Source organism: Triturus cristatus, chromosome 4_2, assembly GCF_964204655.1.
Source record: "Triturus cristatus chromosome 4_2, aTriCri1.1, whole genome shotgun sequence".
In the NCBI taxonomy this organism is placed as follows: domain Eukaryota; kingdom Metazoa; phylum Chordata; class Amphibia; order Caudata; family Salamandridae; genus Triturus; species Triturus cristatus.
This window is the reverse complement of record NC_140586.1, coordinates 614,220,113-614,364,291: the sequence shown is the minus strand read 5'-3', so window position 1 is coordinate 614,364,291 and position 144,179 is coordinate 614,220,113.

The following is a 144,179-nucleotide window of genomic DNA, read 5'->3' as shown; positions in this document are numbered from 1 at the left end:
TAATTTTGACACTGTTCTTGATAATATGCCCCGTTATCTTTCTAAATGAACGTCTTACACTGAAAAGCTGCTTTACATTCCTTTCCCTACATCAACCTTTATTTAAAACACCACCAGAGAAGGGTGGTGAAATCTGGTCCACAAAGAGCAACTCAAAGCTTTCTTGTTCTTTATCAGAAACTTTATCTGCCTCTCAATGATTATCGCCAGCTTTTTCGGCCCCTTAAGAGGCTGGGTGGATGAGTATAATACGCAGTATTTAGGTTCGGCGGCGGAGAGTGCACAAAAATAAGGACGGCTAGTTGAATAAATGGCGACTGGATGGATGGCCAGATGGATGAATGGAGAGATAGATGTATGTATGAATGGATATATGGATGAATGGAAGGATAAATGGATGCATGGACCAGTACTTAGGATACACGGGTGGGCTGATAGATGCGTAGGATTGGTTCTGGGACAGATGTATGTATGAATATATGGGCGTATAACTGGATGGATGGCACAGTGCTTACCATGGGCGAGTGGGCTGATAGATACTTAATAACTGCAGGGACAGATGTATGTATGTATGTAGGTAGGAATTTCTGAATGAATTGAAAGATAGTTGGATGGCGCAGTGCTTAGGATGAATGGATGCAGGGCTTTAAGTGGGCAGGCTCTGAGCACCCACAGTTATTTTCAGAAAAACTTGAAACGGGTCTCTATCGGGCTCTATTTTCGGCCCTCGCAAAGGTAGTCAAGTTTTCTTTTTTTTTATTGGACTGCAGTCAGAGCATGCACATTGATGTGCGCATGCTCCTTTTGCTCACTACTGAGAAGTGGAGCCATCATGCTACGTGAGCCACATTGTAGGAGGAAGGGCAATCCTTTCAAGAGCGTGTTTCCCGAATGTAGGATAATTCGAGGGGATTTTCTTAAGCACACAATGCTAGTTATCGCCATGTAGAGCACGCCACTAATTGGATAGCCCACACCCCTTTAACAGGTTTGCCCTGCCCCTTTTAGAGCACCCCCAGTTTTTTTCCCTCTTAAAGCCCTCACTGCACCATAGTAACAAAGAAATGGTCCAAGCTTCCATTTAAATGTACAATGGCACCAAGTTTCATAATTTGCCATCAAAGCTGGCAGCCTTCTACCACAGTGCAAGAGTGTCTATCAGCACGAAGATTTGTTATCCACAGAAATGTTGTGTGATTTGCGTAGCTGTCTGCTGGAACACTCATCACCAAAAGGTACTAAAACATGCAAATTTGCAAGAAAAACGTATACCATACCATAAACCGCTTCATAAATGGGCCCAGTGCCACTACTCCACCCTCATCCCCATTCTTGCTTAACCTTACGAAATCAAAGAAAGACCCCAGCAAACCTGGAAGAGCCACTATAGCAATACAGGGACTTAATTTGAATAAGTCTCTGCCGGAAAATCCAGGAACAAAAGGTATTAAAACATGCAAATTTCCGGATAAAACAGATACCATGCCATAGAGCGCTTTATAAATTGACCCAGTGGCACTACATCACCTTTACTAGCTACACATATGCATGTTACAAATGTCCGTGTTATAATCAGCAACATACCCACCTCTCCCACCCCCACCCATTCCCTTGTTTAACCTTACGAAATCAAAACAACAAGCCCCAGCACTCCCGTTAGCGCCGCTATAGCCATACATATCCTTAATTTCAACAGGTGTCTGCCGGAATGCTCCTCAGCAAAAGGTATTGAAATCTGCAATTTTCCAAGTAAAACATACACCATACCATAAGGCGGTTCACAAATAGTCCCAGTACCACTACACCACCTCCACACCCCCCTTGCTTAACTTTACACAATAAAACAAAGAGCCCCAGCAAACCTGGAAGCGCCACTATAGCCATACAGAGGCTTAATTTCAACAGATATCTCCCGAAACACTCATCAGCAAAGCGTATTAAAACATGCAAATTTGAGGGTAAAACATATATCATGCCAAAGGGCACTTTATAAATGGTTCCAGTGGTACTACATTAGGTACTACATTACCTTTAGTAGCTAGACATCTGCACGTTACTAAAGTCTGTGTTTTAATCACCAACATACCCATCTCCCCCACTCCCACCCCGCCATTGCTTAACCGTTGCTAAATCAAAGAGAAACCGCCAACATTCCTAGTAGCGCCACTATACCCGTACTCGGGCTTAATTTTTAAAGGTGTCTTCCGTAACGCTTATCATCCAAAAGTATTCAAACATGCAAATTGGCGGGTAAAACATATACCATCCCATAGCACGGTTTATAAATGGGCCCAGTGGCACTCGATAGGGAACGAAGAAAGACAACAGAATAAAGGTTTATGACATTCTTTGGTTGAAGGAGGGTGGACAAACAGGTTTAAGGCAACGATATGATGAACTTTATATCAACCCAAAACATCGACATCACGAGCAGGCGGTCTCGTAATGGGAAACGTCAGCCACACAGTGACCCCAAGAAAGAGGCAGCTAAATACAGTGGAGTCCTTACAAACATATATTATCCAGAAAGGGATTGGGTAAAGAGAGAGACACAGATAAGAGGAATGTAGATATAACTCTTGAAATACATGAAGCTTGAGAAACAAGCACGAGCCTAGCTAACATTAGCCATGGGTAGTAGGCACTAAAACTACGAACAGACATGATGAGTCAGAAAGCCAATATACGAGAAGCATCTGTATATGCGACAACACGTTTCATTCTTTGTTTTTTCGATTTAGTGTGTGACTACAAGAGATCACCCCTACATATGAGATCTGCATGGTGCAAGTAGGCATCTCCCAGTAGGTGAGGAACAACGATGTTGTGTTCTATAGATTGTTTTTAAATAAACGCACGATTGGATAGATAAATTTCCCTTCACGTTGGTTAAATACCTAGATATACACTTAGACTGTGAAGTCTAAATAGAAACACCATAGCACCTGGATACCGAAAAACGATGAACGAATGCTATACACCACGTGGAACTAATGTCCCTAGACAAAAGAGAGCGCGGTACCGGGTACGGACCCGAACTGACACAACAGTGATGCCGAATATAAGTCACGTTTTTTAAAAAATTCCAGTTTTATAGAGCACGTAGTGTGGTGTGTAGAGTATAGGGAATTGGCACAAAAAAATTATTTTGGATTATACAAATTCTACTCTAATCCACATTGCCACAACTAAGTGAGCACTGAGGTAGGTGGTGCACGCATAGTCCACCTTCACAGTAGAAGATAAGAGCACTATATAGGCACATCAGCAGTTACGATAAGTTTATATAATATAAATGTCTAATTGTTTTTGTTTGATATTTTTAATAGAAAAACTACTGGCGTCGGAATACAAACACGCAAAGGTGAGTGCAGTAGGCCTCACTCTCGGGGTGCATGTAAAAACGTGCATGGACACACGGCAGGGATATATAAAAGAAAAGTATATTTATCGCCCTGACGAAGGCCCCCCAGACCCGACTGGGCTAGCTATAGGGCCGAAACATGTTGGCAGCAAATCGAGGGTACATTTGAATCAAATTTGATTCAAAATAACCCCATCACGAAGTTTTTAGCAATACCAAGAGTACCCGAGAATAAAGAATTGAGTGAAGGGATACTCGTAGGTATTTTTAATTAGAATCTGGTTCCCTGCTTAACCAGTACCCACTTATCTAAGAACTCCCAGTATATCTTTGGTCGAGTCCGCCCGGAGAGTACCATCTTCTCTGGGTGTGGAGTAATAGCCTATGATGAAGCATGTCACTATTATGTGAGTGAGGCTTTTACTTCAATATCTTTGATATTCCATCTGACAGTTGGGTTTTGGAAGATTTCTCCACCACAACGGATGACTATTATCTTCTACTCTTCTAGAACAGTTGCTCATTGTGGAAAAAAAAAAAAAAAAAACCCAGTGGCACTAAACCACCTTTACTAGCTATACATCTGTATGTTAATAAAGTTGTTTAAACACTCTGTAGAGTGTACAGCAGAGGATAGGGAGAGTAAACAGGTTGTAATTCCCAAACTTTTGATATACCGTCCCTTTACTCTATGTATATTAAGGACATTAAATTGAATGAAAAAATTGATGAGTGTCTCAAAAGAGATAGTGAAACTGAGCACCGGTAAAACCCGGACCACTTAAACACCTACGTATATTCAGCACAGGAACACAGCTTGACAATTACTATCACTTGTAATGACATGTACTTTACTAATGTCAAGAAAGTCATACAGAAAATATACCAAACATTTTCATTTCTTTTTTATCTCTCACACATTTATAAAACATCTCTTCTAAAGAAACACTACCCAACCACTTCTATTTCATAAGAACAGACAATAATTAATACGTTAACTACCCTATATTTTAGTATATCTACCTTTTTATTATTCACTAGTCACAAACTACTAAAACTAATAACTATACCCAAATGCAAACCAGAAACCATGTTCATATTATATCTCAACCTATATTCAAATGATTCAAACTATGCGTACTTATAAAAGGAACGCATCACTTTTACTATCTCCATCTCCTCTCCATGTAATCTCCAAATACTGTAGACGGCCTCACAGTACAACAACCTACCTAGACTTATATTCAAATCTACCTCTCACTGTCATAAATGTGACCACAACCTGTCCACATAACGTTTCTGGTTTTGGTTTTATTGCTTTTAACTTAATAACACATACATCTCCAACCCCCCCTTCCCCACTACTTCCACAAAAAGTATAATTTGCAAACGTGGGACATTTTGTTTACCTCACCTGAATACATTAACAAACCCAAATTAACGCTGTACCTAATTTTCAAAACCATACAGTCCTTTAAAGATGACAAACTACATTTCTTCTTTTTGAAAAATTCCTCAACATATATAAAGCACTTATAGAACAACAGGTCAAATGCATATTTTATAACCAATATGAAACACCCCACTTTACTAACAGGATATTATTTTGAAATAAAAAATACTCTCAAACTAAAAAATATCGCCTCAAATACTTAATCACTACTACAGAACACATAACACACCTTGTTTATTTCTACCTCACCTTTTAGTTGGTATGCAGATTTCAAATGTCACACTCGCATGCAATTCTTTCATTCTCACACAGTACATGTAATGCACCGCTTTCATCAAGAATGAAACCAGTAATGGCACAATTTCTCTGTCGCTCCACGTATAAATACATGTAAACAACAAATCAGAATACTTAATTCCTTCATCGACATTTCAAAACTTATCTCCATTAGTTATTTTTAAATTTTGCATCTGAAAAGCTACTGAATATTCTGCGCCACACACAGGTCAGAAGTTCAACCTATTTTAGGACCACACTTTCTGGAACATTCTACGACACCTGCAGGTTAAAAGTTCATGATTTGTTTACACGTAACCTTTTCTTTTTCAGCATATTCTCTAACATTTAACACCACCTGCGGGTTAAAAGTTCACCGTTGGTTTAAGTTACAAATGTACCATCCAAATGCAAGTAGCACGTCTGGTTGAGCTTTGCACATTTCATCTTATCGTATGTACTCCACGTTTAGACTGCTCTTTATTAACATGACAAACATGCTTTTTCACGCAACTAATATGCACCCTAGTTTTTAGTACCCAATGCTTCTTATCTTCCAATCAATTATCGTTTTCTGTGTAGTTTGCACTTTATAAATACCATATAGATTTACCTTCGCACTCCCTGTATAACACCACTTAAGCACCATATACAAATTACCGTGTTCCAAACAAAACTTCCTCCTACTACGTATAATATATTACTGACACTACTTAGACAGGTGTGGCACAGTGGCAGGGCACATGACTTCACACCATAAGACACACAGTTTAGGCTCATGCTTTCATCCCCGACTCCCGCACCAGTTCACCTTAGCAGCATCAGACTCTACGCAATACCTCACTTAATTTCCATACCCAGCACTTTCAGACCGGTAGCTATGAGTAGTTCGCTTCGCACCCCCTTTATAGCACACTCTAAACACCCCCACAAAGGTTACAGTGAGTGCTCCTACCGTCCTCTTTCCTACTTTTTTCACCCTTTTTTCGCCTTACTCGCTTTGACGGAATCACAAAATGGCGGCCAACACTTCCTAGTTGCAACCGCTCGCAGCGCTCCCAACCAATAAGCAGCAAGCTTGTGCTTGTAACGCCTCAGCCAATCAGATGGCAGAATTCCCAAATATCGATATTTCTCCAAAACCACTGAACGGATTTACACCAAATAAACAAAAGCGTGCTTTCTAGACCAAGACCCTTCTCCCTTCCAAATTTGGGGTAATTCCATTCACCCATTCGACCTGTAGCCTTGTCTAAAGTTTCCTATGCAAATTAACATGGAGAAAACACATTTTGGGACCACCTTTTTTCTCGACCCCCCTTGATGAATCACCCTCAAATTTCCCACCTAGGAGTTGATATGAATAACGAATTAGTTTGGAAAATGTCATGAAGATTCATCAAACGACGCCAAAGTTATAAGCAAAACAAAAAATGCTCTTCCTATAGAAACTTGGTCCTAACTATAACTACCTACTGGCAACCGCCAGTAGGTAATATATATATATATATATATATTCACTGAAAAAAACATAGGTTTCAGGGGCGTTATAGTTAGCTGGACATTTCCCTCGTACAAAACCCTAGAAATTCCCCCGTTATAGTTAGTTCAGCTAACTATAACTCGCGCCCCCGCAATGCACTGCTGATGACTTCACATATTACATCACTCATGACATGGTCAGTGACATCACTGATGACATCTCAAATGACATCACTGATGACATCACTGATGACGTCATCCAGTGAGTCTGTGTTTCTGTAAAGTTATAATATGTTTAATATATATAGGGAAAGGCCTGTTGAAGAATGAGTGGGTGTACAGGTGTGTGAATGGATGATTTTCTAGATGCGTAACTGACTCTATAAGTGAGTTATTAAATGTATCTTACTGCAGACTAGTGACTAAACTGTGTGAATGTCTGTATGCGTCTGTGTGTTGGTGTATAAGTGGCTGCATGGTTTTGTGAATAGCTATATGAGTGTCTATATGGGTTATTGATTGGTTGTCTGAGTATCTGTATGGGTGCCTGAGTGTTTGTGTGGGTAGGGTGTGTGTGACTCTGTGCATAGATGTGTGAGTGGGTGATTCTATGGGTGCATGGTTTTAAGAGTGCAACTGTGATGGATTGTATGGTTGGGTGAGTGTATGTATGGGTGTGTTAGTGACTGAATGTATAGCTCAGTTGTACATGTGTCAGTAACTACATATGTGAAACTCAGTGTATATGTGTGTAAGAGTATATAACTGTCTATATGTGAGAGTGTGTGATTGCGAGAGTGGCTGTATATATGAGTGTGTGCTTGTATCAGTAATTGTATAAGAGCGTCAGAATGTGGTAGTATTTTTATGAGTAAGTGAACTTGAGTGTGTTTAACTGTATAGGTGAGTAAATTGGACTGTGATTAATTATTTGCATGACTGACTAGGTGTGTCAGTACCTCAATGGATGATTGGCGGTGTGTGAGTGTCTATATAGGTGTATGAATGCATATGATAGTCCTGTACTGAGTGACTGTAAGTATGAGTTACTGTACAGGTGAGTGAGTGGAGGTGTATGTAGACCTAAGAGTCAATGAGTGGGTATGTAGTTATTGGTATTGGAGTATCAAAATGGCCGTCTGAAATTTTGAGTCGGTGTATCAAAGGTTATATTAGGGTGTGAGAAGATGCACTAATTTATCACATGGATGACGTCATCAGTGATGTCATCAGTGATGTCATTTGAGATGTCATCAGTGATGTCATCAGTGATGTCACTGACCATGTCATGAGTGATGTAATATGTGATGTCATCAGCAGTGCATTGCGGGGGCGCGAGTTATAGTTAGCTGAACTAACTATAACGGGGGAATTTCTAGGGTTTTGTACGAGGGAAATGTCCAGCTAACTATAATGCCCCTGAAACCTATGGTTTTTTCAGTGAATTTCTAAGGTTTTTTAAATGCCAATTCCTAACTATAACACCCCTGAAATCTATGGTTTTTTCAGTGAATTTCAAAGGTTTTTTAAATGCCAATTCCTAACTATAACGTGCATGAAACCTATAGTTTTTTCAATGAATTTCAAAGGTTTTGTAAATGCTAATTCCTATCTATAACTGATCTCTAAAGATATCACGTTTAATGATTTTCATTGGATTTCTATATTTTTCAATTTCAGTGTGTCAATTTAATTATTTATCTTTTTTGAAAATACTTTTTTATCACCATTTTTTAAACTTATTTTTTCAATTAATTCTTTTAAAAATTTAAAAATATTATTTGTTTTTATTGGGTTTTTAAAAATATATTTTTATATTTTTTAAAATATTTTTTATATTTTTAAAAATATTTTGTAAACTATATTTTCAAAACTTTATTTTTTATTTATTTTTTCTATTTTTTGGGGATCTGCGCACCCTATGCGCACCGCTCTCGATCCCCACGCGAAAGCATCCGCGCACGGTATGCGTTGGGTACGTGTTTGATGCGCGATTCCAATGTGACCGGAATGCGACTCCAAGCCTATACGCGACACGTACGATTACGTTACGTGACGCTTACGTGCTTCCGCGATGCGTCACATGTGTGTATGATGCGGTGGGTGCGCGGATCCCGCGAAATATTGAACATTTAAAAAAACATATATATATATATATTTCATGTGAATATTAATTGAAGAGAAACTCTAAACTACTCTTAAAACTAATATATTTATACATCTAACCTATATTCCTTTTAAATTCAATTTCGCGGATGTGCGCTGGGTGCGTGCTGCGTAAGCGCAGGGTGCGCGGATCCCATGTGACCTGCAAAAAAAGAGATTTGATTGGTTCATTACACTTCCTGTTCTAACTATTGAAAGACCCCACCCATTTCAATCATTCTTCTTTGACCTTCTTTGGAAGAGCATCTCCTTGCAGAGAAGAAGCTTTTTTGACTAAGTTTTTACTTAGCTCAAACTTTTTTTTCAGAACAGATAATGGCTTCAGGGCTGCAGGCATCTCCTGCATCTCCTCATACATCTGAGGATGATTTTGTGGAAGAGCCACCACCCACACCACGTTTTTCATCTGTGGTGTGGAAATGTTTTACCTATCCTGAGGGGCAAACTAAAACCAATGCCATCTTAGTGACGTGCAAGATCTGCAAAAGAGTGCTGTCTCAAGGGGATCGTAACAAGAAATACTCTTGCGGGACAGGTAGTATGATGAAGCACCTGGGGACCCTTCATCTGGTAAATCTTGCTCGGGAGCAATGCCGGAGGATGAGAGTTGCTCCTGCTCCTTCCGACTCATCGCAGCCGAGCACTTCAAGAGTGCATCCTTCAGCACAAAATTTGGACATCCGTCCACGATTCCAATTTTTGAAAGTGCTCTGCACTAAATACAACGCAACATTACGCTACGGAGAACAGTCTATCGATCTGATCTGCCGCCCTCAAGAAAGTCACCGTTGCTAGTTTTTAAAAAAAATTTTTTAAGTTCATTGTTTTTTTCCTCCTGTTCTGTTTTTTCCTTTTTTTTTGCAGAAAAACCAACAAAAATTAAAAATTGTTCAGAAAACCCCCAAAAAATATAAAGGAAGAAAGAAGACAAAAACAAGTTCTTGTAAGAACTAACTTTCCTGGTTTAAAAAAAGACCTATATTTGTTTGTGTGTGAAAGTTTAGATGAATGTATGTGTAGTACGTAATTGACTGAATGAATGCATTAGTAGCGTATGGTGAATGTATAAGTGCAGAACTATGAGGAAGTGCTGCAGCATCACACAGTAACCTCTTTAACTGCAGTGTGCTGTAGTACTTCCGAAGCACAGGGATGCAACATATTTACATAAATATGTTGCAAATCTATGCTTCTCTCTGCACGGCTGCTTAAACTGCAGCCATGTGGTGACACAGGCACCCTTGCAGCATAGTGCAAGGATATCTGTGTCATGTGCTGTTTGTTTTTGTGCAGGAAGACACACCTTCCTGCACAAAAACAATCAGTATGCATTGAAGATATAAAAATGTGGAGAAATGAAAACAATTCTCCTTGTTGTGCTTTCATACACCAATTTTAGAATGGTGCAGCATTCACACACATATTGAGATTTATGATTTCTGATAAATCTAGAGATGCGTCTTGTTCTATGAGTATTCAGTGCAATCATGCACAACAACACTTATAGAACACCCTTTCAATGCAAAGTGGTGTGTATGATGAGGTTGTATTTACATGGAGTACAAAAAGTGCACAGAGTGCCTTTTCCTCTCTTTGTAAATATGAAAGAGTGTCTTGCGCAATAACTATGTTACAAAAGTGACATATTTCTGTTTTTAAAATTGCTTGGGAATGATAGAAGGTAAGCACAGAGTTTTGTCTGCAAAGATGTTCAAAAAAGAATGATTGAAATGATTGCGGTCCTTCAATAGGTACAATGGGAAATATTATGAACCCCTCAAATCTCTTTTTTTGCAAGTCACATGATATCCGACTACGGTCAGATTTCAAAACAACATAGGTATAAACAGAGTGTTTTTAAAAACGTGTTTAAACTTTGTAGCTTCTTGCAGATCTCTCCAGTCTGGATATTGATACTTAGTTAAACTTACCTCCACAGTAATAGAAATAAAAAATGGTATACATTTTTTTCAGATTTTCTTTGCAATCTAAATTGATGTAAATTGCTTATTTTAAAATTAGGATCTGTGAAAGAAAAGAAAAAAATAGTTATAGCATGTAATAATACATTTTTTAGAACACAGCATAATTTCCACAAAGTAATTTGTTTGCCTTTTTTGCTGTTCTCAGAATATATTGAATTTCACTAGAAATAGTGATTTCAATCGTACTCATCACTTAACAGCGGGCAAAAAACAAAACAATCAGAAAGATTGTTACAAAAAACCAACATGCTATTCTCAGTGAAATACCAGAAAATACAAATCACACATATATGAAATGCTTACGGCTAACAAAATTATATAACTTTAACTTATAAAAACTGTAAATATTGTGGCTTTAAAATATTCACCGAATCAATGACCACCAAAAAGTCCATAATTCAAACATATACCTTTCCTTGAGGCCAAATGGCATTTTTGCACTCCTTTTTTATGTAAATTGTCCAAAGGTAGTCCTATTAAATTATAATAATACATTTCTCAGAGAGTGAATTATCTTCCTAAAACTTTGGCTTTAAAAATATTAGGTAGGAATTTGGTAATTCACTAGGCAAACGTTGTTTGAAAACCAACTGGGCATCATTACAAACTGTCCAGCCTTTGTCACATTTTAGATAGGCAGTGTAATGTCCAGATGTGGTGGACGGACCATCATGGAAAATTATAGCAATTGCTACAAAAGTCCTTCTTGATATTGATAGTTGTGCTGCTACAAATTGCTTTATTAAAGTATCCAATTTTCTTCTGTCAGCTGTACAAGGTTGCATTATTAAAATTATGTATTTGACATATCATGTTAAAAATAATGTGGATAACATTTCTGATTTACGTTGGCTACACTCCATGTTTTGATTTGCACCTTTAACTAATTTATTAAAAGACACTGATTTACAGTCTGGTAATGTTAAATACAGAAATCTCTCAGTGTCTACATTGGAGCTACATGTATACATGCAATTTTTACAATAATGTTCCCATTTGTCAGAAAGGCCAAAAATATTTTCTATTTCTACACCTTCATTTTCAAAAATGGTAAGCATATACATTAAAAATTCCTGAGCATCTTGTTGGATTTTTGTGAAAATTGTGTAGAACCAGAACACACATCCAAAAGATTACGAACATCTGAAACAGATTGTATATTACTTGTGTCTGTTGTAGGGGTGGGCGGAATTTGCATAGTCGCGTTACGCAAATCTCCGCGAAATGGTTTAAAATCTCCGCGAACACGCAGAAATTCCGCGAACACGCGGGATTGCTTGTTCGCGATCTTTTTTTCCTGTTCGCGACCGCTGTTTGCGTGCTCGGGGGGAAATATCTCGCGAACACGCATTTTGAGATCGCGAACAAGCAAAAATTCCGTGCAGCCGCGGAAAGCAGACTTTTTGGCAATTCCGCGTTCTCCGTGGAACGTGAAATTACCTAAATTCCGCAAATTCCGCGAGCGGAACGGAATTTGCCGCCCAGGCCTACTCTGTTGTCAATTTTTCAAAAACAGAATGCAACAGAGAACAAAATCTTTGTTGCCGATTCTGCATAATTTGTTCTTGCAAACCTTCAAGATAAAAAACAACATTGACCACTACATTAGCATAGCAGTTGACACCTGAACTATTTTCAAACTGATATCCAACAACCTCTTTAACAGTGTCCAATTTCTTTTTACTTGCAATCACAACATTATCTTGTGCTATTCCCTTCGCAACACCTTCAGAACAGATACTGTCAAACCTTCTTTTTCGACCAACCACACGCTTTTTAAATACAGGATATTGACCTAAATTTGGAGCATACACCCTTCTTAACCTATTATACTATTTTACACAGTTTGCATCTGCAGTAACCTTTGTCTCATCAAAATCAATTAAAAACAAACCAGATAATGTTCTGACTCGCGACAAAGCAACATATGCCATACCCTCCTTAAATACAGTAGATCCAATGTTCACCAATGCACTGTCTACACTTAATCATTGAGATTTATGAATAATCACTGCATATGCCAGAGAAAATGGAAATTGTTTCCTACAGACATATAAATCTTTAACAAGCAAAAAACGAACTGAACAACGACCAATTTCTTTAACTTCTTCAATCTGATCAAACTTAATTTTTAAAAATTAAATTCCTTCTTTTTTCTGATAATTAACAAAATCTACCACTTTACCCATTGCGCCATTAACTAACCCTTTTTCTACATCCAAATTTCGCCTTAAAATGACCCGACAGTTTACACACGCATACAGTGTCTTTTCTAAACCAGCTGTTTTAGATATTTTTTTTCTATAGAATCCAGTTTTGTTTTCAACTTTCCCGTCAAAATAATAGTAATTCCTTCATGCTCTATTTTATCGATGGCTTCCATTTTTATAATTTCTTCATTTACCAGTTTCAATAGTTCTTCGTTGAATATGGAACACTCTCGCAGTGTTGGCATTAAACAGATCACTGATTTATTTTCAGCAATTTTCATGTACACTTTTGCAGGAAGTACATTTTCATTTGGAAAGACATTGCAAAGTAATCGACTTTTCAAAGCTTGTTTGCCATGTTTTATAAGAATTCCAATTCTTATATCTTGAAGAATACTTCCTATTCAGCATAATTTGCCTGTCGCATATTTGTTGTCAGTTCTTTGTATTCAAAATTAGTCCAAATGTTCACATTACCAACACTACCAAGAGACTTTCTGGTATCTTCATGGGCAAGTGTTTTAAATACCGGTTGTCCTTTTACCGGAGTAAGTTGCAATAGATCTCCAAAAACTAAAACGTGTTTTCCTCCAAATAACACGTCATACTCTGTTTTAAGAATTTGTTGCATTCTTAAATGCACAAAGGCAAGCATTAAGTTAGAGACCATGCTCACTTCATCAATAATGAGAAGTTTCATTTTCTTCAAGACTCTTGAATCTTCACAACAAGCTTCTCCAGATAGCTTGTGGTATTCCAATTTGTTCTCATGCTCTACTGGTAGCATTAGTAAACGATGTAAAGTAATTCCTTTAATGTTATGTGCTGCCAACCCAGATGGAGCAGTGACAACACAAGACAAATACGACTCAGTTGTTTTTTGCAGATAACTTGTAATTACTTTAATTAAGAAACTTTTTCCTGTTCCAGCTCGACCACTCACAGACATTCGGATAGGTTGAAATGATGTACATGAGCACCCTTTCTTTTCATGAAGTAATCCATGGTCAATCTGCTCTTTCACTTGTTGATATATTTGTTTCTGTTCAACATTTAGTTGTTCTTCCAAGTTTCCTAACTGTACTACATCTTCTTGAGCTTGATACATTGCTGTTTCCACCTCATTCATGGCAGTTGCTGCTTCATTTTCAACAATTGGTTGTCCTAGTGGATCTTGACTCAGTCCAGCAGAACTTTGACTGTCTTGAGAACTGTCTCTAGCAATCTCAGCTGCAATTGTAGCTTCTTCATCAATTTTATCATTCAACATTTTCACATAATTTGCAAAAGCACTGCATTGTATGCTATCTTTACAAGCTTTAAATGAATCTTCATAGCTCTGCAAATCTCCAAGTAATTCCAGTTCTGAACGCCATGGTTTGAACATTTGCAAAAGGGCTAAATAGTAAAATTCCCTTATATCAGCAGTGTCACAACTCAGTTTCCTATGATTAATTAAATTTCCTTTCCTCTGTTTCACCAGACATCCTTCAGAACCAATAACTGCATATTTTAGATCATTGATGTTCTCTGTAGTATTCCGTTTAAAAGTGTAGTTTTGCAGCACTTCATAGAGACACATGCTCTCAAGATGATGACTTCTGTTCGGGTAATATGTGTCCAACATATTCGTTTTCAAAATATCTGTACTTTCTGGTTCTTTATCTGCTAAATATTCAATTTCATGAACAGATTTCAGTACCCGATTTCGCATTCCTGCAAGACCTAGACTCACCCAAATGATTCTTTTACTTTTTGAATATAGACTTGCAGATGATAACCGATCTGAACATTCATATGCTCCAATTTCACGATGCGATAACATCTTCAAACTGAAACTATATAATTTCTTACTTAGAGTCTTCTCGTGAGAAATCTCTTCCCACATTTCTTTCATTTCCGTCTTTTCTGATTTAGTAATGTAGGACGTTACATACCGAGCGACAGCAATGGAATTGTACGCAACATACTGAATATCCATGTTAGCATTCCACATGGATAAAATAACTGGATTGTAGTCATTTATGTATTTTGATTCTTCATTTCTTTTTAAGTTGTAGGTATTTTTCGGAGACTTTCTTGTGATGATAGTATGTCGCACAGCTGACATAAAACTGTTCACTCTTCCTTTGGATAATACAGGACGTGGAAATCCAAAACGACATTTGGTATAGAACTTATCCTCTGACTTGTACTTTCGTCAACAGTATTTTCCACATCGATGGCTTTGGAATCGTAAGACTTGTTGTTTTAAGTTTTTATGTTCTTTGCTATTGGGTACAGCACATGTGGCATAATCTGAATCTGTTCCAAATTTGGGGGCATCCTTGATCCATAACAAAATATGTATATGAGGAGCACCTCTTGCTTGATACTCCTTTCTCCAAAAGAAATCCACAACTTCTCCAAGAGGAGGATTATTTTTATTGCAGATGAAAGACATCATAGCTTCAAATCTATGATTGAAATATCTGCATACATTAACAGGATCCAATGAGCACAATTCTCCAGGTGTCTTGTATTCAATATTTTTTATATTGCAATTTGCCTCTTGAAGAAATTCATGTAAATCATCCCAAGCATACTCAGCACAGCTTAGTGTAACAAACCATGTAGGAGTTCCCAAGTTACGTAGCATACATTTCAGTTCTCCATGACAAAGGTACCAATATTCATTAGTCCCTCGCTGACATGCCATCAGATTAATCAACTGAGATTCTAAATGATCATCTCTCTGATGCACTTTATCCATAAAATCCTTAGCAGTTACATTTTGCAGATGCATTCCAGTTTTTAAAATGTGATTTACTGCATATGAAAGTCCAGACAAGTCACTTTCAAACAGAAGATGAAACATATAAGGGATACATTGTCGAAATCTTCGATCTTCTGCATATAATCTTGTCCGATATTCAGATGCAGGAATCTGCACAGGACGTTCATCATACCGTCCACCTTTTCCTGTTGGAAACAACTGCGGGAAACAATGAGCTTCCAAACTCTCTTCCCATACACTCACGGGACTTCCTGTTGCTTTTTTCATTTGGAACAACTCAATCGTATTCCCCATCACCTATTTGGAATGAAGTGGATGTACACTGTAATGTTCATAGATTTCTTCACATCTGGACATGTCCACTTTTTCAATTTGTCCACTTAATGTTTCAGTATCTTCTGCTAAATCTATTTCTTCTTCTCCTACAAACACATTTCTATAGTACTCATTATTTTTTAACAGATACAATGATGCCTTTTGCACTTTTCTAACATCCACTAACTCTTGCCAGATTTTCTTATTCTTAGTAGGAACACCATTAACTAGAATGACTAGTGGCTCATTTTCTGCATGGTCTACACCAATAGTTTTAATATTTTTCCTTAAGTCTAACGGTAAATACACAACTCTTCCTTTCAATCCTCTTTGCAACTCTGATGGAGGTAATTCACCTGTTTTAGGCTCCATACGAACAATAGCCTTAAACGGGTGAATACATTGAATGAGAATAGACTCATACGTATTTAAATCTATCAGCTCTGGAGGAAAAGCAACCAACTCTAGATTATTATGAACTGCTCTAGCAGGCATTTTATTCTCATCTAATTTGTAATAACAATATTTGCAAATACGCTGCTCAGATCCCAAATCAAAACAATCCTCTACCAGCAAATAAGTAGCAAATTACATCCACTTATCATTATCTTCTATTTCACTTTTTAAATACAGATTGACACCCCTAGTCTGATTTTTATAGTGAGTTCACTGACAACAAATACAAGAAATATTTGGTCTTTCACCTGTAATTACATTAAACTTTGTGATTTCATCCTCAAAATTTTTTGTAATCACAGGTTCTACATCGTCTTCAACATTTTCTTCTACTAATGTCACAGTTTCTCCACTCTCTTGCTGAGGACCAAAGTAACAAAACTCAATATCCTCACAAACCTTCTTCACATCTGATACTGAGCCACGTAAAAGAGCACTGTTCAACTCATTTAACTTTAGTGCTGGACTTTTCGCATAATACAATCTTCTCACTAACTTCTGCATTTGAGTATGATGTACTGCCAGCATCCTGAAATGGTGAAAAACACTTTCACAAACTTTCCTAGAAAGACAAGCCAGAGAATGACCTTGCAAACCAGTATTTTTTCTCACTCTGCAAGGGTCTAGTCCTTGCAACACCTTAATCTTTTGTTTAACACTTTTTTTAATATATGCTCGTAAAAAACTACATAATTTATCAATAGATTCCTGTCGTACACTACAAATACTACTGCAATCCCATGTATATACGCAGGGTGTTTAGGACGTCTCCCTAGAACTTCATCAGCTATCACTTCTTCTGCATTTCTTTCAACCATTTTCTCTTTCTCAATTGGACAACCATCTCTAACTTCGTAACCTCTACCACTGGTGTCAACTGCAAACACTAATTTTTTGCTCTGTAAATAACTCTCTTCATTAAAGAAAGGCTCTGAACTGGAACCGTGTTTCCATTCTCCCAAAAAAATATCACAACATTTTTTTCTATTAATTACTCTTTTCCTCCTACTTTTGGCCTTCATTAAATTGATTGGTTTATCTAGTGATCGAATTCTGTTTAATACTAAAATGAATAGTTTCCTTTTTATTTCAAAAGCCTTTTCAACAATGTTTTCAATATGCTTCTTCTTTTTATAAAATAGAACTCTCTTTTTATATTTCTTCACATCTTTCAGCAAATTATGTACTACTCTCTTGTAAAATATTTTTTTTCGTAATTCCTTATACTGATTTTGCCTTCTTTTAGCACACTTTGTCTCCTTTGACTGAATATTTGTTTTTTTGCTTTTCCTCTTATTTTGAATTTTTTTTCTAGTTATAACATTCACCGTGGATTCAGCGTTCTGTACATTCTGTTTCCTCCTACAAACATTTTTAATAAATTGCTTTGTGATCTTACCAGAAGATTTTTTCTTTTTAGCCACATTATCTTGTACAATCAATACTTGTGGTTGACTTTTCTTCAAGTAATTCTCCTGTCTCTGTTCTTTTCTTTTTCTTTTTTTTCAGGCATGATTTCTCTATTTTAACGTCAAAAAACAGTATCTGTAAAAAAGAATCACAAATAAAAGTATATTAATAACTTTCAAATTCACACTATTCTATTACTGTAAAAACACATTTTATATAAAAACTGACTTAGAAACTATAGCCATGAAGCACAAGTGTGACGATGGTTAAAACACTACAAGCATAGTGCATACTACTTTGAAACAGTTTATGCCCTAAAGCCTACCTCACTAAAAGAGTACATGCTAACTGACTGAATGATTACAATACTATTAGGAAACAAACTGGGTGTGTGACAGGGTATTTCCTAGAAGTGTATAAATACTGACATGATTATTGATGGTGTGAAAGACAAGTGTGAAGGTGATTAGAGACCTACATGCATACTGGACACATGTTTCAATCCATTCATACGTTAAGGCCTGTCTCACTCCAATACTATTTGGGTACTGATTAAATGATTAGAGTACTGCAAGAAGAATGCCTAGGTGAGTTTATAAGTGTTCGGGTTTTGGCACAGTGAATGGATTACTCCATGGTGTTGAATGGGTCACTAGAGAACTCCAAGAGGAGTGACAGAGAATTTGCTAGAAGTGTGTGAATACTGACTAGGGAATTGAAGGTGTAAAACACAAATGTGTAGGTGGTTAGAGGACTGCATGCATAGTGGATAGGCATTTGAAGCAATTCATGTACTAAGGCCTGGCTCACTGCATGAGTACTTGGGTGCTGAATGAATGATTAGAGTACTGCAAAGAGAGTGCCTGGGTGAATTTATTAGTGTTTGGGTTTTGGCGCACTGAATGGATTAGTACATGGTGCTGAATGGGTCACTGGAGGACTAAAAAGGGAGTGATAGGATGTTTGCTGCACTATATGTATACTGAGTGGGGAATTAAAGATGTGAAAGACAAGTGTGTAGGTGGTTAGAAGACCGCAAGCATACTGGATAGACTTTTGAAGCAATTCATGTGCTAAGGGCTGGCTCACTGCATGAGTACTTGGATACTGACTGAAAGATTAAAGCACTGCAAGGAGACTACCTGGGTGAATTTATAAGTGGTTGCCTTTCAGTGCAGTGAATGGATTAGTACATGGTGCTGAATGGGTCACTGGAGTAGTATAAGGAGAGTGAGAGAGTATTTGCAGGAACTGTATGAATACTGTCTGGGATATTGAAGGTGTGAAAGACAAGTATGTAGGTGGCTAGAGACCTACATCCGTAATGGATAGACGTTTGAAACAGTCCATAGAGTAACACTTGGATCACTGCAAAACTACTTAACTACTGACTGAATCATTAGAGTACTACAAAAAAAAGTGACTCAGTGAATCTTTTTAAAATTTTCGATTCTAGTGCAGTGAAAAGGTTAGTACTTACTGCCAAATGAGTCAGTGGAGGTGTGCAATTAAAGTGACAGAGTGTTTATTGCAGTTTATAGATACTGACAGAGAAATTGAACATCTCAAAGGCAATTGTGTTGGTACTTACAGGCCTCCATGCATACTGGAAACACATTTCAATCAAACCATGTGCTAAGGTCTGCCTCACTCCATTAGTACTTAGGTACTGACTGAATGATTAGACTATTACAAGAAGCGTACCTGGGTGAATTTACAAGTGTTTCAGTTTTGGCACAGTGAATGCATTACTACATGGTGCTGAATAAGTCACTGGAACACTGCAATGGGAGTGACAGGATGTTTGCTGAGAGTACATGGATACTGACTGGGCAATTGAAGCTGTTAAGGACAAGTGTATAGTGTGTTACAAGACTGCATGCATACTGCATACAAATTTGTAGCCCTCTATGTGGTAATGCATGGTTCACTACATGAGTACCTGGAAACTGACTGAATCATTAGACTACTGCTAGCAGAGTGCATGGGTAAAACAGTTTTTTTCAGTTTTGGCACAGTAAAAAGATTAGTACATGGTACTCCATCAGTCACTGGATGAGTGCAAGATGAGTGACAAGATGTTTATTGAAGTATATAGAAACTGACTAGTTAATTAAAGAAGTGAAAGACAAATGTGTAGGTGACTAGGGGCCTGTATGCATACTGCATAGGGGTTTCAAGCAGTCCATGTTGTAAGGCCTGGCTCGCTGCATGAGCACTTGGATACTGACTGAATGATAAGAGTACTAAAAAGAGAGTGCCTGAGTGAATTTATAAGTGTTTGGGTGTTGGCAAAGTGAATGGTTTAGTATCTGCTACTGAATGGGTCACTAGAGGAGTACATGGGGAGTAACAGAGTGTTTGCTTGAAGTGTATGAATACTGACTGTGGAATTAAAGGTGTGAAAGACAAGTGTGTAGTAGGTTAGAGGACTGCATGCATAGTGGATAGGGATTTGAAGCAGTCCATGTGCTAAGCCTGGTCACTGCATGAGGACTTGGGTACTGACTGAATGATTAGAGTACTGCAAGGAGAGTGCCTGGGTGAATTTATAAGTGGTTGGGTTTTGGCGCAGTAAATGGATTAGTACATGGTGCTGAATGGATCAGTAGAGGAGTGCAAGGGGAGTGACAGGGTGTTTGCTGGAAGTGTATGGATATTGACTGGGGAATTGAAGGTGTGAACGTCAAATGTGTAGGTGGTTAGAGGACTGCATGCATAGTGGATAGGCGTTTGAATCAATTCATGTGCTAAGGCCTGCCTCACTCCATTACTACTTGGATATTAACTGAATGTTTACAGTATTGCGAGGAGAGTTCCTGGGTGAATACATAAGCAATGACTGGCTTCTAATTCTATCAAAACTTGAGAACAGGAAAGGTTTTTAAGCAGTTATGTGTATGCAAATATATGAAGTACCCAAATGCTTCTCTCACAGTGGTTCCCAAATGCACACAGACTCACAGTGTGATTCTAGACAAGCAACACTATCCCTTGGACATTACCAAAACACATTCACTACTTTGGATGGAGTAAGGAGACTGCACACAATCTACATATTTCAGGACTCCTCTTTAGTGTCAAGGCCTGACTCATTTAATCAAAGCATAAGCAAAGACTGGCTTCTAATGCTACTAAAACTTGACACCAAGACAGGTTTTAAAACAGTTATCTGTCAGCAAATACACAATGTTACCAAATCCTTGTCTCACAATCCTTACCCAAATGCACACAGACTCACAGTGTGATTTTAGGCAAGCAACACTATCATAGGAGTTTACCAAAACTCATTCAGTAGTGTAGAAGGCGTAAGAGTACTGTACACAATCTACATATTTAAGTACTGCACTTTAGTGTCAAAGCTTGACTCATTTTATCAATCCATAAGCAAACACTGGCTTCTAATCCTACTAAAACTTGACAACATGACAGGTTTTAAAACAGTTATGTGTCAGCAAATACATGCTGTTACCAAATGCTTCTCTCACAGTGGTTCCCAAATGCACACAGACACACAGTGTGATTCTAGACAAGCAACACTATTCCTAATAGTTTGCCAAAACTCATTCACTACTGTGCAAGGGGTAAGGGGACTACACACAATCTACATATTTAAGTACTGCACTTTAGTGTCAAAGCCTAACTCATTTTATCAAAGCATAAGCAAAGACTAGCTTCTAATTCTACTAAAACTTGACAACATGGCAGGTTTTAAAACAGTGATCTGTTCGCAAATAGATGATGTTCCCAAATGCTTCTCTCACAGTGGTTTCCAAATGCACACAGACTCACAGTGTGATTCTATACAAGCAACACTATCCCTAGGAGTTTACAAAAACTCATTCACTACTATGGAAAGGGTAAGAGGACTGCACACAATCTACATATTTCATGACTCCACTTTAGTGTCAATGCCTGACTCATTTAATCAAAGCATAAGCCATGACTGGCTTCTAATGCTACTAAAACTTGACAACATGACAGGTTTTAAAACACTTATCTGTCAGCAAATACATAATGTTAGCAAATGCTTCTCTCACAATCCTTACCCAAATGCACACAGACTCACAGTGTGATTTTAGACAAGCAACACTATCCTAGGAGTTTACCAAAACTCATTCACTAGTCTAGAAGAGGTAAGGGTACTGCACACAATCTACATATTTAAGTACTGCACTTTAGTGTCAAAGCCTGACTCATTTTATTAATGCATATGCAAAGACTGGCTTCTAATGCTACTGAAACTTGACAACCTGGCAGGTTTTAAAACAGTTATCTGTCAGCAAATACATGATGTTCCCAAATGCTTCTCTCACAGTGGTTCCCAAATGCACACAGACTCACAGTGTGATTCTAGACAAACAACACTATCCCTAGGAGTTTACCAAAACACATTTCCTAATCTAAGAGTACTACATTTTAGTGTTCAAACATTACTCATTTTGCAAATTCATAAACAATGACTGATTTTTAATTGTACCAAAATATAAAAACAGCACAGTTATCTGTCTGCAAACACATGAAAAACACAAATGCTTATCACAGAATGGTTTCTACATGCACACACACTGTCAATAAGATTTAGACAAAAAAAAGTACTCCCTACACTTTAGCAGGAGAAATACATTAGTCTGATTAAAATCAAAATATTCTACATACATCCCCTCACAATTAAATAACTCACCTTTCAAGTTGTTTTGTAGATTAAGAAGTATATCAGCCACACACCAGATATCAGTCACACACCAGATTTTCTTATACAGAATCTCTGCACTGTGCACCTGTCAGCAAAACCAAAGAATGGCAAAGTTTCACTCGCATTTTCCACACATTTACATGTAAACCTCAAATCACATTCCTTTCCACATAAATTCAAAAGCAAACACACATTTCTATTGGTTAAACATTTCAACCCTTTCCAAATGACATAAATTTGAACCCTACCCCCATTCTGCCTTCTGCCTGTTACCATAGCAACAGGTCATGGAACACTGAACTGAGCACACAGGTCACAAGTTCAGCACACAATGTTGCTAATCAAAACAGCAAGTGTGCTTGACTTTTCAACATATCAGCTTATCATATATAATGTTCCTTTCACACACTTTTTGTTTACCAATAAGAATCATGCGTTTAAAAAACAGAAATATGCACCCTACCTTTCAGTGTAGAAGGTAGTCAAACAACCAATGATTTCTTGTCTTTTTTCAAAACTGCATCTTAGCTACCATTTTAGAAAAATCTTACTTTTCAAACTGCCATTTCATTTACAGAGACCATCTGAGTGCATCCAGACCTCCCTTCAAGATGCTTAGATTGTGGATTGTGGGACACAGCTATATTTTCTGGAGCCAAAGGTATGCAGAAAACAAAGGCATTCACAAAGACCTTGGTTTGCCAAATGTAGACATTAAATGGATTGGACAGAGAGGGTTAAAGTGGCACCAATTGATGCCATTGGTAAAAACCTTTATGCACATCCAACACCCTGACCTCATAATAGTGCACTGTGGTGGCAAAGACCTAGGCACTTTGACTGGGGTAGGTCTGGAAATGCTTATGAAGGACACCTTTGCAGAATTGTTTTCACTTTTTCCCAAAACTGCCTTTGTGTATTCTAACATATGCCAAAGGCAGAAGTGGAACTGGTCCAATCATTTTTGTCCACAGATTGAGAAAGCTAGGAAACATGTGAATAAATCTGTTTCTGCTTTTCTACGAGACTATAGAATGGGGTCCATTTACAATAACAATCTGCGCTTTCATATGCAAGAGATGTATAGGAGAGATGGAGTACACTTTACTGATGAAGGAAACAGAGTCTTCCTCAACAACTTTAGACTCTGTATAGGTACTTACTTATAAGTACCAAAAACTCTCAATGAACACAACGGCTCTTTTTAGAGCCACTCAAGAACAAAACACTTAAGCTAGATGTTTATCTCCCAAAAATGTCAGTTTTTTTCCCTTGGATCCGCGCACCCAACGCGTTAGGAACCGCGCACCCAACGCGAGAGGAACCGTGCACCCAGCGCGTTAGGATGCGCGACTCCTAATTTTACCGTAAAAAAAAAATAGCACCTATCACTCATTTTTATTATCTCCGGGGACGCCATCCCCCGGGGCTTATAAAAAAATGTCGGAGACAGTGGGGGGAGCCCCAACGCCCCCACGGTCCCAGCCGGCTCCCCGCGTCCTTCGGGAGCCGGCATTGCTTTTCAACATGGGGAGTTGCTGACATGCAGCTCCCTGTGTGGAAAAGCAATATCGTTTGGATTTTGAAAGAGAGAGCAGGACCTGCTCTCGCTTTCAAAATCCTAACAATGTTTGCTATGGGAGCCGCCCTCTCATAGCAAACAACAGTGTCCTGGGGGTGGGCACCCCAGGACACTGTAGGAGCCGGCCCTGGGGGGTGGCGGTCCCCAGGGCCCTCGAGGGCTCCAGGAGGGGGGCCACGCAGCCCCCCTCCCCCTCTTAATGTATAATCATTTTGCCCCCGGGATTTGGCCCACCCGGGGGCTAATTATTAACAAAGCGTGGAAGCCCGCGCTTCGGGTTTTTTTAATTTTTTCGTCCGGATCCGCGCACCCTGCACGCATTTAGCCGATTTAAAAAAAAACAAAAGGGGGGCCCCAGGGGGTCCTTCTGGGACCCCCTGAGCAACACTAGAGGGTCAGAGTATTTCTACCCTGCCCCCTTTATATGTTTTAAACACTTATTCCCCTTACTTCTTCAGCCTCGCTTCTACCGAGGCACAAAATGGATGCCAACAGTTCCTGGTTTCGAATGTAGACAGACACTCGACAGCCAATTAGCATTCAGTGCGTGATCACGAGGGTGCGTGCACGGTTCGCAGAGGGTGCGCTTAGGGTGCGGGGAGGGTGTGCGGATCCTCCGAGGCTATAGATATATATGTACTTTTAACTCTTATTTTCGCAGGAACTACTGAACGGATTTACACCATTTAAGCAAAAGGCACGAGTCTGAACTGAGGACTACCTCTTTACCAAATTTGGTGTAATTCCGTTCAGCAGTTCGGGCTGTAGCTGTGTCAACAGGTCCTATGGGAAAATGCATGGGGAAAACGTGTTTTGGGACCCCCCTTTTTTCTCGGCCCCCGCTTGACGAATCACCGTGAAATTTTCAGGATAGGAGTGGACCAGAGCTGGCCAAAAGTCTTATTGGGAATAGAATGATGCGGATTTCCTATGGAAAATAGGTCCTAACTATAACTACCTACTGGCGACCGCCAGTAGGTAATATATATATATATATAGATATATATATATATATATATTCACTGAAAAAACCATAGGTTTCACACATGTTATAGTTAGGAATTAGCATTTAAAAAACCTTGCAAATTCAGTGAAAAAACTATAGGTTTCACACATGTTATAGTTAGCTGGACATTTCACTCATAAAAAACCAATGAAATTTTCCCGTTATAGTTAGTTCAGCTAACTATAACTCGCGCGCCCGCAATGCACTGCTGATCACGTCACATATTACATCACTCATGACATGGTCAGTGACATCACTCATGACATCACTGATGACATCTCAAATGACATCACTGATGACATCACTGATGACATCATCCAGTGAATGTGTGTTTTTCTGAAAATTAAATATGTTTTATATATGTATATCTCAAGGTCGATGGAAGAATAAATGGGTATATAAGTGTCTAAATGGATGATTTGTTTTTGAAAAATTGATTGTGTAACTGACTGATTAAGTGTATCTTAGTGAATACATGGCTTAGTGAGTAATGTTTAAATAGGTAAATATCTGTATCAGTCTCTCACTTTGTGTATAAGTGGCTGCATGGGTTGGTGAGTAGCTACATGAGTGTCTATATAGGTTATTAGTTGGTTTTTTGAGTATCAGTGTCTATATGGTTCGGTGGGGGGTATTACGTAGTGCATAGGTGCATGAATGAGTGACTCACTGTTTGTATGTGTTGAAGACAGCATATGTGCAGGACTGTATGGGTGGAAGAGTGTGTGTATGGGTGTGTTAGTGAGTGAATGGCTGTCTCAATAGTGTCTTTATGAGTAACTACATATGTTTTAAACTAGTATATGTGACTATTGGTGTATATAAGTGAGTATATGTGAGAGTGAGAGATTGAAAGAGTTCCTGTATGAATAAGTATGTGTTTCTATAAGTGTTTGTTCAAAAGACTAAGTATGTGTAAGTTTCTGTAGAAGTAAGTGTGGTGGTGTGTGTATAACTGTATATGCAAGTAAATGTATGTTTCTTTCTTTTTTTCATGAGTGACTATGTGTGTCAGTAACTCTGTGGATGAGTGGCATTGTGTAACAGGATGTATTGGTGTATGAGTACATATGATGTGTGAGTACACGAATGAGTGACTGTACAGGACTGTTGGTGAATGAGTGGATGTGTATGTGGTTCTTAGAATTATTGAAGAGGATGTTGTAATTGGTATTGGTATGTCCATTTTTTTGAAAATTTCAGTCTCTATTTTTGAATGTGTGTATCAAAGGTTATATTAGGGTGAGAGGTGGTCTGCCACTCTATCACAAGGATGATGTCATCAGTGATGTCATCAGTGATGTCATTTGAGATGTCATCAGTGATGTCATGAGTGATGTCACTGACCATGTCATGAGTGATGTAATATGTGACGTGATCAGCAGTGCATTGCGGGCGCGCGAGTTATAGTTAGCTGAACTAACTATAACGGGAAAATTTCATTGGTTTTTTACGAGTGAAATGTCCAGCTAACTATAACATGTGTGAAACCTATGGTTTTTTCACTGAATTTGCAAGGTTTTTTAAATGCTAATTCCTAACTATAACATGTGTGAAACCTATGGTTTTTTCAGTGAATTTGCAAGGTTTTTTTAATGCTAATCCCTAACTATAACATGTGTGAAACCTATGGTTTTTTCAGTGAATTTGCAAGGTTTTTTAAATGCTAATTTCTAACTATAACATATGTGATTCCCATGGTTTTTTCAGTGAATTTGTATAGTTTTTTAAATGCTAATTCTTACCTATAACATATGTGATTCCCATATTTTTTTTTATTGATTTTGTATGATTTTTTTATTATAAATTCTTATCTTAAATGTGTTTTTTTTTAAAAAAAACAAGTTTTTTTTAACTTTTTATTCTCTTAAAACACTATGTTTTTTTTAAAAAAAATATGCAATATATCAAGTTTTCTCTTTTTTTTTTTACCAAACAGGTAAGATATATTAGTATAACATAGAAAATATATATATATTTTTTTTATTATTTTTTTTATTACGCGTACGGTAAGCGTACGGTAAGCGTACGGTTTACGCAATGTTTGTAATTTATCTACTCTGTTTGCGTATAGTTACGCAATTTGCGTAGCCGCGCGTACTGTGCGTGGGGTGCGTAGGCGTGTACGCTACACGCGCACGTTACGCGGAAGTGTTGTAGAGTGACTGTTTTGCGCATGCGCGCGAGCGCGTGTCTTTTTTGCGCGCATGCGCACTTTTACCGTAAGCGCACCGTAAGCGCACCGTAAGCGTAACGTACGCGCACGGTGGGTGATGTGATCATGAAACACAACTTTTGATTGGTTGAAACTACTTTCAGTTCTAGAACTCTCCTACACCACACCCATTCCCCTCATTTCTGCTTGTGATCCCTTAGGAGAAGGAGCTGACTTGTCTTTGTGATACGATGGCAGAACAGCACTCTTCTGCTGAGATGGAGGCTAGCAGTACCACCATCAGGCAGAGAAGGAGGAAACAGAAGGGCTCTTTCATATGGGAGTATTTTACTTTTCCTGAGGGTGAGAAAAAAGTCAATGCTGCCTTGGTGACTTGCAAGCTGTGCAAGGGTGTACTTTCGCGAGGTAATCCCAACAAGAAGTATTCCTTCGGGAATCACACTATGTTGAGACACCTTGAGGATGTACATCCCAGGACACATGCTAGACATACTAGGGGCAACCCTTCAGTAAGTCAACCAAGCACATCCACAGCAGCTCAGCCGAGTCCTTCTTCGGAAGCCCAGCAGAGCCCTTCATCTGTGGGGGCACATTCACCTTTTTCTGAACCTCTGGACTCTCGGTTTGGTAGGGTTACTATGCGGTGTTCATTTTGCCATGATCTAATTGTTCATAGGGAGACCAGTGTTTCCCTCATTAACAACAGAATAGATCAGCACAAATGTCCAACCAGCTAATGTTCCCATACTTCCTTTCCTCTGTCCCTGCATGAACACAACGGCTCTTTTAAGAGCCAACCTTACCTCTCAACTTTTTTTTATTTTTTCTTTAAAACTTTTTTTTTTTTTTTTACCGTACGCGTACGGTAAGCGTATTTTTATTTTTTATTTTTTTAAAAACACTAAAAATCAATTACCACATCTCAAGATCCTTGAGGAATTAATAACTAAATACTAAAAATCTTTTTGAGATAAAGAGGAAGAAAAGGACCATCTAATTTCTCACTTACCTGACCCACCAAACAATTTAATTTTTAATAAAAATGTAATTGAAATTACTTGAAAAAATGGTTGTTTTTTTTTGAAAATTTTCTTTCACAATGTGAAAAAAAAGAAAAAAGTATTAATATTTAATAAATCAATATATTACACAGTACACGTATTTACATGTTTTTCCCCAAAAAATGTTTGCCTTTTTTTTGCTGTTTTCAGAATATATTGCATTTCACTATAAATTGTGAAAGCAATTGCATTCATCATTTAACAGCGGGCAAAAAAAAAATAACAATCTCAAAGATTTATAAAAAAAGCCCAGAATCTCTTTTAACTTAAACATAACATTATAGAAATGCATAATATTCTAAAAAAAATATCAACTAATAACAAAACTTATTTCTTTAAAATACCGTCTGACATTTTTGTTTCAGAAGTATAATCACAAAAATATATCTCAAATAACTCCACAATACATCTGGTTCCATTTCCTTTAGGCCAAATAGTAATTTTAAAATTCTTTTTTGATTAAATTTCCAATGGTAATCCAATAAAATTCTAAAGTTTAAATTGTACAGATCTCACCGATTCTCTGTAACATTTTGGTTTCCGAAAGATTAATTAATAATTAAATAAGTCCACAATACAATTGGTTACCTTTCCTCATGGCCAAATAGTAATTTTAAAAATCTTTTTTGAATAAATTTCCAATGGCAATCCAATAACATTCCAAAATTTAAATTGTGCAGATGTTACCGATTTTGTCTAAATTTTTGGTTTTCCAAAGTTTCATTAAAAATTTAAAAAGTCCACATTACAATTGGTTATCTTTCCATTAGGCCAAATGATAATTTGAAAAATCATTTTTTTTGAAAATTCCAATGGTAATCCAATAAAATGGTAAAATTGTTTTGTACACATCTTGCCAAGTCTCTCTAAAATTTAGGTTTCAGGAAGATTAGATAGGAATTTGCTAAATCAAAAGGCAAACGTTGCTTGAAAATCAATTGGGAATCATTACACAGTGTCCAGCCTTTTTCACATTTAAGATAAACTGTGTAATGTCCAGAAGTAACAGTAGGTCCTTCATGGAAAATTATTGCAACAGTTACAAAAGTTTTTCCTGAAATTGATAATTGCTGTCCTGTAAACTTCTTTATTAAAGTATCCAATTTTGAACCATCAGCTTTACATCGTTGCATCATTAAAATTACATATTGTCCGTATTCCTTTAAAAGTAACGTTGAAAACATTTCAGATTGACACTCACTGCATTCCATGTTATGATTAGCATCTTTAACTAATTTAGCAAAAGTGACTGTTTTACTTTCTGGCAATGTTAAATAAATAAACCTTTCAGAATCAACATAAGAGCCACATGTATTATAACAGTTTTCACAACTATGTTCCCAGTTATAAGAGAGACCAAATACATTTTCAATGGGAACCCCTTCTTCTTCCAGTACCTGAAGAAAAAACATCAAGAATTCCTGTGCGTCTTGCTGTACATTTTGAGAAAACTGTGTTCGTCCTGAACATACATCTAAAAGTTTTCTAATTTCAGTAGCACTTTCTATTTGAGTTTTATCATTACTCAGCTTTTGAAAAAGGAGACTCAACTCAGAACAGAATCTTTTTCTCTGATTTACTATTATCTGCTCTTGCACACTTTCCAGATAAAATGCAACATTCAGCACTACATTAGCGTAGCAGTTGACACCAGAGCTATTTTCAAAATGACATCCTACAACCTCTTCTTCATTTTCCTTTTTCTTTTTGCTTGCAATTACATCACTCCTCTTTTTTTTCCTCCTCTCTACATCTTCATTACAGATATTCTCATTTCTCCTTTTACGAGAAACTACACGTTTCTCCAACACAGGATACTGACCTAAATGAGGAGCATAGGTTCTTCTTAATCTATTATACTCCTTTACACAATTTGTATCAGCACTAACTTTTGAGTCATCAAAGTCTATCATGAATAAACCAGATAATGTTTTCACTCGTGACAAAGCTACATAAGCCATACCTTCTTTGAACACAGTTGAACCAATGTTCACAAAAGCACAATCTACAGTCAATCCTTGAGACTTGTGAATAGTTACAGCATATGCTAGCGAAAAAGGAAACTGCTTCCTACGTACATATAAGTCTTTCACAAGCATGAAACGAACTGAACAACGACAAATGTCTTTAACTTCTTCTAACTGATCAAATTTTATTTTTAAACATTCAATTCCATCTTTTTTCTGATAATTAATAAAACCCACAACTCTTCCCATAGCTCCATTAACTAAACCCTTTTCAACATCCAAATTTCTCCTTAAAAATACTCTACAGTTCATGCAAACATACAGATTTTTTTCTAATCCAGCTGTTTTGGAAATGTTCTTCTCTAGTGAATCCAATTTATTTTTCAGTGTGCCTGTTAATGTGATAGTAATTCTTCCATCCTCAATTTTGTCCACTGCTTCCAATTTCCTGATATCTTCCTTTTCCAATTTTAAAAGCTCCTCATTGAATATTGAGCATTCACGTAGAGTTGGCATTAAGCAAATGACACTTTTCTTTTCTGCAATGTTCTTGTATATCTTCTCTGCAACTATTTCTTCCTTTGGAAATAAATTATGTAGCAGCCGACTCTGTAATGCTTTTTTGCCAACTTCTGTGAGTAGTCCAATCCTGATATCTTTCAGAATACTTCCATATTCTTCATCGTTTGCTTGCCTCATATTAGTAGTAAGTTCCTTGTACTCAAAGAAGGACCAAATATTTGCATTACCGATGCTTCCCAATGACTTCTTCGTGTCTTCATGTGTCACAGTATTAAACACTGGTTGTCCTTTAACTGGAGTAAGCTGTAGAAGATCCCCAAAAACTATGACATGTTTTCCACCAAATAACACGTCATAGTCTGTCCTTAGAATTTGCTGCATTCTCAAATGCACAAAGGCAAGCATTAAGTTTGATACCATGCTCACCTCATCAATAATGAGAACTTGCATCTTCTTCAATACTCTTGAAACTTCCAAGCATGCTTCTCCAGTTAGCTTGTTGTATTGTATTTTGTTCTCATGCTCCACTGGTAACATTAGCAAACGATGTAAAGTGATTCCTTTTATGTTATATGCTGCTAACCCAGTTGGAGCAGTAACCACACAAGACAAAGTAGAATCCGTTTTTTGCTGTAGGTAGCTTCTGATGACTTTTATAAGGAAACCTTTTCCAGTTCCAGCTTGTCCGCTTACATACATCCTGATTGGATGAAATGATGTGCATGAACACTCATTTTTTTCATGTAGAAATCCGTGATCAATTTTGTTTCTGATCTCTTCATAAATTTGTTGCTGCTCTTCGTTCAGTTGTCTTTCCAAATTTTGTAAGTCTATACATTCTTCTTGAGCTTGATTCATAGCCGTTTCCACTTCATTCATGGCTATTGATGCTTCATTTTCAAGGATTGGTTGTCCTAGGGGATCTTGACTGAGTGTTCCTGAACTTTGGCTGTCCTGAGAACTGTCTCTAGCTACTTCTGCTGCAATTGTAGTTTCCTGTTCAATTTCTTCATTTAACATTTGCAGATAAGTTGTGAATGTATTGCATTGTATGCTGTCTTTGCAAGCATTAAATGAATCTTCATAGCTTTGAAATTCTCCCAGTAGTTCATCCTCTGTACGCCAGGGTTTAAATAGCTGTAAAAGAGCCAAGTAGTAAAATTCCTTTTTGTCAGTAGTGTCGCAACTCAGCTTCCTGTGATTTATCAAACTTCCTTTTGTTTGCTTCACCAAACATCCTTCCTCACCAATGACTTTATATTTTCCATTGTTGATGTCTTCTGCGGCTTTCCGTGAATAAATGTAGTTCTGCAGCACTTCATAGAGACACATGTTCTCCAGATGTTGACTTCTCTTGGGATAATATGTGTCCAATATGTTTGATTTCAAAATATCTGTACTTTCTGGGTCATTCTCGGCCAAATATTCAATTTCTCCAACAGATTTCAGTACCCGATTTCTCATTGCTGCAAGGCCTAAACTTGTCCAAATTATTCTTCTTGATTTCGAGTAGAGACTTGCAGAAGATAACCTATCTGAACATTCGTAGGATCCAATTTCTCGATGCAATAACATCTTTAAACTGAAACTGTACAGCTTCTTACTGACAGTCTTCTCGTGAGAAATCTCTTCCCACATTTCTTTCAATTCTGTTTTTTCAGATTTAGTAATGTAAGACGTTACATATCGATCAACAGCAATGGAATTGTCAGCTACATACTGTATATCCATGTTAGCATTCCACATGGATAAAATGACTGGGTTGTAGTCATTTATATTTTTTGATTCTTCTTTTCTTTTTAGGTTGTAGGTATTCTTAGGTGATTTTCTTGTGATAGTATGTCTCACAGATGACATAAAACTGTTTACTCTTCCATTTGAAAGAACAGGTCTAGGAAATCCAAATCGACATTTAGTGTAGTATTTTTCTTTGCTCTTGTATTTCCGTTGACAGTATTTTCCACACCGATGACTTTGGAAACGTAAAACTTGCTCCTTTAACTTTTTCTCTTCTGTGCTTTTTGGTATAGCACATGTTGCATATTCTTCAATGTAAGATAACACTGCTTCATCAGTATCTGTTCCAAACTTTGGGGCATCGTTGATCCACAACAGCATATGAATATGAGGAGCACCTCTTGCCTGGTACTCTTTTCTCCAAAAGAAATCCACTACTTCTCCAAGAGGTGGATTTTTTTTTATTGCAGATGAAGGACATCATAGCCTCAAATCTATGATTGAAATATCTGCAAACATTAACCGGATCCAATGAGCACAGTTCTCCTGCTGTCTTGTATTCGATGTTTTTAATGTTTGAATTTGCCTCTCGTAGAAAATCCAGTAAATCATCCCAAGCGTACTCAGCACAGCTTAGGGTAACGAACCATGTTGGTGTTCCTAAATTCCGTAACATGCATTTTAATTCACCATGGCGTCGGTACCAATATTCATTTGTCCCACTTTTTAAAATGTGATTTACTGCATAAGACAGTGCAGACAAGTCGCTTTCAAATAAAAGATGGAACAAATAAGGAATACTTTGTCGAAATCTGGGATCTTCAGCATATAGTCTTGTAGTCCGATACTCAGAAGCTGGAATCTGTTCTGGACGTTCATCGTATCGTCCTCCTTTTCCTGTAGGAAACAGCTGGGGAAAACATCGAGCTTCCAAGCTCTCCTCCCATACACTCACGGGAGTTCCTTTTGCTTTCTTCATCTGAAACAGATCAATATTGTCTCCCATAACTTCTTTTGAATGAAGAGGATGTATGCTAAAATGTTCATAAATTTCTTCTTCCTTTGACTTGTCCACTTTTTCAATTTGTCCAGTTGGTGTTTCTGTGTCTTCTTGTAAATCTTCTTCTTCTTCTTCTATATAAATTGATTCATACCATTTGTTATTCCTTTTCAAATACAAATTTGCTCTTTGTACTTTCCGTACATCTACCAGCTCCTGCCAAATCTTCTTATTCTTTGTAGGTACACCATTAACCAGAATAACTAATGGTTCAGTTTCCAAAGTATCCGCATCAATAGTTTCCATATTTTTTTTCAAATCCAAGGGCAAATACACCACTCTACCTTTTAAACCTCTCAGTAAATCTGAAGGAGGTAATTTACCAGTTTTAGGCTCCATACGTACTATGGTCTGGAACGGATGAACACATTGAATAAGTATAGACTCATATGTATTTAATTCAGAAAGTTCAGCAGGAATAGCATCCAATTCTAAATTATTATGTACAGCTCTGGTCGGCATTCTATTTTCCTCTAACTTGTTGTAACAGTATTTACAAATACGCTGATCTTCACCCAATTCAAAACAATTTTCTAGAAATATATATGTGGCAAAATGTTTCCACTTATAATTATCTTCATTTTCACTCTTTCTGTAGAGATCAACATTCCTAGTTTGTTTTCTATAATGAGTTCTGCGGCAACAAATACAAATAATATTTGGTCTTTCATTAGAGATTTTTTCAAATTTTGTTATGTGATCATTAAATGTCTTACTTACAGAGGGTTCTACATTCTCTTCCACTTCTTCCTCATTTACTGTGTCCTTTTCTGCACTGTTTTGTTCAGGACCAAAGTAACAAAACTGAATTTCATCAACAACCTTCTCTACATCTGATACCGATCCATGGAACAGAGCCCTATTCAATTCATCTAACTTTATTGCTGGACTTTTAGCAAAATACAACCGTCTCACAAACTTTCTCATTTCAGTATGATGAACAGCCAGCATCCTAAAATGATGGAAAACACTATTACACACTTTTCTAGATAGACAAGCCAGAGAATGACCCTGCAAACCAGTATTCTCTCTCACTCTGCATGGATCTAGACCAGGGGTCTCCAACCTTTTCTGTAGTGGGAGCTACTTCTGATCAGTGAAAATCATCATGAGCTACTAAATGCTGAGCAACTCGCGAATTGTTCCCAGAGTGCCCCCACTTCCAGCTTCATTGACTACTGGGCCTCTATAAGATGGAGCTCCCCATTTAGTATTTGCAATGCACATCATAAAACCAGAAAATCAATCCCAGTCTCCCTCTTCAACAAATTGTGTGATCATGGCCTCTGCACTCACCAGCTAAGCACATTACAATCATAAGAAATTATACATAACCTGCAGAGCTGAAAACCTTAAAGTGAACATCTGTCTCTCATACCTGGTCATCTACTACACTGCTCCGTCCCATACCACAGTAAAGGCACCTCTGTGGTCATCACGCATGACACGGAAACACTTCCACATAGGATCACAAAACAATGACAACACCATACCAACCACACACCCTACATGGCACAGCTTGCTGGCCATGTAGGTAAGTACCTCGGTGCCCCACAGCTCTTAATATAAATGCTGCGATACAACTATTTTATTACATCGTGCCTTCTTTTTCTTTATTTCACATAACGGTAACTTGAAATGCTTGAGTTCAGGGTGTGCACTGTACAAAATTCTCCCCTAACAGACTATAAAGTTGTTACACATGACCTGCCTCTTAGTACATTAATGTAGCATTGTCATGAAGGACGGTGGCAGTCCATGACTGTTTCATCTTTAAAAACTATCACTTTTAAAAATGCCTTTTAATGCAGTGGTGTAATTTGATGCTCCGATGAAATGCTTCACCATGTTGGAGAAATAGAAGTTGGTAATTTTTTTATTTAAAAGATACTATTTTTGCATGACTTTTGTGTCATTATTTTCAATGTTTTCATACCTGTGCCCGTCAAAGGAAGGGGTCATACACCTAACTTGGTTTATGTCTCAGCTTTCCCAGTTCATTGGTGGCAAAAAAATATAGCGTCTACAGGGGTTGGGTACTTTTTTTCAAATGGCATACATTTAAAGTGAAGTTTTGAACCTTATGTTCATTGTGCCATAAAATGTACACTTCATTTTAAATTTCTCCCATTATTTCATTAAATTAAAGAGGGATTTTGTTTTAAAATAAGGGACCTCTTCCAAGTTGTCCCTAGGCACAAACAGAAGCCAGGAAATTATTATATACTTCACTCATCATTTCATTTAATTTTATTGAAAAGAAATGTAAAATGTTCCTGGGTCCGGTTTGTGGCCAGGAACAACTTTACAGCTGCCAAGTTTTCAGGTTGCCTAAGTTTGAAATTTAAGCAATAATATCCGTAAACAAAAATATACCACAAATTACCCACTTCTGAGACACGAAAAGTTCAGGAAAAGCTCTGAAACTGATGTGAAACCCCTGAAATGGAAGGTCACGAACCACAGTGTCTGACCTTAAAACAGAGCAGGCCTCGAAATATTTAAAAAAGTATTACCGAATTTACAGTTCAAATAACTTCAATTATATGCTCTCCCTTTAAAGAGGAAAGTATATTTTTTATATAGTTTCAAAATAAGGTAGTTTGGTCATAGACTTAAACTCACTGCACAAAATGAATGGTTTTGTGAACATTAGTAGAAGGTGACACTGTCTATTTATAAAAAAAAATAGGATAAATGAAGGTTGATATGCATACTTTACTTTATTGTTATTAAATAGTAACCATTTTTTCAGCCCAAGACGTTTCAAATGAAGGTTCAAATTGGACAAACACTCACTACCACATTGACAGGTCATTTGTTTCATCTGTGAGTGAGCTGTTCTTAAGTATACAATGTTTAGTTTATAAATACAGATGCCTCTCTGTGAAATACTACACAGCGACCTCAGGCCAAGCATAAATCAAAAACGATTACACATGTAGGCTGCACCTCATGGCCAAGGTTTTTCAAACTACTTAAGACTTGTTGTGAACTAAACATATGACTTCCCTATTTGGTTCTGAACAAAGTGCACCCAGGTAATTATTTGTAGACTTACCATAACCTGGCCTTACGTACAACAGGGGTAGCGGCTCTCTGTCTGAAGATGGTATCATGTCAAGGACACTGCTGGCTGCAGGCATCACTCGTCCCTCTGTGGCCTCAGTCAATGCTGGTGCTCTGCTGCTGGCGTCACGCTACGCAAAGATGCACGGACATCTCTCTTGATTGGGCCTGGGGCTCCGGACTGTGCAAAGACTGCATGCTGCCTGCCAGTGCAGAGGAGTCATTTAAACTGCAGCAGCACTCTTTTAAAGACAGCTCAGCGCTGCTGGTAACAGCGTTAATTTACAACAGGTGTGTGCCCCAGCCTCTCCAAAATGTATGCCTGTCAGGAGAGGGCCCCTGATCTATACGATCTTGGGGCGACAGTCTGCCTTACGCACCCTCCACCTCCCACATGAGGGCTCAGGTCAGTGTTCCTCCTGTTTTCACGGGGCGGCAATAACTGTCTGCCAGAGCTTAGGGTGGATTAAAAAGTCAAATGCATCTTCCGACACCTAGTCCATACAGCCCCCAAAGAGTACGACTTCCTCTGTCCCACGTGGTGAAAAGGTACTACTTGAACTTGAGCATAGCAGCGGCTGGCACTAGGAACAGCAAATTTAAGCTGCAGTTGCCATTGTCTACTATACTCCAAACACTCTGCGCGCCTTGCCAGAAATAAAAGGCAAAGCACCGCCCCTCTGATCCATGTGTGGGCACTGCTGGGTGATGGTCATGCTGTGACAGGCCACGTGGTATCAAGGAGGCCACAGCAGGGCTGAGCGTGTCTCCGTTTGATTGAATCACGCAGCCAACCCCAAGGCCACAGCGATGTACACATTGAAATACTCATTGTAAGTCTCGAGGATAGGCAATCTGACATCACCTGCTTCTCCCCGCCCTAGATACCTTAATGGCTAATGGCAGCGGTGTGACATCAGACGTAACACCGGTAAGAACAGATAGGAGGCCAAAAGGCCTAAAAATAAACATAATGACAACAATAGGAAACAAAAGTGAGCATTGACCGAGAGCTACTGGCAGGTTGTTGGCGAGCTACCGGTAGCTCGCAATCGACCGGTTGGAGATCCCTGATCTAGACTTTGAAGCACCTTAATCTTCTGTTTTACACTTTTTTTACTATATTCTCTTAGAAACTCACGAAATGTATCAATAGATTCCTGACGCACAGTGCAAATACTACTACAATTCCAAGTGTACACTGGGGCTTTAGGACGTCTCCCCATAGCCTCATCCGCCATCACTTGTACCTCATCTCTTGGAACCATTATCTCCTTCTCCATTATGCAACCATTTTTCACTTCATAAGCACGACCTCTGGTGTCAACTGCATGCAGCTAACTATTACTTTGAAAATAACTCTCTTCATTAAAAAAAGGTTCACTACTTGAACTATGCATCCACTTTCCTAAAAACACTTTACAAAAGTTTGTTCTGTTCACTACTCTTTTCCTTTTGCTTTGTGATTTCAGTACATTAACCATTTTATCTAATGTACGCATCCTATTCAAAATTAAAATGAATAGTTTCCTTTTTAATTCTAATGCCTTTGCTGCAATGGCTTCAATTTCTTTTTTTCTCTTGTAATATTTTGCCTTTTGCTTATATTTCTTCACATCCTTTATCAAATTGGACATAACTCTTCTCTGAAACATTTTTCTACGTATCTCTTTAAACGCTGTTTTTCTGTTTAAGTTAATCTTTGTTGTTGCAGAAGGTATATTTGCATTAACTAAATTCTCAATTTTTTCCAGTCCTTTTCTATTGAAAACATTCTTTCCAGTACAGACATTTTGTACATTTTTGCTTTTTTTGAATATGTTCTTTAAAAAATCTTTTGTCTGCTTACCAGAAGATTTTTTCTTTTTCCCAACATGAGCATCTCCAACTAACTTAGGTCCTCCAGTTGTCTTCAAATATAGGTTTTTTTTGTGGTCTTTCTTTAGTCTGGATATTGTAGGCATCTTAAATTTTGTTCACTGCTCTTCAGCAATACCTGAAAAAAACTAAAAAAAAATTCCTTTATTTTATTTAAATATATTACTATATTTTTTATGATCTTTTCAAATCTTAAAATACTATGTACCCCTTTCCTACAAGTGAAAATCACAATAACACCTTCACAAATTAAATATCTAAAAACAATTCCTGTGTGCACACAGAGTCATGCTTTGAAATTAGGCAGAAAACGAAATTTCTTTGCCAATTGCAAAGCATACTTTCTACTACTTCTTTGGCAAGTGATAAGTACTTTTACAGTCTGACACATTTTGAATCCACTTTTCAGATTATGAAAACAGCACATGTCCAAACAGCTTTTTCAGACCAGCAACATGTGTAACCTGGGTGACTGACTACACTCCAGCAAGGGCAACCAGCCTTAGTGATGCTGAATGTATTTGCATTACTGACTGAAACCTCAAACCCCACTCGGTTGTGAATACTGTGCTTGATTCCACAGGATAAGCAGCTGGTTGTGTGCTAAGAGTCTGCTTCTGCATAAAAAAATAACACCCCCTTTCCATCTATTGCAAATGTAAAATCACCAGAGCAATACCAAACATCTTTCTGAGACCAGCAACATGTGTAACCTGGGTGACTGACTACACTCCAGCAAGGGCAACCAGCCTTACTGATGCTGAATGTATTTGCATTACTGACTGAAACCTCAAACCCCACTCGGTTGTGAATATTGTACATGATTCCACAGGATAACCAGCTGGCTGTGTGCTAAGAGTCTGCTTCTGCATACAAAAAAATGGCTCCTCCTTTCCATCTAATACAAATGTAAAATCACCAGAGCAATACGCAATAAATCTCTGCCTGTAATTCCTATTTACACACAGAGTCATGTTTCCACATTAGTCACAAAACGAAATTTCTTTGCCAATTTGAAAGCACACTTACTACTCTTTTTTTTGGCAAGTGATAAACACTTTTACAGACTGACACATTATGAATCCACTTTTCAGATTCTGATAAAAGGACATGTCCAAACTGCTTTTTCAGACCAGCACCATGTGTAACCTGGGTGACTGACTACACTCCAGCAAGGGCAACCAGCCTTAGTGATGCTGAATGTATTTGCATTACTGACTGAAACCTCAAACCCCACTCGGTTGTGAATACTGTGCATGATTCCACAGGATAATCAGCTGGCTGTGTGCTAAGAGTCTGCTTCTGCATACAAAAAAATGGCTCCCCCTTTCCATCCAATGCAAATGTAAAATCACCAGAGCAATACACAATAAATCTCTGCCTGTAATTCCTATTTACACACAGAGTCATGTTTTCATATTAGCCAGAAAACGAAATTTCTTTGCCAATTTGAAAGCACACTTACTACTCTTTTTTTTGGCAAGTGATAAACACTTTTACAGACTGACACATTATGAATCCACTTTTCAGATTCTGATAAAAGCACATGTCCAAACTGCTTTTTCAGACCAGCACCATGTGTAACCTGGGTGACTGACTACACTCCAGCAAGGGCAACCAGCCTTAGTGATGCTGAATGTATTTGCATAACTGACTGAAACCTCAAACCCCACTCGGTTGTGAATACTGTACATGATTCCACAGGATAACCAGCTGGCTGTGTGCTAAGAGTCTGCTTCTGCATACAAAAAAATGGCTCCTCCTTTCCATCTAATACAAATGTAAAATCACCAGAGCAATACACAATAAATCTCTGCCTGTAATTCCTATTTACACACAGAGTCATGTTTCCACATTAGTCACAAAACGAAATTTCTTTGCCAATTTGAAAGCACACTTACTACTCTTTTTTTTGGCAAGTGATAAACACTTTTACAGACTGACACATTATGAATCCACTTTTCAGATTCTGATAAAAGCACATGTCCAAACTGCTTTTTCAGACCAGCACCATGTGTAACCTGGGTGACTGACTACACTCCAGCAAGGGCAACCAGCCTTAGTGATGCTGAATGTATTTGCATTACTGACTGAAACCTCAAACCCCACTCAGTTGTAAATACTATGCATGATTCCACAGGATAACCAGCTGGCTGTGTGCTAAGAGTCTGCTACTGCATACAAAAAAATGGCTCCCCCTTTCCATCCAATGCAAATGTAAAATCACCAGAGCAATACGCAATAAATCTCTGCCTGTAATTCCTATTTACACACAGAGTCATGTTTCCACATTAGTCACAAAACGAAATTTCTTTGCCAATTTGAAAGCACACTTACTACTCTTTTTTTTGGCAAGTGATAAACACTTTTACAGACTGACACATTATGAATCCACTTTTCAGATACTGATAAAAGCACATGTCCAAACTGCTTTTTCAGACCAGCACCATGTGTAACCTGGGTGACTGACTACACTCCAGCAAGGGCAACCAGCCTTAGTGATGCTGAATGTATTTGCATTACTGACTGAAACCTCAAACCCTACTCGGTTGTAAATACTATGCATGATTCCACAGGATAACCAGCTGGCTGTGTGCTAAGAGTCTGCTTCTGCATACAAAAAAATGGCTCCCCCTTTCCATCTAATGCAAATGTAAAATCACCAGAGCAATATGCAATACATCTCTGCCTGTAATTCCTATTTACACACAGAGTCATGTTTCCACATTAGTCACAAAACGAAATTTCTTTGCCAATTTGAAAGCACACTTACTACTCTTTTTTTGGGCAAGTGATAAACACTTTTACAGACTGACACATTATGAATCCACTTTTCAGATTCTGATAAAAGCACATGTCCAAACTGCTTTTTCAGACCAGCACCATGTGTAACCTGGGTGACTGACTACACTCCAGCAAGGGCAACCAGCCTTAGTGATGCTGAATGTATTTGCATTACTGACTGAAACCTCAAACCCCACTCGGCTGTGAATACTGTGCATGATTCCACAGGATAACCAGCTGGCTGTGTGCTAAGAGTCTGCTTCTGCATACAAAAAAATGGCTCCCCCTTTACATCTATTGCAAATGTAAAATCACCAGAGCAATACGCAATAAATCTCTGTCTGTAATTCCTATTTACACACAGAGTCATGTTTTCATATTAGTCACAAAACGAAATTTCTTTGCCAATTTGAAAGCACACTTACTACTCTTTTTTTTGGCAAGTGATAAACACTTTTACAGACTGACACATTATGAATCCACTTTTCAGATTCTGATAAAAGCACATGTCCAAACTGCTTTTTCAGACCAGCACCATGTGTAACCTGGGTGACTGACTACACTCCAGCAAGGGCAACCAGCCTTAGTGATGCTGAATGTATTTGCATTACTGACTGAAACCTCAAACCCCACTCGGTTGTGAATACTGTGCATGATTCCACAGGATAACCAGCTGGCTGTGTGCTAAAAGTCTGCTTCTGCATACAAAAAAATGGCTCCCCCTTTACATCTAATGCAAATGTAAAATCACCAGAGCAATACCAAACAGCTTTCTTAGACCAGCAACATGTGTAACCTGGGTGACTCACTACACTCCAGCAAGGGCAACCAGCCTCACTGATGCTGAATGTATTTGCATTACTGACTGCAACCTCAAACCCTTAAAGTATTCCTTATTTTTACCAGTACACCTTAATTTATCGTGAAAACATAGTCCATATTATTTTACATGTTCCTCACATTTAAATTTCTCCCAAAACAGAAAATAATAAACACAACTTCAACAAAAGGAATTCCAATTCTATTATTCATTTCTTAATTTACCATATACATCCCCTCTCAAACTCTAAACTCACCTTTAAAATTAGTTAGTTGTGAAAGAAATGTGGCACTCAAACAGCAGATTATCAGAGCCAGGATCTCTGTTCTCTACACCTCTCTCCTCTCAGCAGAACCAGATAATGGCAAAGTTTCCCTCTATTTTTCCACACATATCATGTAAGTTTCAAATCTCAGTGCTTCCCCCTTTTTTTAAAATGTAATCACACATTTCTATTGGTTAAAAACCAACCCTTTTCCAAAAGTACCCTTCCCCCAACTTGACTTCTGCCTAGTACCCTTCCCCCAACTTGACTTCTGCCTGCTACCATAGCAACAGCTCATGGAACACTGCTGTGTAGAGTCAGGTCAGAAGTTCACCAAACAATGTTTCATTTCCAAAGAGCAGGAGTGCTTGACTTTTCAAACCGAACAGCAAATCCATAGTACTGTTCTTTGGTAACACATTTTTCTGTACCAATACAAAACATGCTTCTATAAATTTACACATACAGCCTAGTTTTTATTCTAGAATGGTATGAAACAGCCAATCAGTTTAAAAAAAAAATATATATATGTTTGCCTCCATTTCCAAACTGTCTTTCATTTATTTTTTCCATTCTACTGAATTACACCTCCTGAGTGCATCCAGTTCTCCTTTGAAGATGTTCACAGTGTGGATTGTAGGGCACAGCTATGTCTTCTGGAGTGAAAAGTATGCAGAGAAAACAGATATGGTGAGAGACCTTGCTTTGCCAAATGTAGACATTAAATGGATTGGTCAGAGAGGGTTAAAGTGGCACCAATTGATGCCATTGGTGAAATCCTTCATGCAAAACCAACACCCTGACCTTGCACTGTGGTGTCAATGACCTAGGCACTTTGACTGGGGTAGGTCTGGAAATGCTTATGAAGGAGACCTTTGCACAACTGTTTTCACTTTTCCCTAAAACTGCCTTTGTGTTTTCTAACATATGCCAAAGGTAAAAATGGAACTGGTCCAATCATTTCTGTCCACAGATTGACAAAGCAAGAAAACACGTCAACAAATCTGTTTCTGCTTTCCTCCGAGACTATGGTATGGGATCCATTTACCACAACAACTTGCGTTACGACATGCAAGACATTTATAGAGGAGATGGTGTGCACTTCAATGATGAAGGGAACAGAGTCTTCCTCTTGAACCTTAGACTCTGCATCGGTACTTACTTGTAGGTACCACTAAAACAATCACTTCATAAACACAACGGCTCTTTTTAGAGCCCCCTAATATCTAAACACTTAAATCTGAATTTTATTTTATTTTTTATTTTTTTTTTCTACCGTACGCGTACGGTAAGCTCACCGTAAGCTTACCGTACGCGTACCCCGCGATTTTTTTTTAAAATCAATAAATGTTTTTTTTGTACTTTTCTGTCCTTCTTTGACCCCCTTTCAAATGTTAGGGGGTCTGTAACTCTCCTCCTTGCCCCCTTTTCAAATTATCACCCTTTTTTTTCTGTGTTAAACACACAAAATGGCGGCCGCCGCTTCCTGGTTTCGACCGATTCGAATGTTTACTAAGATCTAACAGCCAATCAGAATCGCGCTCGCGCACGCCACCGTACGCGTACGGTAAGCGCACCGTAAGCGCACCGTAAGCTGTCACAGATATATATATTGATTTAAATGCTATTTTCTCAGAATCTACTGAACAGATTTACACCAAACCTACTTGACCTGAGGACTACCTCTCTGCCAAATTTCTAGTAATTCTGTTCAGCCGTTCGGGCTGTAGCTGTGTCTAAAGGTCCTATGGAAAAATGCATGGGAAAAACGCGTTTTGGGACCCCCCTTTTATCTCAGCCCCCGCTTGACGAATCCCCCCGAGACTTTCAGGGTAGGAGCAGAGCGTAGCGCCCCACCTATTTTGAAAAATTCGTGAGGATTCGTTGACCGGCGCCAAAGTTATTCAAAATAGAATGTTGCGGATTTCCTATGGAAACGTGGTCCTAACTATAACTACCTACTGGCGACCGCCAGCAGGTAATATAGATATATATATATATATATATATATATATATATATATATATATATATATATATATATATATATATATATATCCAACCAAAGGTGCCTCTGATCTTAGGAACGCCACTCCACACAGAACAGGTTTCCAACCTTTTAATTACTGGCATCTGCATTCAAAGGTTCGGTAATTTTGTCCCCTACGCGTTTCGAAGCAACATGCTTCTTCTTCATGGGGTGGGCAGCAAATGACGAAACCGGCCACAACGTCATTTCCCCTTTTAATGTATGCTAACTCCAGTGATGCATACTGGGCGTTGTAGTCGCACAATTTAATCCCTTCAGGTAGGGTTCGTCAAAGAGCCTTATTTTCACTTTTAGCCTCTCTTGTTATTTTTCACAGCCCTCCAGTCGGCCCCAAACCTCCAAATGCCGGTGCCCCAGATTTAAAAGTTCATGTGCGCTGTCCCTGGACTGAGAGTTCACAGCCAAGCAGACCCATTTGAAGTGTTGGGCGGTGCATTCCCCGCGGCTGAGGCCGCCGCGTCACAAATCCAACCAAAGGTGCCTCTGATCTTAGGAACGCCACTCCACACAGAACAGGTTTCCAACCTTTTAATTACTGGCATCTGCATTCAAAGGTTCGGTAATTTTGTCCCCTACGCGTTTCGAAGCAACATGCTTCTTCTTCATGGGGTGGGCAGCAAATGACGAAACCGGCCACAACGTCATTTCCCCTTTTAATGTATGCTAACTCCAGTGATGCATACTGGGCGTTGTAGTCGCACAATTTAATCCCTTCAGGTAGGGTTCGTCAAAGAGCCTTATTTTCACTTTTAGCCTCTCTTGTTATTTTTCACAGCCCTCCAGTCGGCCCCAAACCTCCAAATGCCGGTGCCCCAGATTTAAAAGTTCATGTGCGCTGTCCCTGGACTGAGAGTTCACAGCCAAGCAGACCCATTTGAAGTGTTGGGCGGTGCATTCCCCGCGGCTGAGGCCGCCGCGTCACAAATCCAACCAAAGGTGCCTCTGATCTTAGGAACGCCACTCCACACAGAACAGGTTTCCAACCTTTTAATTACTGGCATCTGCATTCAAAGGTTCGGTAATTTTGTCCCCTACGCGTTTCGAAGCAACATGCTTCTTCTTCATGTTGTCCCTACCTGAAGGGATTAAATTGTGCGACTACAACGCCCAGTATGCATCACTGGAGTTAGCATACATTAAAAGGGGAAATGACGTTGTGGCCGGTTTCGTCATTTGCTGCCCACCCCATGAAGAAGAAGCATGTTGCTTCGAAACGCGTAGGGGACAAAATTACCGAACCTTTGAATGCAGATGCCAGTAATTAAAAGGTTGGAAACCTGTTCTGTGTGGAGTGGCGTTCCTAAGATCAGAGGCACCTTTGGTTGGATTTGTGACGCGGCGGCCTCAGCCGCGGGGAATGCACCGCCCAACACTTCAAATGGGTCTGCTTGGCTGTGAACTCTCAGTCCAGGGACAGCGCACATGAACTTTTAAATCTGGGGCACCGGCATTTGGAGGTTTGGGGCCGACTGGAGGGCTGTGAAAAATAAAAAGAGAGGCTAAAAGTGAAAATAAGGCTCTTTGACGAACCCTACCTGAAGGGATTAAATTGTGCGACTACAACGCCCAGTATGCATCACTGGAGTTAGCATACATTAAAAGGGGAAATGACGTTGTGGCCGGTTTCGTCATTTGCTGCCCACCCCATGAAGAAGAAGCATGTTGCTTCGAAACACGTAGGGGACAAAATTACCGAACCTTTGAATGCAGATGCCAGTAATTAAAAGGTTGGAAACCTGTTCTGTGTGGAGTGGCGTTCCTAAGATCAGAGGCACCTTTGGTTGGATTTGTGACGCGGCGGCCTCAGCCGCGGGGAATGCACCGCCCAACACTTCAAATGGGTCTGCTTGGCTGTGAACTCTCAGTCCAGGGACAGCGCACATGAACTTTTAAATCTGGGGCACCGGCATTGGGAGGTTTGGGGCCGACTGGAGGGCTGTGAAAAATAACAAGAGAGGCTAAAAGTGAAAATAAGGCTCTTTGACGAACCCTACCTGAAGGGATTAAATTGTGCGACTACAACGCCCAGTATGCATCACTGGAGTTAGCATACATTAAAAGGGGAAATGACGTTGTGGCCGGTTTCGTCATTTGCTGCCCACACCATGAAGAAGAAGCATGTTGCTTCGAAACGCGTAGGGGACAAAATTACCGAACCTTTGAATGCAGATGCCAGTAATTAAAAGGTTGGAAACCTGTTCTGTGTGGAGTGGCGTTCCTAAGATCAGAGGCACCTTTGGTTGGATTTGTGACGCGGCGGCCTCAGCCGCGGGGAATGCACCGCCCAACACTTCAAATGGGTCTGCTTGGCTGTGAACTCTCAGTCCAGGGACAGCGCACATGAACTTTTAAATCTGGGGCACCGGCATTTGGAGGTTTGGGGCCGACTGGAGGGCTGTGAAAAATAACAAGAGAGGCTAAAAGTGAAAATAAGGCTCTTTGACGAACCCTACCTGAAGGGATTAAATTGTGCGACTACAACGCCCAGTATGCATCACTGGAGTTAGCATACATTAAAAGGGGAAATGACGTTGTGGCCGGTTTCGTCATTTGCTGCCCACCCCATGAAGAAGAAGCATGTTGCTTCGAAACGCGTAGGGGACAAAATTACCGAACCTTTGAATGCAGATGCCAGTAATTAAAAGGTTGGAAACCTGTTCTGTGTGGAGTGGCGTTCCTAAGATCAGAGGCACCTTTGGTTGGATATATATATATATATATATATATATATATATATATGTATATATATATAGAGTTCCTTATTGCGAGTTTGTTGGTCCTCCTCCGCCAGCAGCCCATGGAGCTGGTGATCCAAAGACTGCTGTATTGTGAGTTTATCATGGGGCTGGAGGTGTGGAGGTGTGGATCTTACAGTGATGGTGAGTATATTTCATAAATATATTGATGCCTGTGTGTGCATTTCAACTGCATTTGTCGGATGAACATATATGTATGATATATGTGGACAAAAAACATTTACCCATTACCGGGGTTCAGCCCATATGTGGGCGGTCCTGGCAATGGGAATGTGGTTTGAAATTGACTCAACTGAAGATCGCAGCACACAGGGTCGCAATCCTTGTGGTGAAGATCCTGCTGTGGAGAGGGTGGGCCTGGAGAAAGGGATCCACTTCAGAATCTGCCTGGAAGAAGAAAGGGGTGAGTACACACCCCAAATCCTTCATCACCGCTACGTTGAAGCAGGAGGTCAGTCCGCTTGTGGAACAGGCAGCTTGTAATACCCATGGCAGTGCAGCTCCCCTGTATCACTGTATGGCGGTTGCCTTTCCCCGACAGCGAATCCAGTAGTCTGCTGGTGCTCTCAGCTGTCCAGCAGCAGTCTGCGCTAAGCCAATCTGCCCAATTCATAATACAGCGGTTGGACCACCGAGCTCACCACACTCAGACCGCCAGCACCAAAACGGCGGTCCATGGGACAGTAAAACTAATATTAAGATCCTTAGTAATGTTTAGGTTGGTGTTTCAATGTTTGCAGTTAATGTAAATTTTTGAAGGAGTTTTAGTGAATATATTTTAGATATATTTGTTATCGATATTTAATTTCCAATAAGTTTGTGTTTCAATATTCTTTAAGGATCGATATTGTGTCAGTAATCCCACACAGATTGCTAATGGGTTGTTTTAAGGGAGAGCCTAAACCTGAGGTTGGTGGAGCAAAGCATAGAAGTGTGCAGCACTTTTATAGTTAACTGCGCCTGGCACCTTTACTTACCCTAGTGCAATTGCTTCAGCTCTAGCCCCCACTGCCTCTGGCCTCATAGCCTGTCTGTCAGGTTGGTGGAAGACAAATAGAATCTGCTCACTTCACCCTAAGGAAATTTTGTGCTCCAAGGCTCAAGGGGACTTTTTCGCTTTCGGCAGGCACAGAGATTAACATGCAGGTGGTGGCGAAAGCTTAGTGGTGTTAGTTGCCGCAGGCCAATGTGGCATGAGCTTCATGGAGGTGGTCAAGTTAGGTCCTGGTGCAGCTTGTTTTCCTCTACACCACGTGCATCCCTCTTACTCTGCCCTGTTATTTTCTATCAAAATGATGGCAATAAAATTGAGATCAGGGAAATTATTCTTCACCAGAACCTCCCATCAAACCAAATCGAACACCGTGAGGAACACATTAAATCATATTGTCAGGTCTAATGAGAAGTATCTTGAAGTTATCCCAGGTATAGTTAAGGATGTTGGCATTCACGTTGGCTTTCTATGGTCAAAGTTTCTAAATACCGACCAAAAGATATGCAGGAAATGCCTTGACATTGCTTTGACAGCTTTTTCTTTGGAGGATCTTTTTATGGTCCTAGACGAGCCATACAGGGTGACTAATGGGTCTCTTTTCCAATTTTCAACAAGAAAAAAAGCAATACTCATGTATCTCTGACTCAGGTACTATCTCCTTATCTAAGAAAATGGACAAGAGTTTGAGTGCCTAGAGGCTATGCCGTAGTATAACTAAAAAGAGAACAAGGAAAATATAATTTGACATTGAGGATGCCGTAGAAGCTCATATATCAGTTTGCTGTATATCGTCTGCTGCATTTATATCCACTTCCCACTCCATCCCAATGATGGTACCTCATACCTCTCACCAAGAGGGTGGAGATAGAGCCCTTATGCAAAATCAGTCTCCCATGTGAGGGCATTTGGTGGCTACTTCAGTGCACCCTCATTCTATTTTAGCCATAAATTGATATTTTGGCATCCCAGTGAGCAGACCTCTACCTGTTTTCTATGTTTCGTGCAGATCTTGAAATGAGGGCTACGCCTCTGATACTTGATTTTGTTACATTGATGATGATAATTTGTTTCATTTGAATCACTTTGTTAATCAAGTGTATGACAGAAATAGACCTTTTAAGGGTGATAAGGAGTAATAACATCTCTATGGTATAATTATTGAATAACTCAAGTGAGAAGAGAACTAGGGTCACTTTTTTTCCAAAGTTATTTTAAACCTGATTTTAAAACATTAAAAAAAATTCAATTCAACATAGATGTTATTTCTGTTTTTTCCCGCAAGGAGTTTGATGAGGCCTATTAGGCACACAACCTTTAATAATAATGCCCCTTTAGAGACCTGCATGGTCCCTGTAGAGGAGTTGTTAAATAAAGCAAAATCTACCCAGATCCCAGTTGGGTTAAATGGTAGATTTTTTACTTTTTAAGGTTCTGGTAATGAGGCTCCCGGTGTTTGTTTTGGGCATGATGATTTAAGCAATTAGAACTGCTTGGCAGGAGCACTCAATTACAGTTATACAAGGAAGCACACATGCCCAGATGTTTTTGGTAAAGGCATTAAAGTCCTTTCCTGGAACTTAGCGTAGTGGGCTGTTTCACTAAGTCACTGAAATTTGCTGTTTTGATCCCCTGGGCAGATATAATCTGTCTCCAGGAAACCTGGTGTACTGGATCCTTTGACCACGATAATTATTTTGTAGTAAGCTGCCATGTGAAAAAAGACAGCATAGGTCACACAAGTGGAGGTATTGCAGTCCTCCTTAGTGCAGCTTATACCTGGTTGTATACATCTATTATTTTTTTTATAAAGTGTATTTTTTAACTGGAAGGATATTACTAGATTGAAGTCTGACCAATATCTCCGTGCCAACCTTTACATCCCTCCAGGCCTGTTCTTTGACACTTTTATTAGTTTGTTACATCACTTTATTTTTCAGATTGCTGATAGAGAGACTATCATTAACTTGAAAATTGTGGGGGATTTTAATGCAAAAGTTTCCAATTATGCCACTTGTTTGCTTACAGACAGAATTAGGGAAGACACTTTAAATATTCCTAGTCCTACCATTCCACTATCTTGTAGAGTAGATAACAGAGGTAAGCATTTATTACACATTTGTAGGAAAAATGGCTCTCTTATCATGAATGGAAGATTGGCCAACAATACCAATGCCCACCACATTTACACATGTGGTAAGAGTAAATCATTCATTAATTATGTAATTTCCACTTTGCCCATGTTTAGATTTTCAACTGAACTTGAAATATTGTATTTTCCTTGGAGTGATCATAAAATATTTTCTCTTAATATCCACTTAAGATTGGAGGAGTCTCTGTCTTGGAATTTTAAGGGTGATACAGTGCACCTTAGTACTGCCTATGCACATTGGAACTCTTTAAGTAAAGATGCACTATAGCATAGTGTAGAGAAATAAATAATTTATGTGGCCGATTTTGAGAAGGATATGTGGATTCTGGTGGTAAGGAAACAATCTCAACAAAGGCTGTCTTGGGTAGTGAAGAATTTATTAATAGATTTTTATGAAGACTTTAGTTTTAATAAATTGGTTAATAAACTAGAAAGATATCAATTTCTATTTATTTCATCAGAGAGAGTGAAAATTGATAAATTAATGAAAAGAAGGCATTCAAGATGGAACGTTACAAAAAATTAGGATGTTTGATGACATTTGGATAAGTCTCAGAGAAGCTACTTTACAAAACATAGTCTAGAAGTTTCTATCGTATTATTAATATAGCCTGTGGAAGCCCCATTAAGCCTAAAATTAGTACCATCTCAATTGCAGACTGTTGTTTTAATATGACTAATTTGTATGCTGCTAATCCTCTTGGCAAAGAAATTCTATTGCACATCGCGACCCCTCCCCCAGATGGAAGAGATCCAGGAGGGCCCTTTAAGGACTCAGATTAAGGATATTATCCATAAAGCGAGAGGAGTCAGTGGCCCAGACCAAATTCCGATGACAATTATAAAATTGGAAGAATTTCTTTGATCAGGGTCTCTGGCATCCCTTTTTAACTATTGTTATCACACCAAAAGTATTCAAACTTCATGAAGGGGCAGCAATATTTTGCCATTACATTGGAAGGGCTCTTCTGCCTTCCATAGTAATTATATGCCAATTACACTTCTTAACTCCATTGGAAACATTTTTGCTAAGACCCCGTTAGATCTCTTACGAAATTGGGTGGATACCAATAGTATCATGCCATGGGAACAGTCTGGTTTTAAACCAGGCAGCTCCACTTTGTAAAAGATCACTGTTCTTCAGGTGATCTTGGAGTAATACGTGTTGTCTTTGCAGCATGCATCGACTTTCTACGGCCTTTGATCATGAAGAAAGACCTATATTGTGGCAAAAACTTAGAAATTTTCCAATTCTAGATCACTTACTTAATCTTAAACCTGCACTTTTTTCTTTTATTCGGTAGCATGTAGTACTTGGGGGCTACCGTGGTTTATCACTTAAAATGTTTGCAAATAACGGTCTTAGACAATGATGCTTGTTAGCTCTTTTATTATTTGCTCTGTATATTTATGACCTAACCACAGTTTTAAATGAAATGGGAAGCAATGCTCCGAAGTTAGGCTATTGCAATATAGCTTCATTGCTGTATGCAGATGATATTGTGATTCTGGGCGTACAGCATTGATTAGATTGTTTATATAGGTATGCTGCTCAACACCTTTTAAAAATTAACATCAATAAGACTAGAGTAATGATTTTTACAGCTCCTGGATGTAGTAAGCCGACAAAAATTAAATTTAAATGGCATATAGGTAGAGAAGAGTTATAAAGTGTTGGCACATACCTCTATCTGGGCACATTTTGCACCTCTCTGGTAAAGCAATAGTACATGCTATCACACTCGCCACAATTGATAGGGTATTAGGTTGCAGTCATTCTAATCACCTTAATCTCAGTGTATAGCGCAAAATTCCCCGACCCTACTTTATGCTATTGAAGTTATTGATATGAAATATTGGAAATTCTTAAATATAATAGATGGGAAAATATTTCGTAAAATTTGCAATTTAATTACAGTTACCTCCATTGAAGGTATATGCCTCAAATTAGGTCTTTCCAGTACTTATATTAGGGAGCTGGCCGTGGTTCTTTAATGAGATCATAGGCTCTTGATCAGTAAGTAGCAATCCTTTAGAGGCCTACTTTGTGAAGAGGGGCTGGGTCAAAGTAGAAGGAAATCCACTTTGCACAAGAATTTTAAAGAAGCTCATATCACTTTAGATTGAGTAGAGCTGATCTTATGGCAATGTCTTGTTATGCTCTTAGGAACTATCTGAAACATAGTATTAGGTTCAGTTTAATGATTAATGATATGATGCTGGGTAGTGAGGAAAATAAAAATTATGAGGCCTATGTGTCCCCATGTGCCCCCCAACGCTTATGTGCACATGCATGTAACCTATGCATTTCCCCTCCATGGCCTTTCTATCATGATGCTTATGCAATAACGTGGCCTGCCATCATTCAGTCTCCCATGAGAGAAACGACAAATCTGTATTGAGGCCTACACGTTTTGCACCATGTTTTCCTGCACCACATGAAACCCCGTGTTTTGTGGCTCAGCCAGACCCGAACAGAGGTTTCAGGCCTCAGACGCTCAGAAAGCTGCAGCTGCGTATCCTTGGCCTTACACACTTGGGCCTCAGCCAAAGGGGCCCTGTCAGAGGTGCCGAGACAGTATTGAGCACGGTTATCTGCTTACTCCTACCGAAACCGCATTCCTGCCTGGAGAAGGAGGGATCAACATAGCCCATCAGCACAGGAGAAAGCACAGCCTTTCTGTCTCTGTTTGTGAGATTGCAAAGCTCACGTCAGTGAAAAGCCCATAGCCCCCATGTAAGGCCTCTGCAGTAAATGAAGTAAATGAAGAAATAGATGCCACATCGGCTCTTGGTGATGGGCAACCTATGTCACAAATCAGTCCCTGCTCCAGACTTTAGATACCAGATAATACAAGATGTGCTGGTCGCCCTGACACTGAAGGTCTCTCTTCCAGACTTCCCGACTGCACAAGCAGCCTTCCCCCAGTCACACGTCAGTTACACGTCATGCTCGAGTTGAGCACAAGTAAGGCAAAGTTCCAGTAAAGTTCCAGCTGATCACGCAACCCCCTCCAGGTATCCACCCACCTATGACAAATTACCTATTATCATCAAGTGGACGCCCACATGGACGCCCACCTTCACGCCTACTTACACGCCCACATGCTCTTATCTCATTCTCTCTTGCTCTTCTGCTTACGTATATTATAGAAATGTATATATACTGTACTCTGTGAATAATGTTTTGAGAATATTGAGAATACTTTTGAGACCCTTCCAGATCCCTTGTGGTGATGGTAATATTCTCCCTATGACTCGAGTTATTGGAATAAAGCCCTTTTTGAACCAGATACCACAGACTCAGCCTCTTGCTTTATGCATGATCTTATTGAAATTATGACAACATGAGAGCGTAATATTTTATTTACGACATAATGGCGCCCGAACAGGGACAGGTAAATCAGTTATTGATTATAAGCCTGACAAATTAAGCAGGCCAGAATGTTCGCCTCTGAGCTGTAGGTACGGAAATTGCGCATCACTGCTCATTTATATATGTTAGTGTAATTGTCTATGCTTTCTGTGCTTGGTATACTGATGGCTTGGCATATGTATTTTATATGTGTTTTGTTTTTGTGTTGTATTGACCAGTCTGTTTAGCGTTTAATACAAAGTTCTCCTGTGCAGTACAGAGATGGTCGTGACGACGGCAATCTTTGCACAGCGCTTGGCTGGAACTTGTTCACAATTACTAAATTTCACAGACATGATATTACCATTATCATGCTGTCAAAATAGCAGACAACACGTTATCAGTGTATGTCTAATTGGTATTGGAGATGAATAAAACAAAAGAAAAAGACTAAAATATGTATCATATGACTGCCTTTCTCTTATAGACAGGCAGCCTCGGTCATATGTTTCCAGATTGGACATTAAGGAACAATTATGATCTGTACACTCGCATCTTAACTCTTGAAGTGCCTGTTTTAGATAAGGACTGCCACCCCAGAGTGACAAATGAAGCTCGGTGTTTAGGGTAATGAGAAAATATCTGACAGGATTTCCTTTTTAAAGTTTGCTTTAGTAAGCTCATTCTTGTAAGTGGTGGCACCAACAGTTGACTTGTTTTTAAATTAGGCTATTGGGTTTGGGCTTCTGATGGGAGGAGTTTGAATATGAAAGGCGAGGGATGCAGGTTTATTGTATAGGTGGAAATTATTGCAAAATGACTGGTTTCTTTAGCAGATGAATTATTAATTATTAATTATCAACATTAACAACTGTTCTTAAACTTGGTTTTCCAAATATTTAGGAAGTTTAGCATTCCTATTAGGGCCTCCTAGCATTAATATTGACTTCAGGTTGGTGTAGGTTCACATAATGGGGACATTTGCATATGAGATGTCATTTGGCCAGCCTATGAGCTCACACAATGAAGTTTGTACATTTGCTGGAGGGATTTCTCTTGAATTTCAACTGCGCTGTGCATCTCCTATAATTTTGCTTACGCCCAGTTGCTACACCCAGGGTTTGATAGTGTTTGACAGCAGTGGAATCTGTTTCAGATTTCCTCCTGTCAAAAAGGGGGGAAGGAGGAGAATATTGGCTTCCTGCTGGCCCCTGAGGAGGTTCGCTTCCCGCTAGCCCCTTAGAAATTAGCCCCCTTAGAAATTAAGCCGAGGGAATAGGTATGTTGCTTTCACCTTTTTCTCATGTTTTATTGTGATCTTTCAGGGGAATTAGTTGTGGGCACCGGAACGTATTCAATTGATTTCTGGTTTTTCACAGCCCAAGACACAAAAGGAGGTACGTGCATTCATTGGCCTCACTTCATATTGCAGGCAGTGGATCCCCCAGTATGCTTACATAGCCAAGCCCCTAATACAGTTGACGACACAGGAGGCAGCTTCTACTAAAGTCCTCCCTTGGACACAAGAACACACTGTAGCATTTGAAGAATTAAAAAGAGCTTTATGTCAAGCACCAGTTTTAGCGATCCCTGATTACAACAAATCTTTTATGCTTTTTGTGACAGAACAGGATGGAACAGCACTATCTGTCCTCACACAAGATCATGCAGGAAAACACAAGCCCTGTGCTTATTTTTCTAGTACATTGGACCCAGTAGCACAGGCTTTGCCTGCGTGCTTAAAATCTGTTGCAGCAACGGCCTTAGCCATAAGACAAAGTGACTCAATGGTGCTGGGCCACCCCCTGACAGTACAAGTACCACACGCAGTAGAGGTTCTCTTGAACCGGACACAAACACAACACCTGACTGTAGCGAGACTGACAGGTTATGAGCTGACGTTATTTCAACCACACATAGAAATCAGACGATGCAACATACTGAATCCTGCTACTCTTTTGCCCTCCAGTACAGAAAACGTTCCACCACACGACTGTGTTGAAGTAATACATACCGTGACTAAACCAAGACAAGACTTGACAGACGTTGCACTTCCAGACCCTGACCTAACACTATATGTTGATGGCTCATGCATGAGGACAGGGGCGGGAGAATTAGTGGCAGCGTATGCAGTGACCACTGCTACTGAAATCATGGAGACTAAAAGAATAGACATGCTGTCAGCACAAGCAGCAGAGCTCATCGCCCTGACACAAGCGTGCATAAGAGCTAAGCACCTGAGAGTAAACATTTACACCGATTCTGTGGAGAGAAAGAGGTTTCTTGACCTCTCACGGGGCCAAGATACAGCATGGCCCCCTTATTCAAGCACTTCTGGAAGCGATACATTTACCAACAGCCATAGCTATCCTAAAATGCAAAGCACATACTAGAGCCACAGATACCATTTCTCAAGGCAATGATCTGGCAGACCGAACTGCTAAACAGACAGCTCAGACCCCACTAGACATGACGAACTCACAGATACCATCAGTGTCCAAAGCCATGACAGTTAGGGATCCTTCCAGGGATGTACAAGACATACAGACACATGCTACTCTAGACGAATTAAAGAAATGGTCGGAACAAGGAGGGGTACTGACTGATCAGGGTTGGATGACTAAGGGTAAATCCACATGGTTTCTTCCTGATTCGATGGTACAAGTGATCATAAATACCGCACATAGTCCTGCACACTTAGGAGAGAAAGCAATGCTAGACAGCTTACAGAATATATGGTTCAACAAGCACCTGCGTGCAGCAGCGAAACAAAAGGTCAGAACATGTATGATCTGTTGCCAATTCAATCCAGGTAAAGGCATTCCGATGGAACAAGGTGGATTCCATCCACCTGACCACCCTTTTGAAGTCCTCCAAATGGATTATATCCAAATAAACAGATGTAGAGGTTACAAATATGTCCTGGTACTCATGAAGCAGGTGTCCCTTCTGTTAGGGTATACCTGGAAGTTCCATTGTGTGCGACATCCTGAAGCAGCAGGCCTTGTAGAAAGACATAATCAGACATTAAAGATAAAACTAGCAAAGATTTGCGCAGACAAAGGTGTAGATTGGATGGTAGCCCTGCCGGTTGCCCTCTTTTACATGCGAAATGGTAGCCCATTCTAGAACAGGCTTATCTCCCTATGAAGTGGTCTTTGGTAGACCACCGAATATGTGGGGCACTCCAATGCTTAAAAAGATTACTGATGTTGATAGTAACATGCTGACAGATTACCTGGCTTCCTTGATGTCTGCACTACTCTCTTGTTGTTCGCAGGTTGCTGCCGCCTTCCCTGACAACACCCAGGTCAAGGAACACTCCATCGCTCCTGGGTATTATGGCCTAATAAGGAACTTTGATCGATCGAGCCCTCTTGAGCCGAGGTGGAAGGCGCCGAAGTCGTTAAAGTCAAAGGGCGGAAAGGATGGTTGCACCTTCACCACTCTTTTTCAGACTTTGAGCACCATTTTCTAGAGGAGACTCCCCAGCAGGAGTACAAAGAAACTTAGATCTAAAAAGTCAGAACCCGTTTGATCAATTAAGTCCACTAGGTGGTGAAGCGGTTGAACATGTATTCTGGCTTGCATAAGATCTTGGACAATAACATTAAAAAAAAAAGAAAAAAAGAGCAAGATAAAAAGCAAATACTGTAAACTATTACGTGGTAGATGTATAGTGACTGTGATTTTTCTATCTCTTCTGTGCATCACGATAATATGTATCAGCTTAATACTATATGCTATTTTTCCTCCTATTGCTTCACTCTTATACTTCTCCACTAATGATACCATAAAGCATACATTTAGTGATCTGCCATCCCATGAGCTATCATATCGACTTGCCTTACGCAACAATACCTTTATTCAGATGCTGCACCATTCACATCAGACTAGCAATGCTACAGACTGCTGGGTCTGTGGCCGACTTCCCCCGTATCAGAAGGTGAAGGGAGTGTTGCCTCTTTTCCCTTTTCCGTTCTCCCATAATGGATCTTGCGGAGCATGGTTTGCCTTAATGACATCCATCAACGGTGATGCCAAAGAATGTCAAGACAAGGAGTGTAGGGGCGACTGGGTATGGGGTAACTTGAATAAAGTCATGAATGAAGCATGTTTCCCAGATGAAGAAGGTCTTCCCCAAAGAAAAGGTACAGATCTAGAAAATGAAGAGTATCTGCAAAGAAATGCGACCCTCGACTTTATAGTGTTGAATGTCAAGCCCATACACAATTTAGGTCCATCCTCAATTACAGTCCTGCCAGTAAAAGGGAACTTGTGTGTCAGAAAAGAAGGCTCAGTACATTTGGGGCACAGTGAGTGTGATACTATAATAGTATTCAAAGACAAAGGAAAGTCCTATTTCAGAGCATCACGACACACCTACTTTATTTGTGGCCAGACAGCCTATGTGCAGCTGCCCTTAGACTGGGGTGGGACGTACTACATATCATTTCTTTTATTCCTAATAACGCACGTCTGTATACAAAGCAATAACAAGGCTCCACAAGATTGCCCAAAACATACATCAAGACCCAGGCACGTGGACTTGGTCCGGTTGGCTCTGGGGATTAATATCGGCATGGGGATGGAAAGTGTTGACCGTCTGTGGGTTGATACTATTAATAATATTCAGTTGTTGCCTATGTCTTTCTCACTGCAGCGGCTCTGATCGGGAATGATGCAACATTCTCCTGATTAAATTGCTTACTACTCCAAGATACAGGTTATATGGACTTTGTTGGTTTTATTGATTAACTAGGGCGCCTTCCCCTATTTTGCGGTATATGTTAATCTTTTTCCTCACATCTCATTCAGCAAATCCACCATTTGGTGATCTAGCTTTAAACAGCTGCATCCTCCCCTCAAAATGGCAGGCTTATTTACTAGATAGAGTCTATGTCGTAATCAAGTCATGAACATAGACATAGGACCACCGCGCTCTACCCAATACTAAATGAGAGAGAGAGAGGCCTATCAACTGCAGCCAATAGAAAGAAACAGAGGACTTCACCTTGAGAGAAAATTACACAGAAAGAGTGATAGGACTTCACACCGGATCCAAACAGGCAGCCATCTTGGAACGACTTTTCCATTAGTAATTTTTAAATTAGAACTTATCCCCGACCACACCTTTGGACTACTGTTTCCACCAACCTACCATCAACTCATATCCTTGGGTCCATAATCACTTACCTCACAATGGTTCTGATTCCGGATCCATCTGGTTCCAACGCTTCTATCATCAACTATCCACCCAACTTATCGAAAAATGCAGCCAAGAAATATAAGCATCACCTTCTCAAGGCCAGGCCTGAAACCCTAATATCTGATGTCTACTTCTCCACTATCAGCGGCACAAAAGTCAATGACCTTATTTTCTACACCAGGAAAAGAGCTTGCTTGCGAAAAGTCTTCTACTCTTTGCTCCGAATAACCAGTGACAGGAAAACACCGCATGGTATCAAGCTCACAACAGCCCCTTCGTCCTCTCTCAACGCTAATTCCACCATAACCCTCTATAACAATGGTATCATCCTAATCCAAGCGTCCAATGTCAATCTACTTAAGATAACCAACATCTTCCCGTTACTCAAAACCGCGGCTTCCTCGAAACCCAATGTCACCCAGACACACCCTAATATCTCTCAAGTCCCGGCAAGTCCACGCCCTGATACGTTAGGAAGTCTTTTTCCACACCTCCCTCTAAATCATGCCTCTCCACCTGTTCATCACAGAGGGGGCTCTCCCCAGGTTGCTGCACCCCAACTATTGAGTCCAGAGGCTCAGCTAACCAGGACGAGCCTAGCGGTCACCAGAGCAGAGGGTACCCATGATATTCATCCTGCCTTGCCTCCAATCATTGAGAGCTCATCTCAGATGGCTGCACCCCAACTATCGAGTCCCGACGCACATCCAGCCAGTCCGTGCCTATTGGTTCCCGGACTAACGAGCACCCTTGTTACGCATCTGGCCGGGCCACCAAGTATTGAGGCATCTTCCCCCAGTTCCCCCTCGTTGTCCATTAAGAGGCTAAAATCCAAGCTAATGCCCTCCACCGAACATGACCAGTCAACGTCAAGCAATCTTTTGAGTCCTTGTCCTAACCCTCAGACTAATGATCACTCCCCCCTCACCAAGACTCCTTCCTCTATTTTAAAAGCGCTTGGATCTTACTCAGACTCAGTGGACCATCGTCCTCCACAGGATCTCCTGCCCACCACCTCGGACCTTGCTGATAGTCACAGAGACCTCCCCCCACTGATAGACTCCCTTTCACACTCTCCTCGTCTCGCTCAACACACTGAGTTGGCGGTTCACCTAGATGAGATTTATCTTCAGTTACACCTGCTAACGTCTGAGCTACATGACTTGAAAGCCCTCTCAGATGACCTTTTTCCCATGCTAAGATCTTTCCTCACCGTTGCCAACCGGTCCAATGCCCCAGCTGGCGATAGACACTCATTGGCCAAACCATTACCTTCCTCCATCTTGAGATCCATTCCCCTACCTAATGACTCCTCCCGCCCTAGAAGATATGATACCTACCTTGCGGCCGCTGAGTTACAAGACCTGCTCAACTCTTACCCTACCTGGTCTAACCCTAACAGGAGCCCGCCGAGACAAATACAGTCCATTCTTTCTAACCCAAATAGAGGTCCGCCTGTCAATCCCAGAAGCAGTAATAAGATCAACCTCACTCACGTGAATATCACCCAGACACCTCCTTCCACAAAGCCACTACGAATTAAATGTGTACTTCTAAATTGCAGATCAGCCAGTAAACACGCCACTGACATCTTTGATCTCATACAACACTTGGACTTAGATCTTATCATCCTTACTGAAACCTGGTTAAACCCCGCTTCCACTCCGATTCTCGACATCCTAGTACCTCCCACTCATGAGATTATTAGGTTAGATAGAGTTGGGAAACTGGGTGGGGGCTTAGCCTGTATTCATAGAAACTCACTTTCGATCTCTCCCGTTGAGTCTTCTGCGCCCTCCTCCTGTGAATATCTCTGTCTCAACGTATCAAGTAAGAACCTACCAGTCTGCAAACTCCACACCTTCTACCACCCCCCTGGAGACAATCTCCCCTTCATTGAGGAATTATTTGAAATCATTTCTAGCAATGTAGACTCAGCCGTGCCCCAAATCTTCCTCGGTGACTTTAATCTTCACTGGGCAAACTCCATAGACCCTGCAGTTTCAAGCCTTAAAGCCTTTCTAAATGATCAGGATCTGACCCAGCACTGTGACCAACCAACCCATAATAAAGGGAAAATTCTTGACCTCATTATTTCGAAGGGGCAAACCGTCTCATTGGATTCCATTACCCCATGTGACTGGTCTGACCACCACTACATCCTTTTTTTTATTAACAAGGAGGTACAGTTGTGGAGGGCCCAACCAACAAAATCAAAGATCTGAAAAAGGGACCTCAGACGAGTAAATCCTGTTGAACTAGCAGCCCTCTGTACATCGACCCTTGACGCTCATGCGGACTTGACGGAGGTGCAATTACTCACTGACTCCTATAATGTGACCATCTCCAACATCATGAATGACATTGCTCCACTCAAACACAAAAATGCCTCCTCCAAAATATCCAAACCTTGGTTTAATGAAAACCTAAACACGGAACGTCGCAATCTTAGGGCATCTGAACGTGCCTGGAGATCGAATCCCTCCACGCACCAACTTAAACTCCTAAGAGATGCTGGGAGCGTTTACCATAAACAAATTAGGAACGCCAAGTCTAACTATTTCAGACACCAATTAGACCAAGCTGCAAACCGCCCTAAGAAACTCTTCGAATTGGTCAAACAACAATCAATTGCAGGTCCTAACCTATCGGAACATGGAAGCAGTCCACCCTCATGCGACGATCTCGCCTCTTTCTTCATTGAGAAATCTAAACGCATATCATCCGACCTCGCTGCTAAGAATACTGGTCTCCTTTCCTCCATGGCAGCCTCGCCTCCTGTCCTCTTTGAAAAGCTCAACTCTACCCCCCTGATCCCTAAGAACAACGCGGCCTGGGACACCTTTACCCCGCTCAGTGAACAAGACATCAAAAAGATTCTCCTGAATATCCACCCTTCCAATCACTTCAGTGACCCGTTACCCCCATCCATTTTCAAGGAAATCAAGAACGCACTCATTCCCACCTGGACAAGGATTGTAAACGCGTCTCTGTCACAAGGCACAATCCCCGAGTGCTTAAAAGCCACCCAAGTATCCCCCATACTAAAAAAACCTAACGCGGATAGGACAGACCTCAACAATTTCCGACCTATCTCCAACATACCCACACTTGCGAAACTCCTTGAAAAATGCGTTCAATTCCAACTCTGTGCTCACATTGAGAACTACCAGCTCTTGGACCAACATCAATCTGGCTTTCGGAAGGGGCATAGCACTGAATCGGCACTCATTCTTGTGATTGATGACATTCTAAAGATTCTCGATCAAAATGAATCCTGCCTCCTGATCCTCCTCGACCTCTCCTCTGCCTTCGACACGGTAAACCATGACAACCTCTTAACCATCTTGCAAAACAGGATGGGTTTTGGCAATCAGGTGTTACAGTGGTTCTCGTCCTTCCTCCATCACAGATCGCAAAGAGTCAAGGCAAATCACTCTCTCTCCAAGCCCTCGCCTGTTCTCATGGGGGTCCCCCAAGGATCTGTTTTATCCCCTATCCTCTTCAACCTTTTCTTGGAACCATTAGCTAACGCACTGAACTCCATGGATATTCATTTCCACATGTATGCCGATGACACACAACTCTACTTGAAAATCTCATCCCCTGAAAACCTAAGATCACTTAACTCCATCCTAACGTTTACTCAAAACTGGCTAACCGAGAACCATCTCCTGCTCAACACCTCAAAAACGGAATTCTTGCTCGTCTCCCCTCCGAACTACACCCTCAACCTTGACCTCTGGATGAGTCACCTTACTGCGTTCAACTGCACTCCGCTCATCGTAAGTTCTGCCAAATCTCTAGGAGTTACATTAGACAAGAACCTGAATATGAAAAATCATATCAGCAACACATGTAAAGGAGCAAACCACTTGATAAGGACACTAAGAAGCATCAAACATTTCCTTCCACTTAAAGAGTTCAAACAGGTGGTCCAAGCGCTTGTCCTACCGAGGCTAGATTACGGCAGTGCTACCCTCTGTGGCCTGCCCAAATACACTCTGGCTCCACTTAGGGCCTCACTGAATGCTGCTGCGAGATTGGTTACAGGCACCAAATGCAATGAGCGCATCTCGCCAGTCCTAAAATCTCTAAATTGGCTCCCCTACGAATCACGAATCCAGCTAAAAATTGCCATGATGACACACAAAGCTATCCACTTCAAGACGCCCAGGTATCTGGCGCAAAAACTTGAACTATCTTGTGGTGTAAGAGACTCTAGAAGCGCTACTACCTTACTTTTGAAACCACCCATCCTTAACAAAAAAAGAACCTCTAACAGAGCCTTCTCTGGCGCGGCTCCTAGGATATGGAACTCTCTTCCTCCAGAAATACGCAGAATCACCAGAACAATGGTGTTCAAGCTGGAAGTCAAAAGATTCCTGTTGAATAAACTCCTTCAGTAATTGGGCTAACCCCGGGGCCCTTTGACATTATTCTTTCTTCCTTAGCGTTACACTGTACTGTGCTTATCATATCATCTATGTTATGTTGCGTGCACTTTATGATCCTTTTGTGTATTTTATTTGTGATTGTCACTTTATTTGCCTTCCAGTATTATTGTTATTGTTAAGCGCTCTGATATCCCTTGGGATCTTGTTCGCGCTATATAAAACTTTATATAAATAAATAAATAAATGTCTGCAGTGTGGCCCGGCCATTTGCGGCCTGTGTGCTACTGCATGTGTTCCCCATCCCCATTTACAGAGCATTGAAAATGGAAAAATAATGCTGCAAGAACAGATCGACTGTCTCATGAAAATAGATGTTACATAAGGGGTTCACTAGGGAACAAGGAGGGAATGAGGAAAATAAAAATTATGAGGCCTATGTGTCCCCATGTGCCCCCCAACGCTTATGTGCACATGCATGTAACCTATGCATTTCCCCTCCATGGCCTTTCTATCATGATGCTTATGCAATAACGTGGCCTGCCATCATTCAGTCTCCCATGAGAGAAACGACAAATCTGTATTGAGGCCTACACGTTTTGCATCATGTTTTCCTGCACCACATGAAACCCCGTGTTTTGTGGCTCAGCCAGACCCGAACAGAGGTTTCAGGCCTCAGACGCTCAGAAAGCTGCAGCTGCGTATCCTTGGCCTTACACACTTGGGCCTCAGCCAAAGGGGCCCTGTCAGAGGTGCCGAGACAGTATTGAGCACGGTTATCTGCTTACTCCTACCGAAACCGCATTCCTGCCTGGAGAAGGAGGGATCAACATAGCCCATCAGCACAGGAGAAAGCACAGCCTTTCTGTCTCTGTTTGTGAGATTGCAAAGCTCACGTCAGTGAAAAGCCCATAGCCCCCATGTAAGGCCTCTGCAGTAAATGAAGTAAATGAAGAAATAGATGCCACATCGGCTCTTGGTGATGGGCAACCTATGTCACAAATCAGTCCCTGCTCCAGACTTTAGATACCAGATAATACAAGATGTGCTGGTCGCCCTGACACTGAAGGTCTCTCTTCCAGACTTCCCGACTGCACAAGCAGCCTTCCCCCAGTCACACGTCAGTTACACGTCATGCTCGAGTTGAGCACAAGTAAGGCAAAGTTCCAGTAAAGTTCCAGCTGATCACGCAACCCCCTCCAGGTATCCACCCACCTATGACAAATTACCTATTATCATCAAGTGGACGCCCACATGGACGCCCACCTTCACGCCTACTTACACGCCCACATGCTCTTATCTCATTCTCTCTTGCTCTTCTGCTTACGTATATTATAGAAATGTATATATACTGTACTCTGTGAATAATGTTTTGAGAATATTGAGAATACTTTTTAGACCCTTCCAGATCCCTTGTGGTGATGGTAATATTCTCCCTATGACTCGAGTTATTGGAATAAAGCCCTTTTTGAACCAGATACCACAGACTCAGCCTCTTGCTTTATGCATGATCTTATTGAAATTATGACAACATGAGAGCGTAATATTTTATTTACGACAGTAGGGGAAACAGGAAGATGGGGATTATAGCTTCCACTTGTTTGAGGGCGTTGTCCTACCGTACTCAAAGTGGAACTTGGAACATGGTGTTTGAAAATACCTTTTATTGTTTCACATGAACATTTTGCCATTGAACTATGTTATAGGTCGTTGGGGAGGGACTGCTCTAGAAAATAGACTATATGATCTTTGTGGAGAATCTTAACAAACCCTTGAGCATGCTCCTCTCAGTTGCCCTGCATTGTATGCTAATCGGTGTTGTTTGGTGACACCCTTGTTTTTTAAATATGGGGTTCGCGTGACAAAAGATGCATTGTGATTGGTATTTAATCCAGTGAATGAAAAATGTGTTTTAAAATGTTTACTTTTTAAAAGTGTTTTTTTGAATTTACATTGATGCACTTTTAAAACATGGATCTCATTGTAGATCTGTATCTCATTAATAAACATTGAAAGATTGATATAATCATCTTATGATTAGTGTTAACAACATTCATACAATGAAGCTTGATAGCATAAAGCATCCGTATCCTTTACTGCTGGCACTTGAGCGGTATGGGTCGTACTGGTTGTTAATCAATACAACTATTTATGAAATGTTTTTCAGTAATTTAATTAGGAACTCAGTGAAAATGAGTAGGAGACAAAGGGAGGTAGGGAGAAACACAGGTCTGGTTTGGGAAAATAGTATTGGCTTGGAAAACCAGGTGTCTGGTGGTAGCGTTCATCAAAGATACAGACAGCACCTCTAGCTCTTTGCTAACGAGCCAGATCAGGAACAAACCTTGATCCTGGAGGAGCAGGAGGAGAGTTTGGCACTGAGCACAGTGATGAAAGGAAAAAAGCAAGCATACAGTTACTAAGCAGCTAGGGGGAAAGGTAAACAAATAATAAAGTGGCGGAAGTGCGATAGATGAGTGCAAACTAATGTGACAAGTGAAAAGTTAATACAAACTTGAGAGGTTTCCAGGCATACACCAAAAGGAAGTTCTCTCTTTTATGCTGTAACTGCCCTTAATGACCTGGAATCGACCTTCTAAAGTGAAGGTTTAAAGTTTGGTGATATCGCACATGCTCCCAAATGTCAAGTACATCACATTCACCAAGCATGATTTCTCTAAGCTAATAGAACTTTCCCCCTGCTGTGCCCTTTTATACCATGTGGCGAGTTTGTGTAAATACTGTTCAATGTTGCAGCAGGAACGTTTATGGATTTAATACGGGGAGGCAGACTCTGATGAGTATCCTTACAAGTACATGGCCTCTCTGTGTCGACTCTAACAATAGCCACTCACCATGAATTCCCCAACAATAGACTTGGATGACACTTTATGGGGAAAGCATTGGTGAAAGGAAGCCACTAATCTAAGGTTGTGAACATAGAAAGCCATCTCCCATGAACTGTCAGAGGCATCCTACCCCTAACAAAAGTCAAAGTAACCAACTGCCCTCTGAAAACTGAGTCCTGACTCCCATTTACCTCAAATTATGAAATACCATCAAGAAGGGCAGGTAATGGGGTTGTGCTGACCTGAGATATGTGATAGTTTAACTGTGAAATACAGGTTGAATCTTTCAATATTGAGGTAATTCTAGTCTCATAGCCAAAGGGCCCACTAACTATAAGATATGAAATGGACTCACAAACCTGGGAGCGAACTTATGTTGGGAAATGTGTAGGGACAGGCACTTGGGGCCTTATTATAAGTACAGCGGCCCTCAGGACCACCGTACTTGTGATGACGGTCCGACCACCGGCTCACTGCGGGTACACCTGCAGTATTCTGAGTGTGGCAGTTGGACTACCACGTGACCACGTGCTCCACCGGGATCAAGGATCTAGCTGGGTGGGTGGTCTGAAACTGGCCTGAATATGCTGGTGGTTCCGCTGCCAGCACCACTGAGCATATTGTGAGATGCTTGTTCACCACCTTTTTTATAGCAGTGAGCCCAGCATGAAAAAGGTGGTAGAGAAGCAACTAAGGGGGCTTAAACAGGGCCCCTGCCGGATCTGGGTCTGGGGGTGCATGTGGAGGGGGCATATGTTGTGCTGCCCTGTAATTGCACCCTCATTCCTGCATGGTGAGGAACATACAGTCGCCACTCTTACAGCAGCAGTCTGCATGATAGGCTCGCCTAAGGGTATAACATACCACCGATGTGAGGCTGCCGCAGCACCGCCCACCCAACTCTGTATCCGGTGGGCAGGTGCACCAAGGCCTTGCCGGTCGTCCTGCAGATGAAACGGTGGCGGTGCCGCAGGAGGACCACCAAAGTCGTAATAAGGCCCTTAGAACATGTCAGAAATGTGGTTGTTTATTTTAGAGGAAGTGACCTCCACAAACAAAATAAACACAATTTGGTTAGGTCAAAACACAGATCTGAGATGAATCTCTGCTTGCCAAATGGAAGCAATTGAATAGTCAGCAGGCAATCCCAAGAGAAGAGCGTGTTAAGTTCAAGCAATATCAAACATTTCAGAGTAAGGAACTGAACACAATAAATTACCCAAATCAATATAGAAAATTGTAAAAGATGTATTGAGTGAAAAGACACTAAGCTCAAAATAAGTAAAACAGGGTCTTAGACATGATTTTTAACCCGTTCCGTGCGTCGGTCGGCCGGGAGCCGTTCGACATCATGGTGGGCGTGTGCGTGGGACCGTTCCCGGCCGTCCTAATGCCCACACACAGGGGAAGCTCTGGCGCTCCCCCGTGGGTCGCCCATTAAGCTGCCCCACTCCAGGGAAGGCAGGGGAAGCCTTTCCCCTGCCCCCCTCCACGTCATCTAATGACGTCAGCGCGCAAGGCGCGCAGTCGTCATTAGAGGATACCGGATGCACTGGAAGCCATTTGCTTCCAGTGCATCCAGAGAAGAGGAGGTAAGTTTCTCCTCGGGGAGGGTGGTTTAAAAAGACATCAGAGGAAAGGAAAGGGTTTTCCTTTCCTCCGATGTCTTTTTAAGCATTCCTGCTGCACGATCGCACATGGGGAACGATCGTGCAGCAGGATTGCCTGTTTTTTTTTTTTTAAATGGCCTTTGTGTCGGGGAGCGGCACCTTGGGCAAGGGTCGCTCCCCTTGGGGGTGCAATCTTTTTAGATGTGTCTGTTCTCTTGAGGTGGGCAGATGGCATTAAAAAAAAAATCTGAGCCCACTAGGCCACCAGAGATTTTGTTTTTTTTAAGGGCCTTTGTGTCTGGGAGCGGCCCCTTGGGGGAGGATTTTTTTTAGATGGGTCTGTCCCCCTTGGGGGGTGAATCGTTTTTAATTTAAAAAGCCACAAGGCCACCACGGATTATTTTGTTTTTTTTAATATGTTTTTGGGGAGTGGCCCCTTAGGCAAGGACCACTCCCCTTTGGGAATCAGTTATTTTGGCCATTTCTGTCCCCCTTGGGGGCAGATTGGCCTTGTTATTCTAGGTCCATCAGCCCCCAAGGAGGCAGAAGCCATTAGACACAAGGGATTGTTTGTGTTGTTGGGGAGCGGCCCCTTGGGCAAGGGTCGCTCCCCTTGGGGGAGCAATATGTTATTGGGGAGCGGCCCCTTAGAAAAGGGTCGCGCCAATTTGGGGAGCATTTATTTGGCCATTGCTGGCCCCAGGAAAAGGCAGATCGGCCCAAATAAACAGTTATTTGTTTTGTATTCCCACTAGGCCACCAGATTGTTTTAGTGTTGTTGGGAGCGGCCCGTTGGGCAAGGGCCGCTCCCCTTTATGGGGTGATTTGTTTTGCCCATTTCTACCCCCTTTGGGGGCAGATCATCCATATGTTTTCAGGCCCATCTGTCCCCTAGGGGGGTAGAAGACACTAGACACCAGGGCTTTTTAAATATTGGTGTTGGGGATTGACCCCTTGGGCAAGGGTCGCTCCCCCTTCATGAGGGTGGATTTTTTGTTTTTTTCTGCTCCCCGTGAAGGCAGATCGGCCGTATGCTTTTTAAGCCAACCTTTGCTTGGCTGGTGGATAGTGTGTGGACTAGTGCATTATTTGTATATGTGATTGCAATATTTTATTTCTTCTTTTATTCTAATGCAAAGCTTTTGATTCTTGTTTGCAGTTTCGTCAGTGGTTGATCTGCAGTTTTGCATAGTTGCATTTTTTTGTTGAGAAAAACATTTTTGTTGTGTTTACTCCAAATGAGTATTAATGTAATTCATGAATGATTTTTTTGTAAGTGGTGTGATAATAGCAGTATATTTAGTTAGTGTTTTGAGCATGAAATTCTTTGTGATGTGTTTTACGTTGTCTTATGTGTAATTTTCTTTTCTTTATCTTTTTTAGTGGGATACTGTTGGTCCTTACTGTGTCTGTGCAGAGTAGGTGGTGGTGAGTCTACCTGCTTCTGGCAAGTTAGTGGTATAGTGTTTGAGTATATTGCTCTTTGTGATAAAGCCATATTTTGTTTATTACTTATTTTACAAAGGATTTATTGTTGTTGACTTGTTTGACAAGTTACCTTTATTAGTAAGCATTATGGCTAGCCGTAGAATTACTGCTCAGCAGGTGGTTGGTATGCTTTTTGAATCTTCCTCCAAGCAAGATTATGAGACTGACAGTGCGTCTGAGGGAGAGGAGGGAGTGCAAGATTCTGGCAGTGAGTTTTCTGTCCACGAGGAATCATCTGATGATGAAGCTACTCTCAGTGCGAATGAAGCTACTCTCATGAAGTGCCTGGTTTAGAGGAGGACACTGATGTGCCGATGGTGCAGCAAGAGACATCGGTATTGCAGCCTGAGGCTACAAGGCTTTCTACTGGAAGTGCTGGACTCTGGATTGATCCAAACATGGTGCAGCCAGTGTTTCCTGCTTTTAGTGGGGATGCAGGGTGTAGAGTGAATTGGGAAAATATTTTGCCTATTGAGTTTTTTCAGTTGTTTATGGATGATGTATTTTTGGCTGAGATTGTTGAACAGACTAATTTGTATGCTGAACAGTTTTTGAGGGACAACAGTGCCACACTTAGGCCCTGCTCCAGAGCTACCCGGAGGACTCCCACACATCTGGATGAAATGAAGAAGTTTTGGGGTTTTACTTTTTTGATGGGCTTGATAAGGAAGCTGTCCATGGCTTCATATTGGTCTACCAGTCCCTTGATGGCAATGGCAATATTTCCTGCGTTTATGAGTCATGATCGATATTTACTTTTGCTTCGGATGCTGCATTTTGTTGATAATGCTTTAGTGTTCCCACGAGATCACCCTGACTGTGACCGTCTTTTTAAGATTCGGCCTGTTCTTGATCACTTTGTAGATTGATTTTCAGAGATCTATACTCCAGGGAAAGAAATAGCTGTTGATGAGTCTTTGGTCTTGTTCAAGGGCCGTTTGGTTTTTATGCAGTGCATTCCTAGCAAGAGGGCATGTTATGGAATTGAGATGTATATGTTGTCTGAGAGTAGGACAGGATATGTCTTTAATTTCCGGGTGTACACTGGTAGAGATTCCACTATTGACCCCCCTGGTTGTCCGTCCACTTTTGGAGTTTCAGAGAAAATTCTGTGGGATCTTGCTAGAGGACTGTTTAACAGAGGCCACCATTTGTACCTTGATAACTTCTACACTGCTGTGCAATTGTTTAAGGAATTGCTCAAGTGGACACTTTTGCTTGTGGCACAATCCACTCTAACCGTAAAGGTTATCCAAAAGAGCTTGTTTGCATAAAGCTTCAGAGGGGACAGTGCAGTGCCGTGCATAGTGAGGAACAGCTAGCTGTGAAATTTGTGGAGAAAAGGGATGTGTACATGCTGATTACCATTCATGATGAGAATACTTCACCTGTGACTGTGATGTCAGGTTGCTGAAGTGCACAAACCTGTGTGCATTGTAGACTACAATAGGCATATGGGTGGTGTCAATAGAGTAGATCAGAGGTTGGAACCTTACAGTGCTGTTCGTAAGGCTTACATTTGGTATAAGAAGTTGCCCATCCATCTCTTCAATTTAGCAACTTTCAATAATTTTGTTGTGCTCAAAGAGTGTTCTCCTGCATCATAGATGACTTTTGTTCAATTTCAGCAGTCTGTGATAGGCAGCCTTGTGGAAAAGGCAAGTGTTCCTAGAGTTGGAGTGGTGGAGGACGTGGCTAGATTGAAAGATTGCCACTTTCCTGATTTAATTCCACCCATGCCCAAAAAAAACAATCCCTGTAAGAGATGTAGAGTCTGCTTGCAAAGAGGTATGCGGATGGAGAGTTTTATACATTGTGCCGATTGTCCTTCTAATCTTGGGCTTTGTGTGCCCACGTTTCAGATTGTAGCACACTCAAAATAAAATTGGGAGCAACCGTGAGTCTAATAGTGCACTGTCTGGTCTGTATGGTTTTATATAGTTGCTGTTCATTTTCACATTTGGCAATACAATTATGTCATTAGTTACTGCTGTTGTTTTTGTAATTATAATTTTGAATCTAGTTGCAATTGGTTTGTGTTTTCTTTCTTGTTAAAAAAACCATTATGACGGTGTGCGTGGACTGGCGCTTGGCTTGCGGTGTGCGTGGACTGGCTCTTGGCTGGCGGTGTGCATGGACCGGTGTTTGGCTGGCAGTGTGCGTGGATTGGTGCTTGGATGGTGGTGTGCATGGACTGGCACTTAGATGACGGTGTGTGTGGGCTGGTGCTTGGCTGGTGGTGTGCGTGGGCTGGTGCTTGGCTGGCGGTGTTCATGGGCTGGTGCTTGGCTAGCAGTGTGCGTGGGCTGGAGCTTGGCTGGCAGTGTGCCTGGGCAGGCATTTGGTTGGCAGTGTGTGAGTAGTCACTTGCTGCTGGTCATTACACACTCTGCTAGTCAAACGCCACTGCAGACACTATGTCAACCACCAGCCGGTGTGATTGCTGTGTCAGTCATGTGGGCGTATGAAAGCGATGGGCCCTTGAATGGCTCTGGCCGTTGAGGTGAATGTTGTAATGGGCTGGGCCCGCGGCTGGAGGTGTGAATGATCTTGTGTGTCACGTATGAAAGGTGTGTGAATGGCCTGTAAAGAGGATGGTGCCTTGCCGTGGCTTTACAGCTCACGAGCTGTGAGTCATTGGATCAGGTTTTTAACCTTTTAAATATTAACAGTGCCTTTCCTTTTTGTTAAATCTCTTGTTAATAGAATTTTAAGCTTTAAACCTTCACTCACCCTCATGCCAAATCCAACTAGTATGTGTGTGTACTTGAAAATCAGGTGGATAGGCAGTCATATCTGTCTCATTTGTCTTTCTGTGCTAAGGTGTAGTCTGTCACTAGGGAAAATTGACCATGTTTAGATATTTCTGTAAAGTAAAAAAAAAATGGGGAGTGCTGGGTGGTGTGCCTCTAATGGATCCCAACACGTTTTCTTACTCACAATGCCATGCAAACCTCAAAATGTGACTATAGTCACGCATTTTCCTTTCATTACTGTGTCATAATATTCTGTTGCCAGAAAAAACACAATTTTTCCTACCACCCAGTGTTCCCCCCAGGTCTTCCGATAAAAATGGTACCTCACTTGCTTGGGTGGGTCAAGTACCCCCAACAGGCAAGGGCCCAAAACCTATTGAGGCGACATCTAAATTACCTATCACAAAACAACCTGGTTTTGCATAGGGGGTCCCATGAGTTTTTGGCCCCGGGCTTGGCAGCCATCTAGTGAAACCTACCAAACCCACACATTTATGAAAACTAGGCACCCAGGGGAGTCCAGCGAGGTATGGCTTGAATGGGTCCCCCAAAATGGTCTTACCCAGAATCCCCTGCAAACCTCAGATTTAGCTGAAAAAATCACTTTTTTCTCAAATTTCTGTGTGGGAAAGTTCTGGAATCTGTGTGGATTCACAAATTTCCTCCCACCCAGCAATCCCCCAGGTCTCCCGATACAAAATGGTACCTCACTCGCATTGGGTGGGTCAAGTACCGGCGACGGGCAAGGGTCCAAAACCTATTGAGGCGACATCAAAATTACTTCTCACAAAACAACCTGGTTTTGAAAGGGGGGTCCCATGAGTTTTTGGCCCCTGGCTCGGCAAACATCTAAGGAAACCTACCAAACCCACACATTTCTGAAAACTAGACACCCGGGGGAGTCCAGCGAGGTATGGCTTGCGTGGGTCCCCCAACATTTGCAAATTTCTGTGTGGGAAAGTTCTGGAATCTGCGTGGATCCACAAATTTCCTACTACCCAGCATTCCCCCAGGTCTCCCGATACAAATGCTACCTCACTCACATGGGTGGGTCAAGTATTCGTGACAGGCAAGGGCCGAAAACCTATTGAGGCGACATCAAAATTACTTATCACAAAACAACCTGGTTTTGCAAGGGGGTTTCCCAAGTGTTTTTGGCCCCGGGCTCAGCAGCCATCTAGGGAAACCTACCAAACCCACACATTTCTGAAAAGAAGACACCCGGGGGAGTCCAGCGAGGTATGGCTTGGGTGGGTCCCCCAACATTTTCCTACCAAGATTCCCTGCAAACCTCAAGTTTAGCTGAAAGAAAATCACTTTTTTCTCCAAATTTAGATGTGGGAAAGTTCTGGAATCTGCGTGGATCCACAAATTTCCTACCAGCCAGCATTCCCCCAGGTCTCCCGATACAAATGGTACCTCACTCGCGTGGGTGGATCAAGTACCCGCGACAGACAAGGGCCCAAAACTTATTGAGGCGACATCAAAATTACCTATCACAAAACAACCTCGTTTTGCAAGGGGGGGTGCCATGAGTTTTTGGCCCCGGGCTCGGCGGCCATCTAGGGAAACCTACCAAACCCACACATTGCTGAAAACTAGACAACTGGGGGAGTCCAGCGAGGTATGGCTTGCGTGGGTCCCCCAACATTTGCCTACCCTGAATCCCCTGCAAACCTCAAATTTAGCTGAAAAAACCCAGGGGGAGTCCAGCGAGGTATGGCTTGGGTGGGTCCCCCAACATTTTCCTACCAAGATTCCCTGCAAACCTCAAGTTTAGCTGAAAAAAAATCACTTTTTTTTCCAAATTTAGATGTGGGAAAGTTCTGGAATCTGCGTGGATCCACACATTTCCTACCACCCAGCATTTCCCCAGGTCTCCCGATAAAAATGGTACCTCACTTGTGTGGGTAGGCATAGTGGCTGAAACAGGAAATGGCCCAAATCGTACTGTTAATGTTAATGTTATTGTTAATGTTATTGATATTTCTAATAGCGCAAACTGTTACCCGAAGGTGTCCTGGCGCTGAGCACGATGTCCTACGAAGGTCTAAAACACAGGGGTAGTGAAGGGGAGTAGTTAGACAGCAAAAAGCCACGTCTTCAGAGACTTCCTGAAGTCCAGATGGTTTGACAAGCACCTTCGATGCAACGGTAGGTAATTCCATGCCATGGCAGCACCAACCACAAAACTTCTGCCTCCCCAATTGGACTTCTTTACAAAGGGCACTGACACCAGTTTTGCTTCTGAAGAGTGCAGAGGTATTCAAGGAACATACCACTGGAACTGCAGTTTAAGATTGAGGGGTCCATTTCCTTGAAGGGATTTGTGGACCACACAGAGAGCTTTAAACAAAACACGTTTTTTGACGGACAACCAGTGGAGCTTTTTAATCTCAGCCAAGATTGAGGCATGTTTTGGTATTCCGGTGAGTAGTCTGGCAGCTGCGTTCTGCAGGAGTTGAAGTTTTTTCATAAGACCTTCCTGGATATTGAGATACAGACTATTACAATAGTCCAATCTGGACATTGCGAAGGCAGTAATTACTGTCCGTTGGCTGTCTTTGGGTAGGAGAAGCATCATTTTCTTGCAGGATCTCAAATTGTAGGTTGTAGCAGAAACCACTGCGTTCACTTTATCCTTAAAACTAAGTTTGTTGTCTATGTAGACTCCTAGATTCTTTACTTTCCTAATAGGAGTCGGCATAGGACCGAGTGTGTCCGGCCACCATGCCGGGGTCCAAAAGTTTGGATCATTGCCGAACAAAGCCACCTCCGTCTAACTGGAGTTTAGTTTAAGGCAGTTTTGGGCCATCCAGTTACCCATGGCTGTCATGCAGTCATGGAAATGGGATGCCATTCCCTGTATCGTATCAGGTAGCAGTGACACTACAATTTGGGTGTCATCTGCATACGAGGTTAAATTAAAACCAAAAGATTCAATCAAATCCTATACCAAAACTACCTGGTTTTGGGGGGACCTGTTTTTTTGGCCCCGGGCTCGCCGCCATCGAGGGAAACCTACCAAACCCACACATTTCTGAAAACTAGACACCCTGGGGAGAGCTTCATGTGGCCGATACCTTTAATGCAAGGTCCCACTGAACCTCTTTTCAGTGCAGTAAAAAGGTCTGACAAGGATGAACCTGGTTTTCTTGTATTTTCCTTATGTGTGACCATCCAGAGGAAGCCTCAGCACCCTGTCATTTTCTGGAGGAGGAAAAATGACTAAGTCCCACTTTTCTCCAACTGTTGCGATATTTCCTTCTGGTCAGTCCTGTAGTCCATAGCTCTTCAGGGCAGCCTTATAGTGCAAGACCTCTATTGAGTAAGGTCTTCTACATGGTCCAGTCCCCTGTGGTCAGCTTTTAGATTTTATTGTGTACTAGCCGGTGATTAGAGAAATACTGCCACCTAGTCTTAACTATTTTCCCACAGCCTCCACCTCCTTTTACAGTACATCCTCTTTCACTTGCTGTAAAATTACCTAGGAACCCCTATGTCAATATAGCAGAACCCTTCTGCCACCAGACCGGTCTGTTGTCCGCTCCTTGGTGACTCTTCTATTTAGACAAACTCTCCTCCCAATTGACAAGGTCCATACTGGTTCTCTTCTCCACTCAGACTAGAGCCCGGCTGTCTAGGCTGGTCCTGTGATTTTTTTTTGTGTGGAGTTTTATATAGCGCGAACTAGACCTGAAGGTATCAGAGTGCTTTACATGAGCATCAGTTATTTTACAGACGGACACATTCATTTTTGTTAAGCACGGGGAGATTAAGTGATATGCCCAAAGTCACAGAATGTTGAGCGACCCGTCGAGACCCGAACCCGGTTCCCCAGCTCCGAGGTCGACCACCCCAGCCATTAGGTCACATTCTCCTCCATGCGAAAGGTGTCCGTGGCATCTCAAAGTGAAAAGAGGTAGTGCTAAGGTTGTCCTTTGTGTTGCCAACTGTTCCTGTCTACTTCCAGCTAATCCATGGTAAGTGGTCAGCTGTGAACACCCCATATCCTTCCTAGACTCAGAGGAAGGCCATTGTCTTATGAGCCATGGTTGTGAACTCTCGGCCAAGGATGTGCATTTCAGCTGAAGAGATGTGGTTAGTATCAGAACTGATTTTAAGCCAGTTCTTGCACAGCCTAAAGTATATTTTTGAAATGTTCCATTTCTGCTCATGTTATCAAACATCTGAGAAACAGAAAGACAATCATTGCAATAGTGGAGCAGAAGAACTCTTCAGACCATTATTGACTCCTCCCAATCCTATGTATTCAATTGAACATTCCAATGTTCTATAATTGCCTTATAACCCACTGCAGAGGACTGTACCAGTTGTTAAACACCCAAAACCAGAGTCATAGGCATGAGATGCAGGCAGAGGCCTATAGCGAGGGAGATGGGCTTAAAAACCGGTGTAACAAAGGCATAAGGCCTATAATTAGAACATTTTTCTCAGTGAGGGTAGAATGTTTTAAATTAAATAGGGAAAATCAAAAAAACAAAAGTTGGAATGTTGGAACAGAAGGATTATATTAGGTATTATTGGACCTGCACTATGTTGCCTAGAGGGTGCACATGTGCACTCATTCTGCTTTCTCAAAGCGTCCAGAGTCTTTCGTCGAGTACACATGTTGATACAGAAACATTAAATAGCCATCTGTATCTGAAACTTTAAATGCACATCTATTAAAAAGGCGCACATCTGAAAGGCAGTATGCTGGTTGCTGGATGGCACACCAAGGAAGGTAACGGAACCCAGCTGGGAAGGGGGCCAGACATGTCATGCACTCTGATGGGAGCAAGCTGTGTGATTGACAAACATGCAGGAGGTCTTCTAAAAAAATGGAAAGGACGGGCCTCCGTTTGTTTACAATTAGAGGTGCCACAGCCAGTAAATTAAGAAGCAGAGCAAAGGCAAGTTTATGCTCTCACTTAGTTGCTTAGAACATTTTAGAGATGAATGTAAAGCTTGCAATAAACACCATGTAGAATTATGATACTGCCTTTTTCAGAATTCAAGAAAGTGTATTTTTTAACGTTTTACCTTACCTCAACAGGCTACATTACTGACAAACATTTATTAAAAATGTTTTTTTTTTCTTTTTTACTTGGACACATTCAGGCCTCTCACTCTGACAACAAATCAAAAGGCAAATCAGTTATTTGGGGCACCCAGTATGTGGCCTAGATTCTTATTATAGCTGGACCAACATTATTGTATATTAAATAAACAACACAAAAAGATGATGGGTAGAATGCTGAACATTGTCAAACATTCACACCCAGTACTGAGATCTGGGCCTATATCTATTGTTTTTTTGCTCACCATGCCATTCCAGTTTAGACCCAGCCATCAGTCTCTACCTTGCTTCCCCTGGGAACAAGGGGATCGCTCTTTACCCTGCTACCCATGGGAACAGTACAGCTCAAGCTACAAGACCAGGTCATCCCTGGACCGTAAACAAGCCTCCTGGGACCGGTTTGGCATATCACCCCTCATCAGCCAGGCTTGACTCATAAAATAGCATTGAGGGTTCATGTATCTGCACATCGTGTAACACGGGATCACAGATTGGTATTTTATTTAGAGAGGTAAGTGGGCTATTGCTATTAATGCTGATGTCATTTTATTACATCCAGTTCGTAAGTTGTAGCCTTCTAATATAACACAGTGATCTATTTACAGGCACCAAGGAACTGCATGCAAACTGTACGTCATGGGTTTAGATCCTTATTGTTTTATTCTCAATCTGTTATTTAGATTGCAAATAAAGCTTCCTTGGGAAGTAATAAAGTATTGTTTGACAGACAACCACAATCACTGTGTTACATTTTTCAACATGCCTTTTTGTTTCTGCCAACCATTCACTCTTCACATTTAATTGTTACAAGGATGGGAAATATGTGATTCCTACACCTTATAACATGTATTCTCTTATGTATCGTTTGATGTTCACTGTATACACACTTGTATGATATCTTTGCATCTGTGTAAAGTGCTCTGAGCCCTTGTACTGTCATGCATAGCGTCATAAAATAATTAAATGAAAAAATTGTGAGTGTCATTTACATAAATATTTGTGTAATTACTCTTACAGACAGCTAAATACTGCATTTTACAGTGCAAGCACATCTGGAAGTTGAATAAAGTTAAAGGCCTGCCTCCAGTAGTTTCTCTTAAGTACTTGTGAAGTGGTAACAAGTTGTGCACTATTTGTTTTCTTTCATTTTAGTGGGGTCTAGGTGTTAGGCTCTAGATGGCTTCAAGCCAGTATTATACATGAACAAGAGGAGGGCTTGTGGTCCTTTAAATTGGGCCTTTGTGTTGGGGCCAGCTGGCAATCAAAAGTCAAAAAGCCCCCTCACAACATGCAGGAACTCCAGAAATTCTTACGGTGTCAGAAAAATTATATCAGGAAAAATTCAGCATGCTTCCCTTTGTTGGCCAGATCAGCCCAGAAATAGCTGCTGGAACTGGGACCCAGCACAATCCCCCTAATTTTTAGCACTGATAGAATCACACTATTTGGTAAACCAGCATTGAGCCTGGATCCACATTGTGCATTTCAGCCACAATATGGGTATCTCTTTCTCTTGCCCATTTTACATCTACCTACCACGTTTCGCTGAGTGGAGTCAGGCTGTGTAAAAATGTGGTTTAGGCCAAGGGAAGAGAGTTCAGAAGCCCACAGGGAAGGGGTTCTTCAGTGAAGGGAAGAAAGCTCCGATTGATGCCTATGCCCATGCTCTCTGCTGCAGGGTGCTCCATTGTACCTTGTGAAAGGGCAGTGCCTTTCAGAAGACTAGGAGTTACGATTGGGACACATCAGTCACGGGTCATACACATTATGAGGCATAGCCTTGTATACAACTGACTGTTGGCCGTTCAGATGCACCACCCTGTCAATATATATCCTTATTGGCCCCTTGTCAGTTTATTGGACATTTTTCACAACAGTATAGCAAATACCACAAACATGAGTGTCTCCGTGATCAATGAACGTAACTGTTATTGAGCAGGATGTTGGTTTAATCAGTTCTGGGAGGCAGGGATGCTAAATTTGCATGATGTTCTTGAATGAATTTGTATAGCAACACATGGTGATGGTCTGCAGCTTTAAGGTGCTTTGTACAGGGCAGACTGTAAGGGACAAATGCAAATTGTGAAACATTAGGAACCAGCCACAGTCCGTGCAGGCAACAGTGGTTGGGCAGCGGGGCCAGGTAAGGGGGGATTTCAAGGGACGGTGCCGAGGGAAATAAAAATAGTGATTAATTTTCCCACAACATCGTCCCTGGAAATCGAGCCTTACCTGGCTCCACCGCCCCACTGCTGTTACCTGCAGGGACCGCGGCTGTTAAGAACATGCTGTGTTTAACGCAAAGGAACACCAGCGTACAAAGGGTTGCTGTGGATTATGTTTATTCAAGTTTTTCTATTCAGTGTTTCACTAAATTGGGAGGATTCAGTGCCTACACCAATGCTTAGAGTATAGCAAAGGGTTTTACTTTAACAGAGTAGGACATAGTACCTAATTATATAGTACTAGATTGTAGTGTTTGTAAAACTCTTCAGACCCCTCATGAGGCACATAAAGTGCTTTTCGGGTTGTTGAATAACTTGGTAGTGATGAATAATTGGTAGAGTGTTAGTTTAAAGTGTAGCCTATGTGTAGTGTGTTTTGTGTTGAGAGATTTGAAGGTGTGCTTCAATAGTGTTGCAGTTAGGTACCTTGTAGTATTGCTTATGCATGAAAGTGAATGTGAAAGAAAGATTGGATCTCAGCTTGTAAATATGTCGCTTTTATATCTTATTATCTGCACCTTACAGATCACATGTTAGGTAGCAGCCAGGTTTTAGTATGCTGGGGATCTAGATGGTTGTTGATTTTTTTTTATTAGGATGGAGAGTAGGTGGGATTGTCAGCAGTCCCAACAACACAGTCTTCCTGAGCTTATTGCAGTCGGTGGGCACAGCAATGTTAAGCTTGAGTTTGCTCCATGGCTCGACAAAGTCAACAACTACCTAGAAGCAGCTTATTTGTGTCAGGCGGGTGTACCCAAGCTTTGATTTCTGGACAGAGAAAGTTTACGCCAATGTGGGATTTACTGAAATTAGGAAAGTAATGTGGTCAGAACTTTTCTACAATGGTTTTTACACAGCTGAACCCTACATATTCCACTTTTGAGTGTAGAAAACACTAGAGGTGACAGAGCTGCTGCCAAGTGAATGTAAAGATGTTTGTCTTTTAATGGACACTGAGATGTCAATGTGAATCAAAAAATCAAATTTCATCACTAGATAGCTTATGCGTTGCATCGCTTGCAAAGTGATTTGGTGCAAGTCTTTGGTGCACAAAGCTTTGCTGTGGTGCACAGAGATCATTCATTGCCGTGAAGGAACACAATTTGAGGGAACATTTACCCTGACCCCCAACATTCTCTTAAATGGAACACCCAACTGTCCAGTGTTCTATTAACTGTTCCTTGATGTGCCATGAATTATTATAACACAATAAGAGAATCTAGACAAGTGTCTAGAAAAACAAGTGCACTACTGGTGCCCAGGTGGGGCATACTCATCTTTAGACATGAAAAAGTAGCTTAAATATAACACATGACTCGCTCAAAAGATAAACAATTGTTCACCAATACACCATGATAAAACATTAGAAACATAGACATAGATAATTTTCATACGTCGAAAGCAAATTGACAGTGAAACTGAATCCTTGTATCCTTTTGATTTTAATCAATGACGAAAAAAAGGCTTGACAAAGCGTTGCTTTTTCTCAGCAAAAAGGTCTGTATTCACAATTTCATGAAGCAAATCCCAATGCATTTCGGGCTTACAATTCAGCCCTTCATCAGGGGAATCTATAAAAACGGACAATAAATGTAACAATTGTAAAAAAACATCATATATTGTCATAATTAGTACATATACAATTCTGCTGTTCAAGGAAAGGCAGGGGAATAGCATTCTGGTCATTGCAACAGGAGCGAAATGCCACCACCGCGAGAAACCGAAAAGTGAAAGTACTATATGCCTAAAATGTGTGCGAATTATAAAAAGCCATAAGTGCTCAACACAAAGCTAGTTCATACCTAAAGAAACTACAATGAGTGTAACACGATTTAAAATGTCAAAAAAGCGAAATGCCACCACCACAAGAAACCGAAAAGTGAAAGCACTATGCGCCAAAAATGTGTGCTACTTACAAAAAGACAATGCGTACCTTAAGAAACTACGATGAGTGGAACACGATTAAGAGTACCAAAAATATAGGACTAGGTGTATCTGCACCAATCCTGAAGTTGCGCTGTAAAAAATAAATAAATCAAACCAAAACCTCGAAGCATCTATATAAACGAACACAGAGCCAACCATAGAACAAAGCTTACCACTATATCTCACTATGGTGTGAGTGATCCAAATGACTCTCCATTAATTATCCCAAACGCCAACCCACGTAAAGTTTAAAGCTGCGGTTGCAGTAGTAATCAGCGTTCTGACTCTGAAAATGTCGAAACCCAAATGTCAAAATGCTAGTCTCCCAAACATTTATATAAATTTAGATTTCAGAAAAGAATAGCGCTTACCTAAACCAACTGTGTTCCACCCAAACTGACCACCAACACTGGCTTCTCAAAAGCCGTCCGCGTCGGCGTGTTTAAAAACCAAATTAGTCATAGAAACAGGACTAACATATAGACTATCCTAATACGATGACACAAAGCCGCCATCTTGAAAAATTCAACAAAACTTTAAACTAATGAAATAGGAAAAACAAAACTACAGAATCACAATGAACAGCAAATATAAGAAAAAAAGAAGAAGAAAGAAAAGAAGCGACTGATGCAAAAACCTGTAATGCTTTACAACAAGTAGGGGTATGGTTCAAAAAAATGTACAATCAACATTATGCATGAATAATCGTTAATCGTTATGCATTTACCTAGAGATGAACTTTAGAGAAAACAAGCCAATTCGAACTTATCATTAAGCCCCTTGGGCAAGAGGCTTTGCATAAACCAAATCCAATAGGCTTCACGCTGTAGCAGAAACTTAGTGGTATCTCTGTCAGGACGTACTGTGACTTTCTCTAGAATGCCAAAGCGCAATTGAGCAATAGAGTGCTTTTTGTCTAACCAATGTACTGCAAGCGGTGAACTAGTGGTTTTGGTCCGAATTCTGCTCTTGTGTTCGGTAATTCGAACACGAATCGACCTTTCAGTTTTGCCAACATAAAACATCTCGCATGGACACTTAATGAAATATATAACATGGTGACTGTTACAATTAGCATCAAAATTAAGAATGATCTTTTTTCCTGTCCATGGGTGTGTTACATATCTGCCAGTGATGGCATTATGGCAATGTGAGCAGTTCATGCAAGTAGTCATGCCTCTAAATGACATGGTTGGTTTAACTGTGGTCAGATTAAGCATCTCTTTTAGATTATTTGATCGTTTGTACGCAAATAACGGTTGCTCGGTAAAGAGATTTCCAAAGTCAGCTTCATTTTGAAGTAGATCCCATCGTTGTAGGAGCAGAATTCGGACCAAAACCACTAGTTCACCGCTTGCAGTACATTGGTTAGACAAAAAGCACTCTATTGCTCAATTGCGCTTTGGCATTCTAGAGAAAGTCACAGTACGTCCTGACAGAGATACCACTAAGTTTCTGCTACAGCGTGAAGCCTATTGGATTTGGTTTATGCAAAGCCTCTTGCCCAAGGGGCTTAATGATAAGTTCGAATTGGCTTGTTTTCTCTAAAGTTCATCTCTAGGTAAATGCATAACGATTAACGATTATTCATGCATAATGTTGATTGTACATTTTTTGAACCATACCCCTACTTGTTGTAAAGCATTACAGGTTTTTGCATCAGTCGCTTCTTTTCTTTCTTCTTCTTTTTTTCTTATATTTGCTGTTCATTGTGATTCTGTAGTTTTGTTTTTCCTATTTCATTAGTTTAAAGTTTTGTTGAATTTTTCAAGATGGCGGCTTTGTGTCATCGTATTAGGATAGTCTATATGTTAGTCCTGTTTCTATGACTAATTTGGTTTTTAAACACGCCGACGCGGACGGCTTTTGAGAAGCCAGTGTTGGTGGTCAGTTTGGGTGGAACACAGTTGGTTTAGGTAAGCGCTATTCTTTTCTGAAATCTAAATTTATATAAATGTTTGGGAGACTAGCATTTTGACATTTGGGTTTCGACATTTTCAGAGTCAGAACGCTGATTACTACTGCAACCGCAGCTTTAAACTTTACGTGGGTTGGCGTTTGGGATAATTAATGGAGAGTCATTTGGATCACTCACACCATAGTGAGATATAGTGGTAAGCTTTGTTCTATGGTTGGCTCTGTGTTCGTTTATATAGATGCTTCGAGGTTTTGGTTTGATTTATTTATTTTTTACAGCGCAACTTCAGGATTGGTGCAGATACACCTAGTCCTTTATTTTTGGTACTCTTAATCGTGTTCCACTCATCGTAGTTTCTTAAGGTACGCATTGTCTTTTTGTAAGTAGCACACATTTTTGGCGCATAGTGCTTTCACTTTTCGGTTTCTTGTGGTGGTGGCATTTCGCTTTTTTGACATTTTAAATCGTGTTACACTCATTGTAGTTTCTTTAGGTATGAACTAGCTTTGTGTTGAGCACTTATGGCTTTTTATAATTCGCACACATTTTAGGCATATAGTACTTTCACTTTTCGGTTTCTCGCGGTGGTGGCATTTCGCTCCTGTTGCAATGACCAGAATGCTATTCCCCTGCCTTTCCTTGAACAGCAGAATTGTATATGTACTAATTATGACAATATATGATGTTTTTTTACAATTGTTACATTTATTGTCCGTTTTTATAGATTCCCCTGATGAAGGGCTGAATTGTAAGCCCGAAATGCATTGGGATTTGCTTCATGAAATTGTGAATACAGACCTTTTTGCTGAGAAAAAGCAACGCTTTGTCAAGCCTTTTTTTCGTCATTGATTAAAATCAAAAGGATACAAGGATTCAGTTTCACTGTCAATTTGCTTTCGATGTGTGAAAATTATCTATGTCTATGTTTCTAATGTTTTATCATGGTGTATTGGTGAACAATTGTTTATCTTTTGAGCGAGTCATGTGTTATATTTAAGCTACTTTTTCATGTCTAAAGATGAGTATGCCCCACCTGGGCACCAGTAGTGCACTTGTTTTTCTAGACACTTGTCTAGATTCTCTTATTGTGTTGTTCTACCTAGGTGGCTGGCAGTGCCACTTCTCAGGTGCACACTAAATTAGTTGAAGCGCTTATTACCTTTGAGTAAAATCGAGATTATATTTGGAGTTTGGTGTAATTGAGTGCATACCCAGCTGCTTTCGTTCAATTATGAATTATTATAAGGCATCCATAAAGCTCCCTGTAAGGTGAAAACGAACTGATCTTCGACTTCATTAAAAGTACACCAGTAGATTAATTGTATGCAAGCTTCATAGTACATGTCAATGTTTTTGAACAGGAACTAGAAATGGCAAGGGCAACTCTAGCCGAGCACCAATGAGAAATCTTGAGGCTTGGTTTTCGGAATTACCATGAAATCCCTTATAAAACGTAATATGCATCTACTCATGTTTACTCTGTAAATGGAGAATTTTTAACCTGCAATCTAAAGTTCACGCATTCTATGCTTGTAATATTGTTACGACCAAAAACCGTGATCAAACATCGATAACGTTACCTTAAATTTTCGATTTTAACACCATTGGGGCATATTTACAACGCGGCAATAGAAAATTATCGCCACTTTTGTGGCCGTTTTCAGCCGAAAAGCGGCGATAATTTTATCGCCTAATTAGCAAACTCACGCTAACGCCTGGAACCCTGCGTTAGCGCAGGAATTCCTAACGCCCAGCTTTGCATCTCTAATGAGATGCAAAGTGGGCGTTCCTGACTTGACATGACAGGAGAAATGTCACTAAGCGACATTTCTCCTATCATCAAGCCCCACGCCATGAAGCATAGCGGCAAGAAAAGTAGCAATAACCCCTGTTATCGCTACTGTCCTTACGCCTGCTTCAGGACGGACTTAGCCATGATATCCTATGGAAGGTGGATATCATTTCTAAGTTTGTGAGGCCCTATCAACAAGCTAACGCCACATTTCATGAGATTATCGTTGGGTTTCCAACGATAATCTCATGTTAGACAGTTAGCGCTAGGATGTTTATCGCTTTTGAGATAAGCGTTGCTAATAGCACACTATCTCAGCGATAAAAATCCATGCTAGCCGGTGATAATTATCCTAGGGCTAAGTGCGCTTAGCGAAAATTATCACCGGTTGTTGCTGATATGCCCCTCTTTGTCTTATATTTTAACGAATTATGGGGCATATTATGAAGACAGGCGATAAAATTATCGCCGCTTTAGCGGCAGAAAACTGCCGCTAAAACGGCGATAATGGGCTTGATAATATGCTCTATGGAATTCAAATTGAAGCCCATGTTAGATGTGAAGGCCATTTAACATGGGCTTCAATTGGTATTCCATAGAGCATATTATCAAGTCCATTATCGCCGTTTTAGCAGCAGTTTTATGCCGCTAAAGCGGCGATAATTTTATCGCCTGTCTTGATAATATGCCCCTATATTTTATAAAGTGCGCAAATGCCCGTAGGTTTCTTGGCGCTATGGAGATGCAATCAAACTCAAATAAAGCATTAACAAACTGCAAGCCATGCAGGAAACTAGGGTTTTGAAAACAGACAAGTTTTGAGCAAATTTCCTAAAATGAATTAGGCTGTTTTGATATTTTAAATACAGTGCTATTCAACTTAATTAATTGGCTTTAATTTTTTTATTTACTCTCAGTTCTGCATTTTCTGACCTGTCTCGTGTATACGTTTTTTGTTAGTGTTATGTTTTTTATTTTCTTGTTTGCGAAACCTATTCCTCCTGAGAAATAAACTCGCGCGAAGGATTTTTAACGCATTACCTATTCAACATTATTTTGCAGGGCCGCCTGATTTCACTTCATGAGGTACTTTTGCCCAGCTGCGTCTCTCGGGGCTTTGTGTCCCGAGTCCTGCGTCAAGGCTGGACATGAAAGCCGTCACATCAAATGCCTGCCTGTGCATGCTAATGATGACTGACAATTTAATCTTCAGGTTATTCATGGGTTCTCCAGCTATGCATCAGGTGCCATGGGAAGATGACAACACCTGTCAGTAAAACAAAAGAATCTTCTGACAGACTTACAATTGATTTTTTTCTATAAGCTTCACCGCATTAACACTTTTATGAAATAGTGTCATTCGATTTTAAAGAAAAGTAAGTCTGCATGCCCTGACAAGGTAAATGAACGTCTGAAAATTCCTGGAAGTTCATTGATCCTTATCACAGTGAAACAAGCTCATCTCTGCAGCACCATGTGTCACCAGTCAGTTCATTTCTCTTACATAGAAATGCTTCACCGCACGCTGAGATTTCTATACTTCGCCTGTGTTAGTCATTTTTAACGTGTGATCCTGCCTGCTGTCATTCATTTGGAATATTTCAGGTTATGTGATAAATTATACGCCAGATGCTAAATGGCGAAATTAAATATCCTCGAATTTGAGTGTTTTTTTCAAACCCACCAGGAAACCTTGGTTGCAGTCAAGTCACGTTTTAACCTGGTACTCGTTTTTGTCCATATTAACATTTTCCTATAAATCTAATCGATTTGTTATGTGTTATGTTATGTTATTTTAATTTATTAAGCGCACAGCTACTCGGAAGTGTCCCGGCGCTAACAACAGAAAAGGCGGCCAGGCCACAGATATCCATCAAAACAACAATTTTCAACGTTCAAACGATCCTGTCAGAGGTTTGGAATGTATAGAGGCTGAAACATTTTCTCCGAACATTATGACATTAGTAGTGTTTAAAAATCGAAGCTAATGTGTATCAAAAAGTACTTTGGGGCACATTATCAAGCACATCATTAAAATTATCGCCGCTTTAGCAGCAGAAAACTGCCGCTAGAGAGGCGATAATGGGCTTGATAATATGCCTCAGAGAATTCCAAAAGAAGCCCATGTTGACACCACAACATGGGCTTCTATGGGAATTCTCAAGTGGATATTATCAAGCCCATTATCGCCGCTTTAGCGGCAGTTTTCTGCTGCTAAAGCGGCGATAATTTTAACGACGTGTCTTGATAATATGCCCCTCAATTATTTACGGGTATACAAGTGCCTGTCAAAAAATCGATTTAAAAGTGTAACAATTCATATCTACAAAGCACACATTAAATTGTGAATCAATGAGCAATCAGAATAGGACTTTCCTGTTACAAAAATTGTTAATAAAATCATTGACTTCTGTGAGGCAAATGCCCAACCATTGCCGTGGCAAGACTGAGTCACAAAGGTAACATTATGCTTTTTGTAAGTTTATGTTTATTTTGATATTCACAAACTAGGAAGTTTACAACTGCGCGGATTTCACAGTCGAGGCGAAAACTTCGCCCATATAAAGAAAGACCATCTTTTCAATCGTGAATTTACTACTAGCTTGAAGTTTGTGAATTACCCAAAAAACCATAAACCTACACAAAAGTGTAAGTTTAGCTTTGTGAATCAGGGCTATGTAGTGAGGAAATGGGGTTAACTGCAGACATTGCTAAGTTAGCATAAGTAGTATATGCTTGGCTGCCATTCTGCCGCTTTTGCACACAACACTACCATGGCTCCCTTCTCGTAAAATACTTTGCTGGCGCTGCTTCACATGAGAACTGTCTACCTTTCACATATCTAGCTGGGCACCGTGCTCTCTGTCTGCACAGCGTGTTCAAGGTCGAATAACAATGTATGCTGTTGATTCACTTTGGTCAGTCCCACGCACATAGACATAAAATGAAACACAGCGGCCCTACGGAAACTCAGGTGCTTTTTAATATGGCATTACATGCATGAGAAGGCACTTGGAGAAAACCTTTCAAACATAGAAGAGCTGTGCTGATCCTGAGATGGAATTCACTGCATCTGATCTCGTAGGTATGGGGTCTCGCTGACAAAGCCCAGAGGTCTTCTATAATTATTCTAAACTAGCTCATGAGCACGGGGAGGGTGGTAAAAGGCGCTATAGTCCTGTTTCCACTGTCATTATATGTTTTCCCCTTTTGTGCGATATGGAATTGTAACAATGCTGATTATATTGTTCTTAAGCATTATACTGCCCGTATTGGCTAGAGTACTGCACCTTAGAGCACGTTAGTTAAAAATAAATATTTTGAACTATACAGTGTCTCTGATTACTCACGTTGTGGGCAAGTATGAGTGTGAACGAAAGAGTGTTCTTGTTTCCCACTATTCCTAGGTCGCATGTTCTAGGTTGTTTAATCATTGGTAGCTGCGCTGTAGTACGGAGAAAGAATGCAACACTGTTGCTAGTTGGATTGGGGCTCTGGGCACTGAGGTGGCTTTTTTTGGTACACAACAATACACCGAGGTCCTGGTTTCCTGCACATAGTTCTGTGCATGAGCAGATTCCATGCAACAGCAGAAATATTTAATTTCTTCTTATAGGGTAGAAGACAAGATTGTGATAAAGTTAGCTAGTAGTGTGTGTTTATTCTGTGGCAGCGAATATTCTGTTGAGAGGACATGCTATTAGGTAAACATGTCACCCTGCAACAAACAGCTACAAAATTTTCACAGTGCAGGTAAAATTGCACTTTTCTATGGAAAGGTCTAGTTTGGAATAGAACGCTATTTTACCATCTTAATCCAGAGACATGCTAGAAACCTAGTTCAAGATCATTTTTTAATCAAATCCAGTTCAATGCCTGGGGTAGATTTTTGATAACTAAATTAGAAAGCCATCTTTAAAAAAAACATACATTGTGTTGCCTTGAATTCAACACATTGGAAACCGGTTCCGGGGACTTTCCTATCATCCAGTGGCAGTAATTAGCATGCTGTTTATTTGTGAAATTTGCTCTGCTAGCAAACAATGGATCAATTTGAATAGCCAGGAAGCCTGAATGGAGTGAAGCAGTCACTAACCACCTGGGTGGGATGGGCGGATTGGAATTAGATAGCAACAGGTGGTAACCCAAAGAATGAGAGCAGAAGGCTGTCTTTTGGCATTACAATGCCACTAGAAGGCTCAAGTAACAAAAGCCTTGCTAGAAATGGGATTCCTGGTGGCTGAGGTATGCACCCAGGCCAGGGAGGAACCACCACTCTAGTCAGGGTAAGCTAGCTACACACTAAAAGATGACTTGTGCTCACCCTCTGGTAGCTTGGCAGAGAGCAGTCAGGCCTATCTAAAGAGGCAATGTGTAAAACGTTTGTGCAACACCCACACACAGTAACACAATAAAAACACCAGAAAAAGTGTCCACACATGTTTATACAAATAGATTACGATAATATAAACAAACCAAGACCAAAACAACAAAACAACAAAGAATATAAGTTGAGATATTTAAATTGAAAGCAATAAAGGCAGTAAAGCGCTTAGAAACAATTAGTGCTAAAAAAGTTACTTTAGGTCGTGCTAGACTGGGGCAAAGTCAGAGTTCAAGCTGACCGCGATTGAGCGCCGGTCGGCTACAGGATTCACACAGGCTCCGATGAACAAATTACCTTTCCTGGTTGCAAACAGCGAGATGCGTTGATCTTCTCCACGCAATAAAGGCGATACGTCAGTATTGAAGATGAGTGCCGGAGTCGAGAGGCATCGAGCGATGTGATGGATTCTGTCACACAGTTGAGGGGATGCATCGATCTCATAAAGCTTCAGTGGCGGCGTTACGCTGTCCGATGCATTGATCTCCGGAGGCAAAGCCCTGGTTCTGATAAGATACGCCAATTTTACTCCTCCAACCCGGTCAATGTTCCGGTTCTGCTACACATTTGCCAGGAGATGCGTCACAATCAATGTTGCAAGTATCTGGGTTACTTCTAGTGAGCCAGGCACAGGTGGAGGGTGTGATATCTCAGAGTCTCAAGCAACAGGAGGAAAGCCAACAATCCCTTGGAGATGACTTGGACTTCAGTAGAGTCAGAGAGGAGCAGGCAGTATGGCAACAAACAGAAAAGCAGGCCTTCCAGATCAGCAGTCTAGTTGAGTGCTTTAAGCAGCACAATAGTTCTTTTGGCAGAGCTTCAGATACAAGTCCAGTAGTGTCTGATTTTAGGGGGTCAGAGAGCTCCACTTCTTTTCAGGCAGTATGCTCAAGGTCAATAGACAACAAACATTCCACAGGCATGGCAGGCCTCACTGCAACGTTTAGAACACCTAGACCCCCCACTCAAATGTAACAAGGGCCACAGGTAAGTTACCCTCTCTGTTGTCAGCCACCATGACCTGGTGGAATGCATGGGGAATTACCTGTTCTGGGGAAACCAGCTGACTCTTTACGATAGTCATACTGGCTCCTGTACCCCTCAGAGCCTCAACCCCTTGCTCGTTGATGGTGAGCCATTGTCTATACTTTGTAGTATTGAGGGCACATGGATCTTTGGAACCATCTCACTGTCACCTAGGAACACTAGTGTAATACCACTAAATCACCCCCTTTGACTGGGGCAAACTCCTCCCCCAGCACTACACTAGCTATTTTGGCACCGTTGGGATTGCTCTTGTAGTGTCAATACTTGAAGCAGTCATAACACTTGATGGGCTTGGACTGCTGACCTTTATCACTGCAGTTTTTCTCCTCTGGGACCCTGTGCACTTACAAAGCCATTTCATAGGCTGCCAACCATTTATCTATGTCATCCCCCACTCAATAACTGGGTGCCATATCTTTTGGGATATGAAACCTGGACTCATGTGAAGATACTGCAGGTATACTGCCACCAATATTGTTGTTGCTAGACTCCGCTTGGAGGGCTCTGGTGTCCGGCACTCTGAGGCTAAGCTCATGAGGCATCTTCCTTTCCTCCATGGCTAGCCTCTTCTCTTCTAGAGCGTGCTCCTTCTCCAGCTTAGCAAGTCCTTTCTCCCTGTCAATCTTAGCAAGCTCTAGTTTGAGTTCTCTCTTCCCTCCTGTCTAGAAGGTACTCCGGGTACGGGTTCCTTGAGGACACAATGCTGTCTGGTCTAGAGTGGACTTCCAGTCCTGGGAGAAGATTGCTCCCCCTGTGGTAAACAAAAATCTTCTTTACCGGACTGAATTTCATACGGAATCTTAAAATAAAGTAAAATAGCTCAAAATAACAAGAGGCAGAATCCGTGGTATAAGAGGTTTCTAAATGGGCTTTATTCCATCAAAAATGGCCGACTCGAGTCGCGGCCTTCAGGTTCCGTCACCACGAGGGTTCAGGAAGTGAAGTACAATACTTTATTGACAGACATGCATTTTTATAATAAGTACATTACAATGAAACGAATGTAAAAGGCGTAACATTTGATAAGAAAAGTGACATGACAGGTACGTAATCGAAACTAGGCGTAATAAGGAATAAAAGAAACATGATTGGTTAGGATTATCAGACATAGGTGGATCTATAAGATAATATAAGATAATACTTGGCATAGATGCGCGCGCAGCAGCATGACGTGTAATTGACGTGCAACTAGGGGGTGAAGGGGACTTGACATTAATTCTACATATGGAGACGAAAAGTCTGAGGGGTCAAGTCAACCTAATCCCAAATCATATCTAACATCCTATGTTTAAAGAACTATGTTATCCACAAGGAAGGACTCTCGGACAGAATCTATTCTATACTAACTGTATGTGCGTGTACAAGCGTCTAAGTGTCTATATGAGATGCGAGGGGCAGAAAACTTTCCATGGCAGCAGGGCTATGAATCACTTGCAAGAGGACGGAAAGGCTGAGTCCTTTGCTTGTGAGCTAAAGGAAATGTTTACCTAAATCACTAGACAGGAATGCATCGGCTGAAGAGCAAAATAGATAATTCGAAGGTGAAATACAGCTTCTTGGCAGGCAGGCGAAAACTGGCCGAGGCAGGCACCGTTAGCTGCACAGGGAGTAGGACAAAGTTCATGGATACAGATGCGAGCTCAAGCTGAAGCTGTCAAAGACAGAGAGCAGGGAAAGGCTTTGAGGACAGAATCGGGCCTACTTGCCTGAACTGTAAAAATGGAGTAACTTAGCCATAAAAAGTCGGTGGCCTTTCATACTTAGGAATCGAATATCCAGCCCATTCATGGCGGATCTGACAGAGGACATGTTAACGGTGGACGCACATGTGTTTGCGTCTTCGAAACTGGAACTGGAGGGAACATACATGTACTTGTAACATGCATATAGAACCGTTGGGGTCCAAGATAGGGGACATAACTGATCAGGAAAATCCACATTTCCACATTCCCTCCTTGTCCCCTACTTGCCCTTCAAGAGATATCAATCTTCATCATTCCATCGATTTGCTCATGGAGCATCATTTCTTCTTCCTTCTTCTTCCGGCATTTTGAACGAGAACTGTGATATGGAATGCATGATGTGGCACACAGACCACAAATCGCTGGTCCACATTGCAGGCATAAACAACAACTGAAGAGCATAAGAAGGCCAATACCTAGGAAGGATAGAACTCTCCATCCCCAGGCTGATATCACACTCCAAAACCACCCGGACCACGTCCAAGTGCCTGGATTCTCGTGTATCTGGCTTACAATCTTATGAAGGCGTGTTATAGCTTTATATACAGATGGCGAATTTTCTGGTATGAATATGCAGCAGCTGGATCCGATGACCCGGCAAGCTCCGCCCCTATCGGCCAGGATGACGTCAAGGACAAGACGATTCTGGAGAACAACAATTCTCATCACTGATTGTTCCTCTGTCAGATTGCCTAGGGCGGCTATAGTCTCGTTTACTACAGCTTCAAGAGTCTTGGTGAGTCTGCGTATCAGCTTACTATTTGATATTGTACCTATATAGGGAAAGATACCTTTATTGAAATCTACATACTTGTCCCATGCCGTCTCAGTATAATCGACAACTGGGAGATCTCTTCGCTCTCTATTGTGTACTAAATGAACATTTCGATAATAATCAGGGGGGGCTAGGAAAACAGGTGGCAAAAGGAATGCTATGTAACAGGTACCATCCCAATCTAGAGGCAGACGCATATATGCCGTCTGACCACATATAAAATAAGAATGGCTAGAAGCTCTAAATGAAGATTTACCTTGATCACTATATTCTACTGTAGTAACGCATTTACTGTGGCCCATATGTATGGAACCAACTTTTCTCACACATAATTCACCCTTGACTGGAAATACTGACATAGTGGGCAGAATTAGTTCAACTTCGGATTTGACATTCAAAATCATAAGATTAGGCGTAAAATTACCTAATTTATACACTTCATTTTCTAAATCAGTTCCTGTTCTACTGGGGTGACCCTCCTTATTAGGGTGACAGACTTTGAATAAAACTAGATTCAGATTTCCCCATATCCAATGTTGTTGATAAACTGCTGTGTCTGGGTCTATGGAATTTAATAAACTAAACCATGCTCCACAGGAGCCATTGTGTGTGAACGGATGTGGAAAGAAAGGCAGAACTCCTTTGTTATTCTGATAGGGAGGGAGTCGGCCACACACCCAACAATTGGTGGCATTACTAGTCTGATGGGAATGATGTAACATACTAATGAAAGTGTTATTGCGCAGCGCAAGTCTATAGGACAACTCATGTGGGGGTAATTCACTAAAAGAATGTTCATCAGTTATATTGAAAACACGTTTAGAAACAGGATAATACATATGCAACAATATACTTGCAGTAACTATTAAAAAACTCAAGAAGAACAAAATTAATAAAGTCACAATACAGTGGCTACGCAGTAATTTACAATAAGCATGTCGTTTCATTATGATTCTGGACTCTACATGATTCAGACCTAAGGGATACATGTCGGGACAGATTCAACCGCTTCACCTTGGAGAGGACTTAAACAATCAAATCGTCCGACAGTTTGGATCTGGACCTGAGTTTCTGTTTATAGAGTTCGGTGCTACTGGCCTCAGCCAAAGGTAGCTTTGAGTCAATGGGGGAAGACACACGGGGAGTACTGTTTGTGTCAGGAGGAAGTCCATGAAATTTCTTGATATGGCTGGAATGCACCCAGCCTTTTCTCCCTTCGATCTTCACAGCTGTTCTGGTCGTCAGCAGGACCAACTTAGGACGCCTCCACCTTGGCTCCAGTTGGGTTTTCCGATCAAAATTCCTGACGAGAACATAATCGCCGGGAATTACGTCATGAGGTTTCACCTCGGTGTTGTCGGGAAAAGCTGCGACTACCTGTGAACGACAAGATTGTAGTGCAGACATCAAGGAAGCCAGGTAATCTGTCAGCATATTACAGTCAACATCAGTTATTTTACGGGGTATAGGCGTCCCCCACATATTCGGTGGTCTACCAAAGATCACCTCATAAGGGGATAGCCCTGTTCGAGAGTGTGCTACCATCCTTATGTAAAATAGCGCAACTGGTAAAGCTACTATCCAGTCCACACCTTTTTCCTGACATATTTTAGACAATCTGATTTTTAAAAGTTGATTATGTCGTTCCACGAGACCTGCTGCCTCGGGGTGTCGGACACAGTGGAATTTCCACTGATATCCCAACAAAAGTGAGACATGTTTCATTAATTCGGATGAGAAAGGCTGGCCGTTATCTGAATATACAACACGTGGTAAACCGTACCGTGGGAAGAATTCTCGGACTAGCTGCTTGGCAGTAGTCGGGGCAGTGTAATCTGATACGGGATACGCCTCTGTCCAACGGGAGAGAGCGCAGACAACTACGAGAACATATTTGAATCCTCGACAACGTTCCATCTGAATATAATCCATCTGGAGGACTTCAAAAGGATGGTCAGGAGGCTGAAATCCACCCTGCTCTACGGGAACACTCTTTCCTGGATTAAACTGACAACATATCATACAGGTACGAACTTTTTGTTTAGCTGCTGCTCGTAAATGTTTGTTGAACCAAATGTGCTGAATGCTGTCTAGCATAGCCTTCTCTCCTAAATGTGCTGGACTGTGAACTGTAGCTATAATGGCTTGAACCATGGAATCAGGGAGAAACCATACAGATTTCTCCTTCGTCATCCATCCTTGATCTGTCTGGATCCCTCCTAGTTCAGTCCACTTCTTTATTTCTTCTGCTGTGGCATGTGTCTGTATGTCAATTACGTCAAGTGCGGGATCCTTAATTGTCATACACTGTGTTGGTGTCTGAACTATTGGCTTTGTCATGTCTAATGTGCGATTCTGAGCAGTCTGTTTAGCTGTTCTGTCAGCTAAGTCATTGCCTTGAGAAATGGTATCAGTAACCTTCGTGTGTGCTTTACATTTCATAATCGATATAGCAGTGGGTAGATGTATTGCGTCTAACAAAGCATGAATGAGGGGTCCGTGCTGAATGTGGGCACCATGGGAGGTTAAATAACCTCTCTCTCGCCACAGCACGCCGAAGTCGTGTACAACTCCAAATGCATAACGTGAGTCAGTGTATACATTAACTTTCTTATTTGTGGCTTGAATACAGGCTTGTGTCAGAGCAATAAGTTCTGCTGCTTGGGCTGACAAAGTATCTATACAATTTGTTTCAATAACTTCAGTGTCTGTTGTGACTGCATACGCGGCCACTAAATCTCCTGTACTTGTTCTCATGCACGATCCGTCTACATACAACGTCAGGTCTGGATCTAACAATGGAACGTCTGTCAAGTCTTGTCTAGGTTTCGTCTTTATTTCAATGATTTCAACACAATCATGAGCTAGTGGGTCTGTTCCAATTACAGGTAATAGTGTAGCAGGATTCAATGTATTACACCGTCGGATCTCTATGTGTGGTTGAAACAATGTCAGTTCATAACCGGTAAGTCTTGCTATGGTCAAGTGTTGTGTTTGTGTTCGGTTCACAAGAACCTCTACTGCATGTGGTACTTGTACTGTCAATGGGTGTCCTAATACTATGGCATCGCTTTGTCTGATTGCTAAAGCTGTCGCTGCCACTGATTTCAGGCATGCAGGCAAAGCCTGAGCTACGGGATCTAATGTACTGGAAAAATAAGCACATGGCTTGCGTGATCCTGCTTGATCCTGAGTGAGTACTGACAAGGCAGTACCTTCGCGTTCTGTAACAAAGAGTGTAAAATGTTTGCTATAACATGGTGTTGCTAAAACAGGTGCTTGACATAAAGCTTCCTTTAGGCTTTCAAAAGCTTGTGTATGTTCCTGAGTCCAAGGGAGGACAGTCGATGTGGCTGCCTCCTGTGTGGTTAACTGAATGAGTGGTTTTGCTAGAAATGCGTACTGAGGGATCCACTGCCTACAATATGAAGTGAGGCCTATGAAAGCTCGCACCTCCTTTTGTGTCTGGGGTATTGACATGTTAACAATTAACTGGATGCGATCTGGTGTAAGCTGCCTTCCCTCCTTGGACAGCGAGTGACCAAGATAAATAACTCGCTGGACACAGAATTGCAGCTTAGAAGGAGACACCTTGTGCCCCTTGTCGGCTAGAAAATGTAAAACTGTCAGAGAAGCTTTTTCACATTCTGGCTCGCTTCTCGCTGTGATCAGCAGATCATCGACATATTGAAGCAGTGCAGTATTGACTGGCATGTGGATACTGTCAAGTTCTCGTTTCAGTGCTTGGCTGTAGATGCTGGGGCTTTCTGTGAATCCTTGGGGAGCGCGTGAGAATTTAAAGCTGCGCCCATTTAAACTGAATCCGAACAAGTATTGGCTTTCCGGATCTATTGGGACGCTGAAAAAGGCATTCTTGAGATCAATTACAGTAAAGAATGTTGCTTCGGAATCAATTGCTGTCAACAATGATGATATATCAGGGACCACAGGGAATTGTGGTACAATACACTTGTTTAGTTCACGCAAATCAATAACCAATCGGTACACTGGTGGGGCAGTAGGATCAGTTCGTTTAAGAATCGGAATTATCGGTGAATTACATACATTGGAGTCTGTTTCTACAACTACTCCCTGGACAATCAGCTCATCAATGATTTTCAGCAAAGCCACTACAGCATCATGCGGTAACTTGTATTGTCGCATTCGTGGTAGTACCACTCCTGCTTTCAGTGTGACTCGATAGGGTGTAATGTTCATGCAGCCAACATCCGTAGGGCCTTGTGCCCATAGATGTACTGGTAAAGTCTGTAGTCGGGGATCCATGTCTCTAGACACATAGTGACCTTTAAAATCACGTAAAAACAACCTTACTCCTTCCGGAGAACAACATATTATGGCTCCTAGTGCTTTCAGAGTTTTAATTCCTAACAGATTTTCTGGGCATGATTTAGTAAGCAATAAATCTGTAGTTCGTGTCAAAGGTCCTATCGTAAGTGGTAGAGGCTGTGATACTTCATTAACAATAGGTTTTCCTGAAAAACCAAGGGAAACATTTTGAGAGCCTGAGAGGGGTGCCCCTGGAACTTCACTACGTTTTATTGTTGTTCGACTTGCCCCTGTATCGAGTAAGAATTTTCTATCTTGACCTAATAATTCACTATGTACATAAGGTCCTTCTTGATCTACAGGAATCTCGATAAGCGGTAAGTCAACTTCCCTCTCTAGGCTGGTTCATGCGTAACGCTGATACTCAGGGTATTCATACTGTGCAGTCTGATACATTTGTCGTGTTGTGGTTTGTGTGGCAGTAGCAGGCAACGGTGGTGCAGCTGGCACAAACTGTATGGGTTGCTGTGAGGCTGGCATGGACTGTTGCTGAACTGGCATGGACTGTCCATGCTGCATAGCTCCTTGTTCATTCTGATCTTGTCTAACTAATCGTGGTCTCTCTTTTGCAATACCTGTAGCTATATTACGTTTCAGGACTGGACAATCGTGTACATAATGGCCTAGTTGTTTACAGTAATTGCAGGTTCCTTTTACAGGAACTGCAGAATCACCAGAATGTGTCACACCCTTTTTGTGACCATCTGCTGGTACTGTCTGAGAAACTAGCATTTTCATTTTTGTATCCTTCATGCGTCTATGCTCGTGTTCTTGTTCATCCCTAATTCTATTGTGATGATACTGTAACATTTGTAGCATTTGTGACGGAGTGTTACTTTGCCAGGTACTCTCGAATTTCAATATTCTATTCTTTACTGGAGGCAATGCATTTTCCACTAATTTTGTCACAAATAAATGTGGATATGAGTCACTACTTGCTTTTATACCACTATTTATACCAAAACATTTTTCAAATCGAGCATAATAATCGCTTGTGTCTTCATCTTGCTTTTGTTTGCAGGCTGTTATTGCACCCCAATCTTCCTTTTTTGTAGTTAATAAACGAGGCAGTACCTGTACTAGTAAACCTGGTAACAGTTTAACTTTATCCCCGAGCCCTGAACCTGCAGTTCGGCCCCTTTCTTCCTCTGCTAATGCTGTCCAGTCTATCTTTTGGTCTCCCACTTCCCACTCTTTTTCTTTCAATTTTTCATAAATGCCAGCAGGCAAAAGCACCTTTAATATCGTCATAATATCAGGAAAGGTGTACTCTCCCATCAGTAACATGTCTTTAATTTCTCGGTGGAAACCCGCTGGGTCTTTGTCATGACTAGGTACTACTTTTTTCATTTCTAATAATTCCATTTTTGATATGGGTGTGTAAACAAATACACGGTGAAACTCATTGTCTTCGCCTTTTATTGGGTGCACTTCTCGTAAAGGATTTTGTCTATCCATATAGTACGGCGCTCTTTCTCTGCGGGGCAGCGAGAGAGAATCCGGACTTACAAAAAGGACATACTGCTTACGTGACACTAATATCTCTTTAATTAGCTTGTTACTAGAACCTCTCCATCTGTTCGTGAGTAGTTCCGTTAATATATCAGGCAAAGGACCAGGGTCAGCATGTTGGCTCTTATATAATATGAGGAGTTGCTGAATCATATAGATTCCAGCTAAACGTTGTTCATCTGTACTGAGATTAAGAAACGTGTGTGCTACGGTCTCATCACCGTATTTTTCAGGACTGTCAATCCAGTGAACGGCTGATCTGGCTAATTCTTGCTCATCCATGGAATCGAGGAGGTGGTAACCCCTTCGTTCTCGTAGTATTTTATCTGCGGCTTGAAACGAATGTTCAGGAGACTTCAGATTTATTATAGGCGTCGGATACGTTCTGCTATTATTTGGGCATACAGAGTGTATGGGATCAGAAAAACATCTAGTATTTTCACCGGATCTTCCTCTGCCTACATAGGCTATGGTCTCTGACTGTCTTGCGGAATTCCCTGATTCGGACACTTCATCTTGCTCAAACTCGTCTGTTCCCAATCTTTCTTCATGAATACGCTCTATTTCTTTACGGATTTTTCGGCACATGGCTATTATACAATTTTGCTTATCGTGTCTCCCTTCTGATATATTCTGACTCCATCTTGTAAGAATAAGCATTACATTCGGGTCTACCCCCGGACGATCTTGATTTCTGATTACACAGTTTATGAGGAAACGTAACAGTTCCCCCTGTATTTCTACTTTCTGGAATTCCATAGCTCTGTTAATACATCCTGGATCTCGTCCCGTTTGAACAAAATGATATATGTTATCTAGATGCGTAGTCATTCCTGGTAACCTTGCTAAATACTCTGCGGCTCGCCTGATACGTAATGATGCCAGGACCATTTCGTCCTCTTTACCAACCACCGGGTCATATCTACAATTTACAAGGAGTTCCTTAAGCGTACGTTCACTTACGAATTTAGGTGTACGTGAATGCGCTGACTCTTGAAAAACAAGTTTATTTATTCTAGGTGGTGTAAAGGTAATGCTAGCACCTCCCGTGGCCCCATCTGGGGCGTCGGGTGTGAATGGATTCGTTGAACGTGACACAGCAACTATGGGTGTCGATACCCCTGTAGAATCGACTGCGGAGACAGATGCGGAAACAGATGTGCTTGCCGAAGCTTGTATCGGGACTTGCTGTTGCACGGGAACAGATACCTGATCCTGACGTTGAACCCCTACACCAGACGGTCTATGTGGTGCGGCGTTAGCATACTCGGGAGCTGCATCGTCTAGATATGAGGAAAGAAAAACATCTTCTGCGGTTCTGGGATGCCCTTTTGGATGTACCTTAATTGGAAATAATGGGGGTGGCAAGTCTTTTGGCATCTCTGGAGCAGCCTTAGGTAGTCCTTCGGCTAGAAGGGGATACATACCATTCATAAGAGCATTTCTTTGTCTATTTACTTGTTCTGATTTCACTCGGATACCTTCCTTAATTAATAGATTTTCTTGAACTTTATTTGAACTTTCTTTACTCCTCTCTTTTTGTCTACGTGCTTTTTCTGTTCGTCTATGAGATTCTTTACGCCATAACTCAACAGCGTCTTTCTGTGATTGTCTGACCTTTCTTTTCCATAACTCTTCCTCTACTTTCATGATGCACTCTGCATCCCAGGTTCCCGCTGCGGGCCACCTTTGACTTTCCGGTAATCCCTTGGTATAATCTACCCATAGATCAAGAAACAATATGGCATCTAAGCCATGCTTATGGTACATAAAATGCCCTGGAGTGTCCCTAGGAGGAATAGGAACTGCTTCTTCAAGCACCCCTTTTCTGGTAGTAATCTGTCTTAACTTCGAGAAGAGCGGCATATTGACAACTGATCTGATACTTACTCTTGAACTCACTTAATACGAAAAACACAATGATGAACAGTGAACAATGAACACTCATTCATACCACAATATTTGAACACTTTAAACATTTAAACATTAAACATTTTAACAACGACCGACAATGATGACAGTCTGCCTAACTAATCACCACGCTGAATTCTTGACAATAACTGAATACTTCGGAATACTTGATATACTGCTAAACAGTACATATACACTGCTAAACAGTGCAGACCGGATTTGTGTACCCAAATCCGTCTTGACCGGCACAACCTATGTGCGCGTCAACACGCCTCCCCGGCGATGGTACTCACCGAGTAGCTCCTTGAAACGGAAGGCCTCAGAGAATGGACAGGACTCGATGACTGCGGACAGCGGACCCTCTGGACATCGGGATTTCGAGAAACCTGGTGGGCCTCTGTATACCTCGGATCTTGCTCTCTCAGCTAGGCTCTGGTCGGGATACTTCGCACTTCTCACCGCCTCGTCTGGGTTGATCGCAGCCTCAGTCGCCCCCGCTTGACCGGAGGGAGCTTACAGGAAATCCTGCTGGTACGTGTTTATGGTCCGTCCAGCTATGGCAGGAGACCGGGCCTGCAACGCACCGCCGGCGCGTGAGATGAGAAAGTGTCCCTATTCGGGCGCCATTATGTGGTAAACAAAAATCTTCTTTACCGGACTGAATTTCATACGGAATCTTAAAATAAAGTAAAATAGCTCAAAATAACAAGAGGCAGAATCCGTGGTATAAGAGGTTTCTAAATGGGCTTTATTCCATCAAAAATGGCCGACTCGAGTCGCGGCCTTCAGGTTCCGTCACCACGAGGGTTCAGGAAGTGAAGTACAATACTTTATTGACAGACATGCATTTTTATAATAAGTACATTACAATGAAACGAATGTAAAAGGCGTAACATTTGATAAGAAAAGTGACATGACAGGTACGTAATCGAAACTAGGCGTAATAAGGAATAAAAGAAACATGATTGGTTAGGATTATCAGACATAGGTGGATCTATAAGATAATATAAGATAATACTTGGCATAGATGCGCGCGCAGCAGCATGACGTGTAATTGACGTGCAACTAGGGGGTGAAGGGGACTTGACATTAATTCTACATATGGAGACGAAAAGTCTGAGGGGTCAAGTCAACCTAATCCCAAATCATATCTAACATCCTATGTTTAAAGAACTATGTTATCCACAAGGAAGGACTCTCGGACAGAATCTATTCTATACTAACTGTATGTGCGTGTACAAGCGTCTAAGTGTCTATATGAGATGCGAGGGGCAGAAAACTTTCCATGGCAGCAGGGCTATGAATCACTTGCAAGAGGACGGAAAGGCTGAGTCCTTTGCTTGTGAGCTAAAGGAAATGTTTACCTAAATCACTAGACAGGAATGCATCGGCTGAAGAGCAAAATAGATAATTCGAAGGTGAAATACAGCTTCTTGGCAGGCAGGCGAAAACTGGCCGAGGCAGGCACCGTTAGCTGCACAGGGAGTAGGACAAAGTTCATGGATACAGATGCGAGCTCAAGCTGAAGCTGTCAAAGACAGAGAGCAGGGAAAGGCTTTGAGGACAGAATCGGGCCTACTTGCCTGAACTGTAAAAATGGAGTAACTTAGCCATAAAAAGTCGGTGGCCTTTCATACTTAGGAATCGAATATCCAGCCCATTCATGGCGGATCTGACAGAGGACATGTTAACGGTGGACGCACATGTGTTTGCGTCTTCGAAACTGGAACTGGAGGGAACATACATGTACTTGTAACATGCATATAGAACCGTTGGGGTCCAAGATAGGGGACATAACTGATCAGGAAAATCCACATTTCCACACCCCATAGGCTGCATGACAAGACCCTCTGTCGGATCCAGCTTTGATTTTTCCTCGGGCTCAGATCCCTCCTTCTCATCCACTACTCCTTCTGGATGGGCTGCTGCCCATGCTCTTAAGGCTTTCTGAAGCTCTGCCTTCTTGGCACTTCCCTTATGGAACACCCTTCTCTCCTGGCAGAACCCCTTGAGCATGGACCACTGTGTTTGCCTCCACATTAGCCAGCTCAAATTCCACATTGCCTGGTAGAACCACAGACATTGCAGAAAAAATGGGACTTGGGCAAAAGGACTTTGGAAAAATTAAAAGATATCAGAACAGGGAGATTTGAAAACGGCTCAAATCCAAGCAATGAAGGCACTGCATCAGTACCAAAGATGGGTGCCGACGTCAGGAGGCGATGAGTGATGTGATGGATTCTGTCACGCAATTGAGGAGATACATCAAGCTCACCAAGCTTCAGAAGTGGCGATACACTGTCTGATGGACTATTTCTAGAAAAAAAGACTGGTTCCAATGTGATGTGCCGATTTTATTCTGGCAACCGGGTGGATTGTCCAGTTCTGCTACACACAGACAAAAGATGAGTCGAAATCAATGTTGCAAGTATCTGTGCCACTTCCAGTGAGCCAGGCACAGGATCAGTGGTAGAGACTTTGATATCCCTGAGTCTCAAGCAACAGGAGTTACGTCAACAGGACCTTGGAGATCACTTGGAGTCCAGCTCTCCTTCAGTAGAGTCAGAGAGCAGCAGGTAGCAGGGCAACAAACAGAAAAGCAGGCCTTCCAAATCAACAGTCCAGTTGAGTATTTTAAGCAGCACAGCAGTTCTTCTGGGTGAGCTTCAGTTTCAAGTCTAGTTGTGTCTGATTTTAGGGGGACAGAGATCCAGCACTTATACCCAAACTTACCTGTGTTGTGGGGGTGATAACTTCAAGCAGCTCTCTGAAGTGCACAAGTTCCCCTTTCAATCCAGTTATGTTTGCCAGGTTATTTGTGGAGGGTAATCAGTCCTTTGTGTGGGGACAGGACAAAACCTATTCAAGTGCAGTGTTAGTTCTTCTCTTCCATCCTGCCCAGGTAAGGCCATCAGGATGAAGATATATGTAGATGGGTACTCAGACTCACCTATCCTTCCTGTGTTGTGGCTGTCTAGAGGGAATGCACAAAGTGTAGCTGTCACCCACCCCAGATGTGTATTGGAGACAGCCAGTCAGGGACACAGAGCAGTAAGTGCAGAGAAATGTCCACTTTCTCAAAGTGGCATTTCTAAAACAGTAATGTTAAATCGAACTTCATCAGTAAGGACGACTGATCATTACCATCCCAAACATATAAAACAAGAAAAAGCTGCTCCTCTCTAATCAGGAATTACAGCTTAAAAGTGTATTATGGATTTCTCGATGGTAGCCAGAGGAGTTGGCCTCACAGTAGTGAAAAATGAAATATGCTGTTTGTCAATACCAGGACATTTAAAACATAAACGAGCATGCTCTACCTTTTATTTATATAGCACCTGCCCTTAGGGGTACTTAGGGACTATCTTAGGGGTGACGTATATGTAATAAAAGTGGAGTTTGAGGCTTGGCAAGTAGTTTTAATTGCCAAGTTGAAGTGGCAGTAATCTGCACATACAGGCACTGCAGTGGCAGGCCTGGGACAAGTTTGAAAGGCTACTTATGTTGGTGTCAGAATTAGCTTTGCAGGCCCACTGTTAGCATTTGAACAGGCCCTGGATATATGGTATACCACTTTACAAGGGACTTACCAGTACATCAAATATATCAATCAGGTTTACACCAGTGTTGTCTACAAGGCAAATTGAAAGGGGATTGAGGCAAAACAGATTGCACCCATCTTTGGTGGAGTAGTATGTATTTAGATGCACAAGGTGCTAGGGACCGGACACTTAAAACCCTTTCGTCACCTGAGAAACACAAAATCTCCTATTTCCAAAACAACACAGTGGTCCAGCACACTTAATTTAGATTAGCAAATTGATTGACAAAGGTTTTAAGGATGTGATCGTTAGTATATTTAAAACATTCAATCACAAATCAAATATCGAAACAGAAATGGCATTTTCAGCTGGATTTGTTCTTTAAGTTCTTTATTGGAGACTTCTTTTTTCAAAACAGATTAAGACCGTAGCCAACGCGTTTCGTCTTCGCAGACTTCTTCATGGCTACAAACAACATACATATATGCAAAATTACTTTCCAGGAATTTATTACATATACATTTTATAGAAAAAATGTTAAATAATCCATTTACTTTTAAAACCCTGTTATTTTAGAAATTTATGTTGCAATGAGTTTCCATATCGATGCTGATATACATAAAACAAAATATATAAAGCATGTTCCAAAATCCTGTTCTATTTCGAGATTCATATTACATTGCATTTAAATATTTACACTAATATACATAAAATGAAATATTACAAGAATCAATCTCATATTCACAATTAATCTCTGAAAGCTTCTCCTGACATTGCCACTTTTCATATTATCTAAAAACATTTTATCCACAGTATATTGCATAGACACCGTTGACCGTTTCACTATTATCTAGTAGTCTTCCATTTCCCTGGTGGGAAGGAACACTAACGACTTTAATACATACAGTGTAATATTCCCTAGCTTATATAGTGAAGGGAAGACTCTTACTAAAAACAAAACACTCTGTTTTTATCCTTGGTTGGATTTTTTGCGTTGTGCAGTGTTTCATTCTATAGTCAGTCAGTTTATTGTTTTATCTATTGAAGGTAATTGAGGAGAGAGCCCCATTAAACTATATACATCCAGTGTGATATTCCCTAGCTTATATGGTGAAGGAACTCAGTTTAAATAGCCAGCTAAATCGGCTAATTACCGTCACCTGCAAGTGTGTTACAGAGCAGTTGCTAAACCATAGTATCACCATTGGCATCCTTTTCCACCCCGCCAACATAACATATATGCAAATAAATAAATACACAACATATTTTTTTGTTTTGGGTAAAGTTGCTGCAGGTTTGTTACATACACCGTTATGTAATAGGTGGGTTATCTTACAGGCGATCCAAGGGCAGGCAACCAACTGGGCCGCCTGCCCGACTGATGAGCCAGGCAGCACAGGGGCAGACCCCACCTGTGCTGCCGTTACTGGTGATCCTCTTCCCGGATCATGTGACACTTGGTCCCATATTACTCACGCCCCTTTCAAGGCAGAGCGTAGCATAGCAAACCCCCGGTTGGTCAGGCCCACAACCGCCCGAAGGACTAACGGGCCACCGACACGGTTTTCCAGGAACCTCACATGAGGCTCCTAGGATTTGGCTCTGGCACCCCCTATGGTGCAGCGCAGAGGTACCTTTCTGTAACACCCTGCTTCCAGATCACTGTGTAACTCCGCCTGCAACGATAAAGAAAACATTACAACATTCTCTGCCTCCTGCCTGCCACAAACCACGCCGGGTAAGCGGTAGGGTGGGAGACGGCATGTCAGGCGCGCAAAAGAGGGCGCTAAAATGGTGAGGGAGGCATATATACCCTCCCCCAAGTCCTGGCGCCCAGGAAGTGACACCCCTAGCGTGCCGCAACCAGGCTGGGGGGACTCCCCCCAGAGTCCCTGCCCCTGCTGGGGGCGGGGGGTGTGGGGTGCCCAGGTGACACTAGAGTGCTGATCTCTCTAGTGACCCCCTGCGGGGGCTGCGGCCAGCCACATAGTATCACCATTGGCATCCTTTCCCACCCCTCAAAAATAACATATATGCAAATAAATAAATACACAACACATTTTTTTTGTTTGGGTAAAGTTGCTGCAGGTTTATTCCATACACCCTTATGTAATAGATGGGTTATCTTACGGGCGATCCAAGTGTCGGCAACCAACTGGGCGGCCTGCTTGCCTGATGAGCCAGGCAGCAATAGGGCGAACCCCACCTGTGCTGCCGTTACTGGTGATCCTCTTCCCGGATCACGTGACAGTTGGTCCCATATTACTCACGCCCCTTTCAAGGAGGAGCATAGCATAGCAAACCCCCGGTTGTTCAGGCCCACAACCGCCCGAAGGACTAACGGGGCGCCGACACAGTTATCCAGGAACCTCACATGAGTCTCCTAGGATTTGGCTCTGGCACCCCCTATGGTGCCGCGCAGAGGTACCTTTCTGTAACACCCTGCTTCCAGATCGCCCTGTAACTCCGCCACAGCTCTGGAGGTGGCCACCGTCGCAGCCAAAGCCCCCCACCAAACAGCTATAGTCTTACCTGCAACCTCTCATCTCTAGCGCCTAGAAGTCTAGAAGAGATCCATCCCTACTGTTGATAGATGAACACCATCTATATCACAATAGTCCTTGACGTTAGCCTGGATCAGCTAGTGTCTGATGAAAGAAAAGGCCCTTTTGGCCTATGAACTTGTGCCAAGACTATTCACCCCATGCGGGAAAGTTCCACTGCCTCACATGACTCAGCCCCGGGCCAACTCTGGGCGGGATGGTTTCAGGCACTATGGCTCACATTGCCCCATCTATTTGCTGATCTTACCTTGCTGCCGTACTTTTAGCACCGTGTGTGCCTGGACACTTGTGTCCCTCATCTATGGGACAGCAGCCCACTTGCTAGGTGACCAATCCCCCAACTCTTAACATTTGAACAGTCCCTTTGCCTTCTAAATCATGACGCACAGGAATGTTTATAACTAGAAGTATGTGACAAAGAGCAAGGGTGCCATCCTGCCCTTGCCAAGTATCCCTTATTCCTTATGGGAATTTCGCCTGCTCAGCTCCCTCAGTGGTGGAACCTCCTAGGCATACCAGCTAGAGATTCTGTCTGATTTAATACAGTGCGAACTGTCTGCAATAAGGTGCCTAAAACTAAGGATTGACTAAGTCCTACTTTACCCCCATCTTAGAATACTCCCAGATAGGGGGTGGGGATGGTTCACACTGCCCACCCTGAGCAGCCCCAGCGGGGGAAAATGACCTGCTCCGTTAAATTGTAATTTTTGTTGAACACTGGACGTGCCAAATATTCTTTCTGCATAGTAGCCTTTTGTGCTTGACACATTGTTTTCCCCTTTTTTGGGACAGCAGCACACTATTTTGACTGACAGCGTCTCCACCCAGCGAGGCGAATATAGCTAACTGGGTGGGGCATTAGAGCTTGTTCATAACTAGAAGTATGTGCCAATGAGCAAGGGAGCCCTCCTGCCCTTGCCATGTATCCCTTATGGGCATTTCACCCGCTCAGCTCTGTCTGTGGTGAAAACCCTTAGGCATGCCAGCTTAGAGAATCTGTCTGATTTAAACAGTGCCCACTGTCTACAATATGGTGTCTAACATTAAGGAGAGACTAAGTCCTACTTTACCCCCATCCTAGGATACTCCCAGATAGGGGGGGTTCACACTACGCACCCTGCACAGCCCCAGCAGTGGAAAATTACCTGCTCCGTTAAATTTTTATTTTTGTTGAACACTGGACGTGCCAAATGTTCTCTTTACATAGTAGCCTTCTGTGGTTGACCCTTGTTTCCCCATTTCTAGGGACAGCAGCACACCATGTTGGCTGAAAGCATCCCCAACCAGCGAGGCTCATATAGCTAACAAGGCGGGGCATTAGTGCTTAACTGCAGGAACATGTCACCTACCCTTGTTTCTGGGGTGCCCTTACTCCGCCCGATGATCAGACGATTACCCAAACCCCTTTGATTGCTAAACCCTGGTGAACACCTTAATGGTGTCAAATCTGGTTTGAAACAATATATGCCTTGTGCCCATCATTGGATACAACTCACCCTTTCGTGGAGTGACAACTACACAGGTGCCTACACAAGTTACCCAACATACGCGTTGGCCCTGGCTGCCTTGTGGTCTGGTGCCCGATATGGAAAGAGCCTTGCCTTCCCTTGCTGCCCCCTGGGATTTAGTCCTTCATGGCACTGACCCACAAGGGCCTCCTACTGGGCTGTGCAACGTGTCCCAGGATGACCTTAAACAATCAGCTTGGTGTGATACCACAAACCGCAGTGGTCATGAGAACCTTAAGAAGCACACAATTTTCACCTGGGCGTACCTCTCAATGAGACCTGCTCTACACAGCTGTAAGGCCAGAGACAGACATATTCAACCTAGTTACTGGCTTTTGCCACATGGCACCCTACTGGTTGCAGCTCTGTGTTTTTGTGAAGCGCACGTGCCCCCGGGGCATGATTCGCTGATAAATGGTGTATGTTACCCACTCGCTGATGTATCGCTAACTGCAAACTGCCCTTACTTGGATTGAAGGAATGCTGAATGATTCCTAAGGACTGAACTGCCCCATCCAGTCTCAGGTTCTAGCCCATAGAAGGATAACCAGGGAGCAGACAAGTCTGTGGGAACCAGGGGGAACATTCTGTGCAAAAACCTGCCCTTTCCTGAATATTAGGATGCAAAAAGGTCTATAATACCCTTTCGCCATTTGGCTCTAACGCAGTGTTGACCAAACCTTCTGCGCCGCAGCACACTTGTTAGGTGACAACTACAACCACAAGCCTGCTGCCCTGGCTAAAGTGCGGGTGGATATTTCTTATCTGAAGCGACCTGATACCTGCCCTTGGTTGCAGAGGAATGCCCACCCAGTGTACATGATACCTGATTCTATATGGTGCCTGCAGGTGTTCCTCATGAAGGCCCTCATAGCCAATTGCACAATGCAGTCTCAGCCTTTCGCAGTGCCTCTCTTTGCGTTGTAACTTCCTGAGTACGTGTAAAATTATACTTTCCCACCATTGGGCTGATAAGTGGGGACAAAGGCAGACAGAACCTGTTATTTTGCAGCTTCTGCAATTGCCTCGGGATATATACTACAAAACCACAGTACACCTACAACACGTCAGTACCCTTGGCTTTAACAATGATTGTTAGCTGTATAAGATAATTGAAGCCACAATTCTGGCTTCGCTGCGTAGCATATTGAAAATGCTTCCATTCTGAACTGGTGGGACTGTTACCTTAACGTGTTGAACATTGCATTAAATGTCTCCCTTCAATGAATAGCAAGCTCAACCGCGAATGGGACCATTACACTAATCAACACCACCAATCAGCTGACATCAACCCTACCCCGCTGTAAAACAGGTAAAATGTGTGTAAAATCTAGCCATAACCAGACGAAACCATTAGAAGCAGTTTATCTGGGGCATTGTAGGGACGTATCAGATACTAGACAACCTGTCCCTTCTATCTGAAACCTGATAATCATTAACAGAATGCCAAGTGACTTAAAAAAGGCATATTGACTGTAACAGCTCCACGTGGTGCAGAGGCTCTTGCTATGAGAGGGAACCTCAAATCCGGTTCTTTCTTTACCTGCCTTCGCATAATCTGCAGTCATGTGACCATGATTAGGCTCGATATCATTAACAGAATGCCAAGTGCTTGTGGTCAGCAGACAAAAACACCCCCTGAACAAAACAGAAGTACTGCTTCCTCCAGTTTGACCGTGTCCACCTCTGTAGGTGGTATGAAAACTTGGGGTCTCTCAAAAAAGGGGTGGGGTGGTTGATGTGATGAAGGGCGTGGATTAAACATCCAAGCTGGACATCTTTGCTTAGCATGGTGTGCTGCATAGTTCTGTCTCTTTTATCCTTGTGTCCAGATATATAATCAACCGTAACATGACCCCTACAGCAAGCCAGGACTATTGACTTTCACTGGTTGATAGTTGCCTAAGGTAAATAAGCAACAACCTATGGCTTCGTTGTAAGAATATTGACCGTGACCTGTGCGAGGTTCAGTAGACAACACTGGCCCCCGCTAAACTGCCAGAGTGAGCTCAACATGCGCACAAGAGGGCCCTTATGTGAAACACGGATGAAGCAGAATCTGGCCAGTTATAAAAGACACCAGCAGCACAAAAGAAGCCATGGTTAAGCTTCTGGAGTGCTACTCCAACCAGATGCATCCCAAGTATTGAAAGGAGTGGAAAGCAAGCTGAGCACCAGCTGAAAGTCTTTATAATAAAACTGCAGCTACCATTAATCTATTCTGCTCCTTTCAGCCTCCTTGCAGAGTTAGCCTTGGAGGAAAATGAGGCAGCTCAGAACGACAGGGACTATCCGCCTGGCTGATGGCTAGAAGTTCTGCGAGAGCTCACCGGCAACCCACCCACCGAGCCGCACACAAGCTGTCAAGGGGCCGCCCGGCTCCGCAACTACACGACGCGGCTCTGACCACAATGCACCTCCAAACCGGCCCCCCAGGGGCAAAAGGCAACCCCCACTCAGAGTCCCAAACTCTGAAGTGCCCAGAAGCTGAGGTCTAACACCCCCAGGTCGGGGCACAGCAGAAAGCAACAGAAGCTGCAACCGAATCACGGCATGTTCATGCTGGGCAGTAAAGGCATGCGGTGTCGCCAAACCGGGGACAAATACACACCCGCCATATCACATATGGGCTTCTAGGATTTTAAAGCCACACAAATGACAACCTACATTCAAATTGCACACACAGATGCAAAAACAGCAGCAGCTCACTAATATTACTGTAAATAAAATCTGTGACACCCCACTCCTCTCATTTGGATGTCCTGTTTGGATCTAAATAATACTATTCATGGATGTTGCATGAAACAAACACCATATTTCTCTGCAAGATATCCGTTGTCTTCTCACATACTGCACACGTTAAACTTGCATTTGAGGCAAACGGTAATTAACACAACCCACTCTAGATACCCGAGCAGAATACAACATGGTGCACTAGCCAGGTCTGCCCACGTAAATCGATGCCCAAGCAGGAAAAGACACGCGACACTCCCTGATATCCTAATGTGACGGCTGCCCAGCTGTGCCCAAGGACCGCGCAAATTTCACACGAGTGCTTCATTTGTAGAAAACAATAGTAAATGACTATGTTCCCGACCCAGGTAAAGACGGGCTTCTTAGGTACAGCCTCCAAAGGAAGGAGCATGCCTTTGGTGTTTATAATTGCGAGCATTACGAGGGTGTGTCGATGGCGAAAGTTATAGCCCATGTGTACTGCAGCTTCATACACAGGTTCATCGGCTACATACTTACGCACAGTGACTGTGCTAAAATCAATACTTGTGGACCCTGTAGTTAATTGGACTTGCCACCCCGGCACACGGATGTTAGGCTTTTGTGTTCAAAATGTGCCTAGCCAGGGCATCATACCTGTCCTGCAGCCAGCAACAAGCTTAACCAAAATATATACCAGGCAGCAGGCACGCACAGCCCGCCACCAGGAACGTGGCCCCTCAGGGCACACAAGCAGGCCCACCTGGCGAGTGCGTCGCCAGCATCACTAGACGACCTCAGAACCGGAGCGGCGCCCTTATACAAGTGCAACCGTGGTACCAAAAGCTAGGCCTGATATGCGCCTTTTAAATAATTGCAGGAAAAACCCCATTTCATGGGGAACACCGGCTGGTACTTATATGGTGCATGGTAGCAGTGCCTTCTAGTTTCCTAAATGCATACGGCTGGCCCGTGGTTGGCTCCATGCTCTCTGTGAAAACATGCTAAATAGATTCAAATAAAGGCTTCAACATCAGGTGCTGCAACAGCATCGAGACAGCCTTTAACAGTAGACAACTCATGATACACCTTCGTCTGCAAATAGCTGGGGAAGAGTCACAATGCCCTCTAGTGGCCTGGATGCATAACAGCTGAACTGCGGTGGGCTCCGTGCTTTCTGTGAAAACCTGATAGATAGCTACCATGTCCTTGCAACAAACAAGTACCGTGTTTCACCTAACATCGGCCTGCGAGAACCCCATAGTCCACCGCAGCCCACCAAGCCCGGTACTAATGAAGAACCTAGGCCACTTATGAGCCTGGCAGCGCAGGGTACGCCTTAATCTTCTGAGTTCCCCTGCTTAGTTGAACAGAGACACAGGACACTCTGTTGGGCGTAGAAGATCAGGTTTATTAGCTGCAGCTAAGTACAGTTGTCCCAGAAGTACACTCGGTATGTTCTTGGGAGACTGCCACTTCACTCCGTGGTGCACAATCTTTTATAGCACATAGATAGTATAAGATTAACAAAGAACACTCCCAATACATACATGTTTAGCCAATGGGAAGAGTTTAAAAACAAGATATCAAGTAACCCAAAGCCTCTCCTCCAACTGTGTGTGTCACCCCTCCCCACAAGTCAATCAATGATAGTGTATTTGCAGGTGGCAGGACACATTTGTATGCCTTGGAGGACAGTTGTGAAATGGGAGAATACAAGTAGAGAATAGCGAAGGCCAGAAGATAAGATAAAGTCAGGAGAGAATATTGTGAACCAACAGATAGTTGAGGCAGGGATTAGTCAAACCAGACAGGGATTAGTGGACTCGGCCAGTCCCTGACACCAGTTCGTAAACAGAGGCAGAAGGCTATTTTGTCACGATGCCGCAGGAAAAGCAGAAAAGACCTCGTTCGCCGTGCTGCCTGAGTGAGGGCAACACAAAATGGCGGCGGAACACAAAATGGCGGCTCAATACGATCGAGATCGAAAATCGAATTTCCTCACTAAGGGGGAGGCTTGAGGTACGCCTTTTAATGGATTGCAGGTGAGAACCCATTAAATGGTCGACTTCTCATACTCCAGCTAGGAACGAGAAACAACAACAGCGGGACAGTGCCACCCGATGGCATAAACACCTCATTGCACTCTGGACATACACGGCCAAACCAAATTTATGTCAGTTAGTACGTGAGCCTCCCGATGTTGCCCCGATCGTTCGATGGCTATAGCATTCCGTTAGCAGCCCCCGTAATTAATACTAAATTAAAATTATAATAATAATAAAATAGCAGTTTCCAGCGCTAGAAAAGGAAGACGCACATGCAGCAAGAGCAGCGTGCATCCGATTGCACAGGATCCATCAAAGGCCATTCACCCTATGCCCTGTCACATGGGGACCCTCCACTAGCGTGTCTACCCGCTCTACTACTTAACTATTGAGGATGGGGGACTGCAAGGGCCTCAAGCACCTACCTTCTTCCTATAGGACAGACTCGTACGAACAGCGGTACAGGACGCAACTCCCGCGGGCAGAACCCATTGAAATCAAAGTGCCAAGGTGCGGGCCTTGCATCCAAATGGGATGTATGTCGTTACAACGCACACTTTTACAACGCATGCACTTACAACGCATTTTTTACAACGCAAAATCCATTACAACGCATTGCATTACAACGCATGACACTACAACGCATTTTTAAAAACTACCTTTACAACGCATTCCATTACAACGCATACTACCTTTACAACGCATACCATTACAACGCATAATATTAAATTGCATTTAAGGTAAGTATTAGATAGTATAGGGGTAAAAATTACTTTTCTAACTCCAGGGGGTGCAACAGTAGGGTAAGTGTTGGATAGTATAGGGGTAAAAATTACTATTCTAACTCCAGGGGGTGCAACAGTAGGGAAAGTGTTGGATAGTATAGGGGTAAAAATTACTATTCTAACTCCAGAGGGTGCAACAGTAGGGTAAGTGTTGGATAGTATAGGGGTAAAAATTACTATTCTAACTCCAGGGGGTGCAACAGTAGGGTAAGTGTTGGATAGTATAGGGGTAAAAATTACTATTCTAACTCCAGGGGGTGCAACAGTAGGGTAAGTGTTGGATAGTATAGGGGTAAAAATTACTATTCTAACTCCAGGGGGTGCAACAGTAGGGAAAGTATTGGATAGTATAGGGGTAAAAATTACTATTCTAACTCCAGGGGGTGCAACAGTAGGGTAAGTGTTGGATAGTATAGGGGTAAAAATTACTATTCTAACTCCAGGGGGTGCAACAGTAGGGTAAGTGTTGGATAGTATAGGGGTAAAAATTACTATTCTAACTCCAGGGGGTGCAACAGTAGGGAAAGTGTTGGATAGTATAGGGGTAAAAATTACTATTCTAACTCCAGGGGGTTCAACAGTAGGGTAAGTGTTGGATAGTATAGGGGTAAAAATTACTATTCTAGCTCCAGGGGGTGCAACAGTAGGGTAAGTGTTGGATAGTATAGGGGTACAAATTACTATTCTAACTCCAGGGGGTGCAACAGTAGGGTAAGTGTTGGATAGTATAGGGGTAAAAATTACTATTCTAACTCCAGGGGGTTCAACAGTAGGGTAAGTGTTGGATAGTATAGGGGTAAAAATTACTATTCTAACTCCAGGGGGTGCAACAGTAGGGTAAGTGTTGGATAGTGTAGTGTAATATTATGCGTTGTAATGGTATGCGTTGTAAAGGTAGTATGCGTTGTAATGGAATGCGTTGTAAAGGTAGTTTTTAAAAATGCGTTGTAGTGTCATGCGTTGTAATGGAATGCGTTGTAATGGATTTTGCGTTGTAAAAAATGCGTTGTAAGTGTAGTGTGTTGTAAAAGTTGCGTTGTAAAGGTTGTTCCCCATCCAAATGACTAGAGGACTAGGCCTGGCAGGCCCCGGGCACGCCTCCCAACCACAGACACTGCCAACACCATCCGAGTGCGGCACGGGGCCAAGGTGAGACCCGCCCCGCAGGCCCCCCCTCCCCATCACTGACCACACGGCGGCCGCTGAGTGAAACCTACCAGCTGCCGAGTGAAAGCGAGTCTTCCAGGACTCGCATCTGCCACACCTATTCCCTGACCCACGTTGCCCCCATCGTGGATGGCCCAAGGGACCACGGTCAAGGGTTGATGGCCGGCCATATATGACGGCCAGGTGGGGGGGCATGGGGCCCGTGCAACTCAACCACACAGGGATAGGGTGGGGGCGCACAGAGACAACGGGAGCTAGGCAGAGGTGTGGGCAAAGTATGAGCCATAAAGAGCAAGTGGCTGCCTCACTGCAAGGAGGCCACGCAGCTGGCCCCTGCTCGCTAGCCACAGGATGTAATGACATCGGCGTCATGGCAGCCGGCATCTACCTTAAGGACCGTGACGACTGGACTGCCCCAATGCACTGTGCTTTTCAAGCGCCACGCTAGCGAGATTTCGACACCCCCCCACACACACATTCATGCATCTTTAAAATGAAGGCAACTCTACCTATGAAGGCAGTCTCCAGGGGAGGCGGACAAGCGAGGCTCGTCGTTCTCCCTCCTCCCCCACAACGTTGCACTCCCCGCCCCTTGGCGCTGATGTATGGGGGTTACTGCACACATGTGGGGGTAGCGTGGCTCTACGCCAAGACAGCTGACCCCTGCCTAGCTCCGCTAAGATACCCCGACCCTTGGTGCTGATGCCGGGGTCGGTTGGTCTCTACCCCCATGAGCTACCCTCCGGAGGCTCCCATGCACCTACAATCTCACCGCACTGCAACTTACCCATGCCGGTGAAGACCTGGGGCGTGCCTGGCGGACCACTAGACAACCACAAGCGCTCCTGGCTGGCTCGTTAGACCAGCGCAGGCTGCGGCCGATCAGCATCTCCCCCCCCTTCCTTGCCCCCGTCCCTGACACGACCCTGGCCGCAACGTTGGCCATTCGGCTTCCTGTGGGACCTGACCTGGGAACCTACAGCGGGCGTGATCCCCCGTACCCTGTCCTGCCTGGTGGGGACCCGGGGGGGGCAGGTATGGGTGCGGGGGGAGACTGCTGCACCCTGCACTGGTTCCCGCCACAATGCCACAGTCACCCTCCATGCTTGGCAGAGCTCGCACCCCCCCACCATGGCTGTCTGTGCCATGGCCCCTGTACAACCCGGGAATGTCCCAGGGAACGGGGCGGGACGGTGGCTATGGGGCACTCACCCTGACTGATGTCGCGTGAAACGCATGAGGCACGACCGGGCCTGCAACAATGAAAACGACGACCAATGACCCTTCTAGACGGCGTGTCAAGACGGCGTGTCAGGAGTGCAAAAGAGGGCACTAAAATTGTGACCATCTTAAAATGGTTCAGTGATATTTCAAGTTCGCATAGTTAGTTAGAAACCTATGCCATGCCAATATGTTGTTACACACGGATGCCCCGGTAGTGATAATAAGTTCTTATGCCCTAAGTTGTCAGACAGTTTATGGGCAATACACCAGTGTTGTCATGTTTAGGAGAGAAGCACATGCACTTTACCACTGGTCAGCAGTGGTAGAGTGCTCAGAGTCCTAAGGCCAACAAAAAGAATCAGCAAATCGTAGAGGCAAAAGGCAAAAAGTCTGGCATGGGTAAGTTGCAGTGCGGTGAGATTGTAGGTGCAAAAAGTCTGGAGAAAGACTACCCTAAGGCTGCCATGTATAACAAGCCTTTTATTCAGAAAGCCCTTGCACTCTATCCACAACAAGAAAGAAACCTGCTTTCACATTCAGAAGAGGAGGTGTATCCTATTTACATAGGACTGGATCTGAGAGGAGGCTTATAGGTCCTGAGAACCAGAGACATTTTTGTGATTTTAGGGGCTTGGGTCAAACATATTTTGGAGCCCCCATGCCCAGCAACTTTGAATTTATGGTGCATTTTTTACTAATATACTTCAATTGATGTATACCTTAAAATCTTAGAAACAGCAAAACCAAGAAGATAAATAATAGACAATAAACAAGGACTCACTTTTACCCTTTAACATCCGTCCAGTTCTGGTGCTGCCATTAGACTGCTCCACATAGGCAGGGTGACTGACATTGTGTGCAGGGGTTGAATAAAATATGCATCAAGAAAAGATAAATTGTGCTGCATAAAGCAGCCCATTTTGGGACAGTTCTTCTTTATTATTTTGTCCTTTTTACTCATAGTACCACAACTGGGCAAAATGTTTGCCTCAGTAGTGTCAGTTTATCATCAGTCAAATACAATAATAATCAACAGAAAGGTGACCAGTAAAGGGCCTTCCAGTTAGTGGCAACACGTATAGCAGCATTTATGTGACTTTTGATCTCCTTGAACTAGATTTTTTTTAAATTAATATCTGTATATTATGTAGCAGATCATGACTTATGTGACAAATAAGGCAAATCCATAATTATGTGCTGTTGCAAAGTCATCCTCTGCCCTGGGCACCTGCCAACTTTTTTGCTGACTGGAACTGGTGGTAACTGACACTGAATGACCCTGGTTTCTACCTAACCAGGCCCAGGGCCAGTGTTATGCTGAAAGAGACACTTAGAATACAGTGAAAACACCTGCATACACTATGGGTTAGGGTACCCATATTATCGACATGACCTCCCCTATAAGGTCCTAGTGCATAATAGGGCAGGGGGTTTGTTGGACTTGGCCCTTTTTGCAGGGTTATCCCAAAACCTTTTGCTTCTTCCTTCTATTTTTCCCTGACCTGTTGACGTTGGCTTTAGGACTCTGGGCACTTTACCACTGCTAATCAGTGCTAAAGTGCATATGCTCTTTGTATAAATTGTTATCATGATTGGTTATCCATGATGGGCATATTTAATTTACTGTTAAGCCCTTAGCCCTTAGCAAAGTGCACTGAGTGTGCCAGGGCTTGTAAATCAAATGCTACTAGTGGGCCTGCAACACTGATTGTGCAACCCACATGAGTAGCTCTGAAAAGATATCTCAGACCTGCCATTGCAGTGTCTATGGACAGTTTGCAACTGCCATGTCGACTTGGCAAGTTCACCCACTTGCCAGGCCCTAACCTTCCCTTTTCGTACATGTATGGCACCCTTATGGTGGGCCCAAGGTACCCCCTAGGTCAGGGTGCAGTGTATGTGAAAGGTAATACATGTACTGGTGTGTGTGACATACCCTTAAAGTGAAATACTGGCAATTTTGTTTTTGAATATTGAAACACTACCTTGTCCCATAGGATAGAATTGGAAATACTTTGTAACATCTCAAAAGTATAACTTCCAATTGGGACAAGATAGAGAATTAAAGTTTGGGCTCTCTGGACTCAGAACTCACATTTTTTATTTTAACTGCTTTTCCAAGTCCCTTGAAAAAGCAAGATGGCGGCCGCCTAGACACTTGCGTCGGTGCTCTCCCTGGAGTCTCCAAATTCTTACCTTGCTCCTGTTATGTGAATCGGTCTGGTCGCTTGGAGTTCTTACGGCTCGCGGCTCCTCTCGATCGGCCGATCAACCCACCTCACTGTGATGCTCACGGGATCATCGGTGTGGAGAGAGACGAAGAGCGGGGACTGGCGCTCGTTCTGTGAGCCTGCTGCTCACCGGTGTCTCAGTGCTCTGGACTGGTGGGCGGGACTTGCCAGGAAGCTCCCACGACTGGCCCTTGGATTAGTATACCGTACTGCCTGGGTGGCTACCTGCTTGAGAATGCCACCAAAACCTGTAAAGACCCTGAAAGACAAAGGTGAAGCGCCCAGCATAGCTCTGAACAGATCTACAACTCGAGCTCCTGCTGTCAGACCGGATGGGACTATCGAGCAGCCTGGGCCAGGTAAGGTAGCAGCGACAGTAACAGCCCAAGTGGTTAAAAACAGATTGGGCAGTATTAACACTAGTAAAAGGAGGAATCAAGTCCCTAAATTAAGCAAGATAGGTGCTGGTGTTGGTGCAGGTGTTGAAGAAGGATCAGGGGCTCTGGACACTGACTTACAAAATACACCGCAGCCCTCAATTACAGAATTTTTCACTAGCAAACATACTGAGAACTGGCCATCTTTACCATCTCTGCCATTTGCGGGTAAAAAGACTAGTAGGCAGACTACACCGGCAGCGCTAGACGCCACACCACAGGCAGACGCGATGGGAGAGAACGGTGAGGATGGGACAGAGGGCAGGGAGCCCCACAGTACTAGTGATCCTTTGCTACCTGAACAAGTAACCGAACCTGCAGGGGCAGGGGGTGGCGTGGATAAAGGCGAAGAGGGCAAGGACCGCACTGCCGGGCTGCACGGCGCTACAGCGGCTGCATCCTCTGACACCACTTTGGAGGGGGTTGATAAATTCTTCTCTCTGACTGATGACTCAGATTCTGACTCATATAACAGCGAGTCTAGTGGGAATCTCTCAGTCACATCGGAATCTAGCACCCTGGAGGCACCTGAAACCGCATTTAAATGCCCGAAGCAGCAGAAAGTGCGTAAGGGCAGCATTGAGCCTAGAAAACAAAGAACAAAGAAAGTTGCTGGTAGCGGCTTAAAATGGGATTATTCCCACACAAGGATGGCTGGGACTTCGCCAGGGGATCCTACCGCTGATGACTCAAAGATGACTGCTCCACAACCTACCAACGCCACCCCTATTAGTCCCGAACTTAGCTTAATATTAGATTCTATTAAAGAGCACCGAGCTGAGACACGGGCGGATAGCAAAAAAGCCAGGCAGGCGACAAGAAAACTGGAAGGGGCTGTACGAAAAGTCGGGAAGGCATGCTCGGAGATGGGGGAACGCTTGACCCATATTGAGGATAGAACGGCGGCCCTTGAAGATGCAGTTACGGAAGTGAAAGAGCAAACCAAGATGCATGAACACCAACTAAGCGATGTACAATGGAAGCTGGAAGATATGGAAAACCATCAATGTAGAAACAACCTTCGTTTCCTTGGTATAGAGGAAGGTGTGGAGGGCGAGGACATACGAGCATATATATTGGAGCTTCTGAAATCATCATTCCCCGAATTGGCCGGATGGAACTGGGCCTCGGAAATGCAAAGAGTCCACAGATTTCCAATGTTTAGCAAAAAAACGACATCAGCTGACAGGAATCCAAAACAGCCACAAGCCATCCTAGTCTTCTTTGGGAATTTCCTGCTGCGACAGGCAATATTTGAAAAAGCCCGCCCAGACACTCGACGGACATATCAAGGTATATCATTCTTCACGCACCCGGACTTTTGTCACACGACAGTTGAACGTAGGTGGCGACTGCGACAGGCTATTAAGCCATTCCAGGATGCGGGCCATGATGCATATCTGCTGGCCCCTGCCAGACTGAAAACAATAGTGCGTGGCTCAGTAAAATATTTTACGTCAGAGATTCAGGCTAAATAATTTTTGGGCTAGGTTTCAAAGAGTGATAATAATACTTGAAGACCAGGACAAGGCCGGGATGGGATATGGGGGAAAAAACTGAAATTCACTGGACATTTAGACAATCCTCTTTTTCCTGCTTATGGCAATTGTTTGGTCAAGGATTTTTGTCTTTGTTTAAATTGTGTTCTTCTAGGAGCAAAGGGGACAACATATGCTAAGAGGGGGGAGCACCACGGTGTTGGGAGACGGCTTCCATCACACAGACCAGGTGGTCTGACTGCTTTCATTAGAGGGGGGAGGTGGGGGGGAGGGGTGGTGGGGGGTGGTGGCTGGTTGGAGAGAGGGGGAGGGTTGGGGTTGTGGTAATGGTAGGGGTAATGGTAGACTAAGCAATGGCACGTTATACGATATAAAGCAAGTAGTGGTAACAGTATTATTGGTGCAGCATTTTATGGCCTTGGGAAGGAAATGTCCTGATGCACATGAAATTAGAGGGGAGAGAAAATGGGTAGCAGATATTCTAGAAGTAGGGGTGGCCCTAGTGGTATCACACTGGAGTAAGACTTCAGGTTCTAATTGGAGGTTTTCCCGTATGGTTGAAACAATCCCCTTGAGATATGGCTAGGATGCGTATAGCATCTATTAACATCTGCGGCCTGAATGATAAGGCTAAAAGAAGGAGGGTACATGAAGAGTTTGGTTATTTAAAAGCAGACGTGTATTGCCTTCAAGAAACTCATGACGCCAGAGAAGATAGGGCCTTGCTGAACACTCTAGGTTTAAAGGTTATCTGTCATACAACACAAGAAACCAGGACTAGGGGGGTGGCTATTTTAGTGAAAGGCACCTCAACTATTCCAGGCCGCAGCACAATTGACAAGCTGGGTAGATGGGTGATACAGGAATGCAAGGGCGGCAGTGGCTCTTTTACACTATACGTAATATATGCCCCAGTGTTGGATGATCCAAGTGTTTTTAACTATTTGGCTGTTGAATTACTAACGTGGCCCGGTCCATTTGTTGTTTGTGGGGACCTCAATCTAAATGGGTCAAGAGGGGGGGGTCTGAACTATAGAAGAAAACTATGTTGGACGAAAGCCACAATCATTTCGGGCACTTGGGCATTTGCGTAAAGAGCTCGGCCTGGTAGATGTATGGCATGCCCTAAGGGCACCAGACCCAGGATATACCTACTATTCAGCTCCGCATGGCAGCTTTGCCAGGTTGGACTACTTTCTGGTTACACCTGTATTGGTCAGAGGGGCATGGGTGGATTTATATCCTAGAATAGTGTCCGACCATAACCCAATTGTGTTTGAACTAATAATTGCTGGACTGACTCGAGTACCTAGAAAGTGGTCGTTTGAAAGGGGGCTGCTTTTGGATTCTGATTATGTTCAGCATATGCGGTCTTGGATCGCGCTTTTTTTCCATAAATAAGGAACGCGCCGAGGAAGGGTTCATTTGGGACTCCTTCAAAGCAGGTATAAGGGGTGAAACCCTGAGCTTTAGTATCGCTAAACAGAAGAAGGCCCGTGATCGCTGGGCAGAACTATATCAAACTTTAAGCACCTTGGAAATTAGATTAATTGGCGCTGTCCAAAATGATAGAGATCTGGCCCCTGTTTTAAATGAGATAGCTATCACTAAGGCCCGCCTAAATGAACATCATGCAGAGAAAACAGCTGAAAAACTCCGTGCTAGCGAACAAGATCACTATGAATATAATGAGCGCATTGGGAGGTATTTGGCAGTCAGGGCCAAACAGCAGAGCATGGATTTTAATATCAGTAAAGTTAAGAATATGAGCGGAAATATAGTCACTGAATGTGGGGAAATTAGGGAGGCCTTCAGGGAGTTTAACACTAACTTGTAGAAAGAACCGCTTATATCCGGCTCTGCATTACCAGACAACCACTCAGTTGGCACACTGAGCTCTGCTACACTCACAGATGAGGACAGGTTGATGATAGGGGGAGAAATTTCATTAGAAGAGCTGCAATCGGCCTTGTTTGCCCTACCCTCAGGGAAGGCTTCAGGATTAGACTCTATACCATTAGAGTTTTATAAAATATTCTTTGCAGAAGTTCAGCAGGAGCTCTTGAAACTCGTAAATGGAGTCAGAAAGGGGATTCCACCGCCCAGATCATGGGATGCTGCCAATATAATTATATTCTTAAAGAAAGATAAAGATCCTAGTGCTCTTGGCTCCTACAGACCCATTACACTGCTAAACAGTGACGGAAAACTATACTCAAAGATCTTCGCTACCCAACTGGCTGGGGTCATACATCAGCTTGTATCGGATAAACAGCATGGGTTTATTCCGGGGCGGGGAACTACAGACCATATCTAAAGGGTTATAACCATATTCAACGCAACTGAAGTTTTGGCTAAACCAATGGGGGTCTGTTTTTTGGATGCTGAAAAGGCCTTCGACCGTGTGTCGTGGGCCTTTCTCTGGAAAGTGATGGAGGGTGTTGGATTGGGGATAAACTTTATCAACGAAACCCAGGCAATATATAAAAGACCTACTGCCTATCTGAGTATAATGGGACAACAAACCGAACCCTTTGTAATAGAGAGGGGTACAAGACAGGGTTGCCCTATGTCTCCCCTACTCTTCGCGCTATTTATTGACCCTTTTATTAGAACGTTAAAAGCCTCACAAGAGGTTGTGCCCGTTACATTACAGGGGTGGGACACTAAGACCCTCGCCTATGCTGATGACATCGCCATAATTACAAGTGATCCAGATAGGGCTATAATGGCAGTGGAGGGACTGGCTGAAGTATTTGGAAATGGGTCAGGATTCCTTTTGAACAAAACTAAAGACCAAATTTTAATCAACAGGCAAACGCTAGCATCTGATATTAGGATTACAAATGAGGCTACGTACCTTGGTATTCGTATCACTTCAAAGATAGAAATTATAGTTGATAAAAATTTGTCCCCTATTCTGGAGAAAGCCAAGCTTGATTTTAAAAGATGGGATAACGTGAGATTGTCGATAATGGGAAGAAGAAATTGAATAAAAATGATCTTTCTTCCAAAAATATTATACGTGTTTAGATCTCCCCCATTATAAATTAATGATATATGGTTTAAAAAAATTGATCGGATAACAGATAGTTTTATTTGGGCGTAAGGGAAGACCAGAAGAGCGAACGCTTTTTTGTGTTTACCTAGAGGTAGGGGCGGCTGGGCACTACCAAACTTCAGGCTGTACTATCTCTCTGCAGTCTTGTAGTGTTATCAGATATTGTGTAGCTGTCGTACAATGGCGCAGGATTCCAGCATCAGGTCACCCTCCATCTTTGAGCTGTTGCTTGTTAAATCTGCTCAGGGTTGTCTAATGATGTTCTTTGAGCAAAGCTATTTCAAACGAACCCGCATTAAGACCTTGTATGCAGCTTATAGGAATTGGGTATTGGTTAGGAAAAAAGCAGGGGTGGGCAGGTATAGTCGATATACCCCTCTGATTTAAAATGAGCTACTGCCTTGTATCTTTCAGGACAGTTGCTTTAAAAGATGGGGGCGTAACAGGGTTAGCAGACTGGGAGATTTTTTGGTAGAGAGTTTGTTTGCTCCTTTTGAACTGGTCTGTAGTAAATTTAATATCTCATCACAAGATTTTTTTAAATATTTAAAAAACAAATTTAAAGTAGGGGGGACTGCTGGCTTTGATCAAATACCGGTATTGGAGGTAATGGTAAAAGAAGCTACCCCTTCCATTTCTCAGATATATGGCTACTTATTGGAACTGGCCCCTGATGACCTCGAGAAGCAGGATGGAAAATGGAAGGAGAAACTTGACATGGTCAACTCAGGATTTTTGGAATCACTGGAGCTAGGGGGCACAATGATGTTTGCCTCGAATTTGCAATCGCAACACTATAAAACGGTGTATGATTTATATATAGCCCCAGCAAAGATTGCAAAATGGGGCGGCACGGCTGTGACACATTGCCCCAGATGTCAAGCTTCAGGGGCAGACCTGGATCATATATTGTACGCCTGTCCCAGTCTAAATCAAATAGAGCTAGAAATTGTGGGCTTTTTATGGGAGATATTAAAATGCATTATCACTCCGTCCCCGCAGAGTATGCTATTGGAAGTAAACAAAACCTATTTAGGGCCTGGGCTGGAATACATTTTTATAGCTATAACTGTGTATAGATTGTGCATATCTGCTGCATGGTTGGATAGACTTCCTCCGACATTCCAGCAATGGAAAGGGCGCTTCCTGCATGTATAGCAATTTGAAATGGCCCTATATAAACGTAAGGGTATTCAGGCTAAACAAAAAGGAAGGAAGATCTGGGGATTATTATATCTGGATGGATAAATGAGTTTTAAGGAGCTCTAATGTTGCTAACTACCCCTAAATATGATTCAAACTGGGTTAATCTTAATTAGAGTATTGCTTTAGCTTAGATACCGGGATTTGAAGTATTGTTTGTTTAATTCTGTCTTTTTATGCCGAACACTGCCCATGGATTTATGTACGTACACTTACTGAAATTGTATATGTATTTTGTGATATGAAAAAATAAAAAATTAAAATTGGTCAAACAAAAAAAAAAGAAAACTAAATAAATAAATAAATAACACATATTTTATTAAATATGGTTTTTAAATTATGTTTTTGAAAATGCAGCTTTTAGAAAGTAGGGAATTTTTTTCTTCAACCATTTTGTGTGCCTCTGCCTCTTTGTGTATTGACTGTCTGGTTTTGGAGTGATAGGGCATGGAGATGTGCATTCACTGTAGACAGCCAGTGGGGGGTTGAGGTGTTCCTGACCCTTCCAGATTAACTCAGAGTTGAGCTGAATAGACCTTGGCTGAATTTAGAGTAGTGGAACCTTTGCCAAGGAGAAGAGCTGGAGAAACTGAAGAAGTACTGTCCCTTTGCTGTGTACTGTCTGCGGTTGGCCTGCAGTAGCTGATTCTGCCAAGGAAAGGACTTTGATGTGTGCTGTGTCTACTGCTTTAGGAAGATCTCCAAGGGCCTGTGTGTGCTGGCCTCCTGTTCTGAAGTCTCAGGGACACAAAGACTTTACCCCATCTCCCCTGAACTTTCTTGCTGTGAGGTCTGACCTGCCAAGAGGTGCATTTGACTGTGTTGGGCCTCTGGAGGTTGTTCCTGATGTTGAGAGCTGGAAAAGCAATAATAACAAAAGATGATTTAGGGTCCTAGGGATACTATAGACCTACCACAGATTAAGTCTCCAATCACTATTATCAAAGACAAACAAGAAATCCGGGGGTCTTGTGTACCAGCTACCTACCAGAGGAACAGGTTGCCTAACCACCTATGTCATAAAAAGTACCAAAGGACAGATTTATGAAGTGAAGAAACCCTTACAGTGATCAGTATCATCATCTGGGTATCCATCCTTCCATCCACTTACCCTCTTGATCATAGAGGGGTATTTAGTGGATTATATCTTAAAAGGGTCATCTGGGAGGGACAGAAGAAAGAACAAATTCAGGCTCTCACGGACCCTATAGAAGTGACCCCAAAGGAATTTGTGGGAGTGTAGTGCAAAAGTGTAAGTGAGGATTAAAAAGGATTCTGTACTTAAAGAAGGAGGGGGGGGGGACCGGGAGCTAGTTATGGTCCAGTGTCTGTGCTCCGTGTTATATCTATAGTATTTAAATGGAGACACTGTTCCTAGAGAGACAGAGGGAAATATATAAATGAAGCGAGAAGCCTAGGCTAATATTAGGCCCAACTACCTAAGGATAGGGGGGGCATTCCTTAGTTTCTCATGTTGCCCTCACACACCCCGAAGGATGTCATGCTTCATCATTGGGCGTTTGCTCCTCGTCGGGCCGGCGCTGCAATGCCCTACGGGTCCCCCGAAGGGTCACTTTAGCGGAGATCTTTTAGAGAAAACGCCGTTTGGTGCATGCGGGTGTGTGGTTTGGGTCCTAATAAAAAAGATGATGTGTGGTGATGGAGTGTGTTAGTGAAGTGGTATCCTAAAAATGTCTAAGGGTTACTGGGATAAAGTTTAATGTGAATAGCACCCTTGACATAATAAAAGACCCGTAGGTTGGGTGTTACCTTATTGAAAGTAATGTACCAATAGGTAACTTGTGTGTGGTCAAGCGGTCGACATGTTTCGCGCCCCAATGGTCCAAAAAACCTGGGTAGGAGGACGACTGGGGTAGGTGGTAAAGAGGCCACGCCGGAGCAAAACTCACTAGAAGGTGTGTACGCTCGTCCCCTAACCTATGGAGCATTATTCTCCGCGCCTTTAGGCTGTCTATCCTGGTGCGACCTGACTCTCACACAGAGAGCAGTGCTACTTCGGAGTGTACGCCCGGATAGAAAACTGAGGGTAGTATCCCTTAGGGCACATTCACTTTCACTCTTTTTTGGTCCTGAAGAAGCGCCAGGGATCCTTTTTATTAGGACCCAAACCACACACCCGCATGCACCAAACGGCGTTTTCTCTAAAAGATCTCCGCTAAAGTGACCCTTCGGGGGACCCGTAGGGCATTGCAGCGCCGGCCCGACGAGGAGCAAACGCCCAATGATGAAGCATGACATCCTTCGGGGTGTGTGAGGGCAACATGAGAAACTAAGGAATGCCCCCCCTATCCTTAGGTAGTTGGGCCTAATATTAGCCTAGGCTTCTCGCTTCATTTATATATTTCCCTCTGTCTCTCTAGGAACAGTGTCTCCATTTAAATACTATAGATTAAAAAGGATTTACAAAGGAGAAAAACTTTTATTAGGGTATCTATTGTAATCCTTGTATAAAACAGTGCAAAAAGCAGTTTCAAACCTCACTGCTTAAAAATACGGTCGACATGTTTCAGCCTTCAGGACTAATAGTCCACGGCTTTCTTCAGGACCTAACTAGTTGTTGCTACTGCAGTAAAAATGAGTGTGACATGAACAGTGAAAAAATAAATGAAACACAGTCGCAAATAAAGGTTGGAATGAATACAACCTCATGTGCCGAGTACAAAAGCTCCGTATCGACGGGATGTAAAAAGCTGGTACACGAGACCCCCGGATTTCTAGCTGGAAAAGCAACGCAACTACAAGAAAATTGATGCATCGCTCTTCTTGCGTCTGTTTTTCCGACGCAGCACCACTATGCAAGAAGAATCTTCACGCATGGCCACGTGGGGAGAGGGAGCGTGAAAGGGGTATCTCGCACAGACAGAGCTCCGGTATATTAAATTGCCCTGGGGCCTTTGTTTTATCTTCACTCGCTGAGAGGCACAAGATGGCTGCTAACACTTCCTGGTTTGAAGTGTTAGCAACCAATCAGAGGCAAGCTCGTGCTCGTGAGTTAGGCTCCGCCCAGACATATATATATATTTTTTTCCTTTAATATCTCAAAAACTACTGAACGGATTTACAACATTACGAAAAAAGCGTGCTTTCTAGACCAAGACCTTTCTCCCTGCCAAATTTGGCATAATTCCGTTCAGCTGTTTGACCTGTAGCCTTGTCTAATGTTTCCTATGGAAATTGCATGGAGAAAACACGTTTTGGGACCCTCCTTTTTTCTCAGGCCCCCTTGACGAATCACCCCCAAACTTTCATGATAGGAGCTGATCTGAAAAGAGGAACTTTTTGGAAAATCTCATAAAGATTCGACAAACGACGCCAAAGTTATAAGCACATCAAAAATTATTTTCCTATGTAAACTAGGATCTAACTATAACTATCTACTGGCGACCGCCAGTAGATTATATATATATATATATATATATTCCCCCGTTATAGTTAGTGCAGGCAACTATAACTCACGCGATCGCAATCCTCTGCTGATGCTAATACTGTATTTAGACACTTATTTGCCCATGTCTTCTTCCATACATTTTTAGCTATACATATATTACAAATATTTTTTTTTCATAAAGACACATATGTCATCAGCAGAAGATTGCGGTCGCGTGAGTTATAGTTGCCTGCACTAACTATAACGGGGGAATTTCATTGGTTTTTTATCAGTAAAATTTCCGCTAACTATAACATGTGTGAAACCTATGGTTTTTTCAGTGAATTTGCAAGGTTTTTTAAATGCTAATTCCTAACTATAACGTGTGTGAAACCTATGGTTTTTTCAGTGAATTTGTACGGTTTTTTAAATGCTAAGTTACTTTACGCCATTCGTGGCGTGCGCGCCCACTTAACGCAGTTCGTTCCGTGCGCGCACGGTGCGCTTCGCGCACCGTGCGCGCACAGTGAGCACGCGGAGCACTTCACACACCGCGCGCCCACTTTATGCAGTTAGTGCCGTGCACGCACGGTGGGCACGCGGTGCGATGACAAAGCAAGAAAGCACGTCAACAAATCTGTTTCTGCTTTCCTCCGTGACTATGGTATGGGTGCCATTTACCACAACAACTTGCGTTATGACATGCAAGACATTTATAGAGGAGATGGTGTGCACTTCAATGATGAAGGGAACAGAGTCTTCCTCTTGAACCTTAGACTCTGCATCGGTACTTACTTGTAGGTACCACTAAAAAATCATTTCATAAACACAACGGCTCTTTTTAGAGCCCCCTAATATCTAAACACTTAAATCTGATTTTCATTTTTTTTTTTTTTTTTTTTCTACCGTACGCTTACCGTAAGCTTACCGTACGCGTACCCCGTGATTTTTTTTAAAATCAATAAATGTTTTTTTTGTACTTTTCTGTCCTTCTTTGACCCCCTTACAAATGTTAGGGGGTCTGTAACTCTCCTCATTGCCCCCTTTCCTTGTTTTCACTCTTTTTTTTCAGAGTGAAATACACAAAATGGCGGCCGCCGCTTCCTGGTTTCGGCCGATTCGAATGTTTACTAAGATCTAAGAGCCAATCAGAATCGCGCTCGCGCACGCCACCGTACGCTTACCGTAAGCGTACGGTAAGCGTACCGTAAGCGGGCTCAGATATATATATTGATTTAAAGGCTATTTTCTCAGAATCTACTGAACAGATTTACACCAAACCTACAAAAGGCACTTCCTTGGCCTAGGGACTACCTCTCTGCCAAATTTTGAGTAATTCTGTTCAGCCGTTCGGGCTGTAGCTCGTTCTAAAGGTCCTATGGAAAAATGCATGGGAAAAACGCGTTTTGGGACCCCCCTTTTATCTCAGCCCCCGCTTGACGGATCCCCCCGAGACTTTCAGGGTAGGAGCGGAGCGTAGCGCCCCACCTATTTTGAGGAATTCGCGAGGATTCGTCGACCGGCGCCAAAGTTATTCAAAATAGAATGTTGAGGTTTTCCTATGGAAACGTGGTCCTAACTATAACTACCTACTGGCGACCGCCAGTAGGTAATATATATATATATATATATATATATGTATATATATAAATATTCACACTAAAAATAGAGGTTGCAGAGACATTAAAGTTAGGTTCAGATTTTACACACATAAGACCATATAAATTCAGGAGTTATAGTTATCTCAAGAAAACTATAACTCTTGCCCTAAGATAACTATAACTCATGCCCCTGCCATACACAGTTTTCTCTTCAATAATTTTTTTGCAAATGTTGCAGTGATATTATCAGTGATGTCATAGAAGATGTCATGACTGGTATAACATGTGGGGTAATTAGCAGTGCATGGCGAGGACGCGAGTTGTAGTTACCTTAGAGCATGAGTTATAGTTTCTTAAAATAAATATAACTGCTGAGTGTTCGATGGTTTTCTGTGAGTAACATCTGCACCTAACTATAACGTCCCTGTAACCTTTGGCTTTTTAGTGAATTTTTACGTTTTTTTTTAAATATTTTATTTTTTAACTATAACGTCAATGTAAGCTTTGTTTTTTTCACTGAAGTTTCATATTTTGTATGCTATTTCTTCACTGTAAAGTCACTGTAACCTTTATTTTAATGTTTGAATTTCTAGTTTTTTCTGTAAAGTAATATTTAATTACAATACGTTAATGCAACCACTGCTGCGCATGGTCAAGGCTATGCACGGTGGGGGGTTGGCTGCAAGCTAGACCCTGGAGCCAGCCCCTTCATGCAGCCAACCCCATGCTGTTCATGGCTGTTGGACACAAGACCTGGCCGGTGGCTAGGCACTGTGGCCAACCTCTTCCATGCAACCAACCGCATTCTTCATGGACTTTGGCTCTGCGCAGTTGGGGGTTAGCCACAAGGCCTGGCCTGCAGCCAGGCCCTGCAGCCAACTCCCCAAAGGCTGCCAACAAACTGGCCCCTGGTTGTGCAAGTGGCTGTGTGGGTCTGTGAGTGGGTGTGTCACTAGCTATATGTGTGTGTACGTGGGTCTGCGAGTGTCTCAGAAGCTCTGCTAGTGCCTGTGTGGGTCTGTGAGTTGATCTATGAGTGGTTCTCGGGGTCTGTAAGTGGGTGTGTGTGCAGCTGTATGAGTGTGTAAATGGTTGTGTGAGTGGATTCTGGATCTCTGACTGGGTGTGTGAGTGACTGTGTGGGTGTGTAAGCGGGTGTGTGAGTAGGTGTGTGAGTGCCTGTGTGAGTCCTTGAGTGGGTGTGCGAGTGGTTCTCTGGGTCTCTAAATGGATTTATCAGTGACTGTATGGGTGTGTGCATAGGTGTGTGACTGCATGCATGAGTGTCTGTGTGAGTGTCTAAATGTATGAGGCAGTGGTTTACTGGGTTTCTGACTAGGTGTGTGAGTGCCTGTGTGGGTGTATGAGTGGGTGTGTGAGTGATGTTCTGGGTCTCAGATTGGATATATCAGTGACTATATGGATGTATGAGAAGGTACGTGAGTGCCTGTTGGCTTAGTTGGCAAATGCATCCACTGTAGGTGCCTGTGTTGACCCCATGGTCATAGGTTCAAATTAACCCTGGGCGCGACACTACGCTTCACACACATAGTGTACGTAGCGCTGCCTGCTTCGCAGTTTTCGAAGTAGGCGAAGAAGGCAGCGCCTACGCACACGCGAGGGCGAAGCGTAGCTGCCTGCCGCCCACCACCCGCCTCCCGCCTGCCCTCCTTTTAAAAGATAACATAAATTTATAATAAAGCAAATTAAAAGGCACTTACCTGAAGCGCGGCGTCTCCGGGGCTCCCTCTTCCTGGTTTCCAAATTTTCTGGCGTAGTGTCGCGCCCAGGGTTATTCAAATCCCAGTGGATCCACTCAGCCTTTTATCCTTCTGAGGTAGATAAAACGAGTACAATTGAGTCGGGTAACAATAAACTTTTGTTATTCAGTTCCAAGGGGCTCTTCTAGGTGGACGCGTGCTTTACAAATACACATGTTATGTGAGTGGGTGTGGGTGTGCAAGTGGTTCTCTGAGTAGATGTATCCGTGACTGTGTGGGTGACTGTATGAATGTGTGACTGGGTGTGAGAGTGGTTGTGTGAGTGGTTTTTGGGTCTCTCACTCAATGTGTGAGTGGTTCTTTATGTCTCTGAGTCTATGTATCAGTGACTGTATGGGTGTGTGAGTGTCCGTATGGATATGTGACTGGGTTTGTGAGTGTTTGTATAGGTGTGTGAGTGGTTTTCTGGGTCTCTGAGTGGGTGTTTCAGTGACCATATAGGTGTGTGAGTGATTGTGTGGGTCTGTAAGTGCATTTGAGTGTGTGGTGGGTGGGTGTATGAGTGGGTGTGTAAGTGACTGTGTTGGTCCCTGAGTGTTGTGTGAATGGCTGTATGAGAATGTGAGTGAGTCAGTGGTTTGCCGTATGGATGTGTGCGTGGGTGTGTAAGTGGCAGTGTGGGTCTGTGAGTCAGTGTGTAAGTGGCTGTATGGGTATGTATGTGGCTGAGTTAGTGGGCTTGTGAGTGCCTGTGTGGGTCTGTGAGTGGGTGTGTTAGTGGTTCTGTGGGCCTGTGAGTGACTGTATGAGTGGGTGTATGGATATGTGAGTGGGTGTGTGAGTGGTTGTATTGGTGTGTGAGAGAGTGTATGAGTGGATGTATGTGTTTTTTTAAGTGCGGTCTGGATCTGCGGATCCGCCATAGATTCTCATGAGTGCCGCAGTGGATCTGTGATAAATAAATGTTCCAGAACTTCGAAAAATCAAGCATTCTGCCACATTTGGTGTAATTACATTCAGCGGTTGGGGCTGTAGTCGTGTTTAAAATCCCTATTGGACATTACAATTTGAGAACACATTTTTGGACCCCCTTTTTGTCACCACCCCTCCCCCTCTCCCATGACGAATCTCCCTGAAACTTTCCGGGCAGTAGCTGAATTGAGTGGTAAGTAGTTTTGAAAATTTTGTGAAGAGTTGCCAAATGGTGCCAACGTTATTAGCAAAACATAAAATGCTTTTCCTATGCAAACTAGGCTCTAACTATTAGTGACCTAGTCAGCTGCATTCACAACCACTAAAAAAGATCTGTTTAATAGAACAGGGTATCATAAGACAGAGGGATCAAGCTTCTAGCCCATTCCCTTCGTCTAAAGCATGTACATTGATATTTCCCTCTGCTCCCCTGCATTGCTTCGAAGTTGTTATTGATTCAAGTAGCCACTCAACTCAGGTCCTCGAAATGATAAGGATGCGCTTTTCTATAAGCATGTCTATGTAATTTGATTGGTAGAAAGAACTGCAAATACTATTACAAAAATTACCATTTGCATTAAAAACCATAAATACTATATTTAGTCACAAATTATGCTAGAACTGAACTTAATTTCAAATGATCACTTATACACGAGAATACAAGTTTCAAAAAGGGGAAACTGTCAAACAATCCACAAAGAATATGATTTTGATGGCGATGTTTGCTGGGAGATTTCCTCATGGCAAACACACTGATTATATGAGAGTACACCCATTTAAAGGAGTGTGAATTTCAAAGCTATATAATGAAAACGCATGAGCTCTTCTTTGCTTTATAGCTAAAAATGGCTGTCCTTCTCAAACCCAATTGATGGTGTCCTGATTGGATGAAATTCAGAGCAACTGATACAACATGGATTGCCACCGTCTGTCAAGCTGACAGGTTCTTCATTATCTAAATATACTTTTAAATAGTTCATTGCTAAAAATGTGCAGGATACTGCTGAAGGAGAATGTGTTGGCTTGGTGAACAGCTAGAGTGCTAAATCATTTATTTTACCAGGGAATATTTTTGACGGACAAAATATCATACCTAGAGGCATACGCTCCACTCTCTGAGGAACTCCTCCCTCACATCTTAGACTCAATTAAGAGTGGTTCCCAGAGCGACCCTGCCCCTTTCAATATTCTGAAGCTAGCAATGCCCACAATTATCACTCCTATCGCTAATTTAATCAATGCCTCTCTAGTTTCAGGTATAGTCCCCCGGGACTGGAAAAACACCATGTGAGGGCACTATTAAAAAAAAAACATCTAGATCCCACGGAGCTGGGCAACTATCGCCCCATTTCCTTACTCCCTGGAATTAGCAAGGTCGCTGAAAAATACATAAACCACTTACTTTCCGCGCACCTTGAAACCTTTAAACTGCTTCACTCCTCCCAGACCGGCTTTTGACCCGGCCAGGGCACTGAGACTGCACTAATAGCGGTGCTGGTGGAGTAAAGAAAGATTCTTGACGCTGGAGGATCCTCAGCCATCATTCTCCTGGACCTAAGTGCAGCCTTTGACACGGTGAACCACCGTATCCTGATACACTGTCTCAAAAAAGTGGGAGTGACAGGCAAGGCCCTGTCCTGGTTGGAATCGTTCCTGGAAGAAAGATTCTTTCAGGTATTTGAAGGCAACACAAGGTCCCAACTAGTACCACTCCAATGCGGGGTCCCCCAGGGCTCCTCTTTGAGCCCTACCCTTTTTAACGTTTACATGTCCCCACTAGCACAGATAGTTGCCCCTTTTGGAATCCAACTGGTCACCTACGCAGACGATACCCAGCTCATTGTGACCTTGAACCAGGAAGAGCAGTCTCCCACAAACCTCTGTTCATGGCTCAAAGAAGTCGCCAGCTGGATCAGCTCCTCCCACCTCAAACTTAACGGTGACAAGACCGAGCTTATGCTTCTGGGCAACCAAGCAAGTTTTAACTCTAACAATCTGTGGCCACCGTGCATGGGGCCTGCACCACCGCCTAAACAGGAAATAAAGAGCCTGGGCATTTGGCTCGACCATGATCTCACCTTTAGAACACAAGCTAGGAAAACTGCCGCCACCTGCTATGGTATGCACCGTACCGCACGGAAAGTACTCCCTCTTTTACCTGTCCACTCCAGAAAGCTCTTGGTTCAAGGCTGGACTACGGTAAAACCCTCTATCTGGGCCCGCCCAACTCAGTTATCTCCAAACTACAGGTGGTCCAAAACTCGGCAGCAAGGCTCCTCATGGGCACTAATAACCGCTGCTCAGCCAAGACTGCCCTGAAGACACTCCACTGGCTCCCGATACAAGAAAAAATACACTTCAAAGCCCTCTGCATCGCACACAAAAGCCTTCATGGTAGAGGCCCCCCATCATCAAAAACCTAATTAAGCCTTACAAAGCCACCAGAAGTCTCCGCTCAGACCAACTCCATCTAGCGGAAGTCCCCAGAATTAAGAGGGGCCGGTCAGGGGGTCGCCTTCTTTGATACAATGCCTCGAGACTCTGGAACTCCCTCCCTCTCTCCATCCGCAAGGAAGCCAATTACCTGACATTTCGCAGACAACTGAAAACATGGCTATTCCCATAATTCCACCTGCTTCTCGACACTCATCCGCAGTGGTGGGATGCCACCGGGTAGCCATGAGCTATGTAAGAATATTTTCATTCATTCACATTTAGATTAACAGACATAGCTGTCAAATCGCCATGCTCAACAGAGACAGGGAAATTCCTTGCCAATTTAGATCAGCGGATCGGCTAACATGGAAATGAAACAAGATATCACAGCAGACCAGTCATATCAGTCACTGAAATCTATGACAGCACCAGGTTATTTTTTACAGCTGCCCGAGGACGTTGTTCCTTATTGGCTGGTGAAACACGAGATATAAATATTGCACTGGAGGATGGTTAAGTGTTATCGGCTCTATTTGCTAACAATGATGCAATGTCACATGAGTAGTTCGCAGACATCTCAAATATATGCTCTGCATCAAACTAGTGATTCTCTTTAGCAGCTTTAGCTATTCACCCTAAAGGCTACTCCAATTGAAAGTTAATATTAACATTCCTTGATTCTATTTAAGGAGTGCTCATGGGAAGTCAATCCAGAAATATATTTGCTTTTTAAAGTTTCCCCTTTTAAACTACTGTCTGGTACTAATGACCAAGGATGTATGTCGGGTGTTCTTTTCTTTTTTTTTTTTTACATGGAAAGGCAATTTATTTATTTAACCAAATTTACTATGTTATTACAAGTGGATTATAGATCCAGTGCTCATAATATAGTGAAAAAGAATGTGATGTGGTGAGAGAAGAAGAATTTTAAAAACATATTACAACAAGAGCGAAAACTCCTTACAAAATTAATTCAAGAAATTAAGGAGTATAGATGTAGGAGGGTCGACGGCATTTCGATCTCAACAATTTGAGATCTTCATCAGGACAGAATTGTGACCATGTGCTATTCAATGACCCTACAGTAGCATTTGAAAACTAGGGTTGAGAGTTTAGCACGGCATCGTGGGCTGATGAAGCACAATGCGAATGCACGGCTTGTTAGAGGTAAATTTAGATAATGCCCAGTAGAGAAATCACCAATCTCCTGTGACCAGTGACGAGTCAGTCGAAGAAGAGGACAGGCAGGAGCTCCGTCTTTCTCAGGGAAAGAACTGTGAGTTGCCTCCCTGAGAAAGACAGAGATTGCAAAAAAGCCACGCATGCCTTTTCACAAACATATCAATTATACCACCGAACTGCTAGGCCTGAAGGAATTGTGAATAAGCTCAGCAAGTCAAGACCAACTCAAAAAGGGGCCATCAAAATCATCTAAAATATTAGCATAGTTAGAGGATAGGGCAACCCGGGCAAAACGCGAACACCGCTGGGTCGTACTGAACAACTATACATCCCTGAGACCTTAGCAGTACCTTGCAGAAGCCTTAAATACCAAGACAAAAAACAATTCTTGATGGCCGACTGGGTGGATTCCTGTTGCTACCACTTATCAAGCCCTCGATGAGGATAGCAAGAGACACAGCCTGCAGGCTAAGTGGCTTGGCTGTGGAAAACCTGGTCAACACCATATGTCTCTTTCCATCCACGCTAGGAATTTGCCGGAAATGTTTGCACCCCCGTTGGAAACAGCAAGGGGTGTGCACTTGCAGGGAAGCTATCCTGACCTGCTTCATCTCATCAGATGCGAGTTCCATTGCTAGAATACTTAATTTTTTTATTTTTCAAAAACCGTTATTGAGCAAGTTTGCACAGCAGGGTTACAACATTGCACTTCATCAAGACATATACGAGCAGAGGGACCCCAAACATGTGGGGAGGCCCCATTCAATTTTATGCAACAGAGGTTACCACAGACGCGTAAAACCTGTAAATGATACAGAGAAGAAATGCGGGGCGGCACGGGGGAGGGGAGTGGAAGCCAAGGGGAGAGGCCCATCAAATGGGAGATAGAAGCAAGGGAAGCAGACGGGGGAGTAAGCGGGGAGACGGCACCTCACTGGCCATCACCGGCAGCCGCCGTGGGCGGAACACCGGCGGAGAGCATGGGGGAGGTCGCAGTATGTTGAGAGTTACCACTTGAGAGGTATGATACAAGTGGACACCATATTTCAATTGAGCAGTACTTGGCCGGCATTAGGTCCCAGAATTCAGACAGGAGGGTCTGACAATGAGAAGCATCCTCAAGCCAAGCGTCAACCCTAGGTACAGGCCTGCGACCCCCGCACATGGAGACCCTACGCATCGCCAGAACAAAAAGCATCGCAGTCAGGCGGCGCGTAGCATCTGGGCAGAATTTCACGAAGCCTAGAAGGCAAAGCAGATGGTCTGGCTGTACCGGCGACGAGGTGATCTCAGAGATAGCGCACACACCTCACACCAGTATGCGGAGATCTGAGGGCACAGCCAGGCTAGGTGGAAGAAGTCTGCCACAGGAGCGGAACATTGCAGACATCTGTCGCTGGGGATGAGTCCCATTTTGTGCAGGTGAGCAGGAGTTCTGTAAAGCCTGTGTAAATACTTAAAGTGAATGAGATGCAGGTGGTAATTTGGGGATAGTCGTTTAATCTGATTGCAACTATAAAGCCAGTCCTCTTGAGAAAGTTCGACACCCAGGTCCTCACACCACGCCACTCGCGCCCGGTCTGTAGAGATGGGAGATGCCGCCAGTGAAAGGACATAAATCTTGGTGATCAGCTTTCGAGGGGACGGGCATGTGTAAAGGAAGTTAAGAATGACCATCGAGGAAGGAGACTGGGGAGACGTGGGGTGAAGCTCCCTGCAAATAGCTCTTAGTTGATAGTAGAGCAGAGTGTCCATGGGGCCGGAATCGGCAGCAAGGGCAAAGAACGTGTCCCAAGGGTAGAGGTCCGACACTGTGGAGAGCCCCAAGTGGGTTGCGTGTTTAACCATACCAGCTGACTGAAGGGGGGAAAAGCCGGGTGCTGAGCAATAGGCATGGCATTCACAGAGAGCATGCTGGAGCCGGAGAGTTTCCGGAGCCCGTCCCAGGCCCAGCGCAGAGTTTCTACCTTGACGGCCTCCACCGCGACATGCAGCTGAAAAGGAGTTGGGTGGAGCCAGAGGTGGAAAAACTGGCCTGGGCGCTAAGGGCATATAGTTTAAAATCGGGGGCACCAAGACCACTACGCGAGATCGGGAGGGTGAGGATATAAGCGATTCTTGGCTGTCAACCAGTCCAGACCAGAGTGATGAGCAATGAGCGTAATCTGCAAAAAAAGTGGGCAGTGAGAGGGATGGGAATATTGACAAATTAATACAAAAATGTCGGGGGCACCACAATCTTGGCGATGGCTATGCGACCCGCCAGTGACAAGGGCAACCTATGCCAGAGGGGAATCTTGGACTCGAACCAGTCCACAGCGCGGCCAAAGCTAGCCCTCCAAAGTATCTTGTAGGACCTGATGCCCACACAAAAGGGTAGTCTGCAGTAAAGGGGACCATGGCATCAGTGAGGGGGGAAAGTACAGACTTAATCCAGTTAACCTGGATGTCGGAGTAGCCCCCGAACCGTATCACCTCGCGGACCAGAGGACTGAGATTCTCCTGAGGGTTGCGGACATAGAGTGTAACGTCGTCCGCATACATGGAGATGACATGGGCACGAGCCGCGAAGCCAAGACCTCTCTGGGTGTGATGCTGTGAAGCTGTCAGAGTCTTGCGATGAGGGGTTCCATGGCGATGGCGGAGAGCATTGGTGACAGCGGACACCCCTGCTTAGTACATCTCGCCATGGAAATAGGCTCCGATATTTGACCGTTAATCTGGATGCGGGCAGTAGGAAGGGTGTAGAGAAGTTGTACTTTGCGCATAAAGACCAGGCTAAAGCCTAAGCAAGGGAGGAGATAAAAGAGGAAGCGCCACTCGAGGGTGTCAAAGGCTTTGGTGGCGTCTAGCAGGGTGGCCACTGATGGGAGCGTGGGATTAATTTGCAGTGTTTGCCTTTGCTGTCTTTAAGCTCTTTCACCTATAATTTGTAGTAATTTCCTTTTTTTCTCTTTACTTCCTTTGTTGCACCTTTATTGGTTGTAATTTCCTTTTGTTTCCACCTTTTTCCTTCTTTTCTATGTGTTTCAGTCTTTGTCTGACTTCAAAATGGCTGCCTGGCCTTCTCTAGCCTCTCTTGGACATGCTCTTTCCGTTTCCTTCGCCCGCCTAACTTCAAAATGGCTGCCGTGATTTCTGTGGGGCAAGATTTGATATATGTTCTATGGCCTGACATTAAAATGGCCGCCCGGTCTCTTCCAGCCTCTTTGTGGCTCTCCCGCCTGACTTAAAGATGGCCACCAAGCTCTCACAAGATATCAGCTTCAAATCTACATGTGGGATGCTCAAGGCTCTCTTTACAGTCAGCCCTTGTCACGGTTGGGTGCCCTTCTTCTTTCTCCTCACCTCATGTTTGTTGATGCGGCCGGGGTGGGCTCCCGATGTTGCTACAGGCTCCTGCATGCGGACCAGGGTGGGCTCCTGGCTCCGCTTTTCTCGCGACCGGGGTCGACTCACGATTTCTCGTTTTCTTTCTTTGGGGGCCGATGGACCAGGGTAGGCTCCTGGTTTTGTTTTCTCGTGACTGCGGTGGACTCCCGATGTTGCGTCTCCGCTTCTTGGTGGTCGTCGGACCAGGGTGGGCTACTGGCTCAATTTGGATGTTGTGGGGCACGCGCTTATGGTGGTGACTTCGGATCCCACCTTCTCATCGCCAGCTCTCGTGTTGTTGCAAGTAACGCACACAGATACAGGTAGGTGGTAATGCACTTCTTTATTTCTCTTCGTCTTGGCTGTGCCCACATGCATGTCTGTTCCTGTGCACTCGTGTGTCCAGAATGCCCTCCCCACTCCCTGACCTGAATTGGTGTCCGGTTCCTGTCCCTTCCAAATCATTTTGGTGCATTGTTCTAGTGCCATCTGACCCAGGTCACTACAATAGGTTAAAAAGCTTTTTAAAAAAGTCCAACATGGTAAGAAATGTTTCAAAAATGTAAGGGGAGCTCTACTTTCATTGCCACCAATACCACTACAGGACATTCCTGTAGCTATAAACAGCGACCATTTAGGTAAGCTAATAATCGTAATTTAACCTATAATCATGCGCCACTGCCCAGTAGGGTATACCTAATTAAACAATAACTGGTGAAGGTGGAATATTTAGAGACCCAATAATAATCCGAAAGAACCTAAAATTTGCCACAAATACTTTTTGGCAGTGCATGATAATTGGCATAATAACTGACAGTTCTCCACCTTTGTATTACACGTAGCTCTGTAATGTTATATCGGTGATTTGTATGTACCTTGACTTTTCCTGCTACACCAGTGTTCTTCAACAAATATACAAATTGTGAAAAGAGCATTCTTCTTACTTACAGAACAACAAATAAAGAGACAGAAATACCCCCAACAGGTGTTAAAAAGAAATATGAGGCATACAGACATAAATGTTAAACATATAATGCAAGGTAGCCTCGGACTCTTCGTGATAACACAACAAAAGGCAGGAAAAGACAGGAAAGTAGCATCAACACAGTGACAATTGTTGTCATCCCTCTCAGTAAACTGTGCCCTCTACTGCAGTCAGGACTGGTTTTCTAGGCCAGGGCAGGCTGGATTGCTGTGTTACTGACTTGCCGCACCTACCCACGACATTATGAAGTTATCGAATGGGATGTTGGGTTGCTGGTGGTAATGTTGTAGCTGCCCGGTGTTGCTACACTGCCTCTAATTTGAGCAATACCTCCCAAAGCAGTGATGAACATGGCTGTGGACAGGATTTACATCTGTACGAACTTTAAATCAAAGACATCACATTATATTACGCTGTTTGTATAATTGTAGGGGTTGGATGGTATGTCTTGACAAGTGCCAATTTTAGCTGGAGGTCCCCAACAATCCATCTTGAGTGCCTTCACTGTCCATGTGTCATATAAATAAGGTCATATTTTTTCAAACCTTCAGCATTTCCGGTTTCCTGTTGTAAATTGAGTCTGGCTATAATTATTGTGATAAAAAACTAAAGACCACTGTTATATGAACTCTCTGCAAACCATTTCCTTTTTTGTTTACAATCCTTATCAATCTAGCAAGGCGCGGGGTGGCTGGAACCCTTCAAGGTAAAGTGACCAGATATTGAGAAGCAAAAACCGGGACAGGTCAAACATAAAAGTTGGACTAAAGTCTTTCGTGTTATTCTAATGTCTGGCTTGTCCAGGTTTTTGCGTAGCCATGTACATTTGTATATATATGTATGTGTTTGTGTGTGTGTATATGTATATATATATATTACCTACTGGCGGTCGCCAGTAGGTAGTTATAGTTAGGACCACGTTTCCATAGGAAATCCGCAACATTCTATTTTGAATAACTTTGGCGCCGGTCGACGAATCCTCGCGAATTTCTCAAAATAGGTGGGGCGCTACGCTCCGCTCCTACCCTGAAAGTCTCGGGGGGATTCGTCAAGCGGGGGCTGAGATAAAAGGGGGGTCCCAAAACGCGTTTTTCCCATGCATTTTTCCGTAGGACCTTTAGACAGGGCTACAGCCCGAACGGCTGAACAGAATTACTAGAAATTTGGCAGAGAGGTAGTCCTCAGGTCAAGGAAGTGCCTTTTGTAGGTTTGGTGTAAATCTGTTCAGTAGATTCTGAGAAAATAGCCTTTAAATCAATATATATATCTGAGCCAGCTTACGGTACGCTTACGGTACGCTTACCGTACGCGTACGGTGGCGTGCGCGAGCGCGATTCTGATTGGCTCTTAGATCTTAGTAAACATTCGAATCGGCCGAAACCAGGAAGCGGCGGCCGCCATTTCGTGTGTTTCACTCAGAAAAAAAAGAGTGATAACAAGAAAAGGGGGCAAGGAGGAGAGTTACAGACCCCCTTACATTTGTGAGGGGGTCAAAGAAGGACAGAAAAGTACAAAGAAAACATTTATTGATTTTAAAAAAAATCACGGGGTACGCGTACGGTAAGCGTACGGTAACAAAAAAAAAAAAAAAAAGAAATGAAATGCAGATTTAAGAGTTTAGATATTAGGGGGCTCTAAAAAGAGCCGTTGTGTTTATGAAGTTATTTTTTAGTGGTACCTACAAGTAAGTACCGATGCAGAGTCTAAGGTTCAAGAGGAAGACTCTGTTCCCTTCATCATTGAAGTGCACACCATCTCCTCTATAAAAGTCTTGCATGTCGTAACGCAAGTTGTTGTGGTAAATGGAACCCATACCATAGTCACGGAGGAAAGCAGAAACAGATTTGTTGACGTGCTTTCTTGCTTTGTCAATCTGCGGACAGAAATGATTGGACCAGTTCCATTTTTGCCTTTGGCATATGTTGGAAAACACAAAGGCAGTTTTAGGGAAAAGTGAAAACAGTTGTGCAAAGGTGTCCTTCATAAGCATTTCCAGACCTACCCCAGTCAAAGTGCCTAGGTCATTGCCACCACAGTGCACTATTATGAGGTCAGGGTGTTGGATTTGCATGAAGGATTTCACCAACGGCATCAATTGGTGCCACTTTAACCCTCTCTGACCAATCCATTTAATGTCTACATTTGGCAAAGCAAGGTCTCTCACAATACCTGTTTTCTCTGCAAACTTTTCACTCCAGAAGACATAGCTGTGTCCTACAATCCACACTGTGAACATCTTCAAAGGAGATCTGGATGCACTCAGGAGGTGTAATTCAGTAGAATGGTAAAAAGAAATGAAAGACAGTTTGGAAATGGAGGCATACATATTTTTTTATTAAAAAAAAGAACTGATTGGCTGTTTCATACCATTCTACACTAAAAACTAGGCTGTATGTGTAAATTTATAGAAGCATGTTTTGTATTGGTACAGAAAAATGTGTTACCAAAGAACAGTACTATGGATTTGCTGTAAGGTTTGAAAAGTCAAGCACTCTTGCTCTGTGGAATTGAAACATTGTTTGGCGAACTTCTGACCTAACTCCACACAGCAGTGTTCCATGAGCTGTTGCTATGGTAGCAGGCAGAAGTCAAGTTGGGGGAAGGGTACTAGGCAGAAGTCAAGTTGGGGGAAGGGTACTTTTGGAAAAGGGTTGGTTTTCAACCAATAGAAATGCGTGATTACATTTGAAAAAAAGGGGGAAGCACTGAGATTTGAAACTTACATGTATATGTGTGGAAAAATAGAGGGAAACTTTGCCATTATCTGGTTCTGCTGAGAGGAGAGAGGTGTAGAGAACAGAGATCCTGGCTCTGATAATCTGCTGTTTGAGTGCCACATTTCTTTCACAACTAACTAATTTTAAAGGTGAGTTTACAGTTTAAGAGGAGATGTATATGGTAAATTAAGAAATGAATAATAGAAATGTAATTCTTTTTGTTGAAGTTGTGTTTATTATTTTCTGTTTTGGGAGAAATTTAAATGTGAGGAACATGTAAAATAATATGGACTATGTTTTCACGATAAATTAAGGTGTATTGGTATAAAAAAAGAATAGTGTAAGGGTTTGAGGTTGGACTCAGTAATGCAAATACATTCAGCATCACTAAGGCTGGTTGCCCTTGCTGGAATGTAGGCAGTCACCCAGATTACACATGTTGGGAAATATAGGCAGAGATTTATTGTGTACAACTCTGGTAATTTTATATTTGCATTAGCAGGAAAAAGGGGGAGCGATTTTTTGGTGCAGAAGCAAACTCTTAGCACACACCCAGCTGCTTTCCATGTATAATCATGCACAGTATTTACAAGCGAGTGGGGTTTGAGGTTTCAGTCTGTAATGCAAATACATTCAGCATCACTAAGGCTGGTTGCCCTTGCTGGTATGTAGGCAGTCACCCAGGATACACATGGTGGTGGTCTGAAAAAGCAGTCTGGACATGGGCTTTTTAAAAAATCTGAAAAGTGGATTCATAATGTGTCAGTCTGTAAAAGTGATTATCACATGCCAAAAAAAAAGAGCAGTAAGTGTGCTTTCAAATTGGCAAAGAAATTTCGTTTTGTGACTAATGTGAAAACATGACTCTGTGTGCAAATAGGAATTACAGGCAGAGATTTATTGCGTTTTGCTCTGGTGATTTCACAGTTGCATTAGTAGGAAAAAGGGGGAGCGATTTTTTGGTGCAGAAGCAGACTCTTAGCACACACCCAGCTGCTTTCCATGTAGAGTCATGCACAGTATTCACAAGCGAGTGG